The 125,392-nt window shown below is 45.2% G+C and overlaps 3 protein-coding genes across 4 annotated transcripts; 2 read left to right on the forward strand and 1 right to left on the reverse strand.

The window, feature by feature from the left end:
- Positions 1–3,034: 3,034 nt before the first annotated feature.
- On the forward strand, positions 3,035–68,479 carry BBS2 (Bardet-Biedl syndrome 2). 2 transcript variants are annotated; one of them, XM_040329151.1, is made up of 18 exons: positions 3,035–3,140; positions 14,016–14,141; positions 19,134–19,361; positions 22,158–22,283; positions 24,384–24,446; positions 27,504–27,581; positions 32,337–32,441; positions 37,025–37,111; positions 38,776–38,911; positions 43,169–43,308; positions 47,617–47,761; positions 48,788–48,959; positions 51,456–51,585; positions 55,733–55,864; positions 55,975–56,112; positions 59,701–59,813; positions 63,887–64,035; positions 67,971–68,479. In XM_040329151.1, exons 2-18 carry the CDS (start codon positions 14,025–14,027, stop codon positions 68,075–68,077), a joined length of 2,166 nt encoding a protein of 721 aa, XP_040185085.1. In that variant the 5' UTR covers positions 3,035–3,140; positions 14,016–14,024; the 3' UTR covers positions 68,078–68,479. The 2 variants fall into 2 exon arrangements, with proteins under 2 accessions (XP_040185085.1, XP_040185084.1); XM_040329150.1 differs by lacking the exon at positions 32,337–32,441 and having other exon boundaries at positions 3,059–3,140.
- Positions 68,480–72,585: 4,106 nt separating this feature from the next.
- OGFOD1 (2-oxoglutarate and iron dependent oxygenase domain containing 1) lies at positions 72,586–101,738 on the reverse strand. Its single transcript, XM_040329152.1, has 13 exons — positions 101,540–101,738; positions 98,494–98,639; positions 95,773–95,819; positions 93,215–93,315; positions 89,036–89,152; positions 88,669–88,760; positions 80,910–81,038; positions 80,718–80,831; positions 77,503–77,582; positions 77,201–77,427; positions 75,675–75,803; positions 75,476–75,534; positions 72,586–72,986 (listed from the first exon to the last, which is right to left on the reverse strand). The coding sequence occupies exons 1-13, from the start codon at positions 101,691–101,693 to the stop codon at positions 72,825–72,827; spliced, it is 1,557 nt and encodes a 518-aa protein (XP_040185086.1). The 5' UTR covers positions 101,694–101,738; the 3' UTR covers positions 72,586–72,824.
- Positions 101,739–101,782: 44 nt separating this feature from the next.
- NUDT21 (nudix hydrolase 21) lies at positions 101,783–119,267 on the forward strand. The gene is made up of 7 exons (XM_040329154.1): positions 101,783–102,007; positions 105,906–106,106; positions 108,512–108,575; positions 112,151–112,240; positions 112,332–112,407; positions 113,744–113,858; positions 118,994–119,267. The coding sequence occupies exons 1-7, from the start codon at positions 101,892–101,894 to the stop codon at positions 119,013–119,015; spliced, it is 684 nt and encodes a 227-aa protein (XP_040185088.1). The 5' UTR covers positions 101,783–101,891; the 3' UTR covers positions 119,016–119,267.
- The last annotated feature ends 6,125 nt before the right edge of the window (positions 119,268–125,392 follow it).

Consider the following 125,392-nt stretch of genomic DNA (forward strand, 5'->3'; position numbering starts at 1 on the left):
AGAGGCTGCGGACATGGTTCAGGAGATGGTTAGAGGCTGCGGACATGGTTCAGGAGATGGTTAGAGGCTGCGGACATGGTTCAGGAGATGGTTAGAGGCTGCGGACATGGTTCAGGAGATGGTTATAGGCTGTGGGCATGATACAGGAGATGGTTAGAGGCTGCGGACATGGTTCTGGAGATGGTTAGAGGCTGCGGACATGGTTCAGGAGATGGTTAGAGGCTGCGGACATGGTTCAGGAGATGGTTAGAGGCTGCGGACATGGTTCAGGAGATGGTTAGAGGCTGTGGGCATGATACAGGAGATGGTTAGAGGCTGCGGACATGGTTCTGGAGATGGTTAGAGGCTGCGGACATGGTTCAGGAGGTGGTTAGAGGCTGCAGACATGGTTCAGGAGATGGTTAGAGGCTGCGGACATGGTTCAGGAGATGGTTAGAGGCTGCGGACATGGTACAGGAGATGGTTAGAGGCTGCGGACATGGTACAGGAGATGGTTAGAGACTGCGGACATGGTACAGGAGATGGTTAGAGGCTGCGGACATGGTTCAGCAGATGGTTAGAGGCTGCGGACATGGTTCAGGAGATGGTTTGAGGCTGCGGACATGGTTCAGGAGATGGTTAGAGGCTTCGGACATGGTTCAGGAGATGGTTAGAGGCTGCGGACATGGTTCAGGGGATGGTTAGAGGCTGTGGGCATGATATAGTTAAAATCTCACCACCAGTCAGTCGCCACTGCCTGTGCCTGGTTGTCGTGCCTGTGACTCCTCTCATCCCTCACGTAGTCCCTCCTGTCTGGCACTACCGCTGCCTTCCCCTCAAGTCCTCCTAAGTCCTGGCCGTTGTGGAGATGATTCCTAAAAAGGCATCAGTGACTCCAGAACATCTTGTGACTTCCATCATCCGGCAACAGTCTCTCGGTGGATAGGTTTCCCTGCCCATGATATCTAAAACATATTTTTTTTAGTTTTGGCTTGAATGGGGAAGGGTTATCTTTTTGGTGCCTGTGTACCATAGGGGAAATTTCCCTTCACTTCCTGTCCCAGATACACAACAGTAAGGGGGAATTCCCCTCTTGGACAATTGTACCTAAATTTTTTGTCCCTTTCAGAGTTTTTTTTTGTGTAATCAATTTTTATTACGGCATATAAAAGAGAACAACAAAAGTAAGTTTTAAGGTGGCTTCACACTGCCCCACTGCGCATTGGCTTACCGAATTAGAAATTAATCAATGCAGAAAATCTATAAATTGCCTATATCTCCAGTGATCCATGAGGAACCCTCTGAAATGTTGCTGCAGATGCTCCAAAGGAAGTTGTCTGGAGGGGACAAACTCTGAGCACCTAGTGTTCACGTCTTTGCCCCATGATTTAAAAAACGTATCTTCTGCTGGTGGGAATCAGGTATGTCTTCCAAGTGGGGCCAGCCGCTGTATTGGGTCCTCATTGGATAGATTGATTGATTGGCTCCCACTGCTGTCAATCAAATCCAGTGACACGGGAGCAGGGAGGCAATGCTGAGTCCTGCTGTCTGTGTCAATGAACGCAGCATCAGGACCCGGGAGCATGCCCGCATGGGTGCCCCCTTGGAAAGTGGTTCTCCGTGGGGAGAATTAGATGATGAGCCAGGAGCGCTGCTCAGAGAAGGTAAGTAACACATGTCTGTTATTTAAAAAAAAAAAAAACCTTTACAATCACTTTAACAGTCTAAATCTATAATGATCGGGCAGTACAGGGCTGTGGCAAGGGCAAAGAGGGGGATATGTACTAGGAGGGGGAATTTTGGAGGGGGGGTGTGTGCTAGGAGGGAAGATTTGTGCTTGGGTGGATTTAGGATTGGGGGGGGGGATTTGTTCTAGGAGGGGAGATTTGTGTTAGGAGGGGAGATTTGCGCTAGGATTTTGGAGGGGAATTTGTGTTAAGAGGGGAGATTTGTGCTTGGCGTGGATTTAGGATGGAAAGGGGGATTTTGCTAGGAGGGGAGATTTGTGCTTGGGGTGGATTTAAGGTGGAGGGGGTTTGTGCTAGAAGAGATTTGTGCTAGGATAGAATATTTGTGCTTGGGGTGGATTTAAGATTGGGCGGGGGGGATTTGTGCTAGGAGGGGGAATTTTGGAGGGGGATTTGTTCTATAGAAGGGGACATTTTGGAGGGGGATTTGTGCTATAGAAGGGGAAATTTTGGAGGGGGATTTGTGCTATAGAAGGGGAAATTTTGGAGGGGGATTTGTGCTATAGAAGGGGAAATTTGTGCTTGGAGTGGATTTAGGATGGGGGGGGGGGGTTGAAAGGGGGATTTGTACTAGGAGGCTATATTTGAAGAGGGGGATTTATGCTAGCAGGGGGGATTGGAGAGGGGGGGGGGGTTTACAACCTACATTTTAGGGCTTTTTCACACCAGGTGCGGTGCGATAACGCGTGTACAATTATGCGTTTTCCAGCACCACACAAAAATGCATCACCTTTTGCAGTTGTGTGCACACACCATTAATTTCTAATGCCCCCCCCCCATGCAGCCCCCAATTGCATGTATGTTTGCGCCCACTAAAACGCATTGTATCGCAGTACCATGCATTCTAGTGGGGTTAAATTAAAAAATCACGCCAGCACTTTTTTTTGCGTGTTTCACAAGCATAATGTATCACAGCCTAATAAAATAATAAAAAATAAAACGCAACATGCGGGAAAATGCAAAAAAGCGCTTGCACTCTCAGACACGCCCCCTTGTGTGAATGAGCCCTCAGATTGTGTGTGGTTCTAAAGGGTGCCTTGACTGAAAAAAAGTTGAAAAACACCGACCTACTCAATATTAGGTGTCTAGTCATTATGTTATGGCTGTCTATAAGTTAGTAGTTATTGTACCAAGCAAGCACTGTAATACACAGAACACTCTGCTACACATGTGTTTTCTATTCCAGCCACACTGCTCTTCAGCAGCTGGAACTACAATTCCCAGAATGCACTTCGCTTCTAAAAACACTGAGCTTTACTCGTATGGCTTTCCCTTCCACCAATCAAGTGTCAGGGGGCGTGTTCTAACCTTTCATTACGTTCCCTGCTTCACTCCCTCAATGAACCTTCATGTAACTTTATTGACAACGGACAGTCTGACAACAGAGGGGTAGCTGGCTTCTACTCAGGGGAGGTGAGTTCTTTTTTAGTAAATAATAGTGAAATAGAGACATGGAGGGTGTGAGGAGAACAGCTGAGAACATTGGAAAACGTTGGAGCAACAGACAGCTGGGAAGAGAGAGTGGCCTGTTATGTGCTGGGAGAGGGTTGTCATGGTGACAGGAGACACAGCCTGATCCTGGGGACTCTTCTATGGACAGATACACAGCACTATAATCCTCATCTACAGGACTGAGGAGATCCACCATTGTGCAGAATGGGTGCTGTGGATAGTAGCAGTCTATATGTTATATCATAAACACAGAGAGGGGACACAAGAAATCAGCCTGGGAGGTTGTGTGCTATATATAGATCTATATCTATATATATATATATAAAATATGTGTGTGTGTGTGTGTATGTATGTGTATATATATATATGTGTGTGTGTATGTATGTGTGTGTGTATATATATATATATATATATATATATATATATATATATATATATATATATATATATATATATATATAATCTTTGTATTGAGGACATGATCAAAGCAGAAGTGTAGTGCGGGGGGGGGGGGGGGATGCACATGATGGCGGATGTAGACTGACCATACACCATGCAATCGGATTGTACAATCTCCTTTATAGTTACCAAAACGATGTAATCTGGCTATAAACCTACACAAGCCGTTCAGTTAACCCTTTTACTGCCATGGCGTATGTCATGTGTCAGTGGCAGCGGTGGGTTTACAACCATCCAGCCCCAGGAGTGAGTGTAAATCTGTCAAGCCAAAGGGAAGTGATCTATCGGCTCCATTTCCACACACCCTGGTAACGGCCGGCCACTTACCCCCCCCCCCCCCTGTGGGTGAAGCTGGGTAGAGGGGAGGGAGACCAGCGTACATCCATTTATTGATCCTCCTCTTCTTGACCCGGCAGCGACATGTAAAACATCACGTCCGGGTCCCTGTGAAACGAGTGCGATCTGCACTGCATTTGTTTCCTTGAATGCCAGATGAGACATCCTAATGCTGGGATATGCACTTAGCGGACCTCCAGCTGTTGCAGAACTACAAGTCCCATGAGGCATAGCAAGACTCTGACAGCCACGAGCATGACACCCAGAGGCAGAGGCATGATGGGACTTGTAGTTTTGCAACATCTGGAGGTCCGCTAATTGCATATCCCTGTCCTAATGGATCGTTAAAGAGAACCTGTCACCAAAAGAAAATGTATCACACAGGGCAGTGGTCATCACCTTGGGGAGATGCAGACTAGAATACTGAAATCACTGAGCAGAAAATGATATCACCTGTGATGTATTTCAGTTATCTTGCAAACCTGGGCCCTGAGGACAGGGTTGATGACCACTGACAAAGGGGGACAAAAAATGTAAAAACCAATCATGTTACACCCAAGCACCTACAATCCCAACCCAAAAGATTTTTCAGCCCCTCCCGCATACACACACACACACACACACACACACACACACACACACACACACACACACACACACACACACACACACACACACACACACACGTATGAATGTAAATGCATGCGTCAGGCGTGAATATGCACAAAACTGATACGTGTTACATATCACCATGAACATTGAAGTGAGAGCAGTATGTCTAGGCCCATTATTCATATATAACTCGGAATTGATGACCTGTAGAGGTTTTTAAGGTGTCGCCTATGCAAAATATAGTTTGTTGGCATTTCACAGCAAACGCAAATTTTAAGGTTTGACATATTGGGTATCTAGAAGAGGAAAGGTCTGGATAGCCGCACTCCAATAAAAAACACCTTTATTGTGCAAAAAAACAAAAGTACAAATCACAGCAGGGTACGGGATAAAAAACTGACGCGTTTCACACTCTCAACAGTGCTTAGTCATAGCTATCGGGCACTGCCTGCAATGGCATGCATGGAACACCTGTACATCCCAGCGTGGGTAAACCCAGCCCTTTTGGCTGCATTGGCACTTTAATGGGGACTCCCAAGTAAAAGCAGAAATGCATTAAGGTAAAAGAAACCTTCTACATTTACAACCACTAACATATATTCAGGGATGGAGACTGTAATTATTGCGTAAAGCTATAAAATTGAGTGCTGCCCCATTGGCTGCTTGGCTCTCAGCTGTAACCAGCCCTAAACATACAATTTTTATTTTTTTATTAAAGTGGAGCTCTGCTGTAAAAAAAAATATTAAAAGCCAGCAGCTACAAATACTGCAGCTGCTGTCTTTTAATATTAGGACACTTACCTGTCCTGGAGTCCAGTGACGTCAGCAGCAGAAGACGAGCGATCGCTCGTCACTCTGCTGCCCCCCCCCCCCCGCCATCCTCGGTGAGGGAACCAGGAAGTGAAGCGCTCCGGCTTCACTGCCCAGTTCCATACGGCACATGCGCCGTGCTCACTAGTCCCCGCTGTGTTCTGGGAGCCATGTGTTTCCGAGAACACAATGGGGGGGAAACTGACGTTCTGCCCGCAGTCTACCCGCAGACTGTATGGCTGGAAGTGGGTGCAAATACCATAGACAGGTTTCTGCACCCCCTCCCCCCTGAAAGGTGTCAAATGTGACACCGGAGGGCGGAGGGTTCCGATGAGCGATGAGGGTGGAACTCCGCTTTAAGAAAAATAGGTTCAGTAAGTACAAAGCATATGAAAAACATTGTTTTTCACATTGTGAACAAAACAAATAAGCAAGAAAAAAAACAGTCGAGGATAGACTTCATTCAGAAAAGAAAGTCTACACAATGCAAAGAATACCTACCGTGTTTTTCCTCGAAAATAAGACCTACCCCAAAAATAAGACCTAGCGCTATTTTTCAGGATGGCTGCAATATAAGCCCTACCCCAAGAATAAGTCATAGTTCGAGGTGATTGTGTGCTTTTCGAGGAAACGCGGTATAATCCTGTTACGGCAGTGTGCTGTGTGTATGTGTGTGTGTCTCTAGCGGTGTTAGATCCTGTTGCGGCAGTGTACTGTGTGTGTGTCTCTAGCGGTGTCAGATCCTGTTGCGGTGGTGTGTGTGTCTAGCGGTGTCAGGTGCCTTTGATACAGAGCGGCGCTCAGCTGATCTCCCCGCTGGTCTCCTTTTTTCCCACCTGTCTGTGGGAGATCTCGGCCCCCCTCCCTCCACAGAGCTTCGGCGGGTCATGGAAAGTACGGTGCAGAGCCTCTGCAATCAACATGTCATACTGTGTTCGGTATGCAGCATGGATACTCCTGTCTCTACAAGGTATTCACAGATTATTTTTCACATGCTGGTGTGCTCTCTTCCCTATTTTGAGCATTGCAGAGGGAGGGGGGCTGGGGTCCCTCGCTGGTGGCTGTGAGAGGTGGAGGAGAGCTGAGGTGTTTGGCACTGTTGGATTTCAGGGGCACACACATTCTGTATTGTGTGCTACTGTAAAAGAAAGAATTTGGGCATTTTAAGTTTGTTCAAACTAGGGATTCCTGACAGGCAGGGAGAGAGAGAATATTTTAAGACCTACCCCGAAAATAAGCCCTACTGGGTCTTTTGTTGACAAAATTAATATAAGACCCAGGCTTATTTTCGGGGAAATGCGGTAGAAGGCTGAAGTAACCTATCATGCTACAATATCTACTATACAGTACATTTTTAAAAGCCTGAGGATGAACAGAGTTTTTGCAAAAATACTTCATATAAAGAATAAAAGAAGGGCTCTAATACTCATGATGGAGAACTAGGCCTTTGGCCATGTAAGCTCAGTTGAACAGGAGGATCAAAGTTTAGAATGAATGATCCTTTCCTTCATCAAAGATCATGTGACCAGAAGCCCAGGTCCTCTGGTTGGCATTGGAGGGAACATCGAACACTTTTTTTCCCCTAGGAACAGTTTCTATTCCAGTCCTTCTAACGCCCCGTACACACGATCGGAATTTCCAATGGCCTAAAATCAGATGGAATTTTTCTAAAAAGCGGTGACATAAAACACTACGACGAGCCAAGAAAAATTAAGTTCAATGCTTCCGAGCATGAGTGGACTTAATACTGAGCATGCGTGCGTTGCACACAGACGATAGGAATTTCCTATCGGCTTTTTTTTCCCATCGTAAAAAAAAAATAAAACATGTTCCATTTCTAAACACCGCTGGAAAACTTTTTTCATTGGAAATTCTGATCGTGTGTACGCGGCATAATACTCTTTATTTATTCACCCAACAACAGTTTTGTAGAAAACGTACTATATTATGAGCCTCTCCATGCTTTACTTTTTTTCCCCCAAGGCCAGTTTACATTATCGTGATTGCTGACTTATGTTTACACCCACACCGCCATATTCTCCCTGGCCTTGTGTCAGTAATTTACTGACTTGTAGACGAAGCTGTATTGTTATTAGACTAAGTGGTTTTATCTCCTTACGAGCTAATCCTTATGTCTGCTGGGAGGATGGGACTCAGCAGATCACTGTTGTGCAGAGATCTTCAAACTACGACCCTCCAGCTGTTGCGGAACTACACATCCCATGAGGCATTGTAATACTCTGACATTCACAGACATGACCAGGCATGATGGGAATTGTAGTCCCTGAACAACTGGAGGGCCGTAGTTTGAAGACGCCTGCGTGTTGTGTGTGAAAATGGTGGAAATGTGACTCCTGATTTGCCGCCTAGGTGTTCCTCCACTCTGGGATTCATTGGACATCATTTAGGAATCGGTGTCACAGTTTCAGAGGACAATTCTTGCATTTCTGTAGCTCAGGTGTAGACAACCCTGGAGAGGTGGAGATCTACCTTATCAACATGAAAGAAAATTAAAGATCACCAGGGTGCAGAGCGTGGTGTTTTTTTGTTTTTGTTTTAGGAGATAACCTAGCAAGGCCCTATTACAACATTAAAACATTAGCAGGGTTAGAAAACTTCAGGGGTCAGTAGTAAGTACCGTATTTATCGGCGTATAACGCGCACTTTTTTTCCCTTAAAATCAGGGGGAAATCGTGGGTGCACGATATACGCCGATACTGCTGTTCCCGAGCGCCGCCGCCAACATATACCGAGCACAGTACACTCGGGTACACTCGTCTAGGCTTGGCTCCATTCGCGGTCACGCCCTGTCCCGCCTCCTAGCCTTTATGCAAGAGGAGCCGAGCGTGGCCGAGTGTACTGCGCTCGGTATATGTCGGCGGTGGCGCTAAGAGACAGCGCGCGAACGTTGGAGAAGCGGGGAGGACAGCGCGGGAGAAGTGGGGAGGACACCACCAAGGCCGCAGACAGACGCCGGACCGGACAAGGCGGCCAATGGACGTGCAATGGAGGGGCATTCAAACTGTAAGTATTTCTTTTTTTTCCCTTAGAATTCCCTTCTAGGTTTGGGGTGCGCGCTATACGCCGGTGCACGCTTTACCCCGATTAATACGGTAATTCAGCATTCAGAGGTCAGTAGAATGTAGCACAGAGTTCAGAAGTACAGTGGAACCTCGGTTTACGAGTAACGCGGATAACGAGCGTTTTGAAAGACGAGCAACTTAAAAAAAAAAATTATGACTCGGTTTACGCGTGTTGTCTCGCAAAACAAGCAGAATTCAAGCTAATGGGATGTGCAGTACCGCATTTGGCCTGAGGTGTGGGGGAGCCAGAGCTGTTCGGAAATGCTTGGAAATATTTAGAAATACTCCATACCCGGGTGTTTTCGAGCCTTTCTGAGGTCAGCCGAGCTGTCTTCGGGCCTTTGCGAGTGTTCGTGAGGCTCTACAGCGCCCCCCCCCCCCACCTCTGGCCATATGTGGTATTGCATGCTAGTGAAGTCAATGCGGAACAAATTATTTTCGTTTCCATTGACTTCTATGGGAAAACTCGCTTTGATTATGAGCATTCTCCTGGAACGGATTATGCTTGTTATCCAAGGTTCCACTGTAAGTGGTGCAGGGGTCAGGATTAACTCAGGGTTCAGTAGTATGTACTGTTCAATGTTAAAAGGTTAAGGTTACAGTGCATCCGGAAAGTATTCACAGCGCTTCACTTTTTTCACATTTTGTTATGTTACAGCCTTATTCCAAACTTGATTAAATTCATTATTTCCCTCAAAATTCTACAAACAATACCCCATCATGACAACGTGAAAGAAGTTTGTTTAAAATCTTTGCAAATTTATAAAAAAAAAAAAAATGAGGGGGAAAAAAAAATCCCATGTACATAAGTATTCACAGCCTTTGCTCAATACTTGTTGAAGCAGCTTTGGAACCAATTACAGCTTCATGTCTTTCTGAGTATGATGCTACAAGCTTGACACTCCTATTTTTGGGCAGTTTCTCCCATTCTTATTTGCGGGACCTCTCAAGCTCTATCAGGTTGTACGGGGAGCGTCGGTGCACAGCCATCTACTGGGATGTTTAACCACTTAAGACCCAGACCTTTATGCAGGTAAAGGACCTGGCCAGTTTTTGCGATTCGGCACTGCGTCGCTTTAACTGACAATTGCGCGGTCGTGTGACATGGCTCCCAAACAAAATTGGCGTCCTTTTTTCCCCACAAATAGAGCTTTCTTTTGGTGGTATTTGATCACCTCTGCGGTTTTTATTTTTTGCGCTATAAACAAAAATAGAGCGACAATTTTGAAAAAAAAATAATATTTTTTACTATAATAAATATCCCCAAAAAAGATATAAAAAATCATTTTTTTTTCCTCAGTTTAGGCCGATACGTATTCTTCTACCTATTTTTGGTAAAAAAAAAATCGATTGGTTTGCGCAAAATTTATAGCATTTACAAAATAGGAGATCGTTTTATTGCATTTTTATAAAAAAAAATGGCGGTGATCAGCGTTTTTTTTTTTTTTTTTTTTTTTTTTTCGTGACCGCAACATTATGGCAGACACGTCGGACAATTTTGACCCATTTTTGGGACCATTGTCATTTTCACAGCAAAAAATGCTATAAAAATGCATTGTTTACTGTGAAAATGACAATTGCAGTTTGGGAGTTAACCACAACAGGGCGCTGAAGGGGTTAATTGTGACCTCCATATGGGTTTCTAACTGTAGGGGGGCGGGGCTGGACGTGTGACGTCATTGATTGTGTTTCCCTATAACAGGGATCACACGATCAATGACGGCGCCACAGTGAAGAACGGGGAAGCTGTGTTTACACACAGCTCTCCTCGTTCTTCAGCTCCGGAGGACCGATCGCATGCGCAGCGGGGATCCTCAGCTAAAGGCCCGGCAGCCGCCGGCCCTTGCCGGAATGAAGTCTCCCGCGCACATGCGCGCGAGTGACGACATCGCCGCTCCAGCCAATCACAGCGCTGGACCGGCGATACCCGGAAGACACGCCGAGGCAAGATGACATCTCGCTCAGCGTGGACCAGGTAAGTTCTCAACACCTCGTTCCAAGGTAAGTATTTCATAATGAGCTAGTATGCGGTGCATACTAGCTCATTATGCCTTTTGCCTTTCAGGTGTAAAAAAAAATAAAACTTGTTGCGGGTATACAACCGCTTTAATGCATTAGGGTTAAAAAACATCTGTGTATTAGTGCCCCCCCCGAGCCCCCCTTTACTTACCTGACCCTTCGAAAGTCCCGCGCCCTGAACGCGCGGGCTTCTGGGCCACCTTCCTGGCTCATTCATTGGTTGATTGAAAGCAGCGCAGCCACGCTGCTGTCAATCACATCCAATGGTGCGGCACGCCGGGGGGCAGGGCCGAGCGATACAGTGAGCGGCTATGGCCGCCGGCTGTATCACGGGAGCGCGCCCGCAAGCACTTAACACCATGCAAGCTCGCTCGCATTAAGGTGTTGAGTCCTTGCGAGGAGGAGCCAAGACAGCCGCCGAGGGACCCCAGAAAAACAGATTCGGGGCCACTCTGTGCAAAACGAGCTGCACAGTGGAGGTAAGTATAACATGTTTGTTATTTAAAAAAAAAAAATACCTTTTGAGTGATCCTTTAATCGGGTTCAAGTCTGGGCTCTGGATTTTGATTGTATAGAGAATATTATGTTACAGAAAATCAGGATCTTCTGTACAAGAAACCTCTTTGTCTTGCGTTATCATTAAGCTTATAAAATAACCGCGCAGTGTGCAAATATAGACTTTCTAATATTTTTCATGAATGTTGCTCTAGGTAGCACAATGGCTGTCCTTGTGTGTTCCTGTGTTCCTCGTATTATTCAAAGATATGATTATTTTTATTATATTACTTGTAAGCTATTCAAAGTGGAAGTGCAGGAATATTTATAAACACCTATTGATGAAAAAAAATACAATAAATGTCAGGAGGAGGGAGCAGAGGGACAACCTCTTCAGTGTGCTGCTGTTTTTTTTTTTGCCTTTATTTTGTCTAATCCAGTAGTCTTCAAACTGCAGCCCATTGCTTGCTTTAGCTGACTCTTGTTGCAATATTTCACTCTCTGACACCAACGAAGGGGCACAATTCCCCCCACTGACACCAATGATGAAGCATGATTCTTTCCACCCAATGACACCAACAATGGGGCACAGTTTCTCCCAGTGTCGCCAAGGTAGGGCACTTTTTTGCTCCCACTGATGCCGGGGGTTTACTTGTTTACGTGTTCATCCGATCAGCAGACAGATGGAAAAATAGGATTTTCCTCCGTCTGCAGAAACGGAGCATAGCGGAGACTGATGAGATCGGATGACAGCGGATGTTTATCCGCTGACATCCGCAATCCCATAGGGATACATGTATCCGAAAACGGATGGATGAAAAACAGAGATACGGTCCGCATGTGTGAAAGAGCCCTTAGTGGTTATACTGTGGGCGAGCGGCACCGTCCAAGATCACACACCTGTACATCAGCGGGGCTCTTCTGGGTTTGTGGGCGCGCAGGTGCGTGCCTGCTGCTGACCACGCTGTGGTTGGACACAGCGCGATTTTGTCAGCAGGTCCCGGCCAATGATTTATGGCTGAGACCTGCTGATCGGTTGTGTCCAATTACAACACAGAGCCCTGTGTGTACAATCACACAGGGCTCTGTACACTGATTAGTGATCTGGATTTTTCTTTTCTCTGCAAAGCACATATTTATCCCTTGATTGCCCCTAGATGTTAACCACTTCCCAGCCAGTGTCATTAGTATAGTGTCAGTATACAGTATTATCACTGATCACTGTATTAGTGTCACTAGCAATGTCAGTTAGTGACGCTCCCAGATAGTATCTGTTAGGCTGGTTTCACACTGAGGCGTGCAGCCGCGGTGACGGTATAGCCGCGCTACTTGTAGCGCGGCTATACCGTCGTATTTACCGCGATATTCGGGCGCTAGCGGTGAGGTTTTAACCCCCGCTAGCGGCCGAAAAAGGGTTAATACCGCCGTATTACAGCGCTTTCCCATTGATTTCAATGGGAAGGCGCGGTATAGGAGCGGTGAACACACCGCTCCTATACCGCAGTAAAGATGCGGCTAGCAGGACTTTTGGAGCGTTCCTGCTAGCGCACCGCTTCAGTGTGAAAGCCTTCGGGCTTTCACATTGAAGACTACATGGCATGATTTATCATGCGTTATAGCAGCGCTATTTTTAGCGCTGTACCACATGAAAAACGCCCCAATGTGAAAGGGGTCTTAGGGTGCTGGCCAATCTGGCGCTATCAGAGTCCCACTATAGGTCCCTGATCACCGCCATTAGGGCCCTTTCACACGGGCGGACGAACGGACCATTTTTTACAAGTCCGTTTACGGACATGTAATGTATCCCTATGGGATTGTGGACGTTAGCGGATGATGCATCCGCTAACGTCCGTAACGATCCGCCTCCGCAAAGATCCGCTTTTTCAGACGGAAGAAAACCCAATTTTTCTTCCGTCTGGCGGAACGGATCGGATGAATACGGACACACGGTCCGTATTCATCCGATTCCCCATAGGGGAGAGTGGAGGAGAGACGGGGCGGTCTCTGCACAGTGTGCGGGGACGGCCCTGTCTGCCGACAGCTCAGCAGGGATTTACGGATGATCCCCGCTGAGCCGACGGACACACATGGGGCGGATCAATACGGATCCGCTCCGTGTGAAAGGGCCCTTACAGTATAGGGTCTATAACTGTATAAGTTCTAGTGTGTGTGTGTGTGTGTGTGTGTGTGTGTGTGTGTGTGTATTTATCATATATATCTCTACTTGTTTGTAGACACTACAAATTTTGCACAAACCAATTAATATATACTTATTGGAATTTATTTACCATACAGGTAGCAATATAAGAAAAGGAGAATTTGGGATTCTTGGGGTGCAAATGACACAAACAGATATAAAAAAAGATTTTATTTTATAAAAAATTTAAATTGACAGAATAAAATCCATCCAGTATAGTATAGTTTCAGAGTGTGTGAAATGACAAAATCCTCGACATGTTTCACCGCTGTTAGTAGCTTCCTCAGGAGAATTACATTTGTCAGGCACTATCTACTGAAAAATAGAAAAGGAGAACAATACAAATAATTACACAATATGATACATCCAAAAATACACATATCATAGAAAAATAAACACAATTAATATCTATTCCTAAGCTGGCTGAGGTCATAATGACCAAGCTATAATAGGAGCGGCAATTACCTGTGTATGGACTAGTAAGGACATACATGTAGCAGATTACATTTTGGCCTAAATTTCTGAAGACTTTTTTTTTTATTTTTATTCTATATGTTTTATAATCGAAAGTAGAAAATATTATGTTTATATTGCAAAGAATAAAGAACCCAGTAGTCAATAAATACCACCAAAAGAAAGCTATATTTGTGTTAAAACATGCTAGAAATGTCATTGGTGTACACTACAGTGTTGCATGACCGTGCTATTGCCAAGTAGCGCAGTGCTAAACAGAAAAAATGGTCTGGTTTTGAAGTAAAACCTTCTGAAGGCCAAGTGGTTAATAGTTTTTCCTAATTGTGATTTTTCTTGTTTGTGTGTTTACAGGGATTCATCATGCTTGTTCCAATATTTACCCTAAAATTAAATCACAAAATCAATCCTCGAATGGTGGCAGTGGGAAAATATGATGGCGTTCACCCGTGTCTGACTGCAGCTACACAGGCTGGAAAGGTATGTGTTCATGTTTAAGAGGCAACCCCAATTTTAGCAATAAAAAAGGAAAGTGAGTAGACTGGTATGGCATTTGGGTGACCAATCTAATATTCCGCACCTCATCCAAGGAACTTAATGGGATTTTTAGGGTGCCAACACTCATAGAGCAATCAACTTTATATAAAACAAGTTTATTAACAGGTTTCGCCAAACTTGGCTTCTTCAGGGGATATCACAGACCATCATTTGTCACAAAACTCTAATGTTGCGTACACATGATCGGAAATTCCGTCAAGAAAACCGTGGATTTTTTTCCCACGGAATGTTGACTCAAACTTGTGTTGCATACACACGGTCACACAAAATTCCGACCACAAGAGAGTGGGTTAACGCAGTTACTGAAACAATATGGAAGGAGAAGGTAGTATATACTAAGAGAAGAAACATCAGGGAATTTGGTAAAATGTGGAACCCTTGGTTGGGAAAAAAATGGGATACCCCATGTGAAAGGAAAACCCATTAACGCGGATAGTAAAGTGGAGGGGAGGGAGGAGGAAGGGCTGGGGGATAGGAAATTGAATAAATGTGGGATATTGAAAAGGTTATGGTATATGTGAAATAAGACATTTTTAATTATATGGATTAACCACTTCCCGACCGCCGCATGTACATATACGTCAGTAGAATGGCACGTACAGGCACATTGGCGTACCTGTACGTCCCTGCCTAGACGTGGGTCCGATCGGGACCCCCCCCCCGCTACATGCGGCGGTCAGGTTCCCTCGGGGAGCGATCCGGGACGACAGCGCGGCTATTTGTTTATAGTCGCGATCGCTCCCCGGAGCTGAAGAACGGGGAGAGCCGTATGTAAACACGGCTTCCCCGTGCTTCACTATGGCGGCTGCATCGATCGAGTGATCCCTTATATAGGGAGACTCGATCGATGACGTCATTCCTACAGCCACACCCCCCTACAGTTGTAAACACACACTAAGTGAAGACTAAATCCTACAGCGCTCCCTGTGGTTAACTCCCAAACTGCAACTGTCATTTTCACAATAAACAATGCAATTTAAATGCATTTTTTGCTGTGAAAATGACTGGTTCCAAAAATGTGTCAAAATTGTTCGAAGTGTCCGCCATAATGTCGCAGTCACGAAAAAAAACGCTGATCGCCGCCATTAGTAGTAGAAAATTTTTTTTTTATAAAAATGCAATAAACTATCCCCTATTTTGTAAACGCTATAAATTTTGCGCAAACCAACCGATAAACGCTTATTGCGTTTTTTTTTTTTAACCAAAAATAGGTAGAAGAATACGTATCGGCCTAAACTGAGGAAAAAAAAAATGTTTATATATGTTTTGAGGGATATTTATTATAGCAAAAAGTAAAAAATATTGCATTTTTTTCAAAATTGTCGCTCTATTTTTGTTTATAGCGCAAAAAATAAAAACCGCAAAGGTGATCAAATACCACCAAAAGAAAGCTCTATTTGTGGGGAAAAAAGGACGCCAATTTTGTTTGGGAGCCACGTCGCACGACCGCACAATTGTCTGTTAAAGCGACACAGTGCCGAATTGTAATAACCCCTTGGGTCATGTAGCAGCATATTGGTCCGGTCCTTAAGTGGTTAATATGGTTGTAACCTGTTTTTATATGATGAAGAAAATGTAATAAAGAGTACGGAAACGTAAGAACGCGTGACGTACAACACTACGACGAGCTGAGAAAAATTAAGTTTAATGCTTCAGAGCATGCGTTGTTTTGGAATTGCATACAGACGATCGGAATTTCCGACAAGAACTTTTCCTCTGCGCCTCTGCAGACCAACCCTTTTCCGGCCGCTAGCGGGGGTTAAAACCGCACCACTGGCGGCCGACTATCTCCGCAATTCCGACGGTATAGCGCCGCTAAAAATACCGGCGCTATACCGCCACTGCACCTCCCGCCCCGGTGTGAAAGGAGCCTAAGAAAGGCCACTGCAAAAGCAAACAAAGAATATGAACTAGTATGATCTATCATAGAGGTCTAAGAATATTTAATAAGCCCAACAAACAAGCAATAAATGATTATTTTGCATTGCTGATGAGTCAGAGATGAAAAAAGACTCACATGCAGTTGGGGTTTGATATATGACGGTGTATCCCCAAGTAAAGCTAGACATATACATTTAGGTTTCTCTTTGGCTAAGCAAGAGAGAATTATAAATTCCTCCATACTTGCTAACCTGCCTGGGTGGAGGAATCTCCTCTGCTGTCTGTCATATTTAGGCAGCCAAATCACTCATGGCTGTATGAACACCTGAACAATTGTCAGTGACTTTGATCTCTGCGCTCTCAGAGCCCTGGGTGTTCTTTTATGACCAGGTAGGCATTAAGGGATCAAGAAACAATGGAATCATTATCATTGTATAATACACACATTCATGCTCTGTTGTGTGTGGTATGAGCAGGATCTTAGAGGAGCTGTGAATGTGGTACCAGATTGTACTTGTACATCATCTTTTCTTTGTGTCTAGTGAGAAACATCTGTGCTTGTAGTCACTTGTAACATGTAGACATTTTGCTCCCTCCTCCTGACACAGTACATTGCTTTATTGTTAAATACCCTCTAAAGCAGGGGTGCTCAACCTGTGGTGTGGCCCGCAGAACCCTCTAGCCCACAACCTCAAACCAGGGAAGTGCATGCCCATGTTCTGGGATCTAAGCAAGTCCAGATTGTGATCAACGGGATGCTGACCTGCCATCCCAGAGCATCAGAGTGCGTGGAGCTGGCGCTGGCGGCGGAGGAAGCAATCGATCGCGGCGGAAGTAGGAGACACATAAGCCAATGCTTCCTCTGGCTCTTGTCCCAGGTGGAGTTATACGAAGTGCACTTCACCTGGGACCTTTCACTTTCAATAGATTTTTATTGAAAACATTTTTAAGTACAAAACATAGCGTAAAAGGACTTTTTGTAATTGCCGAAAAGATATTAGACAGCAGGAAAGTAGCTGCTGAGAATGTAAAAATTCGCAACAGTCTAAATAAGATATTAAAGCCGAGTTCCACCCTGAAAAAAATCTTTCCACCAAAAATCTAAAAAAAAAAAAATAGTTTTACTTACCCTAAATTAAAGCAGATCTCCACCCTAAAGTGAAGTCGCGCTGATCAGCACCCTCCCCCCCTCCGGTGTCACATTTGACACCTTTCAGGGGGAGGGGGGTGCAGATACCGGTCTAAAGACCAGGTATTTGCACCCACTTCCGGCCACACGTCACGGGCAAAAGACGTTTTTTTTTCTGACATCCTGTCCGTCCCCCGTTGTGTGCTGGGAACACTCGGCTCCCAGCACACAGCGGGAGCCAATCAGCGGGCGCAGCGCGACTCGCGCATGCGCCGTAGGGAACCGGGCAGTGAAGCCAGAGCGCTTCACTTCCTGGTTCCTTCACCATGGATGGAGGGGGGAGCAGCAGAGTGACGAGCGATCGATCGTCCTCTGCTGCGGACGCTGCTGGACTCCAGGACAGGTAAGTATCCTAATATTAAAAGTCAGCAGCTGCAGTATTTGTAGCTGCTGGCTTTTAATATTTTTTTTTGAGCGGACATCCGCTTTAAATAGCTGTTGCTATGCGGAAGTCCCGAATCTGCCTCTTCATCTTTTGCTGTGGATTCTCTTCCTCCTCCTACACTCGGTTTCTTCTTGTGAATGGGGCGCGCTGCATTCTGGGAACTGTGTGTATCCCAGAAAGTAGCCGGCCCATTCACAAAGCGCTGCGCTGCTCGCACATGCGCAGTAGGAAACGGGCAGTGAAGCTGCACAGGCTTCACTGCCTGTTTCCCTTACTGTGGATGGCGGCGCCTGGAGCTGCCAGGATCGAGGATCGGCCTTGGCGGGGGCTGACATCGCTGGCTACTAGGACAGGTAAGTGTCCTTATTAAAAGTCAGCTACAGTGTTAGCAGCTGCTGACTTTTAATTATTTTCTTTTTTTTTTTACCGGACCTCCGCTTTAAAGCGGAGCTCCAGCCCCTCTCCAAAAATTTTAAGTCGGCAGCTAAAAATACTGTAGGAGGAGCCGCAAGAACCGTTGTGGGACCCCAGAACAGGAGGTTTGGGGCCACTCTGTGCAAAACAAACTGCACAGTGGAGGTAAGTATGACATGTTTGTTATTTAAAAAAAAAACAAAAAAAAACGGGACCTTTACAACCACTTTAACTCTTTAGGTTTTCAGCCTATGGCAGTGTTCTGTAGTTGTACATATATATGGAATATTATATGTGGCCTTTTACTGATGTCAGGGGCTGCATTTGAAGCCACCCCAGAAGTTGACAAACATTTATGCAAGTAATGAACAGTATTTACAAAGTGTCACTGTTTTTGCCTTACAATTTGTGATATTTCAGGCCAATTCACCTTTAAAATTAAGTACCGTATTTATCAGGGTATTGCGCGCTCCGGCGTATAGCGCGCACCCCTAATTTTGACCTTAAAATCCTGTAAAAAAACATTTTATTACATTTTACTACTTACAGTTTTGGTGTCTTGCCCGGCGTCCATCGGCCACCTCGTCCGGTCCGGCGTCCGTCTGCGGCCTCGGTGGTGTCCTCCCGGCTTCTCCCGCGCTGTCTTCATGTCGAATCCCTGCTTCCCGCGCTCAGTTTGAAGCCTCCGCCAACGTATACCGAGCGCAGTACACTCGGGTATATTCGGCCAGGCTCGGCTTCTCACGCATAAACGTCACAGAGCGTGACTACGAGCTAAGCCGAGCCTGGCCGAATGTACCCGAGCGTACTGCGCTCGGTATATGTCGGCGCAGGCATTCAAACACGGCGCGGGAAGCGGGTATCGGCGTATATCGCGCACCCACGATTTTGCCCTGATTTTCAGGGCAAAAAAGTGCGCGGTATACGCCGATAAATACGGTATTTTATAGATCTGAAGATTCCCTTTTTATAAGTGTCCTTTTCATGAGTCGCATGTTTGTATGTTGTATTTTTTGTGTATTTTATGATGATTATCTGTTTTCAGGTTTTCATACATAACCCTCATGCCAGGAATCAGCGGCTTTCCTCAAATCGCTTAGTTCAGAGCGCTCATGACACCGATATTTCTCTACTAAATATCAACCAGAGTGTCAGCTGCTTGACTGCTGGATTACTGGACCCTCATCAAAGCTGTGACTCTCTTATAGTGGGAACACAAACCAACCTCTTGGCCTATGATGTGCACAACAACTCGGACCTATTCTATAAAGAGGTGACCCATAATATCTTTTCTAAATGAGGGGCTGTGTGGGTGGATGACTTTGGGGTTGATTTACTAAAGACAATTAGACTGTGCAAGTGCAGTTGTTCCAGAGATTAGTAAATGAGTTAAAACTTCACTTTGCAAAGAATACCCAATCACATGCAGGAAAAAGAAAAAAGGAAAGATTGGATGTCAGCAGAGCGTCTGCTCATTTGCTAAGCTCTGGAGCAACTGCACCTGCAGAGTGCACAGTCTATCTGCCTTTTGTAAATCCAACCCATTGTCTCTTATTTTTTGTTGTCATATAATTTACCGTATATATTTGAGTATAAGCCGACCCGAAAAATAAGCCGAGGCACCCAATTTTACCACAAAAAACTGGGAAAACGTATTAACTCGATTATAAGCCTAGGGTAGGAAATGCAGCAGCTACTATAAGGCTGCATTCACACTGTAACGCCGCGCACGCGGCGTATTTTGCCGCGATTTGTTTAACTTTTTTTTTTTTTTCTTTTTTTAACAAGACATTTACATTGATGTCTATGGCCGAACGCCAATGCTGCCTGAAAAAAAGGGTCCTGGGACTTGTTTTCAGGCGGCAGGCGTATGGCGTTTCGGCGTTCGGCGTGAGATGTGAACCATCTCATAGACATCAATGCAAATTCGCCCCTCCAGCGGCACGGGCGTCGCGCTTCAGGCGTTTTGTCGCCTAGGTGTGAATGCAGCCTAAGTGGAAAAGAGGGTCAACAAAGCCCATCTGCAGCTTCACTGTGCCCATTTGCATGCCTCACTGTGCCCATTTGCATGCCTCACTGTGCCCATTTGCATGCCTCACTGTGCCCATTTGCATGCCTCACTGTGCCCATTTGCAGGCTGACTGTGGCCCATTTGCAGGCTGACTGTGGCCCATTTGCGGGCTGACTGTGGCCCATTTGCGGGCTGACTGTGGCCCATTTGCGGGCTGACTGTGGCCCATTTGCGGGCCGACTGTGGCCCATTTGCGGGCCGACTGTGGCCCATTTGCGGCCCGACTGTGGCCCATTTGCGGCCCGACTGTGGCCCATTTGCGGCCCGACTGTGGCCCAATAGCGGGCCGACTGTGGCCCATTTGCGGGCCGACTGTGGCCCATTTGCGGGCCGACTGTGGCCCATTTGCGGCCCGACTGTGGCCCATTTGCGGCCCGACTGTGGCCCATTTGCGGCCTGACTGTGGCCCATTTGCGGCCCGACTGTGGCCCATTTGCGGCCCGACTGTGGCCCATTTGCGGCCCGACTGTGGCCCATTTGCGGCCTGACTGTGCCCATTGCATCCCTCACTGTGCCCATTTGCAGCGTGATTGTGCCCATCTGCATACCTTGATCTCCCGCTGTTTCACGCAGTCAGCGGCCGTCCAGTGTAACAAAGCCCTGCCTCCTCGTCCTCGTGATAGGGGGAACACAGTTTCCCAGCAGTGAGTCAGTGTTCCGCCTATCATGGACGAGGAGGAGGCGGGGCTTTGTTACACTGGACAGCCGCCGACTGACTGTGTGAAACAGTGGGAGATCAGGTATGCAGATCAGAGAGACTCGAGTATAAGACGAGGGGAGCTTTTTCAGCACAAAAAAATGTGCTGGAAAAACTTGGCTTTTACTCGAATATATACGGTAATAAAGTGTTTTGGGCAGACCCTACTAAATAGCATAATGCATTGGAGACAGCTGTGCCCTGTGCCCACCAAGACCATGAGTTAGGACTGTAATTAAGGCGAGGAGGTGGAGAGGGAGAGGCCTCTAGTAAAGATGTCAGAATGACTGTCAAATTGTCACCTCCTCTGCAGGTGAGCGCCATCTTTCTTTTGGATGGAAACTGGCAGAAGACTAAATGTTGTTGTATGCAATTTTCTCTTTGCTGTCGTGGACAGAAATCTAAACCTGACAAGTTTCTAGACCTCAGTCACTCTATTCAAAGTGAAAAAAACGTATTTCTGGACTTTAGCTTTATAGCTCAAGCACCATGTTTTTTTCCCTTCCTGCACAGCATGCCAAGTAGGACCTATGCCAAGGATGCCAAACTCAATTTCATCACGGGCCACATCACCATTATGGTTGCACTCAATGGGCAACATTTTATCTGTAAGACTAGATATCCAAAGCACCCCACTCCCCCCCCTTACATCAGATGTAAAAAGTCATCATCAAAAGTCAAGAGTCACCCACCCTCCCTTATATCTCAGTGCACCCCCCTTACCTTGTGCTGCTGCTGGGAAGAAACTGGGGGCAGAGCTAGGAAGCAGAAAGTACAGGGTCTGGAGGAGGACCAGAGGAGGGCTGGCGTCAGCTGGCAGACTTTGCTGAATGCTGAGACCAGGGAAGGCAGAGATGAGAGGGTGCTGTGGCTGCATGGAGAAATGCAGGATCTGGCGTAGGGGTTCTGTCCTCCTCTCTGCTGCCGACTGCTGAGATAAGATGGGGGCGGGGACAAGGGGGTTGTCGCAGCTGCAGGAGAGATGCGAGATGAGATGGTCTGGCGGGCCGGATTTGGCCCATAGGCCTTGCGTTTAAGACTTGTGTCCTATACACTTCATCGGGTGTGCTGTGACTGGTAGTATGTGCTGCAGCAAGAATACTTTCCCCCTCATCCTTCTTTGCTGCAAAGATGTGTATATTCACTCTTATTATTTAATTCACAATTAAAATAAAATATAATTTTTCACTGCATTAATTTTCCTTAACTGAAACAAGTGTACTATGCTGAATCTGTTGCTTGTGTTATAAAGAGAACATATGTCTCTCACTATGATGTTAGTAATATGTTTTTTTTTTTAGATTGCAGATGGAGCTAATTCAGTAGTCCTGGGCAGCCTGGGAGATGTCAGTTGCCCCCTTGCCATCATTGGTGGAAACTGTGCCTTGCAAGGATTTGACTGCAAAGGAAATGACTTATTTTGGACTGTAAGTGCCTAAAACACATTTACAAAAAATGTGTCAAAATTGGGGTGCAATCAGCGCAAAAATATATAAAGATCAAAAGAGTGTTTAAAATAATAAAATAATTAATTGATGGCTGTAAGAATGAAGAACAACTAAAAGTTGTAATTCATAAGGATGCTAACTGAACACAAAAAAGGATAATCACAAAATCCCACAGTGAAACTGAAAATAGAAGGCAGTGCAGCGCAAACCAAAAAAGATAAATGATGTAAAATTTAATAATGAATTTTTTAAAATAAACTTTAAAATGAGTACCGTATTTTCCGGCGTATAAGGCGACCAGGCGTATAAGACGACCCCCTAATTTAAATTTTTTTAAAGATTTTTTTGCCTGTACTCACCGTATAAGACGACCCCCATTCCGATGCTTCATATTTCTTTCTTCTGGAGCCATATTCTTCTTCATTCTTGCTGGAGATGGAGCCAATCACGGTGATCGATGTATTCTATTAATGAATACAAAGCCTGCTTGGATTGGCAGAGGCTGTAACATCATCAGTCCACGCCTCTCTGACTCTCAAAGCCAATATGTATGTAGGCACTCGGATTGGCAGAGGTTGTTACCCCAATCCGAGCAGGCTCTGTATTCAATTGAATACATCGCTCACCAGGATTGGTTTAGCGGTATATACTGTATGTAGCCAAAGCTACATACAGTATTACGGCACATCCAGCAGGCATCCGAGCAGCTGACCCGGCGTATAAGACGACCCCTGCTTTTTGGCCAGTTTTTTTAAGTGTAAAAGGTAGTCTTATACGCCAGCAAATACAGTATGTGAAAGTCCAAAGAAAAAATCATGCGTCCAAATTCATAAAAACTCCACCACGTGTGTTAAAGTACACCAAAGATTCAAGATGTGATCCCTCCACCAGTGAAGATGGGTACTCTCACCTCAGCTTTTGACCCCTGTTTTACCAGAAGGTCAAATGGGCTTTTTAAATTCAATTGGAACACCGGATAACACAATGATGTTTGATAATCTTCAGAAAAGACCAGGAAGCACAGTATTACTCAGTGTAGCCGCCAAAAACATAACCCGGAACATGCAGAGAGATAAAATAAAATCTAAGAGCTTCCGTAGGGTTCAAATGAATTTAATTCAGTGTAAAACGTACAGGCTACTCACATATTAGCTGATAAGTTAAGGCATTGGAAACATGGCATCACAGCATCAAAACGAGTGTATGGGACCACAGCGAGCAACGTGATAAGAAGGCTCCTGACCCCCGGACGTGTTGCGTTTGACAACTTCCTCAGGGCTCCCAGGAAGTGGCAGGGGACATGACCGTAGGGTTGCCAGGTGCAGTGACTGGAGCCTGAACTTGTCAGTCCTGGGAGAGGGCACACTGGAAGATATGTGTGCCTTAAAGTGGTTGTAAACTTCAGATATGAAATATGAACAAAGCATATCCCCCTATAGTGTGTACTTGTCTTAATTAAGAGCGAATGGTGTAATTTCTGTCTGCTGCTTCATTCCTCCACTATCAGCATGAATCGCTCTGACAAGTTCTCTTGACACCAAGAGAAAAATGGTGACGGGAGGGAGTCCCAGCTGATTGCCAGCCTCAGCTCTGATCCTGTGTGTGCTCTCAGAGTTCTCCTTACTGAGCTCTGCAGAGTGTAACTTCAGCTCTCTGCCCCCTTTTTTTTCTGTATTCTCAGACAAGCTTTATAAATTCAGCACTTCAAACAGGTGTAGAGAAGAGAGGGCCGCAGATAGACAGGTACAACTTATGTAGGAGGATTCACTTGGTATATGTGAGTGCTTAAAGCCCATTTAACATACGTTTGCTGTAGAAAGATTTATATCTGCTCATCTTTTTCCACCGCTATTTAGTCCTGGCCTTTCCAAGACATTGCTACCAATGGGCTTCCAGGCCTGAAGCTGCACCAAACTGGGGGATGCTGGGAGACTCTAACTTCCCGCTTTTGGATTGCTCAAAAATGTCTCTAAAACCAAACTGTTGTAGATGTATTTATACTTGCAGAAGAATGAGGGGAAGAAAATGCATTAAAGTTGACATTAATGTTCTCTAACAACCAATATATTCTCATTTTAGGTGACCGGTGATAATGTTCGCTCATTAGCCTTGTGTGATTTTGATGGTGATGGGAAGAACGAGGTAAGAGTTTTATACTTCATGCACACTAAATTTTATTGATACATTTCTCTGGCCATTGAATCATCAAATCATGTTTTTATTGGACATGCACATCCAGGGCCGATCCGCCCTATAGGCTCACTATGCAAGCCACTTAGGGCCCCGCAAAGCTGCGGAGGGCCCCCCAAATTACCAGAGGCTCCACCTGGTGAGAAGTCATTTTCGGCCCCCCCCCCCCCAAACTTCTCAACTCGCTGGCTGCATGGGAGAAGAGGTAAGAAGTCAGCACCCCTGCTTCTCACTTTAATGTAAGATGTCATTTTCGACAGCAGAAAATTGCTCGTCACTCTGCTGCCCCCCTGCCATCCTTGGTGAGGAACCAGGAAGTGAAGCGCTCCGGCTTCACTGCCGGTTCCATACGGCACATGCGCGAGTCGCGCTACGCCTGCCGATTGGCTCCCGCTGTGTACTGGGAGCCGAGTGTTCCCAGAACACAACGGGGGGGACGGGAGGTGACGTCATGCCCGCAGTCTGCCCGAGACTGTGTGGCCGGAAGTGGGTGCAAATACCTGTCTTTAGACAGGTATCTGCACCCCCCTCCCCCTGAAAGGTGTCAAATGTGACACCGGAGGGGGGGAGGGTTCCGATCAGCGGGACTTCACTTTAGGGTGGAGCTCCGCTTTAAATAAAAGTACTTGATTGGTTACATGGATACACGGGTACAGGCTATACGTTGACGCGTTTCGGCTAAGAAGCCTTCATCAAAGCATTTTCTTTAACGAAGGCTTCTTAGCCGAAACGCGTCGGTGTATAGCATGTATAGCATGTGCCCATGAACCAATGTAACCAATAAAGTTCAAAATGTGCAAATGAATCAAATGGCAAACACTGCAAGGGAGCATACACGGACGGTTTTCCCAACCAAAGTTCTCCTGGCAGTTTTCTTGTTGGGAAAACCGGCCGTGTGTACAGGGGAAAAGGCACAGAGCCGTTTCCCTGTTTTCCCGGCGGTCTTTTGACCGTCGGGAAAACCGATCGTGTGTACTAGGCATCAAAGTCCGTTTTATTCCACTGAGGAAAGTCGGCAACAATGGCCTTATATGTCTCTCATAGGTTTCATATAACTAGCTCTGAACAGATTACATTTCAATTTTATGGTTCTGGGCCACCTTCTCTGTCCCTTTCCCCTCACGGCCATTACTGTCATGCTCCATCCGTCAGTTTTGTATGGGGAAAAAAAAAAAAAAGCTGAACCTGGAGGGGAAAAGACACTTGACTGTGACATGCACAGTGATAAAAATGGTGGGGAGAAAGTCGGCAGGAAAGCTACATAAATTTCCCCATTGTGCCCCCATAGGCCACACATGAATGCTCTCGCCATCGCTGAATCTTCATGAAGGAGCAATCATCTTTTATTGCTTTGACTTCTTTCAGATGATGAAAGATTAATTGGTTGTGATTGTTTACTATAATTTTACTTTTGTCTTGCTTTACTAAATGCTGTATGTCTGTTCATGTTACATTTCCTTATGAATACTGCTTTCAGAGAGTACACAGTGTTCCCTGTGTTTGTTTTTTATTATATTTCATAGTAGGAAATCTGAATTATTCTGGTGATCTAGAACAGGAGTCTTCAAACTTTTTAAACAAAGGGCCAGTTTAGTGTCCTTCGGACTTTACGGTGGCCGAACTGTGGCCAGTGTGAGTAGAAAATGTCCTGGCATCAGTGGGAGTAAACATTGCCCCATCATTAGTTTTAACATTTTTGGTTTTAGCAGGAAGAATAGTGTCCCATGCTTGGTATCAATGGAAGGAATAGTGCCCCATCGATGGTGTCAGTGGGAGGAATACTGCACCATGGTTGGTATCAATGGAAGCGATAGTATCACTTTAACCTCTTGCCGACCGCCCACCGTAGTTTTACGGCGGCAGGTCGGCTCGGCTGCGCAAAATCACGTGATTTTGCATTTCAGCCACTAGGGGCGCCCCCCGCTCCCCCCTGGTGCCGATGCGTGTGCCCGGCGGGCGCGATCACCGCCAGGCACGCGCGTTCGCTCGTTACAGAGCGAGAACCGGGAGCTGTGTGTGTGAATACACAGCTCCCGGTCCTTTCAGGGGGAGAAATGACTGATCGCATGTTCATACAATGTATGAACAGCGATCTGTCATTTCCGCTAGTCAGTCCCACCCCCCTTCAGTTAGAACACAATGAGGGAACATAATTAACCCCTTCCTCGCCCCCTAGTGTTAACCCCTTCGCTGCCAGTGGAATTTTTACAGTAATCGATGCATTTTTATAGCACTGATCGCTATATAAATGCCAATGGTCCCAAAAATGTGTCAAAAGTATCCGCCATAAGGTCGCAGTACCGATAAAAATCGCAGGTCGCCGCCATTACTAGTAAAAAAAAAAAATATTAATAAAAATGACAAAAATCTATCCCCTATTTTGTAGACGCTATAACTTTTGCGCAAACCAATCAATAAACGCTTATTGCGATTTTTTATTTTATTCATTTTTTTACAAAAAATATGTAGAAGAATACATATCGGCCTAAACTGAGAAAAATTGTCGCTCTATTTTTGTTTTATAGCGCAAAAAATAAAAACCGAAGAGGTGATCAATTACCATCAAAAGAAAGCTCTATTTGTGGGGAAAAAAGGACGCCAATTTTGTTTGGGAGCAACGTCGCACGACCGCGCAATTGTCAGTTAAAGCGACGCAGTGGCAAATCGCAAAAAGTGACCAGCAAAATGGTCCGGGGCTGAAGTGGTTAACAGTGTCAGTGGGAGGAATAGTGCCCCACCGTTTGTATCAGCAGGAGGAGTAGTGCCAGTAGTGTCAGTGGGAGAAATAGTGCCTCATCCTTGGTGTCAGTTGGAGAAATAAAGTCCCAAGGGCCAGATAGAGGCAAGCAAAGGGCCGCATCTGGCCCCCGGGCCGCAATTTGGAGATCCATGATCTAGAACATAGTATTTTTACAAAATTAACACATTTAAATATTATTCTAGTTTCTAAATCTACATTCCACATGCATGCAAGTTTTCATACTAATATTTTTAAATGACAAATTTCAGCTACTTGTTGGATCTGAAGACTTTGATATAAGAGTCTTCAAAGAAGATGAGCTTGTTGCTGAGATGACAGAGACAGAGGTAAGGTTTATTAGTTGTGACTTTTTCTATATGCTACTGTGATGTCCATATGCAAGTCTTATCATGCTTGGCTGCTTAGAAAAGCTAAGATGAAAAGTGTTACAAAGAAAGTAGTATGGTAATTATTATGATGAAAACACAATGTGGAGACTCCAATGCTTCTACTTTTAGGATTAGAAAATGTCACAGACTTTTATAGTCTCTGTGCCTGTTTGTGGAACAGAATGTACATACAAAATTATTAAAATGATAACTAATTGTACAGATGTCAGGACACGTTGAAGGCTTTATAGTAAAAAATTACCCGCTTTTTCCGGCTATCCTCTTGTGGAGGTTCACCCGGAAATAACATTTTTTACCCTTAGATTCCTGCTCATTTTGTCTAGGGGAATCGGCTAGTTGTTTTAAAATCGAAGCTGTACTTACCGTTGTAGAGAGCGATCTTCTCCGGCGCTTCCGGGTATGGGCTGCGGGACTGGGCGTTTCTATTTTGATTGACAGTCTTCCGATAGGCTTCCGACGGTCGCATCCATCGCGTCACGATTTTCCGAAAGTAGCCGAACGTCGGTGCGCAGGCGCAGTATAGAGCCGCACCAACGTTCGGCTTCTTTCGGCTACTCGTGACGCGATGGATGCGACCGTCGGAAGCCTGTCAATCAAAATAGGAAGCCCAGTCACGAAGACCATACCCGGAAGCGGCGGAGAAGATTTTAAAACAACTAGCTGATTCCCCTAGACAAAATGAGCATCAATCTAAGGGTAAAAACAAATTTATGGGTGAACTCCCGCTTTAAGGTGTGTGGCATTTTTTATTTTAGACATCATTGAAAATTTTAAAAATCCCTGTCAATTACCTCCAGCTTCGCCACGTGCTACGCACCGAATTTGGGCATTCCGTTCCCAACCTTGACCCCCTATATCTGTTAACTTTTTAGGGTCTGGACCCATAAATACATCTAACTTCCACTTTTTATTATTGCCTCCTCCAACTGGCGGCCTATTCTTCTTATGCCGCGTACACATGATCGGTCAAACCGATGAGAACGGTCTGATGGACCGTTCTCATCGGACCAAACCGGTCGTGTGTGGGCCCCATCGGTTATTTATCCATAGGTTAAAAAAAATCAATCTTGTTTTAAATTTAACCGATGGATACTTAACCGATAGAAAAGATAAACGATCGTTTGTAGGCACGTCCATCGGTTAAAAATCCACGCATGCTCAGACTAAATTAGGGGACGGAATCGCTCGTTCTGGTAAAACTAGCGTTCGTTATGGAGATAGCACATTCATCACGCTGTAACAGACAGAAAAGCACAAATCGTCTTTTACTAACACGCGGTAACACAAAATCAGCTAAAGCAGCCCCAAGGGTGGCGCCATTGTATTTGAACTTCCCCTTTATAGTGCCGTCGTACGTGGTTTACGTGACCGCGTTCTGACACGATTATTTTTTTAACCGATGGTGTGTAGGCACGACGGACCATCAGTCGGCTTCATCGGTTAACTGATGAAAACAGTCCATCAGACCGTTTTCATTGGATGGACCAATCATGTGTACGCGGCATTACACCTCCCTCTCTATGGTTTTTCCCTTTTTGAAGCTCACTCTATTATTTTTAACATATTGTATTATCTTTTTCTTTCTCTGAGGATTGCAGTGATCTATTAGCCTCCTGGTTACCCTACTTTCTCTCCTGAAATGCCCACCATCATCATTCTCTGTGACTTTAACACCTCAGCTAGCTCTCAGCTACTCAACTTAAAGCGGAGGTTCATCCAAAAATCAACTTTCTGTCACTAGATCCAGCATACTGCTCACATCTGCAGTATGCTGGATTTTTTTTTGTACTTATCGTTTTAGCGGTCTTTCTTCTCCGGCTCCGAGCGGGGAATCCTTCGGGGAGTAGGCGTTCCTAAATCAAGCGCAGTTGATTGATGGGCTTGGATAGCGCGTCACACCATCCGGAAATAGCCAACGTGACTCTCGGCTGCTTACGGCGCTATACGGCGCCTGCGCCTGTCGTGTAGAGCTGACTGCGCAGGCGCCGTAAATTGCCGAGAGTCACGTTGGCTATTTTCGGAAGGTGTGACGCGCTATCCAAGCCCGTCAATCAACTGCGCTTGATTTAGGAACGCCTATACCCGGAAGGATACGCCGCTCGGTGCCGGAGAAGAAAGACTGTTAAAATGATAAGTACAAAAAAAAAATCCAGCATACTGCAGATGTCAGCAGTATGCTGGATCTAGTGACAGAAAGTTGATATTTGGGTGAACCCCCGCTTTAAAGAGGTTGTAAACCCTCCTGTTTTATCACCTTAATGTATTCTATGAATCCACTTTCTCCATCAGCTTATCCCCTACAGTTATTACTTTTTAGTACCACTTGCCCCTCTATTTTAGATTATAAGCTCACATAATGAAACTGCTCTGTATCCCTTTATTTTCTAAAAAAAAAAAACTATTGGCATTATATAAATCCTGTAAATTATTAATATGTTTTATGTTATAATCAAATGAATATGGAATTTTGGATGTCTTTAAATCAATAAGTTTCTATAAATATCTACTTTGGGGTGAAGAAATATCTACTTTGAGGGAAAAGCATAAACTGTTTATCATTTATAATGACTATCCCATGCAACGTTTAAACCATTATGAATACAAATGTTAAAAAAAAACACAAAACAAAAAAACACCTGCCCAGTATGGAAAATCTGCCTCCGCCCCTAATGAAATTATCAATATTCTCTATAATTTGTATTTTTAAAGAGTTCAAATCGGAATCATGGATGTGAACAAAATGTCTCTACACACCAAATGTTTTCTTTGTCTTAATAAAATATAAATGATCTCTAATGCCGCGTACACACGGTCGGAATTTCCGATGGAAAAAGTCAGACGGAATTTTTTCATCGGATATTTCAACCGTCTGTATGCCCCACCTGACTTTTTCCTTCGGAAATTCCGACAAGGTAAGAAAGAGAACGTGTTCTCTTTTTCTCTGACGGAAAAAATTCTATCGCAAATTCCGTTCATCTGTATGAAATTCCGACGGAGAAAAAATATGCATGCTCGGAAAAAATTTGACGCATGCTCGGAAGCATTGAACTTAATTTTTCTAGGCTCGTCGTAGTGTTGTACGTCACTGCGTTTTTGATGGTCGGAATTTGGTGTGACCGTGTGTATGCAAGACGGCTTTAGCGAATTAAGTCAGAAAAACCCGACGGAAAAAAACGATCGTGTGCACGGGGCATAAGCTGATCTCACAATCTTCTAGTGCATTCTGTGCAAGTTGTAACATAAACAACATATCTAGTGTTTTTTTTTGTTTCTCTCTATGCACATTTTGGAATAATCCTATCTTTACTTCAAAGTATATATTTATAGAAAACAAATTATTTAAAGAGCTTTTTCAACTTTCCATAATAATTAGATTTTTACCATAATATATGGCTTTTTGTTTGACTATAAAGAATTATTAACCACTTGCTTACTGGGCACATATACCCCCCTCCTGCCCAGGTGAAATTTCAGCTTTCGGCACTGCGTCGCTTTAACTAACAGTTGCGCGGTCGTGCGACGTGGCTCCCAAACAAAATTGACGTCCTTTTTTCCCCACAAGTAGAGCTTTCTTTTGGTGGTATTTGATCGCCTGTGCGGTTTTTATTTTTTGCGCTATAAACAAAAAAGTGCGACAATTTTGAAAAAAATACAATATTTTTTACTTCTTGCTATAATAAATATCCCAATTTAAAAAAAAAAACACATTTTTTTTTCTCAGTTTAGACCGATACATATTCTTCTACATATTTTTGGTAAAAAAAAAAAAAAATCGCAATAAGCGACTGGTTTGCGCAAAAGTTATAGCGCTTACAAAATAGGGGACAGAATTATTATTTTTTATTATTTATTTTTTTACTAGATATGGCGGCGATCTGCGATTTTTATTGGGACTGCGACGTTATGGCGGACACATCGGACACATTTTTGGCGCCATTCACATTTATACTGCGATCAGTGCTATAAATATGCACTAATTACAGTATAAATGTGACTGGCATTGAAGGGGTTAACACTAGGGGGTGAGGAAGGGGTTAAATATGTTTCCTATAAAGTGTTCTAACTGTAGGTGGAGGGGGGTGACTGGGGGAGGTGACCGATCTGTGTCTCTATGTACAAGAGACACAGATCGGTCTCCTCTCCAGAGACAGCACCGCTGTCTCTGTGTAAAACGGCAATGAGAGATGATCTCATATGTTTACACGGACACGGCCAACACAGATTTTCCCCGCTGCGCGCTCTGGAGCGCGCGCGGGGACCGCCCAAAGGGGCGGACGTCAATTGACGTCGTGTTGGCTTTTGGGATCCGCGCTGTAGCCGTCAATTGACGGCAGGCGGATCCTAAGTGGTTAAAAGTAGTTTTATATGGAGATTTTTTGACAGCACACATATTTTTCATCTTCTTCTTCATTTTATTTTTTGGATATTATTTTTATTAAATGGTTTACATGTGGAAGTTGTAGCTTAACCACCACAAGCATTGTATTATATGTATTCAATGTATCCTCTGTGACATTAATCTGTATGATTTAGCCCTAAACGAGGGCAGGAACAACAATGTAAGAATGACCATGCAGTGGTTTTAATAAAGTTTATTGATAATGGCAGAAAAACCTTAGCAGTGTGTGGGCATTTGTTTGACTCCTGACGGGTTACAGGTTAATGAAAGATGTTAATATTTTCTTCTTTCAGACAATCACAGCGATGTGCCCCATGTACTCTAGTCGATTTGGGTATGCTCTTTCCAATGGCACCGTGGGAGTGTATGACCGCATGTCACGATATTGGAGGATAAAGGTGGGTGTGTTAATATGCCAGGCACTAGAATTTATTTCATTTCATATTCAGGATTTATATAGCGCCAACAGTTTGCGCAGCACTTAACAAACTAAAGGCAGAGATTACAATTACATTACAATTTGGTACAAGAGGAATCAGAGGGCCCTGCTCATTAGAGCTTACAATCTAAAAAGGGAGGGTCAATTGATACAAAAGGTAATAGTTGTGGGGGGATGAGCTGATGGAGGAAGTAAACCAGTGTATTAGTTATAACCAAAAACGTAAATGTATTTCATTGGGGATTTTATGTGATAGACCAGGGGTGCCCAACCTTTTGAATAGCAAGGGCCACTTAAGCAACTTGGTAACCAGTCGTGGGCCACAATGAGCAGGGGCGTGCGGATGACAGGTCACAGCTACTCTATGGGCCCTCCAATCTGCCCAGATGGAAGGGGACAAATTCCCTTCTGTTTTTTGGATTGGAGGTAGGCGAGCGTAAATGGACATCTGTCACTCTGTAGAGGTGAATTGAGGGTCCCATTTGGTCGGACTGATCATGTGAAAAGGGCCTAAGACTGCTTTCAACTGATGTGCTGCGGTTTGCCCACACTGCGGGTGCAGCGTAGTGCACCTGTGTCTATTCTGCGGGTTAGCTGAACTTTGCCATAGACTCCTTCTGTGGCAAACCCGGCGCTATAGAGGAAACATCAGCTTATGGGGCTCTAGTCCGCAGCCGCTTTCTTCCTCTACCAGCTTCAATCACAACACTGATGCTGTGGTATGGCAAATTGGCAACCTGTGATCTGGGCTTGCCAACCCGATATTCCAGAGCAGGAGGTCGCGGGCCACATCAGAGGGCTCCGCAGGCCACATGTGGCCCCCGGGCCACTGGTTGGCCACCCCTGTGATAGACCAACACAAAGTGGTACATAATTGTGAAGTGGAAGGAAAATGATAAATGGTTTTCAGTTTTTTTTTTTTTTTTTTACAAATAAATATGTGAAAAGTGTGGCGTGGCGATACTTTGTAGAACCACCTTTCGCTGCAATTACAGCTGCAAGTCTTTTTGGGTATGTCTCTACCAGCTTTGCAAGTCTAGAGAGTGACATTTTGCCCATTCTACTTTTGTTTCAATAGTTATTATGAAAGTTTTGCATACAAAATATAAAAAGAAAATCTCAGCTTTTCATTGTACAGTATTTAACATATCCAGGGAATCGTATATAGATTAGTCCATAACATTGGTGAGTCCCATTAGCATTGCTTTAAATATTAAATATGACCCCCCAATGTGGGCTGAAATACAATAGCACAACAATAAACCATATACAGGCCCTGTATATGGTTGTGAAGGCCCTAAACACGTATCGTATCCTATCCCAGGCCCTATCGGGTAATACAGTGGAGATTGAAAGTTTGGGCACCCCAGGTAAAAATTTGTATTAATGTGTATAACAAAGCCAAGGAAAGATAGATGGAAAAATCTCCAAAAGGCATCAAATTACAGATTAGACATTCTTATAATATGTCAAAAAAGTTAGATTTTATTTCCATCATTTACACTTTCAAAAGAGTCTTTCAGTTCTTGTTTGAGGTATCTTTGCCCATTCTTCCTTACAAAAGTCTTCCAGTTCTTTGAGATTTCTGTTCTGTCTGTCACGCGCTGCTCTTTTAAGGTCTATCCATAGATTTTCAATTATGTTGAGGTCAGGAGATTGTGAAGGCCATGGCAAAACCTTCAGTTTACGCCTCTTGATGTAATCCCCCGTGGATTTTGAGGTGTGTTTAGGATCATTATCCATTTGTAGAAGCCATCCTCTCTTTAACTTCAGCTTTTTCACAGATGGCATCAAGTTACCATCCAAAATTTGCTGAAATTTTATTGAATCCATTTTTTCCTTTTACTCGTGAAATGTTCCCTGTGCCACTGGCTGCAATACAACCCCAAAGCATGATTGATCCACCCCCATGCTTCACAGTTGGACAGAGGTTCTTTTCATTAAATTCTGTGCCCTTTCTTCTCCAAACGTACCTTTGCTCATTCCAGCCAAAAAGTTATATTTTAAACTCATCGTTCCACAGAACTTGTTTCCAAAATGCATCAGGCTTGTCTATATGTTCATTTGCAAAGTTCAAACGCTGATTTTTGTGGTGAGGACGTAGAAGAGGTTTTCTTCTGATGACTCTTCCATGAAGACCATATTTGTACAAGTATCTCTTTATAGTGGAATAGTGTACCACAACTCCAGTGTCTGCCAGATCTTTCTGGAGGGATCGTGCAGTCAAACGTGGGTTTTGAATTGCTTTTCTCACAATCCTGCGAGTTGTTCTGTCTGATATTTTTCTTGGTCTTCCAGATCTTGCTTTAACTTCCACTGTTCCCGATGACTGTCATTTCTTAATTACATTCCGAACAGAGGATATTGACATCTGAAAACGCTTTGCTATCTTCTTATAGCCTTCTCCAGCTTTGTGAGCGTCAACTATTTTCAGTTTCAGTTTTCTAGACAACTGCTTAGAAGAACCCATGGTGCTGATTGTTGGGGCAAGGTCAGATGAGTCTGGGCATTTAAAACCTTTGAGATTGACATCACCTGGTCTTCCCAGACGATGATTGAGAACAATCCATGACACTGGCAGGTCTCAGCTTTGCAAAGGGGGCAGTGCATACTATAAATTCTGCAGGATGCCCAAACTTTTGCAGATGTAATTTTTTTTTTTTTTGTAATTCTTAAAGTGTAAATGATGAAAATAAAATCTAACTTTTTTTTGTCATACTATAAGAATGACGAATCCGTAATTTGATGCCTTTTGGAGATTTTTCCATCTTTCCTTGGATTTCGTTATGCACATTAATTCAAATTTTTACCTGGGGTGCCCAAACTTTCGATCCCCACTGTATACCCACTGGGAAGAGTCAACTTCCCATCCTTCTATCGGGGGGGGGGGGCCCAATTCCTCTGATCGCGTGGGCATCACCCTAAACTGCCCTAGTGAACAATGACCTGCTGAGGGTGAACAGCAGAGTTAACCGTAACTGTATGGTCTAATTAAAGACCCAATAGTGAGTAGTTCTAGAAAGAAAAGTAGGGAAAAAGAAATAGGGGGAACAAAGCAGAGAAGGAAGGGTTGGGGGGGGGGGGGTCGAGGAACCACGGCTCCGTGCCCAGAAACCTATCTAGTTATAATAGATCTAGGTAGCTAGCGTCCTGGGGTCATTTGTGAGATATCTAATCCACAGGTCCCATACTTTGTGAAATAGCTTCATCTTATCCTGCACCAATGCTGTCAACCTTTCATTTAATTCAAATTGTAGGGCAGCGGACCTCCAATTCCTGGCTATGGTTATTTTTGCTGATATAAATATGACCATTCTACTTTGACTGGACCATTCTAACATGTGAATATGCTTTAATCTTGTAGCTCTGGCTGTATGTTTAGGGTCGTTGTCCTGCTGCAAGTTGAACCTCTACCTCTGTCAAGTCTTTTGCAGACTCTAATGCCACGTACACACGGTCAGACTTTCCGACAACAAATGTTCGATGGGAGCTTGTTGTTGGAAATTCCGACCGTGTGTAGGCTCCATCGGACATTTTCTGTCGGAGTTTCCAATAACAAAAATTTGAGAACTGGTTCACAATCCGTTCTCGTAAATTCCAATCGTGTATAGACAATTCCAACACACAAAATTCAACGCATGCTCTGAATCAAGTACGAGACAGAAGCACTCGGTCTGATAAAACTAGCGTTCGTAATGGAGATGCAGAGGCGCATTGCGGGCGGTATTAACCCTTTATCGGCCGCTAGCCGGGGTTAATACCGCACCACTAGCGGGCGATTCCCGCGGCAATCCCGGCGGTATAGCGCCGCTATTTTTAGCGGCGCTATACCGTCACCGCGGCTCCCGCTCCAATGTGAAAGGGGCCTTAGTCTCCAGATTTAAAGGGTTGTTCACATTTAACTAAATCATCTGTAGATGTTGCTGTGCCAGAAGCAGATATGCTTTAGAGAGTGCATAGATGGGGCTGAAGCTTTGAGGTGAAAATGGAGGACAGTTTAGAATTTATATTAAAGTCAATAGGTATGCTAATGGTACCCATGTGGGGCATCCAGATGGTAGGTAGGCAGCTTCCACAAACTGAAAAGCTACCACAATCACCTCTGGCTGTGAATGGATTATTTGGATCTGGAAACTGAAGCGCCACACCGAAATGTTAAAGTCTGATGTCTTGAGTCTCCACATTTTGATCCCATATCTTCACAAGCCCCAATGAAGGGTTTTGATTTTTGACCCCAGAACGTGTTGACTGTAATAAAATGTATATTTGGACTAAACCTCTTTTCAGCCGTGAACATTTCAGTATCGTGCTTCAATCCTAGATCCAAATATTCTAGAAGCTGATCTTCCAACCTTACTAACCATCAAAGAGGCCCAAGATGCATGTGGGGCCAGGCCAAACTCAAATTTTATATAAAAATCTTCAAGATTTTCATATAACTACAAACTGTATCTCCTAGTTTTCAACATTTGCTTATTTTGAATTACCCAAGGTTCTTACTTTAGATATAAACTCGTGTTTGTAATATTTATTTCTTAACAGTCTAAAAACCTTGCAATGAGTATACATGCCTTTGACCTTAACTCCGATGGTGTCTGTGAGCTGATTACTGGATGGTCCAATGGGAAGGTGAGTGTGTTGTGTCATTATTGCTGCTTAACTTGTGGTGTACTGTTGGATGATGACTTTATGTGGGTATACACAGCTTTGACTGCCCATCTATTGGCCTCAATAACTAGGGGTGCACCGAAAGGAAATTTTGGTGCCGAAACGATACCGAAAATGAATGTTTTATGTATTTTAAATAAAATGTATACATTTTTATATAACACATTGCTAGTAGTATTAGCAAAATTTCCATGCGGTGCACCTCTAGCAGATATAATGCAGGAGATGGTCAGAGACTGCAGACATGGTACAGGAGATCAATGCAGCCTCACCAGTGCCCATCATATGCAGCCTGCCTGTGCCTCACCAGTGTCCATCATATGCAGCCTGCCAGTGCCCAGCAGCCTACAAGTGCCCATCATATGCAGCCTGCTTGTGCCCAGCAGCTTCACCAGTGCCCATCATTTGCAGCCTGCCTGTGCCTCACCAGTGCCTAGCAGCCTACAAGTACCCCACATATGCAGCCTGTTTGTGCCCAGCAGCTTCACCAGTGCCCATCATTTGAAGCCTGCCTGTGCCTCACCAGTGCCCAGCAGCCTACCAGTGCCCAGCATATGCAGCCTGTTTGTGCCCAGCAGCTTCATCAGTGCCCATCATTTGCAGCCTGCCTGTGTCTTACCATTGCCCAGCAGCCTACCAGTGCCCAGTATATGCAGCCTGTTTGTGCCCAGCAGCCTACCAGTGCCCATCATTTGCAGCCTGCAAGTGCCCGAATCAGAGCAGTGATCTCCGTGTGCTGTATTTGAATTTGAATTGCCCTGGTCGCAGTAACAATGTCCCACCTCCTGTAATCACGTCAAACTGATTCAGTCTGTCACAGGAGGCGGGACATTGTTACTGCGGTCTGTGCAGTTCAGCTACGGAGATCGCAGCGAGGAGGGAGAGGAGAGGACTGGGGCACTCCCGAACGACACCCCGACTCCATTATCAGTGTTTTGTTTTTCTTAAAATTTTTAGGCCGATATGTTTCGGCAGCCAAAATTTTGGTGCTTCCCTATCAATAACCCTATAGTATAGCAGGTGGCCTTGAGACCCCAGCACCATTAAAGAGGAACCAAACTCTAAAAGTTCTGCCCAAAATAAAGAAAGACACAGAGGGCAAAGGACCAATCACCAGTATTCCTGTGACCTCCCTGCAGCTGATATTTCCACCATTACTGACATACAATATGGTCATCTTGTAGAGGCAGAGCCTCAAGCTTAGAAAACGGTGAGCAGCACAGAAGTGACCTCACCGAATCTTACTCCAAATCTCTTGAAACTAGCAGTCTTAGGCAGCATTGCTTTAGATCGCACAGGATACATACAGCTATGAGATTGTAGACACAGGAGAGCCTAGGCACCCTCATGTCAGGAAGTGCACTAATGTTTTTCAGCAGGAATTCAAGACAAATGGTTATATTTCCAGTGTGCTTGGGCACAGGTAACATTTCTAAATGTTCCCTATAAAACATAGCAAATCTTCTTTGAATTGCATTCACTCTTTGGGCCAAGAAGTGTGCATCCAATAGGTGACGCAGCAGCCCTTCTCATGTTTTTGCCAATACTATAAGCTGTGAAAGACCTGCTTATGAAAAAAATATTATATGTATAATTTATCATTGCTGTTTGGGCTTGTTGCGCAGGTTGATGCCCGCAGTGATCGCACAGGTGAGGTGATTTTTAAAGACAACTTCTCCTCATCTATAGCGGGAGTGGTGGAAGGTGATTACCGCATGGATGGGAAAACTCAGCTTATTTGTTGTTCTACAGATGGAGAAGGTAAGGAAAGTTTACCATGTGTGCTCACAGTATTCTTCTGATCCTACATGTACATCTGTTATGTAGTGAATAACAAATTACAATATGCAAGGACTGTGGTGCACTGCTCAGTTTGTTTTGTCTGTATCAGTAGAGGTCAAATCAATATTGATCGATCAATTCCAACATTCGTGCAAGTTCAGTGTCTGCTGTCTTGACCTTGTAAAAGAATGTCCCAACTTCGCATTTGATGCTATTCGAACCAGAAGGAAGGTGCTGTATTGACTAAATGGATGGCAGCATTTAGGAGCAAACAGTAGTGATTTGTCACCAGTACCCCAATGCGTCATTCAGTAGAGCTTTGTTTTGGAATAATTATGATAAGTTATGAAGTTAAAAGACCAGTGGTGATGGTCCAAACCAGGGGTCAAGTCCTGGGGAAAAAAGTGTGGGAACTCCCACCCAAGATCCACTCCCCCACCAAAAAAAAAAAAAATGATACGCATAATTACTAAGCCGCATGTTTTTTTAAAAATAAATAAATAAGCAAGTTCTTTCTAAATCCCGCGATAACTCGCGGCAGACCTCCGCAATGTCTCCTGGGAACAATGACAAAAGCTCCCAGGAGACATTGCGGCATCGAGGAAGTGACGGAATACCCTATGAATCCATATACAGGAAGCGGTCTGTAACATAAAGGGTTACTAAGGTTCGCCTGCCCCTGACAGTGACTCGAGCTGGGCATCGCCGCTTAGTGAAGGATTGGCTCGGGCAGCTCGGCTGCTCTCGGCTGCTCTAGTCCTGCAAAGGGAACTGAGTTCCTGCTGTGAAAAAAGTGCAGGAACTCCGTTCCCACGTGTTCCCGCAGGACTTGAGCCCTGCTCCAAACACTGCAATTTATTGTGCCACAATAAAGCTCTATTGAGTGTGCTTGAGCCATACTACTTATGTTCTTACATGCTTTGCATTGACATGATTAGTCTTATCATGTGGCAGTAGAGCACATGTATGAACAGTTCTCTTCTGTTTACAGAATTGCTGCTTCATGGACTTAACCCTCATTTTAGTTTGGGGTGGAGTAGGTGTTTCCAGCTATCTTGACATACTGGAGATTTGGTCTGGCTTCGAAAAATGTTGCAAGGTTTTATGTAACCCCTACATCAGAATTTTGGATAAGAATTATTATTGTAAAGTCCATATAGACATGTGCGATTAGTTTAATTACGAAGATGAAACCTTATGTATGTGAAAAATTGATAATAAACCGAGGAAACCCTATGGTACACATCAACTATAAATGCAGAATCCTGAACAACCACTAGATGTTTCTAGTGAATGGGTGCCCAACCATTGGCCCGGGGGCCACATGTGGCCCGCGGAGCCCTCTGTTGTGGCCCTCGGCCTCCTGCTCAGGGATAGCAGGTAGGCAAGCCCAGATCACGGTTTGCCGACCGCCATCCCAGAGCAGCAGTTTTGTGAATGAAGCTGCTGGTAGAGGAATCAAGCACTGAGCCATAGACTTCTGTTATTACCTGCGGGTTTGTTGCGCTGAAAGCAAGTGCGCCACACCTGCAGGATATAATAGAAGTTTATGGCAAAGTGCAGCTAACCCGCAAAAAATACACAGATGCACTGCGCTGTACCTGCGGTTTGGGCATATCGCAGTGCATCAGTGTGAAAGCAGCCTAAGGCCCCTTTCACATGATCGGTCCGACCCAATCAGACTTAATATTCACCTCTATGGAGCAGTAAACGGACACAGATTTTCCGATTGTGTGTAATTCCATCAGAGTTTAGATATAGAACATGTTCTATATTTTTCCGATGGAATTCCGTCGGAATTTGCGATGTGATTTGGCCGGACAAAAGCCTGATCGTGTGTACGCGACGTAATAGTCACTTTTTGCTGGATAAGGCAACGTATGCACCATTGGAAGTCCTTTTGATGGAAGTTTATGGACATTACACCTTTTTATATGATTGATTTTTTTGGACACTTGTTTTTTTGGATACTTTATCTATCCCCATTTATAACCGCTGGAGATATCTGGTGGTAGTCGCACACAATGGGGTTGATTTACTAAAAGGCAAATCCACTTTGCACTACAAGTGCACTTGGAAGTGCAGTCGCTGTGAATCTGAGGGGAAGATCTGAAATGAGGGGAAGCTCTGCTGATTTTATCATCCATTCATGTGCATGCAAAAATTATATTTATTTTACTTGCATGTCCCCTTCAGATCTACAGCGACTGCACTTCCAAGTGCACTTGTAGTGCAAAGTGTATTTGTCTTTAGTAAATCAACCCCAATGTGGTTACACTTATGCACTTTAGAGTGAATATTGCTTTAAAGATTTCACATACTAATAAATCAATGTCATCCACTGGAGACATCTAGTGGTTGTTCCCGATTTTGCATTTATAGTGGATGTGTACATAAATGAAACCATTGACTTAAAAAACGAATCCCAAACCTAAACAATTTTTTTCATTGTGCAATATGCCATCATTATTAACCCCTTCATGCCGACGGTATGCAAATATGCGTTCTCAACTTGAAGGGGTTATACCAGAGGGTGATGCCTGCAGCTGCACCATTTTTTAGAGCCAGCGGTTGGCTTTTTAGTGATAACAACCGGTGCGGCTAAAAGCCGATCAGCTGTTATCCTAAAGGAGCGGGAGGGGACAATGGCAAAGGCAATGGCGCCGATTGAAAAAAAAAAAAGACGGTATTCAGAAATGCAGATTTCGGCGATCTGAATATTTTGAAGTGCAAAGGAGGGATTTGGGGTCTTTTAGACCTCTGATCTCTCCATACAGAGTACCTGTCGCTGCCTATTACTGTCACAAGGGATGTTTACATTCTTGTGACAGCAATAAAAGTGATCAGATTTTTTTTTTTTAAAGGGACAATGTTTAAAACTTTTTTTTTTTTTTTTTTTTAAGTGCCCCTGTCCCCGCGTGCTTGCGCAAAAAAGAAAACGCATACGTAAGTTGCAACGGGAAATATAAATGATGTTCAACTCACACATGTGAGGTATTGCTTAGGCCCCGTACACACGAGAGGATCCATCCGCTGGAATTGATCCGTGGACCGGCTCCAGCGGATAGATCCCCTGGTGTGTACAATCCAGCGGATCTGTTTCCGCGGATTTTTATCCCCTGGGATGGATTTCAAGCGGATAAAAATTTGAAGACATGCTTTAAAATCTATCCGCTTGAATCCATCCCAACGGATTGATCCGCTGGTCTGTACAGACTCACCGGATTAATCCGTCCGAATGGATCCCCCTCATGCGTCGTAATGATTCAACGCATGCGTGGAATTCCTTATATGACAGCGTCGCGCACGTCGCCGCGTCATCATCGCGGCGACGGCGCGACACATCATCGCGATGGGATTTCGGCGCGGATTTCGATCCGATGGTGAGTACACTCCATCGGATCCAAATCCGTGGATAAATCCTCTCGTGTGTACTAGGCCTAAGAGTGAGAGCAATAATTATAGCAGAAGATCTCCTCTGTAACTCTAATGCCGCGTACACACGATCGGTCAAACCGATGAGAACGGTCTGATGGACCGTTTTCATCGGACCAAACCGATCGTGTGTGGGCCCCATAGGTTAAAAAAAAGCAATCTTGTTTTTAAATTTAACCGATGGATACCTAACCGATAGAAAAAAACGATCATTTGTAGACACGTCCATCGGTTAAAAATCCACGCATGCTCAGAATAAAGTCGACGCATGCTTGGAAGCATTGAACTTCGTTTTTTTTCAGCACGTCGTTGTGTTTTACGTCACTGCGTTCTGACACGATCGTTTTTTAGGTGTGTATGCACGACGGACCATCAGTCGGCTTCATCGGTTAACCGATGAAAACGGTCCATCAGACGGACCGATCGTGTGTACAGGGCATAACTTGCCAACCGTTAAATGTTTTTTTAATCGTCGTCTTTATTATTATGGGGTAATTTGTTGCCATTCCATGAGTGTGCACAATTTCAAAGCGTGACATCTTCGGTATCTATTTACTTAGTGTAACATCATCTTTCACATTATACAAAAAAATTGGGCTAACTTTACTGTTTTTTTAAATTCATGAAAGTGTATTTTTTTCCCAAAAAAACTGCTTTTGAAAGACCGCTGCGCAAATACCGTGTGACAACAATCGCCATTTTATTCTCTAGGGTCTTTGCTTTAGCCCGTCTGGTATAGATGTGATCTCATTAAAGTTTATGCTGTTGCTGTGAGTAACTGTTCACTTTATTCTATCAAAGTCAGGGGTTATCTTCCCTCCAGCCAAGAAACTGCCGGAAGTCTTATGGATACAAGTGCAGAGCAGGAGCTGGTCAGAGAACTCAGTCAGAAGAAGCAAAATCTGCTATTAGAACTGAAGAATTACCAAGAGAATTCAAAGGTGCGCAAAGGCAAATTTGCTGTATTTCCTTAAAATTCAACTACATACTGTAGTTACATAGTAGGTGAGGTTGAAAAAAGACACAAGTCCATCAAGTCCAACCTGTGTGTGTGCTTTTATGTTAATATTACATTGTATATTCATGTATGTTGTGGTCGTTAAGGTGCCCATCTAATCGTTTTTCAAAATTAAAGGGGTTGTAAAGGTTAATTTTTTATTTTCTAAATAGGTTCCTTTAACCACTTAACCCCCGGACCATATTGCTGGTCAAAGACCAGAGCACTTTTTGCGATTCGGCACTGCGCCGCTTTAACTGACAATTGCGCAGCCGTGCGACGTGGCTCCCAAACAAAATTGGCGTTTCCCCACAAATAGAGCTTTCTTTTGGTGGTATTTCATCACCTCTGCGGCCTTTAGTTTTTGCACTATAAACAAAGTTTAGGCCAATACGTATTCTTCTACATATTCGTTAAAAACACGTTTATTGATTGGTTTGCGCAAAAGTTATAGCGTTTACAAAATAGGGGGTAGTTTTATGGCATTTTTATTAATATTTTTTTTTTCACTAGTAATGGCGGCGATTAGCGTTTTTTTTTTTTTTTTTGGTACTGCGACATTATGGCAGACACTTTTGACACATTTTTGGGACCATTGGCATTTTTATAGCGATCAGTGCTATAAAAATGCATTGATTACTATACAAAAGACACTGGCAGTGAAGGGGTTAACACTAGGAGGCGGGGAAGGGGTTAAGTATGTTCCCTGGGTGTGTTCTAACTGTAGGGGGAGAGTGGACTCACTAGGGGAAATGACTGATCGCTGTTCATACATCTCCCGGTTCCTTCTCTGTAACGAGCGATCGCGGGTGCCCGGCGGCGAATGCAACCGCAGGGCACGCGTGCGAGTCAGGGGCGAGCGGGGGCACGCAGGCCCCTAGTGCCCGCTTCGCCTGCCGACGTAGAGCTACGGGCTCTCGCGCAGGAGAGCCGACCTGCCGCCGTAGATCTGCGGCGGCTGGTCGGCAACCAGTTAAGCTAGTGCATTGTTGGTTCACTAACCTTTTCCTTCGATTTCCCTTCTAAATGTTTTTTTTCTTTGTTTTCTTTGTCTGAATTTCTCACTTCCTGTTCCTCTTCAGTAAGCTTGCCCCCATTATCTGGCTGGGGGTTAGTCAGCCAGAACAGCTTACTGAGGAGGAACAGGAAGTGAGAAAACAAAGGAAAGAAAAACATTTAGAAGGGAAATGGAAGGAAAAGGTAAGTGAATCAACAATGCACTAGCTTAAAGGATCTTATTTAGAAAATAAAAAACGAATGTTTACAACCCCTTTAATAGTTACATAACTGTAGGATTTTTTTTTCTAGAAGAGCTGGAGCTCCTTTTGGGTCTAAATGCCATTTGTGTCCCCTAAAAGTGATTCCTCCTCTGTTCCTGTTCTGTTTGACACCTAACAAGGAATGAGGGGAAATCTGCCCACTGGGGCCACAGACAACGATAGAACCTCATACAAACTTGACAGTGTTATTAACCCCACTGTGAAGAAACATGTTTTATTTGCAATATAATAAGATTCCTGCCTCACTTCCAGCTCTGTATGATTGACATCTGTCAGATAGATAGGGGCACATATAGAAATAAACAGATAGCGGTTCTAAACATTCTTCACTCAATTCAAAACATATTTTGTTGGGATTTGGGCTATAAAGCTTCTCACAAGAGGCAGCCCAGTAGCGCTGCTTTTAGGTATAAATGTAAATAGGAAGAAGGCCGCCCCCCTTGGAATTTTAAGGCAGAAAATAAAGGTAATAAATAAGTGGATTCAGGTATCTGTGCCTAACGTTAGGCAGGCGTAGCGTATCTCATATACGCTACGCCGCTGTAAGTGGCAAGTGCTGTATTCACAAAGCCCTTAGTTACGGTGGCGTAGCGTAAATGTGCCGGCCTAAGCGCGCCTAATTCAAATGAGGAACAGGGGGGCGTGTTTTATGTTAATGAATCGTGACCCGACGTGATTGACGTTTTTAACGAACGGCGCCCAGCCCCATTCACGGACGAATTGCGCAAACAACGTAAAAATTTGGAAATTCGACGCGGTTCCGACGTCCATACTTAACATTGGCTGCGCCATCTTTTTGGTGGAATAACTTTAGGCCTGAAAACGCCTTACGTAAACGGCGTATCTTTACTGCGACGGGCAAGCATACGTTCGTGAATAAGCGTATCTCATTGATTTACGCATTCTAGGCGTAAATCAGCGTTCACGCCCCTAGCGGCCGGCGGAAATAGACAGCTAAGATACGACGGCGCAGGCCGTCGTATCTTAGCTAGATTTAAGTGTATCTCAATTTGAGAATACACTTAAATTTACGACGGCGTAGATTCAGAGTTACGACGACGTATCTACTGATACGCTGGCGTAACACTCTCTGAATCTGGCTATTAGTGAGTAAAAGACAACTCAGTGCCACTACTCAATAAATGTGTCACTGAGTTGCCTTTGACTCATTAACCACTTCCATACCGGTAACTTTCCCCCTTCCTGCCCAGGACAATTTTTAGCTTTCAGCGCTGTCACATTTTGAATGACAATTGCGCGGTCATACTACACTGTACCCAAACAAATTTTTTATCATTTTCTCCCCACAAATAGAGCTTTCTTTTGGTGGTATTTGATCACCATTTTTGTGCTAGAAACGAAAAAAGACCGTCAATTTAAAGAAAAAAACTGATGGGCACAGATAGGTGGCACTGGATAAGCAGCATTGATGAGGAGCTACTGACAGGCATTACTGAGTGGCACTGTTTGACACTTTGGGGCACTGATTGGCACTTTTTTGGGCACTGATTGGCACTGTTGTGGGCACTGACAGGCATTTATTAGGGAACAGGCTGGCAGGTGTTGAGCACTGATTGGCATCTTTTGATGGGGGCTGTGCTGATAATCAATGTGCTGATTATCAGCACAGACCCCCCCTCTGACAGGGATAGCCGCCGATCGGCTCTCCCTGTCAGCGTGAACCGAGGAAAGCCGTTTACCGGCACTTCCTGGTTCACGCGATGATCGATTTTTTTCACAGCTGATCACGTGGTATGAAGCCTCCGTCGGAGGCTTCATACCACAATTGGAGTTGCTGTGTGTCAGACTTTAATTACCTTCTATTTTCTGCCTTAAAAGTCCAAGGGGGCGGCCTCTCTATTGCACTTGTTGCATGTTCTTCCTATTCATAATTCCAGGATCTTGGCAGTCCCATACACCCAATTCACAGAGAGATGAGGTAAAAGAAAGTGAAAGTTCACCTTGCAAAGAATACTCAATCATGTGCAAAGAAAGTTAAAAAAGAAACAGAATTTTCGCTCACGATTTTTTTTGGATGATTGTAGTCAGCACAACATAACCTCATTCACTAAACTAAGTGAATTTTCTCTTTTCCAAACAAAATCTTTCTTAACGTAGTGAATGAGGTAAAGTGATGCTGTTTTTAATTGTCCATGCATGTGCAAGCAAAAGTCGTGTTTTTTTAAACTTTCCTTGCACATAATTGCAAAGTGAATGTTGATTTTTATTTCCCCTTATTCAAGATAGGTGGAAATTAACGTGGAAAGTGAACATGTGCAACTCCATTAGTAAATCAGGAATTTTTTGGTTTTGCTAAAAAGGTAATGAGGTTATAGGTATTTAAAGCGGTGGTTCACCCTAAATAACAAGTTTCTACCATGAAATCCAGCATACTAGCATTTTTTTGCGCCGTACTCACAGTTTAATCCCGTAGTTAAGTTTCAGACTACCCGCGGGAAATGGGCGTTCCTATGCAGAGGGAAACCTGATTGATGGCCAGCTATGGCGCGTCACGCTTCCCGAAAATAGCCGGAGTAGGACTCGGCTCTTCACGGCGCTATACGGCGCCTGCACACAGAAGAGGAGCTGACTGCGCAGGCGCCGTGAAGAGCCAATCCTATTTGGCTATTTTCGGGAAGCGTGACGCTCCATAGCCGGCCGTCAATCATGTTCCCCTCTGCATAGGAACGCCTACTCCTCGCGGGGAGTCTGAAACTTAACTACGGGATTAAACTGTGAGTACGGCGCAAAAAAAATAAAATAAAGGCATACTTTAGCTCGCGCCAATATGCTGGATGGCATGGTAGAATTTTTTTTTTTTTTTTTTTAGGGTGAACCCCCGCTTTAAGATGTGTATATTGGTTCAAGAAGCTCTTGTTTATTTATATACAGATACCATGCCTTCTTCTTATATGATTTCATATACCCCACATATAGTGTTCAATTTTGTCTTGTGTTTTGCCCTGCAACAGGCAGAATCAAGGGCACAAGGAAGCGAGCCTGATGGCCAAATGGGAGTGATTCCAGCAAACACGCAGCTGCAGACGGCTCTGTCTGTCACTCTGGGATCAGAGATTCAGGTTGCCCATGTGGAGCTGAGCATATCAACATCTAATGGTGAGGAGTTGTACATGGTCCCCTGTCATTTGGGACAAATATCTATTGTACTAAAGCATTAAATAGCAAGGTGACGGGGTCTTCTGTAGAGTAATGAGGTTTGCCTGTAATAAGGTCAAGTTTTTTTTGGCACAAATTATAAACAGATAAAACATATTGTTCTATAGTGCCACAAAAGCATATTTTTTTTTTTAGATCCTACAATTTAACATCCTTGCGCTGTGACTGGGCATGCGCGCAGAACTGGCATGATCACATTCAGAAATCCGGCACTCTCAGTGCGCCGGCGTCGCGCGCCGTAGACATCGGTGCATTCTTGTTGGCAAATATCTCCTAAACCGTGTAGGTTTAGGAGATATTGCAAACACCTACAGGTAAGCCTTAATTTAGGCTTGCCTGTAGGTGAAAGTTGGTTTGGAGGGTTTACAACCAAAGCTTTGGCAATAAAAGTTAGAAGCTTCCCTGGTGGTCCAGTGTGGCGATCCAAAGGGGGGGGCTGCGCTGATAAACAATCAGCGCGAACCCCCCTGTCAGGAGAGCCGCCGATCGGCTCTCCTCTACTCGCGTCTGTCAGACGTGAGTGAGGAAGAGCCATCAACGGCTCTTCCTGTTTACATCGTGATCAGCCGTGGTTGGACACGGCTGATCACGTGGTAAAGAGCCTCCGCCGGAGGCTCTTTACCGAGATCGGAGATGCAGGGTGTCAGACTGACACCCCGCATCACCGATCGCTGCGCTCCCCCTCGGGCGCGCGCGGCATGAAATCCTGCAGGACGTCCATGGACGTCCTGTCAGGATTTCAGTACCACTTCCCGGACGTAAATCGGCTATAGGCCGGGCGGGAAGTGGTTAAGCATCCTCAAAGATTTTCCAAGATCTAAAACCTACAGGAGTTTTCTATTTAATAGAATGGTGATCATATCGCAGCTTTTATTTTCCAAGGGCAAACCTGATAGCAGTAGACAGCGCTGACAATTCTCTTCCCTTTATTGTATGATATTCTGAAAGGACATATTTTTCTTTTAGATACAATCATCCGTGCAGTACTCATCTTTGCTGAAGGTATATTTGAAGGTGAAAGCCATGTTGTGCATCCCAGTGTCCAGAATCTTACTGGCCGCATTCGGGTCCCTATCTGCCCTCCTAAGGATGTGCCTGTGGATCTGCACATTAAGGCATTTGTTGGTTACAAATGCAGGTATGAGCATTGATTAGAAGATTAAGGTTCCATATAGCAATATATGCTAAAAATTTAAAATAGGTTTAGTGGAAACCAAACAAGATTACTATCCATACAAAGCAGTATTAAGTAAGAAAATGACATTGTCAATATTAATATGGGTAGTTTTACTGGGCAGCACAGGTGAGAGCATCTGAAGGGCGGACTGTCTGAAGCTGGGCATAGACATCAGAGAGCTGTCAGATAGCTATTTGTTTGGCAGCTAGGTTGTGCATCCATGGCCAACCATGATTTAATGCCTGTAGGCATCCTTAAGGGGGTTGTTAAGGTACAATTTTTTTCCCCTAAATAGCTTCCTTTACCTTAGTGCAGTCCTCCTTCACTTACCTCATCCTTCCATTTTGCTTTTAAATGTCCTTATTTCTTCTGAGAAATCCTCACTTCCTGTTCTTCTGTCTGTAACTCCACACAGTAACGCGAGGCTTTCTCCCTGGTGTGGAGTGTCGTGCTCACCGCCTCCCTTGGACTACAGGACAGTCAGGACACCCACCAACACACAGCTCCTTTCTTTATCTGCAACGTAGAGAGCGTCCTGACTCTCCTGTAGTCCAAGGGCGGGGTGAGCATGACACTCCACACCAGGGAGAAAGCCTTGCATTACTGTGTGGAGTTACAGACAGAAGAACAGGAAGTGAGGATTCTCAGAAGAAATAAGGACATTTAAAAGCAAAATGGAAGGATGAGGTAAGTGAAGGAGGACTGCACTAAGGTAATAGAACGTATTTAGGGGAAAAAAAATGTACCTTTACAACCCCTTTAACCACTTCGGCCCCAGAGGATTTGACTGCCAAATGACCGGGCCCCTTTTTGCGATTCGGCACTGCGTCGCTTTAACTGACAATTGCGCGGTCGTGCGACATGGCTGCTAAACAAAATTTACATCCTTTTTTTCCCACAAATAGAGCTTTCTTTTGGTGGTATTTGATCACCTCTGTGGTTTTTATTTTTTGCGCTATAAACAAAAATAGAGCGCCAATTTAGAAAAAAAAAGCAATATTTTTTTACTTTTTGCTTTTTACTCCCCAAAAAAATATAAAAAAAACAAATTTCTTCCTCAGTTTAGGCCGATATGCATTCTTCTACATATTTTTGGTAAAAAAAAAAATCACAATAAGCGTATATTAATTGGTTTGCGCAAAAGTTAGAGCGTCTACAAAATAGGGGATAGTTTTATGGCATTTTTATTTTATTTTTTTACTAGTAATGACGGCGATCAGTGTTTTTTTTATGTTCAATAGGTTTTTATTGAAATTTTTTTCACATACATGGAAAATACATACAGAAGGAAAACAAGAAAATAAAATATAATATGGCTTTAGCTTAAGCTAGATTGCGTATAAGCCAGTACCAAAGAGGAAGGACTTCAAGAGATTATAATGGGAATGAGCTTCATATTCTAGTTATCAAGACATTAAACCTGGATCAATTCCCCACACACCCCAGCTGGGAACAATCTGCGATCGGCATTTTTTTATCGTGACTGCAACATTAAGGCCCCGTACACACGACCGAGTTTCTCAGCAGAATTCAGCCAGAAACTCGATCGGAGCCGTATTCTGCCGAGAAACCCGGCCGTGTGTACACTTTCAGCCGAGGAAACCGTCGAGGATCTCGTTGGGCCAAATAGAGAACATGTTCTCTATTTCCTCGTTGGTCAACGGGGAAACTTGGCTCGCCGAGATCCTCGGCGGCTTCACAAGGAACGATGTGTTTTGCCCGTCGAGTTTCGCTGACGTGTGTACGGGGCCTAAGGCGGACACATAGGACACTTTTGACGCTATTTTGGGACCATTCACATTTATACAGCGATCAGTGCTATAAAAATGCACTGATTACTGTGTAAATGACACTGGCAGTGAAGGGGTTAACCAGTAGGGGGTTAGAAAGGGGTTTAGTGTATCCTAGGGAGTGATTCTAACTGTGTGGGGGCAGGGCTTACTGTGACACGACACCGATTACTGCTCTCGAGGAGAGGGAGCAGACGATCACTGGCCTGTCACTAGGCAGAACAGGGAGATGCCTTGTTTACACAGGCACCCCCCCCCCCCCCATTCTGACGTTTCGTGACCCGATCGCGGGACACCAGCGGACATCGAATCTGTGCCTTTCTGCCGACGTATAGGCAGTCGGCAAACGGTTAAGCCTAGTACACACGATCAGAAAATCGAATGAAAAATACCGCTTTTGAAGAGATCGCATGATAATTTGATCGTTGGTACACAGCTTTCGAGAGCCGATCACGATAGTTTGTGTGAATTTTTCTGAATGGACAAACAGGAAAAGAAAGAGCAGGGAAAGGGGAGATGAACAGGAAGAAATATGTTGTATAATTCATGATAAATTCATATACAAAAAAAATCCAAGGTGAAGTGTGAAGATCGATTTATATGTCTTTTCATAGTTTTACATTTTTCCGTTTAAAATATTAAAGCATTTTTGTTTGCTCATTGACAGTGTACAGTTCCACGTGTTTGAACTAACCAGGCAGCTTCCTCGGTTCTCAATGTTTGTGCTCAGTAGCCCCGCCTCTTCACCAGAGCCATCCAGTCATGTGACCTTCAGCATCAATGAACGGGTGCAGAGGGTGAGTCTTATACAAAGACAGAGGTTTTTTCTAGTTATTTGGAAGAATTAGAGTGATATTGTAATCTATAGCCCCCTTTTCACAGCAGATACCCAAGACTAAAAATAAACGCATGAAAAGATATACAGTAGCACCTTGGAATACAAGCATAATTCATTCCAGAAGCATGCTCTTAATCTAAAGCATTCGTATATCAAAGCGGGTTTCCCCTTAGGAATCAATGGAAACTCAGAAAATATGTTCCAGTGTCACTGCTAGTGTATGCAGTACCGCATGTGGCCAGAGTTAGGGGGGGCACCGGAGACACTCAAACACTTGGAGACGCTCGGAGACACTGAGGGCCAGATCCACATAGAAATGGATCGGCGCAGCGTATCAGAGATACGCTACGCCGCCGTAACTTTTCCGGCTTTGGTTAGAATCCTGAAAGATTGCGCGCCGAAAGTTACGGCGGCGTAGTGTATTTCTGGCGGCGGAATTCAAATCGGCGATTAGGGGGCGTGATTCATTTAAATGAAGCGCGCCCCCGCGCCGATTGAACTGCGCATGCTCGGCTTCGAAATTTCCCGCCGTGCTTTGCGCGAAATGACGTTGCAACAACGTAATTTTTTGAACTTAGACGTGACTTACGTCCATCCCTTTTCACGGACGACTTACGCAAAAAAGAAAAAAAATTAAAATTTCGACGCGGAAACGACGGCCATACTTAAAGGGGTGGTTCCCCCTAAAACACATTTCTAACAATAGATTCGTAAGACCCGTTACACTGCGGGTAGGCTGGCTTTTTTTTTTTTTTTTTTTTAGTACATACCTCGATCTCTGCGTTTCGTCCCTTGTCAGTGGGCGTTCCTAGTTGATTGACGTTCCTCGGACGGGCGCATATGTGACGTCACGACTTTCCGAAAGAAGCCGAACGTCGCTGCGCAAGCGCCGTATAGAGCCGACTCTATACGGCGCCTGCGCAATGACGTTCGGCTTCTGTCGGAAAGTCGTGACGCGCAGTATGCGCCCGTCAAAGAAACGTCAATCAACTAGGAACGCCCACCGCCAAGGGACGAAACGGCGAGATCTCGGTATGTACGAAAAAACAAAAACAAAAGCCAGCCTACCCGCAGTGTAACGGGTCTTACGAATCTATTGTTAGAAATGTGTTTTAGGGGGAACCACCGCTTTAACATGGCAAGTCTATCTATACGCCACAAAATAGCAGCTTTAACTTTACGCCGGAAAAAGCCGTCTAGAGACGACGTAAGAGAATGCGACGGCCGCGCGTACGTTTGTGGATCGTCGGAAAAAGCTCATTTGCATACCCGACGCGGAAAACTACGCAAACTCCACCCATCGGACGCCAAAGTATTGCATCTACGATCCGAAGGCGTACGAAGCCGTACGCCTGTCGGATCGAACCCAGATGCCGTCGTATCTTGGTTTGAGGATTCAAACTAAAGATACGACGCGGGTAATTTGAAAGTACGCCGGTGTATCAGTAGATATGCCGCCGTACTCTCTCTCTGGATCTGGCCCTGAGTGTCTCCGGCGCCCCCCACCTCACCTCATAGTATGATAAACATAATATAACATATGATAAACATGTCCAAGCTAGATATGTAAATAACCTGTCACTCAAAGCAAGGAGAGAGGAAAGGACTTTTTATTTAGACAGGGTTTTATCTGGAAGTCTGTTAATTTTCACTGAACAATAAGAGGATTGCTCAGAGCTGGACAAGACTGGGCACAGATGATAGGAAATCTTATTCTCTACATTGTGACATAAAAAAAAATCCACTTTAACTTGTGATTATTAAAGTGATACTGTACTAAACACACTGGGCCAGATTCACGTAGCTCAGCGGATCTATAGATCCGCTCGATCTACGTGAATTAAGATCCGCTCCCGCAAGTTTAGGAGGCAAGTGGCTAATTCACAAACCACTTACCTCCAAACTTGCGACGGCAGATCCTAAATCCCCCAGCGGAATTCAAATTCCGCGGCTAGGGGAGTGTCATATTTAAATCAGGCGCGTTCCCGCGCCGATTTAAATGCGCATGCGTCGTCCGTGGAATTTCCCGGCGTGCATTGCTCCCACTGACGTCACTAGGACGTCAGTGGTTGCGACGTGAGCGGGACTTGCGACGCGCTTGTTCGTGAATCGGCGTACGCAAACGACGTAGGAAAATTCAAATTCGACGCGGGAACGCCGGCTATTCTTAACATTGGCTGCGCCTGATAAAAGAAGGGGTAAGTATACGACGGAAAACCGCTACGGAAACGACGTAAGAACACTGCGACGGGTCCGCGTACGTTCGTGAATTTGCGTATCTCGCTGATTTACATATTATTTATCGTAAATCAGCGGGAACGCCCCCGGCGCCATTTTTAAATTTAAAAAAAGATCCGACAGTGTAACACTGTCGGATCTAGCCCTATCTATGCGTATCTGATTCTATGAATCAGGCGCATAGATAGGACCAGTTTACGTCAGAGATACGATGGTGTATCTGTAGATACACCGTCGTATCTCTTTGTGAATCTGGCCCACACTGTTTAATTTACGTTGTCCCTTTTATTTCTGTATGTGAATGATGGCACTGTAATTTATTTAAAAAAAACAAAAAAAAAAACATCTAGTACCTTTTTTCTAATTGATGTACAGCTGTCACATGACCTAGATCTCTCCCAGCCTGTCTGCAGGGAAATATAAACAGGAGGAGCTTCTTGTCCTCTGCTGCTGGTCACATGTTCAAAAAAAATAAAGCCTTTGGAATACAGCGTAAAAATACATAAATAATATCAATAAACTGTTTTAAATTATCATACAAATATATATTTGAAATCAAATCTTTATTATTTTTGGCAATAACATGGTATGGACGGACTTCTGCCAGTCACACTGGGTCACGTTCCTCCAGTCTGTGTCTTAGAACAAGAGGGAGGTGAAGCTTCCATTAACCTACATGTAATATCCTGCCCCCATTGTGTTTAGCTGGTTAGTGGGCATGGTAGCGGGGGGAGGGGGTGGGCTGCCATTTACCACTCTTGTATATGCCTACATGTGTGACTCTATAGTCACTTGGGCTGCTCAGATGTTATAGAGAAGAAATGCTAAGCATAGAAAAACTCACTGAAAACTGAGCATGTGCAGTGTTGCCTCAACAGCTGCAAAAATCCCCAGCTGAATTGGGGACATGAACAGAAGGTGGAGATAGAGAACAGCAAGATGAACCAGGTTTTTTTCAGAATATAGAAAACAAATCTCATAGTGACTGAGTATGAACAGCATGTAATACACCATTTTATTGATATTTTTTCTGATGTGACACTTTAAATAGTGTGTATTGCCATGGAAACAGGGATTCGACCCCATTGCCATGGCGAAGGATGGGTTTGTATATAGAATAGAAGTTTGTGCATTTTTTGTGGTGACAGAAGCATCTGGCTCTTGTCATGCTGACTGTGTTGCTATGGCATTGTAGGAATCTGGCCATTGCCTTGCTGGCAGTGTAATCTGGCAATGGACTGATTGGGACTACTTGTCAAGGCAACAGAGTGATGGTGCCCTAATAACAATCAAGGAATTTGTATGCTTATCATTAAAGTGGAAGTAAACCCTCCTATCGTTTTCAGCCAAGGAATCGGCCATCTTGACCTCTGTTTAATCTGCAACTGCCATGATGCTGTACATGTGACCTGTTATGAAACCAGCCATTGGATGGTTTGGCAGTTTGGTTGAGAGCACAAACAAATGTGACAGCTAGCATTTCCGGCATGCCGGGAATGTTAACTGTTTTTGTAACTATCAAATTGAAGGGTTTACTTCCACTTTAATTATCCTTTCAGTATATCCGTCCACTCTGCAGGCAACACCTTGGTGATGCTAGATGTTCCATGTGACTTTATAGCAGGGGTTTCAAACTGGCGACCCTTCAGCTGTTGTAAAACTACAAGTCCCATCATGCCTCTGCCTGTGGGTGTCATGCTTGTAACTGTCAGCCTTGCAATGCCTCATGGGACTTGTAGCTTCGCAACAGCTGGAGGGCCGACAGTTTGAGACCCCTTCTTTATAGACCCCCAACCCCATGCACAGGTAATAGGCACACCTAGCTGTATGTGAACAAAACCCACTATATGTTCCCTTTTGTTTGGAAGGTTGTCCTGTGGTTAAACCAGAACTTTCTGTTACCAGAAGACACAGAAGTACAAAATGCTCCATTTCAGATCTGCTTTACATCACTACGAGATGGGGGGACTCTTCTCATAAACATGAAACCAAACGGAGAGGTAGGTGATCCCCCAACTCACTGTGAGATTTCATAGTTGGTAAGGTTGAATAAAGACACTAGTCCGTCCAGTCCAAACTTTGTCACAATTTCACCATTCTCTCTATGTAGATCACACTAAATACGGATGACATGGATTTAGCTGGTGACATTGTTCAGTCATTGGCAACATTTCTGGCCATAGAAGACCTGCCTGTGGAAGCCGACTTTCCCAAATACTTCAATCAGCTTCGGAAAGTGCTTGTGCAGGTGAGTTAGCGCTTCCTGCCCTGATTTTTACAAATTACTCCTTATGTTCAAACATTTAAAGTGGTTGTAAACCTAAGACATGAAATATGAACAAAGCATATCCCTCTACAGGGCCAGATTCTCAGTCAGGGGCGTATTTCTGCGGCGGCGTAACGTATCCGATTTACGTTACGCCTCCGCAACTTAGACGGGCAAGTGCTGTATTCTCAAAGCACTTGCTCCGTAAGTTGCGGCGGCGTAGCGTAAATCGGCCAGCGTAAGCCCGCCTAATTCAAATTTGGATCAGGGGGGGCGTGTTTTATGTAAAACTACTGTGACCCGACGTGATTGACGTTTTTGCGGAACGGCGCATGCGCCGTCCGTGGAATTTCCCAGTGTGCATTGCTCCAAGGTACGCCGCAAGGACGTCATTGGTTTCGACGTGAACGTAAATGACGTCCAACCCCATTCACGGACGATTTACGCAAACGACATAACTTTTTAAAATTTCGACGCGGGAACGACGGCCATACTTAACATTGGTACGCCGCACTTATGCCTCATATAGCAGGGGCAACTATACGCCGGGAAAAGCCTAACGTAAACGTTGTAACCTTACTGCGTCGGCCGCACGTACGTTTGGGAATTCGCGTATCTAGCTAATTTGCATACTCGACGCGGAATTCGACGGAAGCGCCACCTAGCGGTCAAAAAAAAAATGCAGTTAAGATCCGACGGCGTAAGAGACTTGCGCCTGTCGGATCTAATGGATATCTATGCGTAACTGATTCTAAGAATCAGGCGCATAGATACGACGGGTCAGATTAGGACTTAAGACGGCGTACATGGCGCTGCGCCGTCGTAAGTCCTTTCAGAATCTGGCCCATAGTGTTTACTTGTCTCAAATCAGAGCACTAAGTGTAATTTCTGTCTGCTGCTCCCTTCCTCTGCTATCAGCATAAATCACTTCAGATTTTTTTTGCACTTTTGAGTTTTTCGGACTCCAAGGAAAAATGGTGTCAGGGGAGGGACTGCCAGCTGATTGGCCTCACCTGTTCCCATGTGTGGAGGGGGTGTGCCCCCAATCCACTCTTAGAGCTCTCCTCACTGATTTCTGCGGAGTGTAACTTTAGTTCTCTGTCCTCTTTTTTTTTTCTGAAATCTCAGACAAGCTAATTCAATACAAGTATAATAAAAAGAAATGCTGTGCTAAAATACTCTAAACAGCAATATATACGAAAATGATATCCAATACGAATATTTAATGAAAAGAAAAATCAAATAAAAAGTAGTTCCCAAAAAAGATAAGCAATCCCAAAACAAAGGCAGTGATATTAAATGTCCCAAAAAGAAGGTGAGTAAGTGAAGAAGATCCTAGGTATATGCCATCAATCCTGCAAGTGTTCCATCACCTATGTGTGCAATAAGGACTCATAGCAGAGTTTGTGGATTTTTTAATCAAAAAAGAGTCAAAAAGGCATCGATATATTAATGGACCCATTTACAAGAGATAGACATCCTCCAGATCCCCACCGCATCCACACAAGTCCCTGATCGTCAAGCGTAATAAACTGCATGAAAGAAAAGCCTGAAGGGCCACATAGTGTAAAACCGTATATGATTTTTTTTTGTTAAAACAAGTACAGACTACTTATAAAGTCATGGAAAACAAACACTTGGTTTACGGAGTGCGTGTTGAGGTCATGAAAGGTAGCTCTACCCTACATGTTTCGACACATCTGACATCGGGGCATGCACGTTTTTATTTTATTTAAGCTTAAAAAGGAGAAGACTTTGTTTCATCTCTGTGTATCACCTTAGGATAGTCTCTTCACTGGGTATATGTGAGGGTTCACAACGGGTTTTAACTGCAGTACATCTGTTATGTACTAAAGAATTCAGAGAGATCAATGCATTAAATTTTTTTGGTATTGGATAACATTCTATACAATTATTGCTACTGTGGAAGGTTCATTAAAAGTACAGTGGAACCTCGGATTATGAGCATTTTCCATTCCAGGAGAATGCTCGTAATCCAAAGTACTCGCATACCAAAGCGAGTTTCCCCATTGAAGTCAATGGAAACTAAAATAGTTTGTTCCTCATTGACTTCAATGGTATGCAATACCGCATTCGGCCAGAGGAGGGGGGCACCGGATAGCCTCGGAAATGGTTCAGTTTCGTGCATTTCCGAATGGCTGCGGTCGGCACCGTTCGGCTCTGCTCGGCTCCGACCCCCCCCCCCCACCTCAGGCCAAACGCAGCACTGCACACCGATTTGGCCTGAATCGTGCTCGTTTTGCGAGACAACACTCGCAAACAGATTTTAACAGATTAAGATTTTTTTAAATACAGCGTTCGTATTGCGAAACGCTCATTAACCGTGTTACTCGCAATCCTAGGTTCCACTGTATACATTTTTGTTTTTTTTAGAGTAGATTGGGATGGGAGATGGTGATAAAATGATACAGGCTTTTAAGGCCCTATTCACAATTGTGGGATACTTAGCGGGGAATCCTGACAATTAGCTAGGGAGTGAAGCCCCATAAAAAGCATTAGGAGGCTGACAGATCTGCAGCTATTCGCGGGTGATTGCATGTAATCACTTAGACAGGTCTATGGGATCTGTTGGCTTCATTGGCCCGGATTCACAGACATCGGCGCATATTTATGCTGCCGTAGCGTATCTTTTATACGCTACGCCGACGCAGCGCAGAGAGGCAAGCCCCGAATTCACAAAGCACTTGCTCTCAAATCTGCACTGGGTTTCTAAGGCGTAAGCCGGCGTAGGTTGAAGTGGGCGTGAGACATGCAAATGAGGCGCGACCCCATGCAAATGATGGGCCGAGTGCCAGACAGATACATATAACGAACGGCGCATGCGCCGTCCTGTGGGCGCATCCCAGTGCGCATGCTCAGAATCACGTCGAAACAACTGCCTAAGATATGTCGAATCGCTGCCTACGGCGTGAATGTAACCTACGCCCAGCCATATTCACGTCCAACGTAAACTACGTAAAATACGACCGGTTATGTTCCCTGGTCCATACCTTTGCATGGGTTGCGCCTCATATATGGGGAATAACTTTACGCCGGACGTACAACTTGCGCGCACCGCGCGTAGCCTGCGCCGGGCGCACGTACGTTCATGAATCGCCGTATCTCCCTCATTTGCATATTTGAATCGAAAATCAATGGGAGCGCCACATGCGTCCAGCGTAAATATGACCCCACGATACTCCGGCGTAGGCAAGTTACGTCGGTCGGATGAAGCCTATTTTTAGGCATATCTTAGTTTGTGGGTCGGCGCATAGATACGACAGCGCACATTTGTACTTACGACGGCGTATCTTGAGTTACGTCGGCGCAAGTGCTTTGTGAATCCGGGCCATTATCTTTATTGGGGAAAGCTCTATTCAAGGATTGGCAGCAGCAAATGCAGTGTGTGGAGGAGATCACTGGAGGAATTTCAGTAATGCATCTTTACATTGAAGCTGCATGTACAAAAAACTCAACTTGGTGGATTTTGCCTTTGAATGATGAAAAGTGTGATATCTGCCTGATAGCGGAACTTAAAATAAATATTTTATCTCAATTCTTTTTTTACAGGTAGACGAATCCCATTTAGTGCACCAGAAGCTCACTGCAGACATGGCTGATCAGTCGAACTTGATACGCAGCATGCTGGTACAAGCTGAGGATGCCCGACTCATGAGGGACATGTAAGCACTCTTCCAATCTAGCTTAACCGCTTCAGCCCCGGAAGATTTTACCCCCTTCTTGACCAGAGCACTTTTTACAATTTGGCGCTGCACCGCTTTAACTGACAATTGCGCGGTCGTACGACGCTGTACCCAAACAAAATTTGCGTCCTTTTTTCCCCACAAACAGAGCTTTCGTTTGGTGGTATTTGATCACCTCTGCGGTTTTTATTTTGTGCGCTATAAACAAAAGAACAGCGACAATTTACAAAAAAAAACAAAAAACCTATCTTTTTTACTTTTTGCTATAATAAATATCCCCAATTTATTTTTTTCCAAAAAAAAAAAAGTTTTCCTCAGTTTAGGCCGATATGTATTCTTCTACATATTTTTGGAAAAAAATATCGCAATTAACGTGTATTGATTGATTTGCGCAAAAGTTATATCGTCTACAAAATAGGGGATAGAATTATGGCATTTTTATTATTATTAATTTTCTTACTAGTAATGGCGGCGATCTGCGATTTTTTTTATTTTATTTTTTTTATTGGGACGGCGACATTATGGCGGACACATCGGACACTTTTGACACATTTTTGGGACCATTTTTCAGCGATCAGTGCTATAAAAATGCACTGATTACTGTAAAAATGTCACTGGCAGGTAAGGGGTTAACACTAGGGGGCGATCAAGGGGTTAACTGTGTTCCCTCTCTGTGTTCTAACTGAAGAGGGGATGGGACTTACTAGGGGAAATGGCAGATCGCTGTTCATACTTTGTATGAACAGACGATCAGTCATTTCTCTTATGAGAGAACTGGGATCTGTGTGTTTACCACACACCGATCCCGTTTCTTGCTCTGTCACGAGCGATCGCGGGTGCCTGTCGGTCATTGCGCCCGCTGGGCACTTGCATCTGCTTTGGAGGCGAGCAGCAGGCACGCACACGTGCGCCACTAGTGGCCACAGGGCGAAGCGACGTAACATAACGTTGTTTCGCCCAACCGAGTAAAACTACGGTGGTTGGTCGGCAAGTGGTTAAACACGTCTTGTGATTGCAGGTTTCATGATGTTCCTATGTAACTAGAATACAAGAAGTTAATGTTTAGTGAACCTGTCATCTTGAGTTCTATTGCTTCCTTCGTTTAGGTGGTGTGGAAGAAGGAACTTAAATCAAACTTTCCAGTACAATGCAAGGTCCGCAAATGCTGTCTGGGCCACCTCTATCTTAAAGTGGAGTTCCACCCCAAAAAAAAATTACACCAAAAACCTGCAAAAAAAAAAAAAATTGGAAAAAATTATTTTTTTTACTTACTAGAAATGTCGGTTGCTATGCGGATGTTCCTAATCTGCCTCTTCCTAGACTGCGGCAGGTCTTCTTCCTCGACCTCCTCGCGGTGTCTTCTGGGGAATGGGGCACGCCGCCTTCTGGGAACTGTGTGCATCCCAGAAAGCAGCCGCCCATTCACAAATGTGCCGCAAGACTCGCGCATGCGCAGTAGGAAACGGGCTCGACCTCAGGGGGGGCCGACATCGCGGGCGCCTAGGACAGGTAAGTGTTCTTATTAAAAGTCAGCAGCTACAGTGTTTGTAGCTGCTGACTTTTAAAAACAAAATGGCAGGTGGAACCCCGCTTTAAGAATCTGATATTGGTTCTTGCTTATAATAGAACCCTTGACCAAAGTCAAGTAACTTGGATATAATAGCGAAAGAGCAGTTGATGGACACCTGGTTCGCAAGGTCTCTGAAGGTGGATGGTGTAAGGTTAATATTGTAACCAGGCATCTTTGAAGCAAGTGTAAACTAGCCCTTACGGTCCTTCTCCACAGAATTTTTCCACTGAGGCTGCTGATCTCAAAAGTAGATGGACTGTAAGCATTTGCCTACTCTTTTGTTTTGATGCACTTGCAATCTGTTTAACTTATTTAAAGTGGAACTTTAGTCAGAAATTTAAGTCCTGCTAGGTCACTTCAGGCTGGCCCCTTTTTCAGGTATAGCTATGTAAAACATTAAAAATAAGTGCATACACTGTTTAAAATCCTGTAATGCACATTATTACCCTGCTCTGCACATGCTCAGTTGCTCTGTATTTTTTAGGCACTGTGCCGACTTTGTAGAGGCCGATCTGCTGACAGCTTAAAGATTTACTGCTGTTCAGAGGCTGTTAGCTTCAGCAAAATGTCAGCCTCCAGCAAGAAGAAACAGGAAGAGGTGCTGGAGTGAATTTACAGCACACACTAATTTTGGTAGCATAATTATTAATGTGGAATGTATGTTTCTTGCTAAAGAATATCATTTTTATCAAGTTGTTATGAGTAAAGTTTTGCTTTAATCTTATGCCTCGTACACACGATAATTTTTTGGATCGTAAAAGGGCCAGATTCACGTAGATCGCCGCATCTCTGCAGCGGCGTAACGTATCTCATTTACGTTACGCCGCCGCAAGTTTTACGGGCAAGTGCTTGATTCACAAAGCACTTGCCTGTAAAAGTTGCGGCGGCGTAGCGTAAATCCTCCGGCGCAAGCCCGCCTAATTCAAATGATCCGGGTAGGGGGCGTGGATCATTTAAATTAGGAGCGTTCCCGCACCGATCTTACTGCGCATGCGCCGTCCCTAAAATTTCCCGACGTGCATTGCGCTAAATGACGTCGCAAGGACGTCATTGGTTTCGACGTTAACGTAAATGGCGTCCAGCGGCATTCACGGACGACTTACGCGAACAACGTTAAATTTTCAAATTTTGACGCAGGAACGACGGCCATACTTAACATTGGCTACGCCACCTAGGGGGCAGCTTTATCTTTACGCCACGTATCTCTTACGGAAACGGCGTAAATTTACTGCGACGGGCAAGCGTACGTTCGTGAATCGGCGTAACGACTCATTTGCATATTCTACGCCGACCGCAATGGAAGCCCCACCTAGCGGCCGGCCTGGAATTGCAGCCTAAGATCCGACGGTTTAAGTCACTTACACCTGTTGGATCATAGGGAGATCTATGCGTAACCTGATTCTATGAATCAGGCGCATAGATACGACCGTCGGAACTCAGAGATACGACGGCGTATCAGGAGATACGCCGTCGTATCTCTTTCTGAATCCGGCCCAAAGTTTTTCAGGCTCTAGAAAAAAATACGTTTTTTTCAACTTCATCATTAAAACGGCCTTACCTACACACGATCGTTAAAAAAAAAAAAAATGCTCTAGCAAAGCGTGGTGACGTACAACACGTATGACGGCACTATAAAGGGGAAGTTCCATGCGGATGGCGCCACCCTTTGGGCTGCTTTAGCTGATTTTGTGTTAGTAAAAGAAGATTCGCGCTTTTCTGTCTGTTACAGTGTGATGAATGTGCTTACTCTATTATGAACAATACTGAACAATACTTTTACCAGAACGAGCGCTCCCGTCTCATAACTTGCTTCTGAGCATGCGCGGGTTTTTCACGTCGTTAAAGCCCACACACGACCATTTTTTACAACCAGAAAAAAACGACATTGTTTAAAACGTCGTGAAAGAATAGAGCATGTTCGGAAAAAAAATTGCCCGTTTTTTAGAACCCGAAAAATGCTCCGAAGCACACACACGATCGTTTTAAATCACATTTTAAAAAAACATTGTTTTTTACAACCCGAAAAATGATCATGTGTACGCGGCATTAGAGTTCACTTGGGCTTAAACTGAAGTATTCTGTATCTTCAATTGAGCAGTCTGTGTACATCAGACACATAGAAATGTGGGAGGGAAACTCCTCTATCCTTACTAGCCTTGCTGACCTCTAGGGCCATGTCACAATAGTTATTTTGTCACTAAAAACGTCAGAGAAAATGAATACTACAGAATGTAAGTTGTCAATAAGGACGCAAAACACAGAAACAGGTGGAATTCTGCCACCCTGTTTACTCCTCTATTATGATCCTGGAGCTGGCAAGGTCTTACCAGCACCCAGATTGCTAGTATTATTCACTCTTGTATACATGTGAATTTTCTTACCAATTCGCTTGTTTCAATAGGGCTGAATGTGCTGGCTGAAAATGTGACTTTGATACATTGTGATTAGTGCAACGTCATTTTTTTTTTTTCTCTTGACACAGGAAAAATATGAAAAATCGTTATACAGAACTCTATGACCTCAACAGAGACATTATAAATCGCTACAAGATCCGCTGCAACAATCACACAGAATTGCTGAACAATCTCAAGTGTGTAAACCAAGCAATACAGAGGGCAGGACGTTTACGGGGTAAGTTTGGATCACATCGGTGCTTATATTGAGACTCTAATGCCGCGTACACACGATCATTTTTCAGCATGAATAAAAACGTTGTTTTTCAAAAACGTCATCTAAAATGATCGTGTGTGGGCTTCACATCATTTTTCAGGTTCTGAAAAACGACCAAAAAAAAATTCGAACATGCTGCATTTTTTAAAGCGGGGGTTCACCCGTACACAACACTTTTTCCCCTTAGATTCCTGCTCGTTTTGTCTAGGGGAATCGGCTAGTTGTTTTAAAATATGATCCGTTTACGAGATGCATCTTCTCCGTCGCTTCCGGGTATGGGCTGCGGGAATGGGCGTTCCTATTTTGATTGACAGTCTTCCGAGAGGCTTCCGACGGTCGCATCCATCGCGTCACGATTTTCCGAAAGAAGCCGAACGTCGGTCCGCAGGCGCAGTATAGAGCCGCACCGACGTTCGGCTTCTTTCGGCTACGAGTGACGCGGAGGATGCGACCGTCGGAAGCCTCTCGGAAGACTGTCAATCAAGAAGGAACGCCCGCTCCCGAAGACCCATACCCGGAAGCGACGGAGAGGATGCATCTCGAAAACGGTAAGTACAGATCATATTTTAAAACAACTAGCCGATTCCCCTAGACAAAACGAGCATCCATCTAAGGGGATAAGAGAAAAAAAAAACTTGATTGGGTGAACTCCGCTTTAACGTCGTTTTAAACAATGTCGTTTTTAGGGTTGTAAAAAATGATCGTGTGTGGGCTAAAACGACGAAAAAAAACTGAAGCAAGTTATGAGACGGGAGCGCTCGTTCTGGTAAAACTAACGTTCTTAATGGCGTAAGCACATTCATCAAGCTGTAACAGACAGAAAAAGCGTGACTCGTCTTTTACTAACACAAAATCAGCTAAAGCAGCCCAAAGGCCTTTAAAGTGCCGTCGTACGTGTTGTACGTCACCGCACTTTGCTAGATCATTTTTTTAAAACGATGGTGTGTGGGCAACGTCGTTTTAAAGCGGAGGTTCACCCAAAAATCCACTTTTTGACATTAGCTCCAGCATACTGCTAACATCTGCAGTATGCCGTTTTTTTTTTTTTTTACTTATCGTTATATGAGCCCTTGTTATCCGGCTCCGAGCAGGGAATCCTGCGGGGAATGGGCGTTTCTAATCGAAGAGGAGTTGATTGACGGCTGATAAGGCGCGTCACGCCTTCCCAAAATACCCGAAGTGACAGTCGGGCGTTTACGGCGCCTGCGCCTGCCGTGTAGAGCTGACTGCGCAGGCGCCGTAAACACCCGAGTGTGACTTTGGGTATTTTCGGAAGGCGTGACGCGCTTTAGCAGCCCGTCAATCAACTCCTCTTCGCTTAGGAACGCCTATACCCGGAAGTAATCCCCCGCTCAAAGCCGGATAACAAGGGCTCGTATAACGATAAGTACAAAAAAAAAAACAGCATACTGCAGATGTTAGCAGTATGCTGGAGGGATGTAGCTAATATCAGAAAGTTTATTTTTGGGTGAATCCCCGCTTTAATGATGAAGTTGGGAAAACGTAGTTTTTTAGACATGCTGAAAAACAACGTTTTTTTTCATGCTGAAAAATGATCGTGTGTACGCGGCATGAGGATTCTTTTTCTGTTTCTCACAGTGCTCAAACTACAGATTTGTTGCAGTGTATTTTCAAATAAGCAGACATTTGTTTTCTATAGAATATTGTTGTCTGAAGCCTCGTACACACGCTCGGTGTACTCGGCAAGAACCAGCAAGAAAACTGCTGGCAGAGCTTTCTTGCCGAGTAAACCGAGCGTGTGTACGAGGCTTTGAGGTTTCTCGCCAAGAAAACTGCCCAGAATCTCAACGAGAAAAATAGAGAACATGCTCTCTATTTACTCGTCGTGAGATTCTCTGCAGTTTTGCTGCCGAGCAACTCGAGAGTGTGTATACTTGCCTGTCGCCGTGGAAACCCGCACATGCTCGAAATGACTTAGACACGTGCGCGTTGGCTTCCTAGGCATAGGTAGGCTGCAGCAAGATGGCGGCAACGGCATCAAATGTGACGCGCGCTTTCTTGTGAAAAAAAAATGTGACGCGCGCATGCTCGACATACGCGATGATGTCACCGCGTTCTTGCCTTTCAAGAGAACCAAAGAGTAGTGTCTGTACACTCGGGCGGCAAGAGATTCTTGCCAAGAACCTTGTCGGGAAAAACAAGGCTTTTTTCCTGACGAGATTCTGGCCCGTGTGTCTCAGAATGTTTAACAGTATTAACTAATTGCACTGAGGCACTGTCATTGGATACCAAGTTAGTGAAGGGGCAAATTAAAAGCCTGGGGGCACGTGCAAGTAGCTGGCAGTCCTTAAGTAAACCTGCGGCCAGATCATGCACACTAAAATACAGTGACTTGGAAAAAGTATTCATACCCCTTTAAAAAACTTAAATGTATTTTTTGCGATTTTATGTGATAGACCAACACAAAGTGGCACATAATTGTGAAGTGAAAGGAAGATGATAAATGGTTTTCTAATTTTTTTACAAATAAATAACTAAAAAGTGTGGCGTGCATTTGTATTCAGCCCCCCTGAGTGAATACTTTTGTAGAACCACCTTTCACTGCAATTACAGCTGCAAGTTTTTTTAGGTATGTCTCTACCAGCTTTGCACAAATATGCAGTGACATTGCAACTGCATAGGTAAGGCGACCTTGGGGGTTATTTACGAAAGGCAAATCTACTTTGCACTACAAGTGCAGTCGCTGTAAATCTGAGGGGTAGATCTGAAATGAGGGGAAGCTCTGCTGATTTTATCATCCAATCATGTACAAGCTAAAATTCAGTTTTTTTATTATCATTGCATGTCCCCCTCGGATCTTCAACGACTGCACTTCCAAGTGTAATTTCACGTGCACTTTGCACTTATAGTGCAAAGTGGATTTGCCTTTCGTAAATAACCCCCATTGTCCATCCATAACTTTTTACATTTTGTATAGAGTGGTGATTGTTTTGGAACTTGCTAGGATTTTATTGTTTTTTTGCATCCGATTTCCTAAACTGGTGCCAACTGTCACTGCAACAGGTAGTAAGGGGAAGTCTTCCAATAGACACAAAGGGGCAGATTCAGGTAGGGAGCGCGTAACTCTGTGCGCGCGTAGCGTATCCTATTTACGCTACGCCTCCGCAACTTTGACAGGCATTATTCACAAAGCACTTGCTCCGTAAGTTGCGGCGGCGTAGCGTAAATAGGCCGGCGTAAGCCCGCCTAATTCAAATGTGGAAGATGTGGGCGTGTTTTATGTAAATTTATTGTGACCCCACTTAAATGCGCCGTCCTTGAAAGTATCCCAGTGCGCATGCTCCAAATTAACCTGCAAAAAGCCAATGCTTTCGACGTGACTGTAAATGACGCACAGCCCTATTCGCGAACGAGTTACGCAAACGACGTAATCGATGGAAAATTCGACGCTGGCCCGACGTCCATACTTAACATTGGCTGCGCCTCATATAGCAAGGGTAACTTTACGCCGGAAAAAGCCTTACGTAAATGGCGTATCTGTACTGCGCCGGGCGTACGTTCGTGAATAGGCGTATCTAGCTGATTTACATAATCTAGGCGTAAATCAGCATACACGCCCCTAGCGGTCAGCGTAAATATGCAGTTAAGATACAACGGCGTAGGAGACTTACGCCGGTCGTATCTTAGTCAAATCTATGCGTAACTGATTCTAAGAATCAGGCGCATAGATACGACGCCGCACACTCAGAGATACGACGGCATATCTGGAGATACGCCGTCGTATCTCCTACCTGAATCTGGCCCAATGATGACAATAAAAACCAGGCAAAGAGTTTAACTGTTCTTCAGACTTTCAAAATTAAAAAAAAGTTGAATAATGAAGCTTTAGAATTGTATACATGTGACGTGTGTAAACTCTCCACATTTCTTTGCAGTTGGTAAACCAAAAGCGCAAGTGATCACAGCATGCCGGGATGCCATCCGCACCAACAACATTAATGCCTTTTTCAGGATAATGCGTGTAGGAGCAACTCCCTCCTAGCAAAGGCCTTCGGGGTTCATTGTTATCCAGAGAAGACCTGCAGACCAAAGGGCTGTGAGGTGTAGTTTTAAAAGTTTCAATTTGCACTTAACAAGCCTCACAGCACCATCATGGCTTTATATGGGTGGAACCGTTCCCTGTAGCTATGTTTACTGTCAGAGATGAAGGATAGGCTTCACAGCCTGTGCTATGGAAAGGTGTGGAAACATGGGAACAAGCCTCTCTAAATTTATGATTTCTTAAAACTTTAGTTTTCTATTTATATATGTATCTGTCAGAAACTGGGATCAAGCTATTTCCAGATCTGGTCCTACCAGTGTTGCACAGTAGGCAATTTTATTTATTGAATGTTTATAGGTTTTTGTAGTCATGTTTTTTTAAAATAAAACTTTAAATACTGTATTAGCCCGTTTTTGTGGTTGCATTTCCGAGGAATGATGACTTGCATGTAAATTTACAGGTTAGCCCAGGGGTGTCCAAACTGCGGCCCTTTGCCAGCCTTTATCCGGCCCTTTGCCAGCCTTTATCCGGCCCTTTGCCAGCCTTTATCCGGCCCTTTGCCAGCCTTTATCCGGCCCTTTGCCGCACTATTCCTCCCACTGACACCAACAAGGGGGCGCTATTTCTTCCACTGATACCAATGATGTGATATTATTCTTATTACTAATAGGGGCACTGCTACTCCTACTGACCACAAACCTTAAGGCCATATTTACTCTCACCGATGCTGGTCCCAGGACATATTCTAACCCCACTGGCCACAATCTGGCCCTCCTAAAGTCTGAAGAACAATAAACTGGCCCTTGGTTTGAAAAGTTTGGAGACCCCTGGGTTAGCCAATGTGAGACTGTACTCTGCTTGTTAGTTTGAGGAAGTAAGGCTGGATTCACACCTATGCATTTTTAGTGCATTTTGCATATTTGCACTACGGTCCATTTTACACGTTTTCCTATGGAACATGTTCTGTAGTGCAAATCTGCAAAATGCACTAAAACTGCATAGGTGTGAATCCAGCCTTAGGCCCCTTTCACACTCAGGAGTTTTTCAGGTGGTACAGCGCTAAAAATAGCGCCTAAATACCGCCTGAAAAACTCCTGCCCAGCCTTCTCAATGTGAAAGCCAGAGGGCTTTCACACTGAGGCGATGCGCTGGCAGGAGAGAAAAAAAATTCCCTGCAAGCAGCATCTTTGGAGCGGTGAGAGGAGCGGCATGTATACCGCTCCTTCCCATTTAAAACAATGGGAAACCGCATTAATAACGCCCACAATGCACCACTGCAGCTCCTGCTGCTGTCATTTAAATCCAATGACAGAGACATACACGCTGTGTGTATGAGACAGGAGCGCGCCCGCAAGGTTAGCTATTGAGGGGAGGAGCCAAGACAGCCGCCGAGGGACCCCAGAAGAGGAAGATCGGGGACACTCTGTGCAAAACGAACTGCACAGTGGAGGCAAGTATGACATGTTTGTTATTTAAAAAAAAAAAGAATAAGCTTTACAACCCCTTTAAGCCATTGGATCAATACAACTGCAACTACCATTTTCAGGAGAGTTTGGTAATGTAATCCACATAGGTTTCTTTTAGAAATCATGCAAACACTCCCCCTTCCCAGGAATTTATCAGTCTAAACCGCTGCTAGAAAAGGGTCTCGTCCTTTCTGAATCTATTCCTATTTTAGCAGCACAATGCTTTCTGGAGGTAATCTATGCCCAGTAGTTGTGGGTGGATTGTCCCTGTAACATTGGAGTGGGTAGAGTGTGAATTACATGCACACATCCATTTTTTTTTTTTTTTTATTGTTGAAAACCGTGTTACATATTTAAATGACTATTGCAATTTCCTCACTTTTTGTATCTGCAACTTTACATTCCCAAAGTACCTAATATAAAGGACTCTCGTCTCCGACTATTCATTCCCAGACATTATGTGCATCATTAATAAAAGGTAATCCTATTTTAATGAAAAGGAAGTGTTCTTATCCCTTTATTACTGCCGGCAACATCAGAACTGCTTTAGGTTCCCTCTGTCTGGTATCGGAGAGCTTTTATGGGACAATTATGAGAAGGGAACACGTAAGCTGGGAGTGTTGGGACCTGTCTCCATCTCTGACATTATGTAAACGTTGGAAATATCAATCCCTTGGACTGTGCGAGTAACAACACAATAGGCTATAAAGATGTGCCCTGTAGATTATAGTACTTCTAAAACGGTTTACAGCCATCAGAAAATGCATGGATACAAGAATCTGTACTGGTGAATTACATAAATCTGCCTCCTGTAAACCCTTACATAGCAGCATTCAGAAAAGGAAAGTGTTATTGGTTTGCTGCTGCACAGTCTGTCACAGGCTAGTAGTGGGTTCTGGACCATGCCGTACCGTTATCTGCAGGGGGTCCTAGATCTGACCACACTTAAAGGGGTTGTAAAGGTTTTTTCTTTCCCTAAATAGCTTCCTTTACCTTAGTGCAGTCCTCCTTAACTTACCTCATCCTTCGATTTTGCTTTAAAATTTGCTTATTTCTTCTGAGAAATCCTCACTTCCTGTTCTTGTGTCTAACTCCACGCAGTAATGCAAGGCTTTCTCCCTGGTGTGGAGAAAGCTTCTTGAGGGGGCGAGCAGGAGTGTCAGGACACTAACGCACAGCTCCTTTCCCTATCTGCAAAGAAGAGTGCCCTGACTTGCCTGCTCGCCCCCTCAAGAGCCTTTCGCCACACCAGGGAGAAAGCCTCACATTACTGTGTGGAGTTACAGACAGAAGAACAGGAAGTGAGGATTTCTCAGAAGAAATAAGGACATTTAGAAGCAAAATGGAAGGATGAGGTAAGTTAAGGAGGACTGCACCAAGGTAAAGGAAGCTATTTAGGGAATTTTTTTTTTACCTTTACAACCCCTTTACAGTGGATGCCAGCACCTGGAAAAGGTGTTCCCTGTAATGGAAGCTTTTTTATACTTACTTACCTGTCCCTCTGCCCATACATCCATGTTCTGTAGTGACATGGGGGCCAGGGGATGGAACTACAGCATTCAGGACAGGACAAAGCATCCAACACACTGAAATATGTCAGAATGGTGCTTCCTTGAAGCACCATTCCGAGTGTACCAGACGCAAGGAGCACTGACGGCCGGGGCTGTTGAAAGGTAACATATTCGTCTTAGCACTGGTGATACAAGTATAATACACACAGGCTTGTTTTACGTTTTTAAAATGTGAGTGCACATTTGTTATGTCCTTTTTGAATATAAAAAAAAAAAAGATAAAGCAGCTTACAAGGAGAATGAATACTGAGGCCTCGTACACACGACCGAACATGTCTGCTGAAACTGGTCCGCGGACCAGTTTCCGCGGACATGTTCGGTCGTGTGTAGGGCCGACCGGACAATTTTCCGGCCTAGCGGACAGGTTTCCAGCGGACAAAAGTTTCTTAGCATGCTAAGAAACTTGTCCGCTGGAAGCCTGTCCGTCGGACATGTCTGATGGTCAGCACGACTCATCGGACATGTCCACTGGCCCGAGAACCCGCGCATGGCGTCGAAGTGATTCGACGCATGCGTGGAAGCTTTGAACTTCCGGGTTTGCGGACGTGGCGGCGTCAACGTCACCGACCACGTCGCTGAGCTGTTTGTCCGTGGGGATTTTGGTTTGATGGTGTGTACAACCATCAGACCAAAATCTCCGATCGGACATGTTTGCTCGTCTGTACAAGGCCTGAGAGGTTGTAGGAGATGAAGGCAAACTTGGCATGAATGTTCTGCAGGCAGTATATATTTGCCCTTCATGGTGGGGATACCCCTGCAGGGGGTCTTCAAAGACAGGGCTCTACCACTGGCAAACCACAGCCATGAACCTGAGAGCACCCCACTAACTACACACATGTGCCAAGCAGGATCCAGCGTGTCAAAATGATAGGCTGGCCCCATGGTTTTATTCCGTGAGGTCGAGGCACAGTCCCCCCAAGGAGTCAATTGATCTGGAAGCTGCAGCTGGAGCTGAAATGGCTATTGTGCAGAAGGAATCTTGATAGCAGAATCACATTAGTAGAAGAATCATCATCAGAAAGAAGGAGATAAAACCTCCATAAGAAGAAAAATAAGGCTATCTAAGAGTGGGAGGGGTTATGTAGGAAATGTTCCTGCAGCCTTTTTTTTCTTGCTAGTATCCAATCACCAGAAGGTAGCTGCGTAAAATCCAGTGGCAAGGACTACAGATCACATACTATATGAAAGAAGTTTAGACAAGCTAAAAAGAGATCCAAATGTTTACTGGTATCTACTTCCCAAGGACAATAAATAAAATCATTGTACAGTATAGCCCCAGGGTGTGTAGAGGGGGTGAGCCCCCCCATTAGAGTCCATACACCTGAGAGGCTATGCCCCAAAAAAAAAAAAAAAAATTAGTGGAAAACACTTCCACACTGACTGCAGATAGGCACAAAAATGCTTATTCAGTCTGGCAGTATGGTAAGTGCAGCAACATGCCAACCAGTCATAATTTATGTATACTCATAACATTTAGCCAATACTATAGAATTTAATAATTGTATATTTAATATAAATATACGTACACTCATCCAATCACTTTGGCATTGAATACATGTGGGAATATTCTCCACGGCTTTGCACACACTTGTTGATTTGGCACATGGTAGCCATTATGTCACTTATTCACCACACTTCAAGTTGTTGAATTCATCAAAAATCACTTTCAGGCGTAATTATGCACACTTTGAAGTTTGTCACACAGAGCTGTCATTCATGGTACACAAAGGCAAAGTCCCAGAATCCTTTGTGATTTTGAAGGCCGGTCTTTCTCTGTACACTCCTGTGGTTGATGTGCTTCACAAATCTCATTGTTTCTTTATCTCGATAAACCAAGGCCAGGCAATTGTTCTCTGGATAAACTGTAAGAAGCTGACACATAAATACGCTAGTTAGTATGATTTCTCATAAGCCATCTTATCCGTAGGCCATGTTTATTCTTCCATAGTAACAGAACATAAACTTATACAATCACTAAATGAAAATCTTCTAGTGAAAAAACGTGTTTTTATAACACACAGAAGCACTAGCTAGGATTAGTTACAATATAAGCTAGTGGTGGGTCAACTTCCTAGATAAAGGGGGCCTGGAGTGTGGCCCCTGACATCCCCAAAGGGGCCATACAGAACATTCATTGAATGTAATACTACGAAAGATGGTCAGCGACTGTGAATATGTTATAGAAATTATTAGTGCTAGTGGTGGCGACACCATCTCCCAGTAGTAAGAAAAAAAAAAAAAAAAAAAAAGACCTAAAACATATGCGTGGTCCTGGTAACCAGCACGTTATATATTTTAGCATTAATTATTAAACAATACAACATTGTTGGGTACCTTTTCTTCTCTCTGCACAGCCGTCAGCAATAATGAAATACTCAGTACTTCTGGGTATAGGAAGCATGCTATACACCCTTTTTGCACATGACAGTTTGGTGTCTAGTGATTGGTCAAGCCTCGGCATGTGGGAGGGAGGGGGGACATTGGCAAACAAGAGGGTTCACACTACAGATGGAATATACTGCTTGTGTTTATTGTGAAATTAAAATAAAAAGCAGAATACAACAGGCTAACACTTTAAAGCAGCGGTAGGCAACCTTTGAGAGGTGGAGACCCTGAACAGCATGACAAAATTCCAGGGGACCTGGACAGGAGATTGTCAGGGGCTGCATTTACTGGGACCAGTCTTCTGGATTTCTCTCCTGCAGGAGCTAAATGCCAGTAGGAAAGAGGAGAAGCCGGCTTTCAGCTGCTGCATGAGCTAAATACAGGGCATCGATTCCAGCAAATGCCACCCCTGTTCAGGTTTCAGGGGTTGGCAAGGAAAGGACGCAATCTACCGGTCACCTACCTGCAATTCACGGGTTGCCGACCCATGTTTTAAAGTGGGTGTAAACCCCTTCTGTAGACTTGTTCCTACAGGTAAGCCTATAATGAGGCTTAACTGTAGGTACAGTACTATGAATATCTCCTAAACCTTCACAGTCTAGGAGATATTCACACTTCATGCAGCCAGTGATGTCACCGGCCCATGCGCTCTAAAAGGGGCGGTATACCGATGCCCTCCCTCCCATGCACATTCTCGGGAGTGACATCATCACTGCGTGGCCAATCAGAGGGCCCGGAGGAAGGACCCAAAAGGAAGACTAGGTGAAGATGGAAGCGTCTGTCATCGTTTTAAAGGTAAGTATTTGCATACTAGCACATTATGCCTTTACTTTTTTTGCAAAGTAAAATTGGCCTGGTTTACATCGGATTTAAAGCGGTTGTAAACCGCATATATAATTTTTTTTTTTTTTTTACCTGCAAGGCAAAATGCATAATCAGCTAGTATGCACCGCATAATAGCTGATTATGAAATACTTACCTAAAAACGAGGTGAACAACACTTACCTGGTTCACGCCGAGCGAGATGTCATCTTGCTCCGGCGTGTCTTCCGGGTATCGCCGCTCCAGCGCTGTGATTGGCTGGAGCGGCGCCGCTCCAGCGCTGTGATTGGCTGGAGCGGCGATGACGTCACTCCCGCGCATGCGCGCGGGAGATTTAAAAATCGGCAAGGTCCGGCGGCTGCCGGATCTTCCGCCGTGGATCCCCCCTGCGCATGCGCCGCCCGCATTGCGAGGGGAATATCTCCTAAACCGTACAGGTTTAGGAGATATTCTTTTTACCTACAGGTAAGCCTTGTTATAGGCTTACCTGTAGGTAAAAGTGCAAATTTAAGGTTTACAACCGCTTTAAAAGGCAACTGTAGTAAGATAATATGTAAGCTACCATTGCAAATTGAAAATTGGCTGGCTGTTTCCAGTAGTGACCACGCTTTCTGAGACACTAAAATGGAACAAATATGCTCATCAGGAGTTCTAACTTTCCACAAACTTCACTATCTGCATGCACGTTCCAGTGATTTTGAATCCTGTATCAGTGCCGATAGAGCATTTTCACGAATAACAAAAATGAATAGACGCGAATTGCATGGAATTTGAACAGGAATGCAGCACGATTCCAGTCCGAATCACATGTGGTTTTCTGCGATCGTTCCAGTGTGAACCCAGGCTGAAATCACTATGAAAAAACTGATTTACACAGAAGCGATGGGAAAACCGCATGCAATTTGGACAGGATTTGCACTGCATTCCTGTTCAAACCGCATGCGATACTTTGCAGTGCAATTTAAGCCCATTAATTTTGTATTGATGCAAACTGTCCGCAAAGAATCGCTACTCGGTATCGGCGAGTACTTGACCGAAAGTATCGATACTCGTAGATATAAATTTGGTATCGGTGCCTTCCTATCGGCAATGGCATCTTTTGTATTTTTATTAGTATAAGCTTCCTTTAATATGGTTTTCATAGTTTTGCTTGCCTCTTCATCTTCCTCCTTGGCAATGTAAGAGGTGAATCCTCCATCTTCTGCCTCCCAATCTAAAGCAAAAAACAAAAACAGTATGTCAATAGTAGGCACACATGTAACAATGTGAATGCTGGGGCCCTCTGTATTAATAGACATAGTAGTAGTAGTAGATATTTATACAAATCCATGCAAGGAAATGGTAAATACTGACCTTCACATCCACAGAACCACAAAAGATCCAAAGCAAACTCCTGCCTCTCAGGATCATGGTCATGAATCATTGTGTAGTGCCCATGTTCCCAGTGCCTCAGCTCTCCAGAGCACACAGGAACGCTCACACCTACAGAGGACAGAAGTCTGTGTCAATAAACTATAGCCTAGCAATAAATGATGACAGAATAAGACAGACCGATAAATGAATATGGAGACCATCATGCATTTTCAGTGTACACAACACCATATGACGTATTCTTGTAAAGTCAATGTGAAAGTGAATGTTAGGTGACTGGCCTTTTGGCATGATGTGACATATGATCAGGGATGAGCTTTCACATTGCTCTGTCAGTTCACTCGCTGGCAGACTACAGTGAAAACATTTTTACAGGATAAGCCATTTATACCGTGTGTAGCCTGGCTTGCTCAATGACACAACTGCTTTCTTTGAAAGTTATTTTAAAACAGCGGTCACCAACCAGTAGTCCACCAGAAAATGTTGGTAGTCCCCAGGGGTTCTGCCAACATTACAGCCAATGTTGTTTCCAGTGTTGTTCTCAATGCCCTCTGGACAATACAGTCAGTACGCATGATACCCAATGCCTCCTCTGTAGTTCCAACATCTGTGAACTCAGAGGGAGGTGCGGGGAGTAGTGCAGAGAGCAGGGAGGTAAAGGAGGGGACTTGCAATGACAGTGCTGATCACAGACTGTGGGAGGGAGCTCAGAGCTCAAGCACATGGCTGGATAAGGAGGGAAGATCCAGTGAGGAGTCTGTGTAAGGCAGCAGTGTGGGGTCAGAGAGCTGGAGCATTGTGTGTATAAGGCAGCAGTGTGATCTAGGAGGAGGGGGGGCCTGAGAGCCGGAGCATTGTGTGTATATAAGGCATGTAAAATTCATGTTCGTTTTCCGCAGGATTTAAAATTTTGAGTTTAGTGGTCTGTGAAGTCTGAAAAGTTAGCAACCACGGTTTTAAAAGATATATGTTTATATTGCATAATTGTAATAAGATCTAAAGAGCTCTAAAGCACAACCTGGAAATGTAATCAGAGCCAGCTGCTCCCACACCCTTCACAGCCCAGCAGTCCAGTGAGTGCTGGAGGGGTAGAGCAGACAGCTGGTGACCGACAATCCCTAGCTAACTGAAGACCGAGAACTGAGGGATCAGTGGTGTTTGATCGCTCAGTTCTCAGTGTAGAGGCGGCCGAGATCCGATGCTGCATCCACCTAGGTGAGTATGGATGCAAATTTTTTCTTTAAATCTACACTTTGTCCTGTAAAAAGGTAACAAATAACCTAATCCAAGGAGTACAGTGAACAGAGGTAATAGGGTATATGGCGCAATAAGTGTTGTGTGTACATAAAGGTCTATGCAGAACAGCAAAAAGTTCATAGAGTCCAACTGGAGCGTTCAGGGTCATACAAATCAAATACTCTGTACCTGGGGGCGCCCAGTGGCAGATAAAAACAACAAAGACTAAAGATTTGCTTTAACAATCAAAACACAATGCATGCTGTACTCACCACCTCCTTCCTGAGCAGTGTGATCGCTGTCACCCCCTTGTGCAGAGGTGTTCTCATTCAGTTCTGAGGATTCCTCCTCTTCATCAGACTCTTCATTGTTGGCTGCCAGGAAATGCAGCTTCAGACCAGTGAGGTTGGACAGTAGCAGAAAAAAGGCCTCTGATTTCAGAAGCTCCATGCAGGACTTCAGAACATCTGGAAGCTCACCTTTTGCTCTCTCATAACACCTAAACCATATTCAGAGAGGTAAGAGAAAAACAGTGGGAGGGGCACAAGAAGCAGACCTAAAGTCTGCCACTTACCTTCTGTTGGGGGGACCCAGGAGCTCCCATTCAACACTCTGCGTCTCAAGTGCTGCAGAAACTGCATTGAACTTCTCTTCCTAGAAAATTAACACAAGAACATTTTAGAGACCTTGATTACACTTTGCACACGATTTAATCATGCCGACTCGCTGTGACTGGGTGTTAAAGGGAAACTAAAATTGTTTGAAGTCAAGTCCATTTTTTCTTCTCTTTTACTATTTATATAAAATCTTTGTTTTACAAAATAAATAAATACAATGACAATGGGTTTTCTAAAGGGACAGCACAATTCCAGATGTTTACTTTCAGACTCTCATCAACAACATTTTCTTAGACCCCCTTTCACACTGGGTCGCTTTGCAGACGATGCAACGCCTGCAAAGCGACCTGAAACAGCCGCTGCCATCTCCCCAATGTGAAAGCCCTGAGTACTTTCACACTGAAGCGGTGCACTAGCAGGACGGTAAAAAAAAGTCCTGCTAGCAGCATCTTTGGAGCGGTGTGTATACTGCTCCTCCACCGCTCCTGCCCATTGAAATCAATGGGGCACCGCGGCTGTACCGCCAGCAAAGCGCCTCTGCAGAGGCAATTTGAAGTGGGTTTTAAACCTTTGTGGCCCGCTAGCGGGGGGGGGTAAAAGTGTCCCGCTAGCGGCCGAATAGCGCCTGCTAAATTGAAGGTAAAGCGCGCTAAAAATGTCAGCGCTTTACCGCCGACGCCGCCCCAATGGGAAATGGGCCTTAGGTGGCCATCTTAAAGCAAACAATTAATATTATGCAGCTTACCAGTGCTTAGATGTGGTGGCTGCATTTGTTTTCATTTTAAGAAAAGCGGAGCGGAAAAGCCTAAAAAAACAAATGCAGCCACCACATCTAAGAATTGGTAAGCTGCAATATATATTAACAGGCAAAAGGGAGGAGGAAGGGGTCATTGCTCTCACTTAATATTCATAAAAAGATGTGGCTCTTTTTATATCTTTAAAAAAAAAATTACAAACACTTTTATACATTGGGTCTTGTTGCATGCTGCTGCATTTTTTCATACTTGTATAACAGAAGTATGGGATTTGTTTTTAGAATCATACTTGCCTAGCTAGGTGCAGCATCGGCCCCCATGCAGCATCTGTCCCCCGCCAGCTCTAAAACTGAGAATTGAGCAATCAAACACTGTCGATCGCTCGGTTCCTGCAGCTCCATGAGCAGAGAACTGGTGACTGTCAGTGGCTCTCTACTCTCCCTCCTGTGCTCACTAGAGAACTGACTGTGGAGGGGGCGGGAGCAGCTAGCTCAGGCTCTCAGCGGCTCGCTGAGAGGCTGAGCTGGGTGCTGGTCCGGGCATGTGGGAGGATCTTGACCATATGGCTGCAATCTTTCCTGAGTCTGGACCAGCTCTGTGACATCGGCCGACGGCAAGTTTCAGCCCGCTGTCTGCTGAAAATGGGTCACAGGAGTGCAGAACGAAGTGTATTCCTGTAATCCACAGGAGAAGTACAGCCAAACAAGCTTTGGCTGTACTTCTCCTTTAAAGGTAGACTCTACATTTCTCTTTTTCACTGCTCTGACTGAATCACTTGTGTATCCAATGGCATCAGCTATTGATCTCTGTACGTAATCTTTTACCAACACAGCACATAAGGATAGCCTGGAAAAACATATAAAAATAATCCTAGTGCTTAACTGATGGCTGAAAAGAAGAACACAATATCATATGCAACATTTTGTAATCATCAGACCTAGGCAGCCCATAAATTTGTCTTTTTTTTTTTTTTTTCAACCAGGAGGAGGTTGAAAAAAATATGACCCTATTCCCCCATCCACACATTCAAGGCGGATGGGGGAATCTTCCTACTGAGCCAACATATTCTGACAAGAGGGGGGAGACTTCCCTGCTGTTAGAATACACTGATCGTCACTGCCGGCCACAGCCAGCAGCTTTGATCGAGCAACATTTATCCAACAGGCTGGTTGTACAGAAGTCATCGGTAGATGATTTCTATACAACCAGCCTGTCCATACATAAATCAAAATTTGTCCGGTCCTTGCTGCACTGGCTGAATTTCAATCTGTGCAGGGCCGGATTAAGGGTTTCTCACTACTTGTCAAAAAAGTGTACTTTGTAGCCGTTTTGTCTAAAGTCTGATAGGTAGATTCAGGTAGGGGCGCGCTAATTTGCGGCGGCGTAGCCTAGCGTGTTTACACTACGCCGCCTTAAGTAACAGAGGCAAGTACATGATTCTCAAAGCACTTACCTCCTTACTTAGGGCGGCATAGTGTAAACGCGGCGGGCGTAAGGGCGCCTAATTCAAATGGGTTGGAGGGGGGTGTGTTTAATGGTAATGAGGCTTGACCTCACGTTTGACGTTTTTTGGCTACTGCGCATGCGCTGGGCGCCTACATTTCCCAGTGCGCATTGTGGCTAAGTACGCCATACGGGCCTATTGATTTAGACGTGGATGTAAACGACGTAAATCCCGATTCGCAGACGACTTGCGCAAACGACGTAAAAATTTCGAATTTTGCGGCGGGAACGGCGTCCATACTTGACATTACTATTCCACTAGGACCTAGCTCTAACTTTACGTGGCCTATCTCTTACGTAAACGGCATGAAAGTACTGCGTCGGCTTGGCGTACGTTCGTGAATCGGCGTATCCTCTCATTTACATATTCTACGCCGACCGCAATGGAAGCGCCACCTAGCGGCCATCCAAAATTTTGCAATCTAAGATAGGACGGCGCAAGCCGTCGTATCTTAGATATGTTTAAGCGTATCTCTGTTTGAGAATACGCTTAAACATAGGTCAGCTTAAATTCTGAGTTAGGTCGGCTTATCTACTGATAAGCCGGCCTAACTCTACCTATATATGTTCAGAGACAGAGATATTTCCAAGCTTACTATTAGAGTTATAGCCGGTAGGGTTCATCTTGCACTGATCACCACTAATCACTTATTTCCAGCGTCACAAAATTCAGTTTCAAGCCTGCTTGAGCACCTGGAAGAATTTTATTATAATATGGCTCTTGTGATGGAGCTGCCGTTAGAACAGGTGGCTGGCGGGGGATTGAAGTAGATACAACCAATTTACCAGCAGTAAAGACCACAGGATTAGGTTTTCTGCCTAATCCATACCTCCTGCCTAATCCATAGTCTCTGTCCATCCCCAGGTGTCATCCCCTTACACTCCACCCCACTTTCCATAGGTGTACGACAAACCTTAAGAAAGTCCTTCAGGAGTATCTCAGATGTGTCTTCAAACTCCTCCTGAACCTGAGCTTGATACTCAATTGATAGATAATCTGGATTTATCCACTCATAAAGGATTTCATGCTGTGGAGACAGTCAGAGTTTAGCAGGCACATTACAAGCTTTTATTCACTGCATTAGGCAAAAAAGAAAGGATCTTACATCGCAGGGGATGTGTGGAATACGGATAGGCACAGGATCCAGGGAGCGTGGTGGTCTTTCCAGGGATGAACCATGAAACCAACCGCTTACTGACAGACGGCATTTTCCTTCAGACAGAACTTCTGAAACCTTTTACGATGGCAAAGCATAAACCAAAATTAACACACATTATAAAAAAAAAAAAAGAGAAGACAGGACTACCTAAAACTATATAAAAAGACAAAACGTTTTTAGGTAAAGTCTGTCAGTTCTTTGTAGACATAACAGAGAGTGAGAAGAAATCTCTCTAAAAGTGAGGGAAATCCACTCAAGACAGCTGCCACTAGAACAAATGACCCCACTGAAAAATATTCTTGTTTTGGTCACAACTTAAGATTCTAAAAAATAATATTTTTGAAAGCGCTTTTTTTTTTTTTTTTTTTTTATTAAAAGGAAAGTTTTGGCTTTACACCTAAACTCTGGATAAACACAACGACACATTTTTAAGCATCCTACTGACGTGTTGCCTATTGTGATGTGTCCAAATCACCTTTGTAATGACAGTAGCTCTGGGTTCTCACTGCATATGTTCCCAGTACTCGGACATGGTGGAATCTATGCACAGACAGCACTATCGATTGGCTGTCCGAGTATCTGGTCAGTAGTAGAAACAGATTGCACCATGCAGAGGGGGCTGGTACCAGAGATCAAGGGAGCAGCTGTCTACTAAAGTGTGATTTAAAAATATTAGAAGAAAGAGAGGAGAGGGAGGAATGAAACTAGCATTGTGTGTATACAATATCTACATTTTCTTTGATACAAAGTCAACACGATTATAAAAATAATTAACAAAGAGTGTTTATGTCAAACATGAGAAGCAATCCGATTAAAGCTGTACTGCCAAGTCAGGCTAAAAATTAAGTCGATAACCATTTGCAACTCTCCAAATCTATTTATTGTATATTTGCTGTTATTTATTGTAGGCAGAAAAAAATTATAGAAAAACACAAGTACAATAGGCACCCTGAACTACATCAACTCCCTGAAAGTCAGGACTTACTAACTCCACATCCCACAATACAAGGCCCCAGGGACCTATTGGAGATGCCTAGTCATTGAGAGTAATGCCCAATACAGACGGTCGTTTTTTGTGATGAAAAAAAAATGACGTTTGAAGTGATGAAAAAAAACGACATTTTTGAAACTTCATTTTCAAAAACGATGTAGCATACACACCATCATTTTGAAAAATGATGAACAAAGTGACGGCACTCTAAAGGGAAAGTTCTATTCGCCTTGAGGCTGCTTTTAGCTGGTTACTTGTTAGTAAAAGATGATTCGTGCTTTTTTGTCTGTTAAAGCGTGATGAATGTGCTTACTCCATTATGAATGGTAGTTTTACCTCCCGTCTCAAAACTTGCTTCTGGGCATGTGCGGGTTTAAAAACGTCGTTTTGCCCACACACTATCATTTTCATTGACACAAAAAACCAACGTTAGACCTACCGGTAACGGTATTTCTATGAACCTTCCAGGACGGCACCCGAGAGATGATGGCTCCTCCTGCAGGAAACACAATCACATGACAGTTTAAAAGGCCCCGCCCTTCCCCTTGCTCCTCAGTATGCAATAGAGTAATCCTGAACTGGTTCACAAGGGACGTAGTCCTTATAGGTACTTACCTTTTTTCCCCTCCACATAGGGTGGGAAGTAGGCCTGCCGTCCTGGAAGGTTCATAGAAATACCGTTACCGGTAGGTCTAACGTTGGTTTTCTCTTACCACCTTCCAGGACGGCACCCGAGAGGATAATAGAGTAATAAACACAGGCCTACCTTCAGGGTGGGACCACAGCTTGTAGCACCTTTCGACCAAAGGCTAAGTCTTGCTGTGACAACATTTCCACACGGTAGTGCTTCAGGAATGTATGATGGCTGGACCAGGTGGCCGCACTGCGGATTTGTTCCCAGGAGGCCCCTGCTTTCTCAGCCCAGGAAGTTGCTATGGCTCTGGTAGAGTGAGCCTTGATTTTTTTGGGAGCTGTTGCTCCAGTACATACATAGGCTTTGGATATTGCTTCTCTAATCCATCTTGAGACTGAGGCTTTTGATGCCTGCAGTCCCTTCCTGGGCCCAGCGTGTAGAACTAGCAGGTGGTTAGATCTTCTAAAACTTTTAGTTCTCTCTAGATAAATGAGAAGACACCTTCTCACGTCTAACAAATGAAATTTCTTTTCTTTTTCGTTCTTTGGTTCAGAACAAAAGGACGGCAATAGTATGTCTTGCGTCCTATGAAATAGGGATGCCACCTTCGGCAGGTACAGGGGGTCTGCTCTGAGGGTGATCCTATCTGGCTGTACCCTCAGGAAGGGTTCTTTCATGGATAGCGCCTGCAAATCCCCTACCCTCCTGGCCGAAGTAATGGCTAACAAAAAAGTCAACTTTAAGGTTAGAAACTTAAGGGGAACCTCTTCCAGAGGTTCGAATGGGTGTATAGATAACGCCTCTAACACCCTAGTTAAGTCCCAAGGCGGACAATTATATTTTTGGACTGGAGAAATTCTTTCTCTAGCTAACAAGAAACGTTTTATAAGGTCCTCTTTCGCCAATCTTTTATCCAGATAGACTGAAAGAGCCGTTATTTGGACCCGAAGGGTACTAACTTTTAATCCTAAATCTACCCCATCCTGGAGGAAGTCCAGGATAACCGGGATAGAAGTTGAAGCTACCTGTCTTTCCTTACGCCAGGAACAGAAGGTCTTCCATACCTTTTGGTAAATTTTTTGAGTTACTGGTTTTCTGCTCATGAGAAGGGTATCTATGACCCTCTCTGAGCAGCCTTTGCGTTCTAGAATCTGGCGCTCACTAACCAGGCTGCTAGCTGGAAGAATTCCGGCTTTGGATGGAGTACTGGGCCCTGCCTGAGGAGATCTGCCCTGTACGGGAGCTTCAGAGGCTCCACCATTGCCATGGCTCTTAGGTTTGCGAACCAAGTTCTTTTTGGCCACCATGGTGCTATCAGAAGAATCTGGCCTGGAGACCTGCTGAGTTTCTGAAGAACTCGCGGAATGAGCGCTACCGGCGGGAAGGCATAGGCCAGCCCGAAGCGCCAGGTCTGGGATAGCGCATCCAGACCTTCCGACTGTAGTTCCCAGGAAATCGAGAAATACCTTTCTACCTTCCTGTTTAGTCTGTTGGCAAACAAGTCTATTTCCGGTTCCCCGAAATACTGGACTAGGTGTTGAAACACCTCTGGGTTCAGTTCCCATTCCTCCTCCCTCAACTTGTGACGGCTGAGGAAGTCTGCTTCTATATTGCTCGTCCCCTTTATGTATATGGCTGAGATAGAGAGTACTCTTTCTTCTGCCCAGGTTAGTATTTCCCTGGAAAGTTCTAGTAGGGGACTGGACCTGGTCCCTCCCTGGTGACCTAGGTACGCTACTACTGTAGAGTTGTCTGAGCTTACTTGGACTTCTCTGCCTCTGATGTCTTCCTGGAAGGCTATTAAGGCTTCCCCCACTGCTCTGAGTTCTTTGTAATTGGATGACCTGCGAGCTAGTGAGCTGTCCCATTGTCCCTGCGCTTTTTTCCCTTCCAGGTGGGCGCCCCACCCCCAGGAACTGGCATCCGTGGTAACCTTCGCTGGGTTCCACTGAGCCCACGGTCGCCCTCCCCTCAGGTTTTGGGGAGATGTCCACCACTCCAGGGAGGACAGAACCTGGGGGGTGAGTAGTATATCCTGATCTAAGGACTCTTTCCTTTTGTCCCATGAGGACAGGAAGAAGAAGTGTAATGCCCTTGCATGAAGCTGAGCCCAAACCACCGCTGGGATGCTTGCTGACATCAGGCCTAGAACTCTCAGAACATTTCGTCTGGAGAGTTTGGGGTTCTTGATAAGGTTCCCGACTGCTGAGGCTAGTTTTAAAACTTTTTCTTCTGGTAAGAAGAGTCTCTGCTGCCTGGTATCCACTACGTATCCCAGGAAGGTCTTGACCTGTTCTGGGTTGAGGGAGGATTTTTCTATGTTGATTATCCACCCTAGGCTCTCTAGGAGTGCCATTGCTTTGTTGGCATCCAGCGTGACTTGGGCGGCTGATTTTCCTGAAATCAGTAAGTCGTCTAAATAAGGTATAAGGGATATGCCCTGAAGGTGCAGGTATGCCACCGCTTCTGCTAGGACTTTTGTAAAAATCCTTGGGCTGGAGGTTAGCCCGAATGGTAGTGCTCTGAACTGCCAGTGGAAGGTTTCTCCTTCCACCACGACCGCAAACCTCAGATATACCTGGTGATCCACGTGGATTGGCACGTGGAGATAGGCATCTTTGAGATCTAGGGTCACCAAGAAGGCCTCCTTCATGAGGTTCTTTCTTACCGAATAAATACTTTCCATAGCAAACTTTTTGTATTCTAGAAACTTGTTCAGGTTTCTCAAGTTTACTATTAGACGGTATTTCCCGGAGGGTTTCCGTACTACGAAAATATGGGAATAAAATCCCTGGTACTGCTGAGCTTTTGGTACTGGTACTACCACTAGTTGTTTGGCTAAGTCCTGTATGCCCTCCAAGAGGGCAGACCTTTTCAGGGTATCCCTGGGAAGGTGAGTAATGGTGATCATGGTGGGGGGTGTAGCCAGAAATTCTAGGCGATAGCCTTTTTGAATTATTTGGCAGATGTAATGACTGTTCGAAATTTTTTCCCATAGGGGAAGGAATTGAGATAGTCGACCCCCCACTCTGACTACGTCGTCACTTGGACGGTTTGTCGCTGGGTTTTGGAGGGGGGAAAAGGAGGTTGTTCTTCCTGTTCCCTTTGCCAAAGTTCCAACGCCTGAAAGGTTCCTTTTTGGCTTTTTGTCTACCCTGCCCCTGGGGGCCTCGAAAAGTTTTCTTGAAACCTTCTTTTTTGGGTTTAACTGGGAATTTTTTACCTTTTTCTGATGACCTAGCCAGGACATCATCCAGGTCTTTCCCAAACAACAGGGAACCTTGAAAGGGGATGCCACAGAGTTTTCCCTTGGATGTAGCATCTCCTTCCCAGGCCTTGATCCAAACTGCCCTCCTAGTAGAGTTAATGAGGGCTGCTGTCTTGGCTGCTGCCCTTGCAGATTCCGTAGCTGCATCTGCTAGGTAAGCAATCGCCTTCCTTACTACTGTAAGTGACTCAACTACCTCCTCCGCCTCCGAATTCTGGGCGAGGTGGTCGGTGAGTGTCTCTACCCAAACATCTGTATTCCTAGCTACACATGCTGCTGCTAAGGCTGGGCTTAGTGCTGCCGCATTGGCCTCCCAGGCTTTCCTAAGGAGAGACTCTGCTCGACGGTCCATCACATCCTTGATGTTACCTGTATCCTCAAAGGAGAGATCAGACAATTTAGTGACTTGTGACAAAGCCGCATCAAGTCTAGGAAGCTTAAAAAAGACTTCCTCATCTTCCTGGGAGAAGGGGAACCTTCTTTTCCAGGTTTTTTGTTTGATTATTCTCCTTTCAGGGTCTCTCCACTCCTGAAGGACTAACTCCTTGAGGGATTTGTGCAGGGGGAATACTTTAGATTGAGCGTCACTCAGGCCCCTATAAACTTTATCCTGTGCTGAGGTAGGTTTAGGGGTCTCAGGAATTTCCTCTGTGGCGTAGATAGCCTGGAGGAGACTCTCTAGATCTTCTACAGCAAAGAGGTGTTTTCTTGGACGTGTGTCCTCCTGAGACTGACTAATGGAGTCTCCATCTACCTCCCCTGAGCTGTGCCTAGACCTAGGTAGACTGGCTACCTCACTCTCTTCACCATCTGCTTCCCCCAAAGGGGGATTTTGTGAGGGTGTAAAGAAAACACTTGGGCCCTTAGAAAAGGGGGTCTCCTGAGAGGAAGTGCCTTCCTTAGGGGTAAGTTCCTCTGTTTCGGTCTGTGCCGACTGCCCGGCTGCCTCCCGAAAGGCTTTGACTGTTGCTAACATTTCTGTTTGCATGGATGAGAGAAAACTCTTCATCATGGCAGCAGCCTCCTTTCCCGCCAGTATATTAATACATTTGTAGCAGAAAGGTTTTGTGTAGGACTTGGGGAGCTTCTCTCTACAATTCCCACATTTTTTAGAGGAACTATGCCCTGTAGCGGAAGGAGACTGAGCTGAGGCCTCCTGGGGTCCGCTGGGGGTTTCTGAAAAGACATGAAATGTACATTTAAATTGTCTTTCCCCAAGACTGCTGGCTGTACTGGGGAGGGGAGGAAGTAGACGAGAAGGGACCAGATCCTGCTCCGGTCGTTCCCTAAAAGTTTGGGAACTCTCACCACTTCCCCCCTCCCTTTCCAGGGGGATTGGTACTTACCGCCCCCCGACCTGGATCTGCCAGCGGTCGTGTCGGTCTTTCCGTCCTCTTCCATGAGGAGGGTGACTCGGTCCTGGCTGTCGGTACTCCTGTACTGGTCACCGCAAGCCGACCCGTCCACCACCCACGCTGTCTCCTCGCTCCACTGGGAACTTCCGGGTTACGCCGTCCAGAACCGCCCACTTCCTGTGATGCAGTTCCTGTCTCAGAATGAGGCCTGGAGCGCGGCGTTTTTACGTCTGGAGACCCGGGAAAACGGCGATTCGAATGGTGGTGGATTCGATAGCACGCAGTGATGGCTCACCTCCCCGCAGCTCAGAGCACTGGTGCTTCCATAGGGCGACCTGTGAGTTTGGACCGAAGTCTACAGGTAAGTTCAGCCCTCCCCGGCCTCCCTTAAACCTGTCTCACAGGGGTACCTTCGACCCTCCCCGGTCTCTAGGTTTCCATAAACAAAACAAACGTGTCGCTGTGTTGGAGAAACACAATCAATACTGAGGAGCAAGGGGAAGGGCGGGGCCTTTTAAACTGTCATGTGATTGTGTTTCCTGCAGGAGGAGCCATCATCTCTCGGGTGCCGTCCTGGAAGGTGGTAAGAGAAAATGACATTTTGAAAAACGACACAAAAAATTCGAGCATGTTCGAATTTTTTTTTGGTCGTTTTTCTGAAGACATAAAACGACATTTTCCCCACACACTATCATTTTAAATGACGTTTTCAAAAACGTCATTTTTTTTCATCACAAAAAACGATCGTCTGTATGGGGCATAAGGCTGAAGTCACTATGACAAGCCTGGCTTCACACAGAAGTAGGGGGGAAACCACATGTTATGTGGACAGGAATCCCACCACATTCCTGTTCAAATTGCATGCGATTCGCACCGCAAAGTATCGGTACCTAATATCAGCAAGTACTTAAAGGGGTTTTCCACCCATTTTTTAAGTTTATTAAAAGTCAGCAGCTACAAAAAGTGTAGCTGCTGGCTTTTAATAAACTGACACTTACCTGCTCCACGGCTCCAGCGACGCGCCGGCCGGGGCTCCGCTCCTCGCCCCCCCTCTTCATTTCTAGTGTGGGCACCCGGCAGTGACAGCTTTCGGCTTCACGGCCGGGCACCCACTGCGCATGCGCGAGCGGCGCGGCGCCGTCCGATTGGACAGGCGCTCGCCTACAGGGAGGGGCTGTGAAAAGGCGATTAAGCTAATCGCCTTTCCAGCCCCTCGGCGGAAGGAGGAAGTGGGACAGGAAGTCCCCTTCTCCTGAAGCCCCCACTCCCCCCCCCCCCAAAAAAAATTACATGCCAAATGTGGCATGTAAGGGGGCGAGGAGTGGGTTAAGAGGAAGTTCCATTTTTAGGTGGAACTCCTCTTTAAGTGAATGTATCGGTACTCATACTCGTCGATAAAAAAAAAAAAATGGTATTGGTGCGTAAAATGAAAGCATGCTGCTCGCCATCATACCTACCTGGTGGAAAGAGACTGGGGAGACCTCAAAGAAAACCAATGTGTTCCATGATGGAATCAATGACTTGACAATATGACCAGGCTGTGCCTTCTCTGTGAAGATAGGAAGGATTATATGAATAGAGGCCATACAACAAGTTCTTACAAGGGATAAACTGGCACAAGAACTATAAATGCAAGTACAACCAGAAAGGAATATCAAGCGCTGTGGTTAGTGTGAATTGTCTCAATGGATCTTGGCAATCAGAACTTTTATTTTTCATTCAATCAGCTTAAACTTTTAATCATACATTGTCTGTATATTTAAATGGTAGTTTGCCTATAAAGCAATCATCCAGAATAAAGGGTGCATTTCAGATAGGACTTGCCATCAGTGCTGTAGAGGTCCAGTGATCCCCCATCTGCTTCTGTCCACTCTGGAACCAGATACAGGATAAAGGCAAATCTTCTCCCTTCCAGCTCATCATCATGACAGAGCAGAGTATCTGTGCAGTGACATCAGAGGAAAGACAGAACAACAGAATTCAATCTTAAAAACGACATTTGCTATTTTAGACATGGATTCTGACATGGAAACCCTCCCTTTCAGACAAAGTGATACAAACATATAACTGATACAAGTAACTATGATAGTGATGTTATCAAAAATGTCCCTTTCCTTCAATTTTCAGCTCCCCGATTTGTTTATAACTGACAAAAAAATAAAAGGTGCTTCCTCACAAAAAACTGAGGGCCATATTCTCAAACAAGTTACGCCGGTGTATCTACTGATACACCGGCGTAAATCGAATTTCCCGCCGGCGTATCATTATTTTGTATTCACAAAACAAGATATGCCGGATTTAGGCTAGGATTCGACTGGTGTAAGTCACTTACACTGTCGGATCCTAAATGTAATTCGCCGCCGGCCGCTAGGTGGCGTTCAGGTCTCATTTGTTTATGCAAATGAGCCTGATACGCCGATTCCCGAATGAAATTGCGTCGCGTAACCGTCGCTAACGTCGTTTGCGTAAGCATAAGGTTACCCCTGCTATATGAGGGGTAACCTTACGCCTGTCCCACGTATGCCATGTTAAGTATGGCGTCGGGTCCGCGTCGTCTTTTCACGTCGGGTACGTCGTTTTACTAAGTCGTTCTTGTATACGACTTTACGTCAATGACGCACATGTCGGCGTCATTGACATTTTCCGCCGAGAACTGGAGCATGCGCACTGGGCTATTTTTAGCCCGGCGCATGCGCAGTTCATTCGAAACGGGGGCGCGCTTAATTTAAATACAAGCCGCCCCCTTGGAATTACGCGGGGATACGCCGGGCCAATTACACTACGCCGCCCCAAACTACGGAGCAAGTGTTTGGGGAATACAGCACTTGCTCCTGTAAGTTGGGGCGGCGTAGTGTAAATGGCTTACGCTACCGCCGCGGGAAAACTACAAGAATCTGGCCCTGAATGCCCTCTGTGTACCTCCACTCACTGCTTATCCTAGTATGTTCCACAGAGCTGAAGTCTAATATCAAGCATCCCCTGCAACAGGAATTTCATAACCAAGATACCTGTAAAGAAAATGGATGTTGCAAGTGGAACTAAAAGGCAGAAGGTTTTTTTTATCTTTATGAATTCTATGCGCTAAGGTACATGAAAACAGCATTGCTGCTCTCGCTCTTCCCTCACTGGCTCAGAGCTAGCAGTGGGAGCCATTAGCTCCTGCTGCTGTCAACAGCCAGTGAGAAGTAAGCAGGGGGCTGGCCGAGCCAGACAGTGTGTGCAAATGCAGCCACCGCTCTTGACTGACGCCATCGGCCCTTGTGTGTTCCAGTGTGAACCCAGAACACAAGCCGCCTCACTGTCTCCTCACTCCTGCACATATTATAGAATCCTGACAGCTGCTGGACGGCTCCCCCCTGCTCTCCATCTGTGGACAGATAAAGGACTAGGAACACACATGAGGACTGCATGGTACATGCATTTATTACTCCACGATCCTGTACGTGTTTTTTTTAACCCCTTGTGCACTGAATGAAATCCTTTAATACTTAGCAGTGCCTTTCTTTAGTCTACATTTCCAGAGTTCCCTCTCCTCCTCAAAAGCACTGCCTCAAGTGCCATCTCTCCATCATCACCCTAGACCAGCCCTCCACCTGTGTGCCCTTACCTCTCCTTCTTTCAGAAATTACATTAAGTGCTCGGAATGAGACACGTACACACTATAGAGGTATGTGCTTTGTTCATATTTTATGTCTGAGGTTTACAACCACTTTAAAAAAGGTAAGAGTAGTAAAGTACGACCACAGTGACTGGGGTACAAATAAGCAAGTCCAGCATTTCATAAACAAATGAGCTGTAGGAGCATATTTACAAAAACTATACATAAGATTTTTAAAACTGATATACTGTATTGATAACAATTTTATAGGAAGATTACCAAATACTGTAGATTTGAAACTTTAAAGTTTTTATTTTTTTTTGTTCATTATGGACAGAGTGGAGTTAGAATCTGGCAGATTTGTAATGCTGTGTGCGTTTTCCTTGTTATGCCGCATACAGACGGTCGGAATTTCCGACAAGAAAAGTTTGATGTGAGCTTTTGGTCGGAAATTCGTCGGGTCGCGTGTGTATGCTCCATCTGACTTTTTCTGTTGAAATTTCCAACAGCAAAAATTGAGAGCTGGTTCTCAATTTTTCCAACAAGAAAAGTTTTTGTCGGAAATTCTGATCGTCTGTATGCAATACCAACGCACAAAAATCCACGCATGCTCGGAATCAAGCAGAAGAGCCGCACTGCCTATTGAACTTGACGGTCTAAATTTTGTGTGGCCGTGTGTATGCAATACAAGTTTGAGCCAACATTCCATCAGAAAAAAATCCACGGTTTTGTTATCAGAATTTCCGATTGTGTGTATGTGGCATTAGGCTAGGTTCACACATGTCCGGCTGCGGTTTTGTTCACCGGTTCAGGTGCAAATTTTTGAACCGGACACAAAATTGCACAGGACCCTTTTCAGAAATGGATTGAGGCCCCAGACATGTTTGAACTGGCTCCATTGAAAGCTGGATTGGATGCGGTTAAAAATGCATCCAATCTGCATATATGTAAACTGAGCCCAAAAGAGATTTCACTCGCTTCTTGTCCCAATGACCATATAGGAGTTCAGTGAAATGGAGGCACATACAGTCAAAACCTGGCAGAGGTTATGACTTTCCTCTACTCTGTCCCAAAACAAATAAAATAATGGAGCCAGAATGTAAAAGGACCAATGACTGCCTTTTAAGCAACTACCAGGCCTTATCAGTCATCTCTATTCTACATTGCAATGGGCATCCCATATGCCGATTGCGCCTCTTGCTTAAGATGTGTGACATGCGAAGCTGGATGTGTTCAGTCTATGAACACGTGAAACTCATTATCCTCCCCCTTTGTTATAAAATAAGGTGAAGTCAACAATCCATAATGTACCACTCACTTCACTGCTTTATAGAGGCAGTTCAGGGGCTGACAATGTCCCCAATCCGACCAGGTTGACTTTGTCAGAAAATACAAAGGGCCAGATTCAGCAAAGAATTACGCCGGCGTATCCATAGATAAGCCGCGTAAATTCAAAGCTGCACCGGTGTATCTTCTTTCTGTATTCAGAAAGCAAGATACGCCGACATTAGACCAAGATCCGACTGGCATAATTCTCTTACGCCGTCGTATCTTAGGGTGCATTCTCACGCTGGCCGCTAGGTGTCGCTTCCGTCGTTTTCGGCGTAGAGTATGCAAATTACCTAGATACGCCGATTCACAAACGTACGTGCTCCCGGCGGTAGTTTTTTACGTCGTTTGCGTAAGGCTTTTTCGGCGTAACGTTGCTCCTGTTTCTATGAGGCGCATGCAATGTTAAGTATGGACGTCGTTCCCGCTTCGATTTTTGAATTTTTAACGTCGTTTGCGTAAGTCGTTCGCGAATAGGGCTGGACGTAATTTACGTTCACGTCGAAACCAATACGTCGTTGCGGCGTACTTGGGAGCAATGCACACTGGGATATGTACACGGACGGCTTGTACAATCAAGTCAGGTCATCATAGATTTACATAAAACATGCCCCACCTTCCACATTTGAATTACGCGCGCTTACGCCGGCCCCATTTACGCTACGCCGCCGCAACTTACGGAGCAAGTGCTTTGTGAATACTGCACTTGCTCCTGTAAGTTGCGGCGGCGCGTAAATACGATACGCTGCGCCGCCGTATCTATGCGCGCCCCTACCTGAATCTAGCCCAAAGTATGGGGTATATTGGTTGCTTAAGGAAAAACATTTTTCTGCAGTTAAAAAATAAAAATAAAACTTTTCATATAACTGACTGGTGACTTCATGGGTTTGATTTAATAAAACTGGAGAAAAATCTGGTGCAGATAGCTCTGCATAGAAACCAGCTTCCAGGATTTATTGTGTTAGAGCTTAACTGAACAAGCTGAGGTTAGAAGCCGATTGGCTACCATGCACAGCTTTACCAGATTATGCACTGTACTGTTTTAATAAATCAACTCCCATGTGTCCATCTCATACCTGTGTAATTGTACTGAGCACATGATATGTCTACAGTGGTCTCCAACTCCACAAGCGTCACCTCTGAAAGCCACCGTCGGAAGTCCTCAAATAGAACTTTTCTAGAACAGGGAGAAGACAGAAAAGAGATTGTTTGAAGGCTAGCAGAAAAAAAAAAAAATAATCATGCTTGAGACTATGAAGGAAAAAACAAACAGTTAATCAAGTCTGTATACTGCACTTTTGTCAATATTTTTTTTTTTCTCGTTTTGTATTTGTGCAACATAGCAACTTTTTTAATACTGTGCCAAAATGCAGACATTGGTGATATGACAGTTTTAATGGTGCCTGTTGTACTAAAGAGATTGTCAGCTAAAAAAGAAAAGCAAAAATAAACATTGGTGTTACGAGTATGCTGTACAGGCACCTAGACATGCAGGGGCAGATTCACGTAGATCGTCGCATCTCTGCGGCGGCGTAATGTATCTCATTTACGTTACGCCGCCGCAAGTTTTATGGGCAAGTGCTTGATTCACAAAGCACTTGCCTGTAAAGTTGCGGCAGCGTATCGTAAATCCCCCGGCGCAAGCCCGCCTAATTCAGATTAGGCGGGTAGGGGGCGTATAGCATTTAAATTAGGCGCGTTCCCGCACCGAACCTAATGCGCATGCGCCGTCCCTAAAATTTCCCCGACGTGCATTGCGCTAAATGACGTCAAAAGGACGTCATTGGTTTCGACGTGAATGTAAATGGCGTCCAGCCCCATTCACGGACGACTTACGCAAACAACGTAAATTTTTAAATTTCGACGCGGGAACGACGGCCATACTTAACATTGGTTGCCCCTCATATAGCAGGGGCAACCTTACGCCGCGCAAACCTTACGTAAACGTCGTAACTTCACTGCGTCGACCGCGCGTACATTCGGGAATTCGCGTATCTAGCTAATTTGCATACTCTACGGGGGAAAACAACGGCGGCGACACCTAGCGGCGAAAAAAAAAATGCATTTTAGATCCGACAGCGTAAGAGCCTTACGCATGTCGGATCTAATGGATATCTATGCGTAACTGATTCTAAGAATCAGTCGCATAGATACGACGGGCCAGATTAGGACTTACGACGGCGTACATGGCGTTGCGCCGTCGTAAGCCCAATGAGAATCTGGCCCGCAGTGTTGGTCAGAATTAACCCAAAGTCTGTGTGGTATGTTATCCAAAGTAAACCCTAAACTACAGTGACATTTTGCATGGGTACACACATTTGATTTTTCCTGCATAAAAGTGTACAACCATCCCATTCGTATTGAATAAATGCAGTGCCTACTGTGAATAGGGCCAAAAGGAATTTGTCATGATAGAAATATTGACACTGCCACTAGTCCCATGTTCTCAAAGACTGCCATCCAGGTCCTTGTTTTACTACTTAGTGAGTTACTGACCTGAACTCGTAAGCAAGTAGAGAATCCCTGCTTTACTGAGGGTATTCTCTCTTCAGCTCAATATCCCACTAAGCAGTAAAACTAGGATCAGGATGAAAGCCACAAAACAGGACCCTGTGAAGATATGTCAAAAGAGGTCAACACAGGTCAAGCTTTCTGATCAAATACACAGAGACATGTATGAGGAGATTAAATACAATTAGGTAGATTCAAAGAGATGGGCTTAACTTTGCGGCGGCGTAGCTTAGCCTGTTTAGGCTACGCCGCCGTAAATTAGCTAGGCTAGTAATGATTCTCAATATACTTGCCTGCTAATATACGGCGGCGTAGCCTAAAGCGGGCGGGCGTAAGGGCGCCGAATTCAAATGACTTGGAGGGGGGCGTGTTTGATGGTAATGAGGCTTGACCTCACGTTTTTGACGTTTTTTTTTCACTGCGCATTCGCCGGACGACTACATTTCCCAGTGTGCATTGCGGTTACGTACGCCGCACGGGCCTATTGATTTCGACGTGGGCGTAAACGACGTAAATCCCGATTCGCGGACGACTTACGCAAACAGCGTAAAAACATTTAACCTCGCGGCGGGAACGGCGGCCATACTTTAACATTGTTATTCCACCTAATAGATGGAATAACTTTAGGCCTGTAATGCGCTACGGAAACGGCGTAAATCGACTGCGGCGGCTGGGCGTACGTTCGTGAATCGGCATATAAACTCATTTACATATTCTACGCCGGCCGCAATGGAAGCGCCACCTAGCGACCATCCAAAATATTGCAACCTAAGATAGGACGGCGCAAGCCGTCCTATCTTAGATATGTTTAAGCGTATCTCTGTTTGAGCATACGCTTAAACATAGGTCGGCGTAGATTCTGAGTTAGGTGGACTTATCTACTGATAAGTCGGCCTAACTCTTACTGAATCTACCTAAATGCTTCTGTGCTCAGGTCATAAATGTATATACATACTAACAACACCACAAAGCTCTAGCCAATTCCCACTATCACTCTAATCCTTACCACATCATTCAGTATGTAGGGAAAACATGAACTGCCATTTCTATAAAACAGGAGATAGAATGTACACACTCAAGTACGAGAAGCGTGAAGGGAAAACAAGTACCAGATCTCCCTTACCTCAGGGCACTAATGTGTGGTTCCTTCCTGCTTTTCAAATCCTCTGACTGTATAAAAAAAACAAAAAAAAAAAATTATTAACAAGGACTACTAATATCATGTAGTAAAACAAAACTGTAGTATCCTAATGAAATGTAATTTGTGTCTACTCGGCAGTATACAAACACCTATCTGCCATCATTTTATGACCACTGACAGGTAAAGTGTGGTAAAATTACAATGATTATCTTGTTACAATGACATATGGAAATTGTTGGGATGTATTAGGCAGCAAGTAAACACGTTGTCCATGAAGCTGATGTGTTAGCAGAAAAAAATGGGTATTGCAGTATGTTGTGTATGGGGCTGCTAGTTGCAAAGCAGTCAGGGTCCCGTGTCCATAGCCAAACTCACCTACAATTGGGACTAAGGATGAGCTCCAGCGTGTTCGCATAGTACACGTGCAGAGCCCGCCAGGAAGTCTGCACAGCGCTGCGCTAATCACAGCCAGGGAGACATTTCCCGATCTCTGCAGCCGAGCATCGGGAAATGTCTCCCTGGCTGTGATTAGCGCAGCGCCGTGCAGACTTCCTATGGGGCTCTGCACGTGTACTATGCGAACACGCTGGAGCTCATCCTTAATTGGGACGTGAGCAACAGAATTGTATCACAGAGCAACGGAAGAAGGTGGCCTGGTCTGATGAATCATGTTTTCTTTTACATCATGTGGATGGCAGGGGGGTGGGTGTGTGCGTCTCATTTATCTGGGGAAGGGGTGGCACCACAATGTATGATGGGGAGAAAGCAAGCCGGCGGAAGGCAGTGTGATGCTTTGGACAATGGTCAGCTGGGAAACCATGGGTCCGGTCATTCATGTGGATATTAGACATGGAACACCTACCTAAACACTGTATCCCCTTTGTGGAAAGTGTATTTCCTGATAGCAGTGGCCTCTTTCAGCAGGATAACTATCACACTGCTAAAATGGTTCAGGAATGATTTAAGGGACAAAACAATGAGTTTGAGGTGCTGACTTGGCCTTCAAAATCTCCAGAACTCAATCCAATTGAGCATCTGTGGGATGTGCTGGAAAAACAAGTCCGATCTATGGTGGCCCCAACTCGCAACTTTCAAGGCTAAAAGGATCTGCTACAGACAACTTGGTGCCAAATACCACAGGATACCTTCAGGGGTCAAGTGGCCACTCACCTTTAGAGTCCAAAATAGGTTTATTAAAAGGATTGTAAAGGAAAAAACAAAAAAAAAACAAACAGGTGATACTTACCTGCTCTGTACAGTGATTTTGCACAGAGCAGCCCCGATCCTCCTCCTTTTCAGGGTCCCCTGCCGTCACCCTGCCCCCTGCCAAATGCCCCCATAGCAAGTGGTTTTCTGTGGGGGTACTTGTGCATGCTCGCTTCTGAGCTGGCTCTCTACATCCAAAAGACACAGAGATCACAACTCCTGCCTTACTGGCTGCGATTGTCAGCAGTGGGAGCCAATGGCTCCTGCTGCTGCATCTCAGCCAATCGGGAGGGAGAGACCCAGGAAAGCCTAGGGTCTTATGCACATCGCTGGATCGAGATTGGGCTTAGGCAAGTATTAGAGGGGCTGACGGGGGAGAGCTGCATACAAAACCTTCAGCCTTTACAACCACTTTAAAGCTACCAAACACAAGGTAAATCCACCTACTCCCTTCTTACGCCTTTGAGTGCGGCAAAAGCTTAGTCGTGACTTTTGATGCTCTCAGCCTCCTTTAAATTCCTTTTTTGCTGCTGTAAGGCCTTCCTGTACAGCTTCCTGTAAGGCCTCGTACACACGATAGGTTAACCAGAGGACAACGGTCTGAAGGACCATTGTCTTAGGTTAATCGATGAAGCTGACTGATGGTCTGATGTGCCTACACACCATAGGTTAAATAACCGATCGTGTCAGAACGCGGTGACGTAAAACACAACGTGCTGAAAAAAAACGAAGTTCAATGCTTCCAAGCATGCGTCGACTTGATTCTGAGCATGCGATGGTTTTGCATACTAACGATCGGTTTTGACCTATATGCGTATATATATCATATATATCATATATATATATATATATATATATATATATATATATATATATATATATATATATATATATATATATATATATATATATATATATATATATATATATATATATATATATATATATCCATCCATCGGTTAAATTTTAAAGCAAGTTTGCTTTTTTTTAACCGAAGGTTAAATAACCTATGGGGCCCACACACGATCGGTTTTGACTGATGAAAACGGTCTGTCAGACCGTTGTCCTCTGGTTAACCTATCGTGTGTACGAGGCCTTAGAGGTTGGCTACGTACATTCTCTATTCATTCACCATCCATTCCCACTGTCTGTAGGAATGTAACCACCATCTCCTGCTTGCTCCAGAGATGGACTATGGGGTGTGTAGTGTGCATAGAGCAGTGCACATGACAGCATCTAACGTGCACTGCTCGCCCCAAACAAAGGGAAGTAAGTGAAGAAAGAATAGGTTTGGGAGTTTATAGAGGATATTACAGGGAGGCAGAACAAATACAGTAAGAAACTATTTTGTGAAAAACAGATTACAGGGCCAGTAGTGGATGTGTATATATTATATTTAGAGAATAGGGATGTTGTTTGGTGTCACACTAAGATTGTTTAAAACAATCGGCCTCTGCGTTTTCCTGCCTTTTTGTCTCATCCAGCTTGCTGTCCTACCTGCTGAAACTTGTACAAGTCATTGGATTTGTCATGGAAATTCAAGGCAAATAGTTCATCTTTCAGCCCATCCAGGAACTCGGAGTTTTCAATGAAAGAACTGATGACACAGTGCTGGAAGGGGACCGAATCCAGAAGAACAGAGCCTACAGGGGAGCACAAATAAAGGGAATGTTAAACCTGCACAACATGCTGTTATTTACATCAGAAGAACATGACATGGGCACTCCAAACCTATAGATGTTTATAGAATATAAAATAAAACTGACTTGATGAGACTTAACTTAAAATGTAACTCCAGCTAAAAGCTTTACTTGTAGTTTTAGGTTCAGTAAGGCAACGTTAGGACCTTTCAAAATTGTATTGCTCTCCTTGTTCCCACTGATGAGATTTACTCTCATGTTCTGTCCTATAGACACAACAGGAAATCAGCTGTCCCCTGAACAAGGGTCCCCATTGGGAGAGATCACCTCCCCTCCTTTTCTGGTGATTAATAGCCAGATTCAAGTAGGTCGCCGCATCTTTAAGGCGGCGTAGCGTATCGTATTTGCGCTACGCTGCCTTAAGTCAGAGAGGCAAGTATTGTATTCACAAATCACTTGCCTCCTAACTTACGGTGGCGTAGCGTAAATGGGGCCGGCGTAAGCATGCCTAATTCAAATGAGAATGGGGGGGCGTGTTTTATGTTAATGTTTGGAATGCGCCGTCCGTGTACATATCCCACTGTGCATTGCTCCAAAGTATGCCGCAAGGACGTATTGGTTTCGACGTGAACGTAAATTACGTCCACCTAGGGGGCAGCTTTATCTTTATGCGGCGTATCTCTTACGGAAACGGCGTATCTTTACTGCGACCGGCGCACGTACGTTCGTGAATCGGCGTATCTAGTCATTTACATATTCTACGCCAAACTCAACGGAAGCGCCACCTAGCGGGCAGCCTAAAAATTACATTTAAGATACGACGGCGTAGGAGACTTACGCCGCTCGTATCTTAGCCTAATTTAAGCGTATCTGGCTTCCAGAATATGCTTACATTTAGGACGGCGTAGATTCAGAGTTACGTCTGCGTATTTACTGATACGCCGGCGTAAATCTTTCTGAATCCAGCTATTAGATTTCCTCTTTCTGTGCTTTGTGATGACAGACCCCAAAACAAGACATGAGAGAATCTCCCAAACAGTGATACAGACAGCAATACATCCCAACCCTCTCACTTTATTAAGATTTGGTTAGCATTCTGCCTAAACGAATATTCCTGTAAGATCTGACTCCTGATCCCACCTGACTCCACCCCCCAGGGGGCTCTGATAACTCCTCCCCCAGTGGGCTCCGCTCACCCCACCTGACTCCTCCCCAAAGAGGCTCCACTTACCCCACCTGACTCCTCCCCCAGGAGGCTCCGCTCACCCCACCTGACTCTACTCCCCCCCCAGGGGGCTCCGCTCACCCCACTTGACTCCACCCCCCAGGGGGCTCTGCTGACCCCACCCCCCCAGGGGGCTCCGCTCACCCCACCTGACTCCACCCCCCCCAGGGGGCTCTGCTGACCCCACCCCCCCAGGGGGCTCTGCTGACCCCACCTGACTCCTCCCCAAAGAGGCTCCGCTCACCCCACCTGACTCCACCCCCCAGGGGGCTCTGCTCACCCCACCTGACTCCTCCCCAAAAAGGCTCTGCTCACCCCACCTGACTCCTCGCCAAGGAGGCTCCGCTCACCCCACCTGACTCCTACCCCCCCCCCCCCCCATGGGCTCCGCTCACCCCACCTGACTCCTACCCCCAATGGGCTCCGCTCACCCCACCTGACTCCACCCCCCCCAGGGGGCTCCGCTCACCCCACCTGACTCCACCCCCCCAGGGGGCTCCGCTCACCCCACCCGACTCCACCCCCCCCAGGGGGCTCCGCTCACCCCACCCGACTCCACCCCCCCCAGGGGGCTCCGCTCACCCCACCCGACTCCACCCCCCCCAGGGGGCTCCGCTCACCCCACCCGACTCCACCCCCCCCAGGGGGCTCCGCTCACCCCACCCGACTCCACCCCCCCCAGGGGGCTCCGCTCACCCCACCCGACTCCACCCCCCCCAGGGGGCTCCGCTCACCCCACCCGACTCCACCCCCCCCAGGGGGCTCCGCTCACCCCACCCGACTCCACCCCCCCCAGGGGGCTCCGCTCACCCCACCCGACTCCACCCCCCCCAGGGGGCTCCGCTCACCCCACCCGACTCCACCCCCCCCAGGGGGCTCCGCTCACCCCACCTGACTCCACCCCCCAGGGGGCTCCGCTCACCCCACCTGACTCCACCCCCCAGGGGGCTCCGCTCACCCCACCTGACTCCACCCCCCAGGGGGCTCCGCTCACCCCACCTGACTCCTCCCCCCCAGGGGGCTCCGCTCACCCCACCTGACTCCTCCCCCCCAGGGGGCTCCGCTCACCCCACCTGACTCCTCCCCCCCAGGGGGCTCCGCTCACCCCACCTGACTCCTCCCCCCCAGGGGGCTCCGCTCCCCCCACCTGACTCCTCCCCCCCAGGGGGCTCCGCTCACCCCACCTGACTCCTCCCCCCCAGGGGGCTTCGCTCACCCCACCTGACTCCTCCCCCCCGGAAAAAAAATAATATTAATAAAAATGTAAAAAGACAAAACTTTTGTTTGTCTTGTGTTTTTTTTTTTTTACTGATCCGAAAATGATCCGATCCGTGACTCCTGATCCGAGGATCGATCCGATCCGTGAGTTTTTTGATCCGTTGCACCCCTACCAAAGAGGCTCCGCTCACCCCACCTGACTCCTCCCCCAGGAGGCTTTGCTTACCCCACCTGTCTCCACTGACCCCTTTACCTCTGTTTCCCCACCTGACTCCACCCCCCCCCCTCACAGGCTCTGCTCCCTCTCTAGAGTTAACCCCAAAAAAGTAATCTCTGACTCCCCCATATGCTCTGCTCTTCCTTCAGAGTCCACAATTCAAGGGTTCTGTTCACCCCACCATACTTCTCCCATCCAGGGGCTCTGCTCCTTCCCCTCAGTTCTCCCCCACATGTCACTCACCACACTGCGCAGTCTCCTGGCTCTCCCAGACTCTCCTCACCTCCTCTCGGTCAGTCTTCTCCAGTAATGACACTGACAGCTCAGCCCTCACCGGCCCCCTCGCCTTCTTCCCCCCATTGCTCCCTTCTCCTCTCTGCCTCCTCTTCCCACTCATGCCTTCACTTTCCCACTTCCACACACTACACTTCCCAGAACCCCCCTCTCTGCGGCGCACTCTGATGATGCTCCTCTCCCCGCTGCCGGAAGTGACGTCCTGCTCCTTCCTCCTCACCATTGTCGGATCTGTGAGCGCTCGAAACTCAGAGAAGAGGCGGCACCGGGGCCCAGGCAGCAGCTCTCCTCCCCGACCAGCATGTCGGTGATCCCGCCGAACCGCTCGTCTACAGGCTGGCCCAGAGGGGTGAACCAGTTCGGGAACAAGTACCTGCCTCAGACCAAGCCACTCACCCTGGAGCGGACCATCAACCTGTGAGCCTGGGGGGGGAGGGGACAGTCCGGCGTGTTATTATTGCTGTGTACTCTATGGGGGAGATTTACTAAAACTGGAGAGTGCAAAATCTGCTGCAGCTGTGCATGGTAGCCAATCAGCGCCTAGCTTCAGCTTGTTCAATTGAGAATACAATCTGGAAGCTGATTGGTTTCTATGCAGAGCTGCACCAGATTTTGCACTCTCCAGTTTTAGTAAATCAACCCCTTGTGTTGTGATTATAGAGGGGAGGAGTCAGTGTATGGGTGACCTTTGTATTATTGGATGGAGTGGGAAGGGTTACATCCTCTGGCAGATCATGTTTTTGCAGTCTGTGAACATTCCCCCTCACTTCCTGTCCTGGAGACACAACAGGAAGTCAGAGGAAATCTCCCAAAGAGAGAGGAATTCCCCTCTTAGTGCTCATTCACGTGGGCAGAAACCACGCTGCATGTCGGTGTGTACAGCAGATCTCTTCGTACACATCTAAGCATCGCTATAGTAATCAGTGAGCCCCTATATACAGCAGTGTCTATGCATGGGAAAGATCTATATGCCCATGTGAATGAGCTCAGGCTCACCATAAACCATGCAATCTGACGGTGAGCTTTAGACAGTTGTCCCTAGAACAGGCGACCCCATTGGACATTTTCCTCTCCATCACCATCACAAAAGGAGGAGTAAATATCCCCACTGGGGACACACACCACAATAGAAAACAGACAGAGGTCTGACTTCCCCCTACTCTGTCCAAGCAAAAGTTGGCTAGAGATATATTTTGTCTGGTTTTTAGTTGTCTGTGACCCCATTAGGACAATTTTCCTTCTCGTCTCTGTGACACCCCATAAGGTGTGGTCATCTCCGGAATACAGGGAAAGGGGAGGTGTAGTCACCTGAAGGCCTCACAACAAATGGGAGGTGTGGCTATCCCCTGGACACACAGGAAATGGGAGGTGTGGTCATCCCCCTGACACAGGAAATGGGAGGTGTGGTCATCCCCCTGACACAGGAAATGGGAGGTGTGGTCATCCCCCTGACACAGGAAATGGGAGGTGTGGTCATCCCCCTGACACAGGAAATGGGAGGTGTGGTCATCCCCCTGACACAGGAAATGGGAGGTGTGGTCATTCCCCTGACACAGGAAATGGGAGGTGTGGTCATTCCCCTGACACAGGAAATGGGAGGTGTGGTCATTCCCCTGACACAGGAAATGGGAGGTGTGGTCCTCCCCCCTGACACACAGAAAATAGGAGGTGTGGGTGTTCCAGGATATTGGAGGTGCCATCATCCTAAGGACGCACAGGAAATGGGAGATGTGGTCACCCCCCTGACACCGGAAATCAGCAGCCATGTCATCCCCAGGACATACATAAAATTGGAGATGTGGGTAATCCTGGACATACAGAAAATGGGAGGTGTGAGTGTTCCTGGACATACAGGATATTAGAGGTGTCGTCATCCCAAGGACACACATGAAATGGGAGGTGTAGTCACCCCCCTGACACCGGAAATTGGAAGCCATATATATCATTCCCAGCACATACAGGAAATGGGAGGTGTGGTCACCCCCCCTGACACTGGAAGTGGGAAGCCATGTCATCCCCGGCACATGAAGTGGGAGGTATTGACATCCCTAGGCCACACAGGAAGTGGGAGGTATTGACATCCCTAGGCCACACAGGAAGTGGGAGGTATTGACATCCCTAGGCCACACAGGAAGTGGGAGGTATTGACATCCCTAGGCCACACAGGAAGTGGGAGTTATTAACATCCCTAGGCCACACAGGAAGTGGGAGGGGTGGTCTTTCCCGGGATAGGAAGGCACAGATAGCAATAAAAATATTAAACTTTCTAAACTGTCCGCTCTAGTAAAAAGTTGTCCTTGCAGTGTCGATTCTTCTGCATTGCAGGGATTAACTGCCTGTTTTCTTGGGGGATGATGAAGTAAGTGATGTACTTACCCTATTTCTTGCCGCCCCCCCCCCCCCCCCCCCCCGGCACTTCCCTCACTGTTTGATGCTCCAGGGATGTGTTTTCACCCTATTCCAATCCCCCCTAGAAAAATGTGCATTTAAAGAGTTAGTTCACCATTTAGATAACTTTTTTAAATGCCCTACCTTCTTTTTCACAGCAGAGCGGATTGCGCATGCATAGTACTAGGTAGGGAATGAAGCCGAGTGCTGGATCATGGGGTGCAGGGGCTGTGCATTGTAAGCAGGACCACTGGTAAAATCAGCTTGCAAAGTAAGCATTAGTTTACAAAACAAAGGCCTGCATATTAATGTGCTGGGAAGCTAATGCACAGGGTTATTTTTGCAAGTGTCATTAAAGGTGAACTTATTCTCGAGTTGCAGAGGGGCTCCAACAGCAGTTTTTTCTCGAGCCCAGACTTCAGGAAGAACTAGAACTACATTCTAAAAATCTAAATTGACTCATCCAAGGTGCCAATTGTGCGTAACATTTGACAATGTAGTGTATTTAAAAAAAACAAAACTGCTTTTTATTCTGTTTGTGCTGGCTTGTGGCTCCACCCCAGGCTGAAGCCCAATTTGTGGGCATTCCTGTAGGTGAGCTACAGCCAGAGCAGTAGTCATTGTCCCCTCTCTTGCAGCGTTTCAGCTTATCCACTAACTGTGCACAGTTGTTTGTATACTTTCCCCAGGCCAGGTCCAGACGTGCCAGGGAGGAATTTATACAGTCTGTGATGCCAGGGCTGTGACCAGCCGCTGACTGTGGGAAGTTCCCTGAGTCCAGGTGGCTGAGGCTGCCAAGGAGGAGGTTATATAACCTCTCCGACCAGTCAGTGCAGCCTGTGTTTACCAGCAGCCGGCTGATCGCACAGTTCTGCCAGTTCTGAGTGCATGTGTGTGCACTTTGATCTGACTTCTCCGCTCCTGCTGTGCTGAATGGCGCTCATCTCCAGTATGTGCCTGCTGTCAGAGACGAGTGCTGTCATTCAGACCACATTAAAGGTGTTGTAAAGGTACTATTTTTTTTTTTTTTTTCTAAATGGCTTCCTTTACCTTAGTGCAGTCCCCCTTCACTTACCTCATCCTTCCATTTTGCTTTTAAATGTCCTTATTTCTTCTGAGAAATCCTCACTTCCTGTTCTTCTGTCTGTAACTCCACACAGTAATGCAAGGCTTTCTCCCTGGTGTGGAGTGTCGTGCTCGCCCCCTCCCTTGGACTACGGGAGAGTCGGAACGCCCACTAACACACAGCTCCTTTCTCTATCTGCAATGTAGAGAGCGTCCTGACTCTCCTGTAGTCCAAGGGAGGGGGCGAGCACGACACTGCACACCAGGGAAAAAGCCTCACATTACTGTGTGGAGTTACAGACAGAAGAACAGGAAGTGAGGATTTCTCAGAAGAAATAAGGACATTTAAAAGCAAAATGGAAGGATGAGGTAAGTGAAGGAGGATTGCACTAAGGTAAAGGAAGCTATTTAGGGGAAAAAATAATGTACCTTTACAACCCCTTTTAAGTATTCTCCCTTTGAGCAGTGTGGTCAGACAGTAGTGGGGGGGGGGGGGTGAGGGGGTTGCCATCCAACCAAGTGACTATAGCATTGATTTCTCAGGCTTTTAGAATGTAGCAATTCTTTTTTCACCTATTATCATTATCATTGTTTTTTTCTTCTTTGGTATGGGGCTGGGTGTCAAGCCCAGCCAACAGTGAAGCTGTTACATTGCTCTCGATTATTTTTAGACATTTTAGGAAGTTGTGACATCACTTTGACTCTTATGGTTTATGTACAATAAGAATATCGTATTGTATTTCAAGATTCTGATAAAATCTTAAAGAAACTTGGTGCATCATTGCCCAGATTCACAAACATACAGTGAGGAGAATGTCTGTCTGTGTGTTATCTGACTTTATTCTACTTTTTGTATTTTCAGATATCCTCTTACAAATTACACATTTGGTACAAAGGAGCCTTTATATGAGAAGGACAGCTCTGTGGCGGCCCGCTTCCAGCGGATGCGGGAAGAGTTTGATAAGATTGGAATGAGACGCACTGTGGAAGGGGTTCTGATCGTTCATGAACATCGGCTACCCCATGTCCTCCTACTGCAACTGGGAACCACGTTTTTTAAGCTGTGAGTTGGGCATTTGTTTTATATTGTAGCGAAATCCCGCTGCTTGCAGATAACGTCCAGCTATAGTACTCGGCCTGCGCTGTGGTTAATGAGGTGCACGCCCTGCCCCTGCTGCAGATATAATATTGGATGAATTATTATTATACAGGATTTATATAGTGCCAACTAGGGGTGCAACGGATCAAAAAACTCACGGTTCGGATCGTTCCTCGGATCAGGAGTCACGGATCGGATCATTTTTCGGATCTGCAAAAAAATAATAATAATAATCTTCCCCACTGTAATATACACATCTCCCCCCCAACTATAGTACCCCCTCGGTGCAGACCCCCCCCCCTCCTCTCAGTACAAGAGACCCCCCCCCTCCTCTCAGTACAAGAGACCCCCCCCTCCTCTCAGGTCAAGAGACCCCCCCCCCTCCTCTCAGGTCAAGAGACCCCCCCCCCTCCTCTCAGGTCAAGAGACCCCCCCCCCCCCCCCCTCGGGCAGTACAGACACTCCTAGCGTGTGTCCCACGAGTGCCGGCTCCTCCTCTGTGGGTGTAAACAGAGGAGGGCCGCTGCCGGGTGTACCAAGATGGCCGCGGCTCCGGGGCTAGGCCGAAGCCGCGGCCTTTCCTAATGTTATTCCTGCGGCTCCGGAGCTAGGCTGAAGCCGCGGCCTTTCCTAGCGTTATGGCCGCGGCTCCGGAGGTAGGCCGAAGCCGGGGCATAACGTTAGGAAAGGCCGCGGTTTCGGCTTGGCTCCGGAGCCGCGGCCATAACATTAGGAAAGGCCGCGGCTTTGGGCCTAGCTCCGGAGACGCGGCAATCTGCGGATCACAGTGTGTTCCGATCCGAAGGGGGTGACCCGTTCGGATCACGGATCAACTGTGATCCGTTGCACCCCTAGCGCCAACAGTTTACGCAGCGCTTTACAATATAAATGGGAGACAATACCGTTACAAGAGGATTAAGAGGGTCCTGCTCAGATGAACTTACAATCTAATAGAATGATTAGATGGCTGCACTCTCACTCAATGCAAAAACGGCTTTATTGATGTATACAAAAGTCCATAAAAACAACCCAACACTGACAGGCAGGGGTTGACGCGTTTCACGTGAAGTAGATGCTTTATCAAAACCAATAGTGTGGATGTACTGCATTGAGTGAAAATGCAGCCATCAGATCATTCGTCCGATATTGTTTTACATTGGGCTTTCCTCAGTGACTTTGTAAAGTTAGTGCAGCATTACTTATTAGTCACAGTAGTTTGGAACTGTAGAAGTACCAAGTCAATGAGCTAAAAAGCGAAAGAATGTTTGCACCCACTCTTTTTAGTCTGGGTTTATATTGTTGCTCTGCATTCCTATTGGCACCCCAACGCACTTGCATTGCACTGCAACCCACAGCATCAAACGTCCATGTGCTATGGTGCACTGCATCACAAAAAAATGGTGCATGCAACTGGTTCGGTGCATTAGATTGCCTATGCAAATGAATAGGCTGCTGTAATGCAGCACACATTAAAGTGGATGTAAACCCTCCATACACCCAGTGAAGTGAACAGCCTCAGATGATACACAGAGATGAACCAAATCTCCCTACATAGGTTTTACATCCATATCTGCTGTCTTCACGTTTTATATACTGTTTAGAAAGTTCAGATTGTGTTAGAAAATGTTCTCTTCCCGTTTTAAAGCGGAGGTTCACCCTAAAAAACATCTATATACCATTACATCCAGCATACTTCCGACATCTACAGTATGCTGTTTTTTTGTTTTTTTTGCCGTACATACCATTTTATTGTTATATTTTTTACCATAATAAATATCCCCCAAAAATATATAAAAAAAACAATTTTTTTTCCTCAGTTTAGGTTTAGTTTTATGGCATTTTCTATTAATCTATTTTCTTTTTACTAGTAATGGCGGCGATCAGTGTTTTTTTTTTGGTACTGCGACACTTTTGACACATTTTTGGGACCATTGGCATTTTTATAGCGATCGGTGCTATAAAAATGCACTGGATTACTATAAAAATGCCACTGGCAGGGAAGGGGTTAACACTTGGGGGCTGGTAAGGGGTTAAGTATGTTCCCTGGGTGTGTTCTAACTGTAGGGGGAGGGGGTGGCCTCACTAGGGGAAATGACTGATCGCTGTTCATACATTATATTGCATTTCTCCCCTGACAGGACCGGGAGCTGTGTGTTTACACACACAGCTTCCGCTCTGTAACGAGCGGTCGCGAGTGCCCGGCGGTGATAGCGACCGACAGGCACGCGCGCGGGAGTCAGGAAGTGGCCGCTTCGCGAGGCGACGTAGAGCTACAGGCTCTCGCGGGTCGGCAACTAGTTAATATGGCCACAGGTTTGCCTTATCACTAATTTTACATTTTCAGCATATTCCTTTTACTTTTTTTGCAGGCCGGGAGGTGAACTGAATCCAGGGGAAGATGAAGTGGAAGGGCTGAAACGACTCATGACAGAAGTATGTCATCATTTTAAAGCGCTTGTTCAGTGTTCCCAGCAGACTTAGACTGGAAATGTATACAAAGGTCAAAGCCTAGCTGCCCAAAATATAAATATATATTGTATATTTTTTTTTTTCCTTTAAAAATAACAAACATATTATGCTTGCCTGCTCTGTGCAATGATATAGCACAGAGCAGCTCTCACCTCCTCTTCTGGGCTCCCTTGCCCGCACTCTTTTCTCCTTTTCTTGATGCACCACTATAGAAAGCCGCTATCTATGGGGGGGGGGCACCTACACTCCTATGCCGGGCAGTGTGTTTGACACACACACACAGCTTGGCTCCACCCCCTGCTACCTCCTTTACAGCATTTGATTGAAAGCAGTAGGAGCCAATGTCTCTGAGCCTCTTAAAGCGGAGCTCCACCCTATTTAAAGACATTGGCTTAATCAAAAAACAGACAAGAATGCAGAACGGAACGGAACTTTTTTTTTTTTCTGTGGCAGTACCTTTGTTAGCAGCAGCTGTCACTCGGATTCCTGTCTCTTCTTTTGCGGGTTTTCTTCGGGCAGAGCGTCATATCCTGCAGAGGTTTCCTCGGAGTTATCGCGGGATTTCCATAAAGCGCAACGCTGGCTCGTCACATCAGGCTCCCCGTCACAGATTGATCCGGAAGTGATGTTCCGTCGCCGCCATCTTGCTGCTCCCCACACTCATGCACAGTAATGATAGAGTGAGAAGGGTCAAGCGGTGTAGCAAGATGGCGACGACGGGACGTCACTTCCAGAGCAATCTGATAGGAGAGCCGAATGTGACGCCCGTTTAGATGGAAACCCGGAAGTCGACGTGCTTGTGGGCTTCACATTGCCCAAAAGCAAAATGGAAACGGCGCTGCAATAATAATATAACTTATCATTTGGATGAAAAGAGGTCCTGGACTGCCACACTTAATAACTTATCATTTCAAACGAAATCGGATAGTGGATGACTTTGAACAACAGAAGCGTGAGTCCTCTGTTTATACGCAATAAATAATTTAATGTCCCCCCCCCCCCCCCAAAAAAAAAAAACAACGAATGGCCGCGGGAGATCCTCTTTAAGCCTCGTACACACAATCAGATTTTCCAACGAGAATTGTGTTTTGACAGACTGTTGGCTGAAAATCTAACAGTTTGTCTCCATCGGAAAATGTTGGATGGCAGGCTTTAAAATTTTCCGTGGGCAACAGTCTGTTGTCAGATTTTCCGATCGTGTGTACAAAAGTCCAAAGTACAAACACGCATGCTTGGAATCAATACTCGCCAAACACGACATTAGCAGAAGGTGCCCAAAGGGTGGCGCTCAAGAGCTGAAAACCCACATAGTACTTTAGTACGTTCGTGTTTGTTGGTTGACAATTGTGTGCCGTTTGTATTCAAGACAAAATCCAGGCACATGCCCTTCAGACAAAAGTCAGATGCTTTACGGAAAATCTGATCGTGTGTACGAAGCTTTAGAGGTGAGAGGGAGAACCAGTGTTGCTGCAGACGGGCACAGTACTATATTGATCAGGACTCGGGTAAGTATTTGGGGAGGGGGGGGGGCTAGTTCAAGGTGTTTTTTTTTTTAATTATTTTTATTTTTTTACCTCTATCTACACCACTTTCAGCTTCCTTAGTTTTATTTGTAAACTATTTCATGACTGTTCACTTGATTATTTCACTGGATCTTCATTTAAATTACTAATATCTTTAGAATACAAAACTAGAAATCCATGGATTGCTTATTCTAATAAGTCACCATGAGAGGTGGATGTTGGTTCTCTGTCAAGTGAGGATTGGAATAAACCATGATGGTGAAACTTCAAGCAAACACCAATTGCACAGTTCAATAGCAGATTTTGTTTATGATTAGCTACCAAAAGATTTATAATTTTGGCAAGCCAATTTTGTGATAAATACGACAGCTGCTGATCATGAAATTACTGCTACTTCTGGGTCAGTGGTAACCGCCTCATAGCACAGCTACCTGTTCATTGGACAGAGCTGATGATGCTGATTCATTGTCCAGTGACCAGACCAAAGGCAGAAAGGTGACACAGGAAACTGTATGTATTTAGCTGTTTTCTCCGAGTTCCGCCTTCATATTACATGGCTGTCCATCCCTTAAAACAGACCAAATGGTTACTTTTAAAGAGGTTGCAAAGGTACAATTTTTAATTTTTATTTTTTTTTCCTTAAAGCGGGAGTTCACCCATTTCTAAAATTTTTTTTTTTCTTCCCCTAGATTCCTGCTCGTTCGGTCTAGGGGAATCGGCTATTTGTATTAAAATAGGTGCAGTACTTACCCGTTTTCGAGCTGCATCTTCTTCCGTCGCTTCCGGGTATGGGTCTTCGGGAGCGGGCGTTCCTTCTTGATTGACATTCTTCCGAGAGGCTTCCGACGGTCGCATCCATCGCGTCACTCGTAGCCGAAAGAAGCCGAACGTCGGTGCGGCTCTATACTGCGCCTGCGCACCGACGTTCGGCTTCTTTCGGAAAATCGTGACGCGATGGATGCGACCGTCGGAAGCCTCTCGGAAACCTGTCAATCAAGAAGGAACGCCCATTCCCGAAGCCCATACCCGGAAGCGACGGAGAGGATGCGTCTCGTAAACGGGTAAGTACTGCACATATTTTAAAATAAATAGCCGATTCCCCTAGTAATAACGAGCAGGAATCTAAGGGGGAAAAGTGCCCTCTAAGGGTGAACCCCCGCTTTAATAGCTTCCTTTACCTTAGTGCAGTCCTCCTTCACATACCTCATCCTTCCATTTTGCTTTTAAATGTCCTTATTTCTTCTGAGAAATCCTCACTTCCTGTTCTTCTGTCTGTAACTCCACACAGTAATGCGAGGCTTTCTCCCTGGTGTGGAGTGTTGTGCTCGTGCCCTCCCTTGGGCTACAGGAGAGTCAGGACGCTCTCTACGTTGCAGATAAAGGAGTTGTGTGTTAGTGGGCGTCCTGACTCTCTTGTAGTCCAAGGGAGGGGGCGAGCACAACACTCCACACCAGGGAGAAAGCCTTGCATTACTGTGTGGAGTTACAGACAGAAGAACAGGAAGTGAGGATTTCTCAGAAGAAATAAGGACATTTAAAAGCAAAATGGAAGGATGAGGTAAGTGAAGGAGGACTGCACTGAGGTAAAGGAAGCTATTTAGGGAAAAAAACAATTGTACCTTTTACAACCCCTTTAAGTAATTTAGTGCACAGTCCCGTGGTTTGCTTTACAACATAGCCAGCATACCCTAGCATGTAAATTGTGAAGATAAGTGATTCCCAGTACCGTGCAGTCACAGGCTAGTCTGTCCAGATGCATCTTTGGAGATTGATTTCATTTGGCTTTTCCCCCTTGTCTGTCTAGTTAACAGCATTTATGGGGGGAAAAAAAGAAGATAAATGTAGCAGCCTGCATGTTTTTCTCAGTTTTCTTGATTATAATAGATTATACATCTGTCATAGAAACGTGAATCACAGATTATGGGATCTAGTTTTAAGGGGGGATAACTGTGTGCTGTTCAAAATGCTTTTATAATATACAATTTGTTCTATATTATTTTTTTTTTCTCCTTGTAGATTCTTGGCAGGCAGGACGGGGTGCAGCAGGACTGGGTAATAGATGACTGCATTGGCAATTGGTGGAGGCCAAACTTTGAACCCCCACAGGTTAGTAGTGCAAACATTTCCAACCAATATGTGTTTTAGTTCATTACCTCCCAAAAAAATAAAGAAATTGACTGTTTCCTTCTTTTTTCAGTATCCATATATTCCTGCACACATCACAAAACCCAAAGAACACAAGAAGTTGTTTCTGGTACAGCTGCAGGAGAAAGGTAAAGGAAAACTGTCAATGACTTGCTAGAATCCTTAAAGCAGAGTTCCACCCAAAAATGGAACTTCCGCTTTTCGGAACACAGGTATTTTGCTCCCACTTCCGGGCATAGATAACTGCAGTATCCGCGGATATCTATGCCACAGCCGACGCCTCCTTCGTCCCCCATGCTGTCTTCTGGGAGACAGAGGTGCCAGAAGACAGCAGGGACCATTCAGATCACGCAGCGCGACTCGTGCATGTGCAGTAGGGAACCAGGAAGTGAAGCCGCAAGTCCTCTCTTCCTGATTCCCTTACCGAATATGGCGGTGGCAGCACCCGGGAGCTGAGGGACAAATCGGCTTCGGGTGCCGACATCGTGGGCGCCCTGGACAGGTAAGTGTCCATATTTTAAAATTATTTATTTTTTTAAAGTCCGCAGCTACAAATACTGCAGCTGCTGACTTTAAAAAAAAAAATTATAATTTCGACGGAACTCCGCTTTAAGATCTATGACTAGGTAGCTGGGTCTACCAGGCTCATTTCAATAAATAAGTCAGCATCTTCTCGGCTATTAAAAATGTCTAGTTGTAAAATACTCCACCAAATGTTAGTTCAGTTAATTTGCACGTATAATATATTAACCACAACTCCTGTTCTGAACATTGTGTCGCACACTATATACATAGATGTCCCCAGAAGGCTATAAAATCTTTACCTGTTTTGAAGAAACCACTGTACAAGTGCACTTGGAAGTGCAGTCGCTGTAGATCTGAGGAAGATCTGAATCTAGGGGAAGCTCTGCTGATTTTATCCAATCATGTGCAAGCAAAAGTGCTGTTTTTTATTTTCCTTGCATTTCCCCCTCAAATCGACAGAGACTGCAATTCCAAGTGCACTTGTGGTGCAAATGGATTTGCCTTTAGTAAATATATGCCAGTGTCTCCTACCCCTTTATTTTCACCTTGTCTGCACTCCCTTGCAGCTTCTTACTTTACTGCAGCTAGCGCTAAAATCTGTGGTGTTGGTAACCTGGGGGAGTGCTGTCACTTCTTCAATCACATGACTGTGCTCTGACCTAGCGATTGGCTGCTAGGCCCAGGGATTTTTTCACCAGAGAACAAGACACATGATGCCCCATACCTGAAAGTGCTGGGTACTAGTGATAGGAAGGCATCACACAGCAGCCAAGTTGAGTATAAGGGTGTCAGGGGAAGGGGGGACAGCTTTGCTGAGACTCTGTGACTTTTCCCTACATGGGTAAGGTGACAATGTCTATTTTAATGTAGAGCTACATCCAATTCCTAAAATTAAACAAGTTAATGTAAATTCATATATATTTTGTATTGTATTTTTAGCACTGTTTGCAGTCCCGAAAAACTACAAACTTGTTGCCGCCCCTTTATTTGAATTGTATGACAATGCACCAGGCTATGGCCCCATCATTTCCAGCCTTCCACAGCTTCTCAGTAGGTAAGTAAAGCATAGCTCATTGCATTATATGCAGATTTTTTTTTTAATATTGTTGTAGATTTATTTAGCTTTACCTTCCTAGAAACCATAGGGTACTTAAAGCGGAGGTTCACCCTAATAACATGTATATCTGACCAACTTCCTTGCATTCGTAACAAGTATAGTTCACAATTTATTTTTTATTTTTTTATGCTGTACGTACCTTGTAATCCATCTTTTCAATCTACTTCTCCCCGCGGGAGTAGGCGTTTCTATGCCTAGGGGGATTGTCATCTGGGAGGTCGCCCAGATGACTGACGTCTGTTCCCCCCGGCGGTTAAGGCCCCGCCCCCCCGTATTGCGTATGCGCGCACGAGTTACGGGGTTTCCGAAAGAAGCCGAACATGGAGAGCGCAGGCGCCGTATAGAGCCAACTCGCATATTCGGCTTCTTTCAGAAACTCTGCAACTCGTGCGCGCCTACGCAATACGGGGGCGGGGCCTTAACCGCCAGGGAGAACAGACGTCAGTCATCTGGGCGACCTCCCAGATGACAATCCCCCTAGGCATAGAAACGCCTACTCCCGCGGGGAGAGGTAGATTGAAAAGATGGATTACAAGGTACGTAAAGCATAAAAAAAAAATAAAAAAAAATTGCGGACTATACTTGTTACGAATGTAAAGAAGTTGGTCAGATATACATGTTATTAGGGTGAACCTCCGCTTTAATAATCCAGAAGAAGGTTGTTAATCATGAATCACAAACAAGCTTAGGTGTACATCGGAGCAGATTGTCATTAGACCAAATTTTATATTATTCCTCCATAAATCTAGTAGGGTTCAATTTGTAAATACTATTGGGGACCTTCTGGACAATCGTTATTTTACTGTATTGCTAAGTTAGATGCGGGTGAAAATTTGTGGAATTAAACACTTAAAGGGAATCTTAACTTTCTGTTATCGTGGACCATGTGTAATCCTTATGCTGCTAGCATTAGTAAATGGATAGGAAAGTATATTGTATTTTCTTGTTTTAAACTTGTACATTCTCCTGCACACAGCCACACTGTTTCTAGCCATTTGTTACTATGAACTCTGATCTTGTGCCCTCCTAGTGCCTAGACATATGTAGGTAGATTCAGTAAGAGTTAGGCCGGCTTATCAGTAGATAAGTCGACCTAACTCAGAATCGACGCCGACTTATGTTTAAGCGTATGCTCAAACAGAGATACGCTTAAACATATCTAAGATAAGACGGCTTGCGCCGTCCTATCTTAGGGTGCAATATTTCGGATGGCCGCTAGGTGGCGCTTCCATTGCGGTCGGCGTAGAATATGTAAATGAGTTGATACGCCGATTCACGAACGTACGCCCGGCCGCCGCAGTAGTTTTACGCCGTTTCCGTAAGGCATTAGCAGGCCTAAAGTTATTCCATCTATTAGGTGGAATAACAATGTTAAAGTATGGCCGCCGTTCCCGCCGCGAGATTCGAATATTTTACGTTGTTTGCGTAAGTCGTCCGCGAATCGGGATTTACGTCGTTTACGTCCACGTCAAAATCAATAGGCCTGTGCGGCGTACTTAGCCGCAATGCACACTGGGAAATGTAGGCGCCCAGCGCATGCGCATTAAAAAAAACGTAAAAAAAACGTGAGGTCAAGCCTCATTACCATAAAACACGCCCCCCTCCAACACATTTGAATTTGGCGCCCTTACGCCCGCCCGCTTTAGGCTACGTCGCCGTATATTAGCAGGCAAGTACATTGAGAATCGTGTACTTGCCTAGCTAACTTACGGCGGCGTAGCCTAAACACGCTAAGCCGCCGCAAGATTGCACCGTCGTACCTGAATCTACCTAATGGTGTGAATGGATTGCAGGCACATTTTGTCTGCCTGCCCCAGGCTTCAGTGTTCATATGCATTGAGTACAGCATGTTTTCATTGTGAAAACAGTGGGTTATGTACACTATAAATACAGCCGCTGATGAGAATAATTGAGAATCTCGGAAGCAGTGATCTTACTCTTGCTCTTGCTCAGCAACCTGAACAAAACGGGGAAAGGCGGACTTTGTGAAAAGCCTTCCCTGTGTTTTGTCTCTTTTTTTTCTCACCCTAGTGATGAGAGCTCTACAAAGAAATTGGTTTCTGGAGGCAGCTGAGGCTCTCATGCAGTCTGTTCTCAATGTTGCTTTAGGAAACCCATGTCTTCTCATGCCGCGTACACACGATCGTTTTTTGGGTTGTAAAAAACAAAGTTTTTTAGGCTCTAGAAAAACGTTTTTTTTTTTAACTTTGATCATTAAAACGGCCTTGCCTACACGCGATCGTGAAAAAAAAAAAATGCTCTAGCAAAGCGCGGTGATGTACAACACGTACTACGGCACTATAAAGGGGAATTTCCATGCGGATGACGCCGCCCTTTGGGCTGCTTTAGCTGATTTTGTGTTAGTAAAAGACGATTTGCGCTTTTCTGTCTGTTACAGCGTGATGAATGTGCTTACTGCATTGCGAACGCTAGTTTTACCAGAACGAGCGCTCCCGTCTCATAACTTGCTTCTTAGCATGCGCAGATTTTTCACGTCGTTAAAGCCCACACACCATTTTTTTTACAACCCGAAAAACGACAACGTTAAAAACGTTGTGAAAAAGGCATGTTCAAATTTATTTATTTTTTTTGCTGTTTTTCAGAACCCGAAAAATGCTCTGAAGCCCACACATGATAGTTTTCAATGACATTTAAAAAAACGGTCGCGTTTACGTGGCATTAGAGTTTAAAACTTGGCTGCCTTGAGAAACTGGATGATGCTGCTTTCTGACATTTCCAAGTGTGTCCCTCCTCACTAAGTGCTCTGGTTCCTTATGCTGACCCCTACATCACTACAGGGCATAGTAGGGGTTAGTGGGAGGGGGGGCGACACACTGTTCAAGAAGGCACAAATTTCAGATGACAGCACCCACAGCTCTTCAAAAGAGCAATATGTCAACACAATGCCCCCAGGACCTCTGTTTTATAGGATGGCACTGTTGTAAGGTTTTCGACCTGGCAGTGGGGTGACTTTAAGGTCTAGACCAGGGGTCTCCAAACTACGGCCCTCCAGTTGTTCAGGAACTACAATTCCCATCACGCCTAGTCATGTCTGTGAATGTCAGAGTTTAAAAATGCCTCATGGGAAGTGTAGTTCCTCAACAGCTGGAGGGCTGTAGTTTGGAGATCCCTGGTCTAGACTGATACATTTTCCTATAAACTGTAGGTGTGAAGGAAACCTTCTCTGTGTGCAAAGAACACTGGAGCCTAAACCTGGCCTCCCTGAGCCCTAACATCAATGGGTATTTTCGATATTTGCACAATTACCAGTTGACTGCTGCATTCAAAATTAGGAAGCTGTACTAAGGGCAAGTTTAGGCAAAGTTAGGCTGGCCATACACTGTGTAAAAAAAAAATTGTCTTGCAACCGCGGGTTGCAGGAAAGAAATATGCACAATTTCACCATCAACACAGACCGACAGGGGAATTCCTCCTGCTAAACAATTGTATTCTCCCGGTGGGGAAGCCCGGAGAAGACAGTAATTCTCACTAGCGGCTATAGTAGCTATTAGTGATATGAGCCATGAATAAGCACTAAGTCAGTGCGAAACGTCGGTTATCCTCCTGTTTCTGTTGCTGTGATCTGGTATGTTTTGCTGTTCGTTTAAATAAAGACAACCTGTTTGGTTTGGAGTGCGGCCACCCATCCTTCATTTTACGCCCATGCTTGCCTAGTGCACTGCCAGCACCCTTGGAATCCTACACCTGTGTATGACCCTATAGCAGACCCACCTTGAGCGGTGATTTTCCTTCTTCTATAGCTATTAGTGATACTCTTAAGCAAATCCGGCAGGCTGGTTGTACCAAAGTTGATCGACTGATCAACTTGGTACATTCAGCCTGCCCATTAACGGTTTGACTCTCCTGGTGAACCTGCTGAGTTTCAAACAGTGTGTATGACCAGCCATAGACGGTGGGTTTTCGTTTGTTTCATTTCCTTTTAATCTGCAGAGAACTTATCTATTGTGAGTGCAGCACTTGGCTTTATTGAACAGTTTTTAACGCAAGATAATCCGATTTCTTCTCTTAGGGTTGCCGCATGCGTCATCTTTACAGTCTCGTTTACATTTACCAAAACTACGTGGTGTGAGGGGGGGAAAAAAATGATTCAATCCAATTATTTAGGCTTTCATATTGCATTGTTGTTTTGTACAATCTCATAACAGCTTGAGGCTCCATGTACACTGGGCTTAAGGGGGTTGTAAATCCTCATGTTTTTTCACCTTGATGCATCCTATGCATTAAGGTGAAAAAACTTCTGGCAGTCACTGGCCCCCCCAGCACCCCCCGTTTTACTTACCTAACACGTGGAATTCACTCGGCGATGACACGATGTCCCTTTCTCCACGGGGTCCCTGCTCTTGATTGGATAGATTGATAGCAGCGCAGCCATTGGCTCCCTCTGCTGTCGATCAAATCCAATGATGCTGGGGGCGGGGCCAAGTCATACATTCCGCGGCTATGGGTGCCGAATGAATGACTCGGGAGAGCGCTTCTCCAGGGCATGGGTCTTCAAACTACAGCCCTCCAGTTGTTCAGGAACTACAATTCCCGTCATGTCAGTGTGTTACAATGCCTCATGGGATGTGTAGTTTTACAACAGCTGGAGGGCTGTAGTTTGATCCCTGTCCTAGAGGGTTATCTGATGTGGAGAGGAGCTGCGAGTGCCGCCGAGGGACCCCAGAAGTTGCGGATTGGGACCACTCTGTGCATAACGAGCTGCACAGTGGAGCCAAGTATGACATGTTTTTTTTTTTTTTTTTTTTTTAAATAAAGCTTTACAACAATAAAAAAAAAAAAAAAGACCTGTTCTCTTGGGAGCAAATAACGCTCATATACGTCCTAATGTGCATGGACACATAGGATAACATGGAGCTGCTTCTACAGGTAGAACACAAAAGAAGCGATGTAGAAGCAAGGTTTAAGCCAGTGTGCATGGAGCCTGTTATCCAAGAGATGCAGTTTATGGCCATAGATCAAAGGGTGATTTTTTTTTTTTTTTTTTTTTTTTTATATGACACATTTACATCAGCAGTAAACAAGAAGCTGAAATCTTTCTATTTCTTTGACAGGTTCAACTTTATTTACAACTGAGGAAGAATGAAGTCTGGGCGACAACATCTGGGTGAAGCGGTCTCTGTGAGCACAGCTTTATAATGTGGGAATCCGGGCAAAAAGGATTTTTTTCCTCTGAATCCACATAACGTTGTTGCTGTTGGGAGTAAATAGACTGTATGCAAAGTTATACAGCAACAATATTTGTTAGTGTTTTTATTTTTTATTTGCATTGTGTTTCAGTATGTGTTAACTGTTTTTCTTACACAATTAAAAATGATTCTTTTCCTCTGTCTGTCAGTTTATTATGTAATGCCTATATATAGATCCCTGCATCCTAGGACTGTTGTAGGCTAACTGAAATGGCAGCTCTACCTACAACCCAATCTAAGCATACTTCAGCCCTTTTTCAGTATGGAAATTCTAAGGAGTGAGACATCTGTCTCTGGCATGTGAACCACTGGTGTATGCTACCTGTAGTTCACCCACACATCAAACCCTTCCTCTAAAATCTGTCATGTGGTCCTCCCTTAAGGTGCTGGGGCAGAGATACCCCCCAAAATACCCCTACCACAGGGCACCGCACCAGCACATGGATCTGATTGACCTACAGGGACTGTGATCTAGATCAGGGAATTGCAATTAGCGGATCTCCTGCTGTTGCAGAACTACAAGTCCCATGAGGCATAGCAAGACTCTGACAGCCACAAGCATGACACCCAGAGGCATGATGGGAATTGTAGTTTTGCAACATCTGGAGGTCCGCTAATTGCATATCCCTGATCTAGATGGTGCTCCACCTTAAAACCACAAGTGGTGAAAGGAGAGCTTGTAAATGGGCCAGTAATTGCCCAAGTGGTCTGGCACATGAAGCTGTACATGTATGGGCTGCAGCGCCATGTCACACCAGGAGCAAAGCTACTATGAATCTGCAGTTGGTATACGGATCCTATGTGCCATCAGATGGTATATTCAGCTAAGTAATCGGTGATTACTGCTTGTCATAGGTCACTTATAAAGTCATATGTGTGTGCTGTAAGCTGCACTCTGGAATTGATGGATGAGCACAAATAAATGGCCACTACCCTCACCTGTAACTGGTCTTTGCAGCAACGAGCACATGGAAGGGCAACGCATGCAAAAACCAAAGAGATTCCCAGCACAACTTACCGACCAGCCTGCAACCAACCGAATTGGCCTGTCTAATGGATGAGCAGATGAATGCAGGATGCGTGTATGAAGAACACAGTTGCCAGATGAATGTGGATACTGTGCTCAGTTCAAGTCCAGTTATATAGACATGCTATAGAATATGCTAGTCAGTCATGCAAAAGAGGGAGATGCAAGCCACTTGGTGTTGATCAATTGCCATGTGAATGTGAGAAATGCCAACAGTAAATGCAAAGCCAGATGACTGATATTCTGCCTGCAATATGGTTTGCCATGACCCAACATCTGGTGCTGAGACTCTTACCCATGTTGGTGGTCCAGCCTGTGCGAAATAGTTGGTCCCGGACTGTATGGGTACCTCCACTGCACAGTGGATATGACCATGATCAGAAACATGGGAGTCGGGTTACTCACTGAACCGGCTTCCTTATGCAGTGTAAACATCCCAGCAGTTTGTCTTGATGTGTACAGAGAGATACTTCTGCTAGAAGAGGCTTTCTGCATGGCCATGCTCACTGTGGTGGCTCCGCTTCTCCCTCAGTTTCAGTGCCTTTCATCTCTAAGATCCTGTATATACAGCTCAGTGCGGTGCTGCAGGGGGATCTGTGCTATTTTAACTGGCAATTGTGCTGTCATGCAACCCTGTACATAAATTACATTTATATAATTTTTTTCACACAAATAAAGCTTTCTTTTGGTAGTTATCTCCCCTGAGTTTTTGGTTGTTTGCTATATAAATGGAAAAATACCAAATATAAAGTAAAAATAAATTCACATCTTTTTACGGTTAAAGGGTTTGTAAAGTTTTTTTTTTTTTTAATCTTAATAGCTTCCTTTACCTTAATGCAGTGCTGTTTTCATGTCCTCATTGTTCGTTTTTGCTCTCAAGTTGCTGTAATTCTTCTCTGATCTCCACACTTCCTGGTTGTCTGTTTCCTGATAACCACAGTACTGGGAGCTTTCTCTCTGTGGTCACTAATCAAGGAGGTGTGATTACTGTGTGTCTAAAACCCCACAGCACCAATCAATTTTGTTTTCTAAACCATCACTGCCCTGTATTGGCTCTGTACATCACAAAAGCAGGAAACAACATGCAAAGACGAAACTAGAAACTGTAGGTACATTATATGATAGATTTGTATCTATTTTTAATAATTTTTTAAAAGGAATCAGTTAAAGCGGTTGTAAACCCGCATCAACATTTTTTATTTTTTTTCTCCTGCAAGGCAAAAGTCATAATAAGCTAATATGCACCGCATATTAGCTCATTATGAAATACTTACCTTGGAACGAGGTGTGTAGAACTTACCTGGTCCACGCCGGGACGAGATATCAGCTTGACTCTTCGGCGTGTCTTCCGGGTATCGCCGCTCCAGCACTGTGATTGGCTGGAGCGGCGATGACGTGCGGGAGATTTAAATTTGGCAAGGTCCGGCGGCGGCCGGTCCTTTCGCCGTAGATCCCCCCTGCGCATGCGCCGCTACAATCAGCGGCGCATTGTGAGGGTAATTTATCTCCTAAACCGTGCAGGTTTAGGAGATTTTCTTTATACCTACAGGTAAGCCTTGTTATAGGCTTACCTGTAGGTAAAAGTAAAAAAAATATGTTTTCCTTTACAACTCCTTTAAGACAATTTGCATTTATTATTATTTTTGGACTTGGAGCCTTTAAGGCACTGGTCTCAAACTGGTGGTCCTCCAGCTGTTGCATAACTACAAGCCCCATAAGGCATTGCAAGGCTGACCGCTACAAGCATGACTTCCACAGACAAAGGTATGATGGAACTTGTAGTTTCGCAGCTGTAGGGCCGCCAGTTTGAGACCCCTGGTGTAAAGCATTGCACCCACGATCAGCAGATTGTGGGTACCATGCCGGACTCCTTCAGACTTGTCAGTGTCTGCTAAAACCTTGTATGGGCAGGCAGATACACACTGACAGAAAGAGAGAATGAACTACTAGAATGCTCACCAATACCATAGTAGTTCATTGAGAACTGCAAGCCGACAGCCGCAAAGGCTGTCGGGACTTGTAGTTTTCCAATTCACAAAACACAGTGAATAGATGATGTGGCCCACACGACTGCGTTTTCTTTAGATTGTGGCAGCGAGCAGGGGGAGAAGATTCCCCCCCCCCCCCACTCACTGTTAAACAGGGACTCAGAGAAGGGCGGGGGACATGCATTGTATCATGTTACACCCTGAATATGGATGTAACATGTTACAAAAGGTGAACGTTTCCTTAATGGACATGGTCACTTTATGGGTGGTGCTATGGTGACATCTAGTGGAATAACTAGGTGTTAGCAGCATTTGTCTCATTTCTTTCATATATCAGTGTTTAAGTATTTGGGACTACTTTAACTCTAAGCTGAACAATTCTACTCTCTGGCCCGGATTCAGATAGGAGTCACGATGGCGTATCTCCGGATACGCCGTCGTAACTCTGAGTGGCGGGGTTGTATCTATGCGACTGATTCATAGAATTATTGAGATTGCATATTGAGGGTCATATTTTTTTGAGCACATTGGTGTTATTATATATAAGTGTTATATTCACATTGGCCCGGATTCAGATAGGAGATACGTCGGCGTATCTCCGGAAACGCCGTCGTAACTCTGAGTGGCGGGGTCGTATCTATGCGACTGATTCGTAGAATCAGTTACGCATAGATTTCCCTAAGATCTGACCGGCGTAAGTCTCTTACACCGTCGTATCTTAGGCTGCATATTTTTACGCTGGCCGCTAGGTGGCGCTTCCGTAGATTTACGCGAGGAATATGCAAATTAGGTAGATACGCCGATTCAGAAACGTACGTCCGCCCGGTGCATTTTTTTACGTAGTTTACGTAAGGCTTTTTCCGGCGTAAAGTTACCCCTCATAAAGCAGGGGTAAGTCATGTTAAGTATGGACGTCGGAAACGACCGAACAGCGTCGTATTTTATGTTGTTGACGTAAGTCGTTCGCGAATAGGGGTGTACGTAAGTTACGTTCACGTCGAAAGCATTGACAGTTTGCGGCGTAATTTGGAGCATGCGCACTTGGAAACGTTCACGGACGGCGCATGCGCCGTTCGTAAAAAACGTCGAATACGTGGGGTCACATGTAGATTGAATAAAACACGCCCACATCATCCACATTTGAATTAGGCGGGCTTACGCCGGACCACATACGCTACGCTGCCTTAACTTAGGGCGCAAGTTCTTTCTGAATACGGAACTTGCGCCCTAATTTACAGCGGCGTAACGTATCTGAGATACGTTACGCCCGCCGATAGATACACAATTGTATCTGAATCCGGGCCTCTGTGTATAAAAAAAGTAAATTTCTACAATTAAAAAGCAATAGTGGAGTCAGACCATAGTAGGGATAAGGAGAAGTTACGTGTGATTGCATTCAGTATGGGGTGAGTGGATTCAGTATGGGGTGAGTGGACCACTAATGTGAAGACTAATAGGGGTGTTGTTTGGTAGGGAATACCTATTCCCTTCTGGACGATCTGTCTTCCAAAAGGCACAAAGAGCAGGAGAGCTGGGAGCTGTCAAGTGGTGGTGCTAAAGCAAAGGTGTTGGGCATAGATGGTGTAGATCTAAGGATACTGTAGAGCACAGGTGTCAAACACAAGGCCCACGGGCCGAATCCGGCCCTCCAGGCCATTTCATGTGGCCATCGCACCTCGAGCTCCAGCCCTCCTCTGGTCCTCCTCCAGACCCTGTACTTTCTGCTTTCAAGCAAAGCATCCAGCTTCTTCCCAGCAGCAGCATAAGGTAAGGGGGGTGCACTGTGATGTAAGGGAGAGTGGGGGACTCAACTTCTGATGGTGGGGTGTTTCTTGACATCTAATGTAAGGGGAGGGGATGTGCTGAACATCTAGGGCTAGATTCAGCATTGGTTTACGCCAGCGTATCTATAGATACGCCGCGTAAATTCAAAGCTGCGCCGGCGTATCTTCTTTCTGTATTCAGAAAGCAAGATACGCCGAAATTAGGCTAAGATACGACTGGCGTAAGTGCATATTTACGCTGGCCGCTAGGTGGCGTTTTCGGCATTGAATATGCAAATGACCTAGATACGCCGATTCACAAATGTACGTGCGCCCGGCGGAATTTTTTTACGTCGTTTGCGTTAGGCTTTTCCGGAGTAACGTTGCTCCTGCTTCTATGAGGCGTACGCAATGTTAAGTATGGACGTCGTTCCCGCGTCGAATTTTGAATTTTTTTTCGTCGTTTGCGAATAGGGCTGGACGTAATTTACGTTCACGTCGAAACCAATACGTCCTTGCGGCGTACTTTGGAGCAATGCACACTGGGATATGTACACGGGCGGCGCATGCGCCGTTCATAAAAAACGTCAATCACGTCGGGTCACCACCCATTTACATAAAACACGCCCCCCTCATACTCATTTGAATTAGGCGCGCTTACGCCGGCCCCATTTACGCTACGCCGCCGTAACTTAGGGGGCAAGTGCTTTGTGAATACTCCTGGCAGAAAGACCCAATGTAGATATTTTAACATGCCCGTGTGCATGAATCTATATTCTGTTCTGTAAGTGTTCCTAAACCCAGGCTAGTTACTTATGCCAGCTGTTTTTGAGCAACTCCAATAGGCTACAGCTTGAAAAGCTAATAAATGAGTTAGTAATATTCTTCCTAGCCGAGGAGTTGGCTTAGGCTTCTTTCTCACTGAGGCGCTTTGCAGGCGCTATTACACTAAAAATAGCGCCTGCAAAGCACCCTGAAAGCCGCTCCTTTATATCCGGTGTGAAAGCCTGAGGGCTTTCACACTGGAGCGTTGTGCTGGTAGGACGGTAAAAAAAGTCCTGCCAGACGCATCTTTGAGGCGCTGTAGGAGCGATAAATATATCGCTCCTACAGCGCCCCTGCCCATTGAAAAAAATGGGGCAGCGCCTCAAAAATGCCCGCAAAGTGGTGTTTTTGCAGGCGGGTTTAACCCTTTTTCGGCCGCTAGCGGGGGGTTAAAACTGCAATGCTAGCGGCCGAAAATCGCGGGAAAAAAACAACGGTAAAGCGCCGCCAAAAATAGCTGCACTTCAGCGCCGACGCACCCAGAGTTTTAGTGTGAAAGTAGCCTTTGTGGTGTGAACAAAGGGAAGGTGATAAATGCTGGAAGTAACCTTCCAGAGGAGCGTCTATCAAACATTCACCCAGGCCGCGTACACACGGTCGTTCCAAACCGATGAGAATGGACCGAGGTTTACTTTCATCGGTCCAAAAACGACCGTGTGTA

The sequence above is a fragment of the Rana temporaria genome, chromosome 11, assembly GCF_905171775.1.
Source record: "Rana temporaria chromosome 11, aRanTem1.1, whole genome shotgun sequence".
NCBI classification, from domain to species: domain Eukaryota; kingdom Metazoa; phylum Chordata; class Amphibia; order Anura; family Ranidae; genus Rana; species Rana temporaria.

Bases quoted from the DNA above. Each gene is read 5' to 3' on its own strand.
- BBS2 (XM_040329151.1), top strand. From the start codon at position 14,025: ATGCTTGTTCCAATATTTACCCTAAAATTAAATCACAAAATCAATCCT. The intron at 38,912-43,168 runs GTAAGGAAAGTT...ATTCTATCAAAG, and splicing joins TTGTTCTACAGATGGAGAAG to TCAGGGGTTATCTTCCCTCC. The intron at 55,865-55,974 runs GTAGGTGATCCC...CTCTCTATGTAG, and splicing joins ACATGAAACCAAACGGAGAG to ATCACACTAAATACGGATGA.
- OGFOD1 (XM_040329152.1), bottom strand. From the start codon at position 101,693: ATGAGTGGGAAGAGGAGGCAGAGAGGAGAAGGGAGCAATGGGGGGAAG. The intron at 95,820-98,493 runs GTAGGACAGCAA...TTTTTTATACAG, and splicing joins ACTTGTACAAGTTTCAGCAG to TCAGAGGATTTGAAAAGCAG. The intron at 75,804-77,200 runs GTGAGTACAGCA...TGTCCTCTGTAG, and splicing joins CACTGCTCAGGAAGGAGGTG to GTGTGAGCGTTCCTGTGTGC.
- NUDT21 (XM_040329154.1), top strand. From the start codon at position 101,892: ATGTCGGTGATCCCGCCGAACCGCTCGTCTACAGGCTGGCCCAGAGGG. The intron at 102,008-105,905 runs GTGAGCCTGGGG...TTGTATTTTCAG, and splicing joins CTGGAGCGGACCATCAACCT to ATATCCTCTTACAAATTACA. The intron at 108,576-112,150 runs GTATGTCATCAT...TTCTCCTTGTAG, and splicing joins TGAAACGACTCATGACAGAA to ATTCTTGGCAGGCAGGACGG.